General features: G+C 37.2%; 3 protein-coding genes and 8 non-coding genes across 11 annotated transcripts; 9 read left to right on the forward strand and 2 right to left on the reverse strand.

The window, feature by feature from the left end:
- Positions 1-25421: 25421 nt before the first annotated feature.
- On the forward strand, positions 25422-59244 carry LOC140144187 (eukaryotic translation initiation factor 3 subunit D-like). Its single transcript, XM_072166013.1, has 15 exons — positions 25422-25606; positions 28554-28599; positions 29430-29566; positions 30455-30604; positions 31254-31375; positions 32000-32132; positions 33307-33402; positions 36273-36321; positions 39879-40009; positions 40641-40723; positions 45585-45714; positions 51253-51395; positions 52352-52544; positions 57651-57756; positions 58885-59244. Exons 1-15 carry the CDS (start codon positions 25481-25483, stop codon positions 58896-58898), a joined length of 1659 nt encoding a protein of 552 aa, XP_072022114.1. The 5' UTR covers positions 25422-25480; the 3' UTR covers positions 58899-59244.
- Positions 31706-31782, forward strand: LOC140144202 (small nucleolar RNA R38). Its single transcript, XR_011857857.1, has one exon. It is a non-coding gene; the product is annotated as a small nucleolar RNA R38 (small nucleolar RNA).
- LOC140144199 (small nucleolar RNA R38) lies at positions 32739-32819 on the forward strand. The gene has a single exon (XR_011857854.1). It is a non-coding gene; the product is annotated as a small nucleolar RNA R38 (small nucleolar RNA).
- Positions 39086-39162, forward strand: LOC140144200 (small nucleolar RNA R38). The gene has a single exon (XR_011857855.1). It is a non-coding gene; the product is annotated as a small nucleolar RNA R38 (small nucleolar RNA).
- Positions 40367-40447, forward strand: LOC140144198 (small nucleolar RNA R38). Its single transcript, XR_011857853.1, has one exon. It is a non-coding gene; the product is annotated as a small nucleolar RNA R38 (small nucleolar RNA).
- On the forward strand, positions 44630-44710 carry LOC140144204 (small nucleolar RNA R38). The gene has a single exon (XR_011857858.1). It is a non-coding gene; the product is annotated as a small nucleolar RNA R38 (small nucleolar RNA).
- Positions 51644-51725, forward strand: LOC140144197 (small nucleolar RNA R38). The gene has a single exon (XR_011857852.1). It is a non-coding gene; the product is annotated as a small nucleolar RNA R38 (small nucleolar RNA).
- On the forward strand, positions 53305-53383 carry LOC140144196 (small nucleolar RNA R38). The gene has a single exon (XR_011857851.1). It is a non-coding gene; the product is annotated as a small nucleolar RNA R38 (small nucleolar RNA).
- Positions 58369-58445, forward strand: LOC140144201 (small nucleolar RNA R38). Its single transcript, XR_011857856.1, has one exon. It is a non-coding gene; the product is annotated as a small nucleolar RNA R38 (small nucleolar RNA).
- A 7153-nt stretch (positions 59245-66397) lies between the features above and the next one.
- LOC140144190 (uncharacterized) lies at positions 66398-76011 on the reverse strand. The gene is made up of 6 exons (XM_072166016.1): positions 74464-76011; positions 71763-71917; positions 70789-70882; positions 68797-68953; positions 67722-67877; positions 66398-67166 (listed from the first exon to the last, which is right to left on the reverse strand). Exons 1-6 carry the CDS (start codon positions 75985-75987, stop codon positions 66994-66996), a joined length of 2259 nt encoding a protein of 752 aa, XP_072022117.1. The 5' UTR covers positions 75988-76011; the 3' UTR covers positions 66398-66993.
- Positions 76012-76076: 65 nt separating this feature from the next.
- On the reverse strand, positions 76077-94512 carry LOC140144189 (uncharacterized). Its single transcript, XM_072166015.1, has 2 exons — positions 94425-94512; positions 76077-78495 (listed from the first exon to the last, which is right to left on the reverse strand). Exon 2 carries the CDS (start codon positions 78492-78494, stop codon positions 76077-76079), a length of 2418 nt encoding a protein of 805 aa, XP_072022116.1. The 5' UTR covers position 78495; positions 94425-94512.
- Between the last annotated feature and the right edge of the window lie 49667 nt (positions 94513-144179).

Raw genomic sequence — 144179 nt, forward strand, 5'->3', positions numbered from 1 at the left:
ACCAGATCATCTCAAAACGGCAACCTACAAATGTGGCAACACCATCACTGCCACCAAGGACTGCCGACATCTAGAAACACTACAGTCATTGCAGAGTGAACAAGGTTCCTGATAGGAACTGAAATATATCTAGTGAGTACTTTCATTTTTATTGGATCTGTACCAGAACTATTTTATTTACAAACCAATAATAATTTAGGCTAGCAGTTTCAAAAAAAGTCCGGCAAGATGTAACGAACATCATTTTAATGATATATGATTGAAACTGTATAGCAATATTCATCAATGTCGGTTTTGTATGAGTAGGTCCAAGTTCCTCATTTGATATTTTAATCATGCCTAGCTATCACGCAGGCTTATATCACCTAATATCCGTAATATATCATGAATTGGTCTGAACTTATAACAACCATTTTCTTTATAAACATGTATCTCGAAGCATGTATTGCAAGTGTATAGCATCATCATTGCTATACTTAGCTATGAAACGAATATATCAGGTATACCTATGCAACCTATGTTGTCGTTGAATAATGTGCATGCGTCCCCATGTCGTTTTGGGCCGTCCCCTTTATTCAGTTTACAGTCGGTGAAAGAATGAAAAAACAAAGCAAATCAATCTTTTAGACTGAATACATTTTAGTATTTAATTGGCAAAGATTTCTCGCAAACTTCAATCCCTAAAAGATTGAGACTCACTCCTCTTGATTGATTAAAAAGATTGAAAATTCAAATCATTTGACTGAATTTTGATCAATCAGGAAAGTTGAAAAAGAAGGAAGAACGGAATTATATCCTTGAGATAATCCCGTAGGTTATCCTGTCGCACCTATTCATAGTCCTTTATTCTCAAGTAGTTACACATCTACTTGAAAGTAGCCTTTGATGTGATGTGTGTTGCCGACTACGGTTGATTAATTTTCACTCCAGAATTGAAACCATATCCAATGTTTCTATAGATAATTCCTTGAAAGTATGACACGTGTGTGTTAAGTACCTGATGTTGCTCTGCAGGGATACCACACGTGGATACTATAAGAAAGAAATGTAGTTTTGTAAAGATTCCAAAAAAATCCGCCCATTTTGGAACATATATTAATTATTTAGGAGAGTGTTTTAGGATTTTGTTAGAAACGGGATGATTTTTTGATCATCTATATTTTATTGTTTTAATGTATTTTCCTGTCATTTCCTGCAAACCTAATAAAGATATTTTGATAATTGAAAATAGTCTGTATCATAAATCGTAGAGGTTGAAAGCGTAACCAAGCGTGCAAAATTATTATTTGCCATGGAACTTCGGTCATATTTTATTTGAAATAAACTGGATGTTAGGATCTGCATGCATGGTATGCATAGTATTGATGGTATACAGACACTGACCTTTCCCTAAAACTAGTAAGCAGCAACTTGTGTATCACACCCGTCATGGGTTCGAACCCTTTTTGTTGTATTTTATTGTTAAACCTAAATAGCGTGATTGCTTTTGAATGAGCGGCAACACACATATTTTGTTTGAGGATAGCTGGATCTATCTCCTTTCTTTACATCTTCTCTGGTACAATAAAGCCAATCAAATTATTTTCTAGTTTTCAAAATTTGGTTCGGGTGGTGGAGGACACACAAGTGTTTGGGGTGGTTAATGGTACTATGTTTGGAGATTTCGCTTTCGTTTAGCCTCTTTATTTTGACTCATTGGTACAAAAGCTTTACTACATTGTTACGAGTCATACTGACTCAAGGCCAAAATCACCTTTTACCCAAATTCACACGAATATATAAAATGCACAACACAAAATACATTGTTTGATTAAGCCAACAAAATCTAAGTCTTTAATTGAAAGTAAGATATGATTGGTAAATAAAAACAATTGCACATACAATATAATCACACAATCACAATTTTAACTAATCAGTACTTATCCAGCAGTCTTGGTGATCGTAGAGTTCCTGCAATGTTCTGGACGGCTAATGTATATCTCCTTATTTGCTTATCCTGCGAAAATCACTGTTCAGCGATGTCCTTTGTACAGTTGCATAATATCCTTGTGTATAAAACCCGCCGTTATCCTAACACTTAACTCCTTGCGCAGATCTCCAAACACTTAACGCCTTGCGCCGTTATCCTAACACTTAACTCCTTGCGCAGATTTCCAAACACTTAACTCCTCCAGGAAACAGGTTTCTTTAACGCTGCTTCACTTGACAGATGTGTTGTTTTATAAACCAGACTCTAGCAAGTCTCTCAAAATCTCCTTCGTTGCTGTATTAAAATAGCACATTATTGGCTATGTAAACTGGTTTAAATGTACCTCCTTTTGAAGCACAACTATTCAACACATAGAGAGGAGTTTACAATCTCTCTAATGAACAAACTCCAGCTTCCCCCCTTTTTATGCTTCAGAAAACCCAAACCCTATTAATAGACCATTTTGTCATTCACTTCCTGGGGGATTTCCTAAAATGATGCAATATAGAGAATTTTCCAGAATAGTGGGGGTTTCCCAGATTATTAATAACTCTGATTGAGTTTGTTTACTGTAACCAAAGGGGTTTTCCCTAAAACATGTTGCAGAAACTCTTTGTTTTCCCCTTTCTCTTATCTCTCATGTAATACTTTCAGCTTGTAAACAAAGTTAAATTAAATTAAATTACTTAGGGCACATCACAACATGAACAAGAAATGACAAGTATGACTGTATATAACGTGTGTAAAGTTGTGAAAATTGTATACACATCAGTAATTATACCATTTTAACATTTTAACACTTTATTCGTATAAATTGAAATTGCTGATTTAGGTCTTGAAAACATTAATAAAAAGGAACTATCTAAACTGGATTGTGTAATTCTACCATTTTCAGTCTCCTCGTTCTCACCCTGTATTTGAAATATGACCCTATATTCGACGCAATCTTGAATAATGCCAATGGCTTGAATTTGTAGTAACATCTTGAATGCGTTATATATCCAAAGAGGAAGCTACAAAGGTTGGTTTGGTAGAGTCCAGTGGTAATGGTAAAAATAAATAAAATAAATGTTGGTATTTATACAGCGCCTTTCACATGTGAACATGTACCAAAGCGCTTTACATTACCATAATACTCATATTGGCTATTCTCAAAATGATTTAGGTTTAGTTTAATTTACCTACAACATCTACAAAATACGATATTGCAGTTATAAGATAAATTGTCAACGGTTATTTAATGCTAGGCATTCCAGGCAGTGGTTAGTCTACGTTAGTTGAATGCTAGGCATTCCAGGCAGTGGTAAGTATACGCTAGTTTAATGCAAGGCATTCCAGGCAGTGGCAAACTCTACGTTAGTTTAATGCTAGGCATTCCAGGCAGTGGTAAGTCCACGTTAGTTTAATGCTAGGCATTACAGGCAGTGGTAAGTATACGTTAGTTTAATGCTAGGCATTCCATGTAGTGGTAAGTCCACGTTAATTTAATGCTAGGCATTCCAGGCGGTGGAAAGTCCACGTTAGTTTAATGCTAGGCATTCCAGGCAGTGGTAAGTCCACGTTAGTTTAATGCTAGGCATTACAGGCAGTGGTAAGTATACGTTAGTTTAATGCTAGGCATTCCATGTAGTGGTAAGTCCACGTTAATTTAATGCTAGGCATTCCAGGCGGTGGAAAAAATTATTAATCCCAGTAAAATCGGGCCGGAATAATACAAATTGGCCATTTTTTCTTTGTTATTAGATCTTAGTGCTGTATTTGACAATGTGAACCATTATATTCTTCTGTCTCGACTCAAACAATACATTGGAATAGATGGACATGCACAATGTTTTGCATTGGAGATGCTTTATCAGAACCACTTTTTCTTGATTTCTCCGTTCCACAAGGCTCTGTCCTCGGACAACAATGGTTTACAATCTATTCTTACCCAGTTCGTCACACTGTGCAAAAATTATTATTAATTTATGTTGTCATGTTTATGGTGATGATTCTCAACTATGTCTCACATTTAAACCTAGAATTCCTTGCATTGAACTAATGTTAGTCCACTATCTGGAAGGCCTAACATTAATCTAATTTAGACTTACCACTGCATGGAATGCCTAACATTAAACTAACGTGGATTTACAACTGCCAGGAATGCCTTGCATTAAACTAACGTAGACTTACAATTGCCTGGAATGCCTTATATTACACTAACGTAACCTTACCACTGCATGGATTACCAGCATTAAACTAACATAAACTTTTCACTGCCTGGAATTCCCAGCATTAAACTAACGTAGACTTACCACTGCATGGAATGCCTAGCGTTAAACTAAAGTAGACTTATCACTTCCTGAAATGCCTTGCATTGAACTAACTTAGATTTACCACTGCCTGGAATGCCTTACATTGAACTAACGTAGACTTATCACTTCATGAAATGCCTAGGATTACACTGGCGTAGCATACCACTATCTGGAAAACCAACATTAAATTAACGTAGACTTACCACTGACAGGAATGCCTTGCATTAAACTAACCGTTAGCGTCATTCCGAAATCAAATGTGGGGAACATTCAGCCTGAATTGTCGAAAAATGGCTGTAATTAACCAAAAATGGGTCATTTTGTAAAATGATGGGGGACGCGTCGCTCTGTCCCCCAAGATTGACGCCCATATGAAACTAACGTAGACTTACCACTGCCAGGAATACCAGCATTAAACTAACGTAGACTTACGACTTCCTGGAATGCCTAGCATTATACTGGCGTAGACTTACCACTGTCTGGAATACCAGCATTAAACTAACGTAGACTTACCAATTTCTGGAATACTTTGCATTGCACTAACGTAGACTTACCACTGCCTGTAATACATAGCAGTTAACTAACGTAGACTTACCACTGCCTGTAATACATAGCAGTTAACTAACATAGACTTACCACTGCCTGTAATACATAGCAGTTAACTAACGTAGACTTACCACTGCCAGGAATGCCTAGCATTAAACTAACCGTTAGCGTCATTCCGTCTTCAAATGTGGGGAACATTCAGCCTGAATTGTCGAAAAATGGCTGTAATTAACCAAAAATGGGTCATTTTGAAAAATGATGGGGGACGCGTCGCTCTGTCCCCCAAGATTGACGCCCATATGAAACTAACGTAGACTTACCACTGTCTGGAATACCAGCATTAAACTAACGTAGACTTACCACTGCCTGGAATGCTTAACATTAAACTAACGTAGAATTACCACTGTCTGGAATACCAGCATTAAACTAACGTAGACTTACCACTGCCTGGAATGCCTTGCATTAAACTAACGTAGACTTACCACTGCCTGGAATGCCTAGCATTAAACTAACGTAGACTTACCACTGCCTGGAATGCCTAGCATTAAACTAACGTAGACTTACCACTGCCTGGAATGCCAAGCATTAACTAATGTGGACTTACCACTGCCTGGAATGCCTAGCATTAAACTAACGTAGAATTACCACTGCCTGGAATACCTAGCATTAAACTAACGTAGACTTACCACTGTCTGGAATACCAGCATTAACTAACGTGGACTTACCACTGCCTGGAATGCCTAGCATTAAACTAACGAAGAATTACCACTGCCTGGAATGCCTAGCATTAAACTAAAGTAGACTTACCACTACCTGGAATGCTTAGCATTAACTAATGTGGACTTACCACTGCCTGGAATGCCTAGCATTAAACTAACGTAGAATTACCTCTGCCTGGAATACCTAGCATTAAACTAACGTAGACTTACCACTGTCTGGAATACCAGCATTAAACTAACGTAGAATTACCACAGCCTGGAATTCCTAGCATTAAACTAAAGTAGACTTACCACTGCCTGGAATGCCTAGCATTAAACTAACGTGGACTTACCACTGCCTGGAATGCCTGGCATTAAACTAACGTAGACTTACCACTGTCTGGAATACCAGCATTTAACTAACGTAGAATTACCACAGCCTGGAATTCCTAGCATTAAACTAAAGTAGACTTACCACTGCCTGGCATGCCTAGCATTAAACTAACGTGGACTTACCACTGCCTGGAATGCCTAGCATTAATCTAACGTGGACTTACCACTGCCTGGAATGCCTAGCATTAAACTAACGTAGAATTACCACTGCCTGGAATGACTAGCATTAAACTAACGTAGACTTACCACTGTCTAGAATACCAGCATTAAACTAACGTAGACTTACCAGTGCCTGGAATGCCTTGCATTAAAATTATGTAGACTTGCCACTGCCTGAAATACCTAGCAGTTTACTAACGTGGACTTACCACTTCCTGGAATGCCTAGCATTAAACTAACGAAGAATTACTACTGCCTGGAATGCCTAGCATTAAACTAAAGTAGACTTACCACTACCTGGAATGCCTAGCATTAAACTAACGTAGAATTACCACTGCTTGGAATACCTAGCATTAAACTAACGTAGACTTACCACTGTCTGGAATACCAGCATGAAACTAACGTAGAATTACCACAGCCTGGAATGCCTAGCATTAAACTAAAGTAGACTTACCACTGCCTGGAATGCCTAGCATTAAACTAACGTGGACTTACCACTGCCTGGAATGCCTAGCATTAAACTAACGTAGACTTACCACTGTCTGGAATACCAGCATTTAACTAACGTAGAATTACCACAGCCTGGAATGCCTAGCATTAAACTAAAGTAGACTTACCACTGCCTGGAAAGTCTAACATTAACTAACGTGGACTTACCACTGCCTGGAATGCCTAGCATTAAACTAACGTAGAATTACCACTGCCGGGAATGCCTAGCATTAAACTAACGTAGACTTACCACTGTCTAGAATACCAGCATTAAACTAACGTAGACTTACTAGTGCCTGGAATGCCTTGCATTAAAATGATGTAGACTTGCCACTGCCTGAAATACCTAGCAGTTAACTAACGTGGACTTACCACTTCCTGGAATGCCTAGCATTAAACTAACGTAGAATTACCACAGCCTGGAATGCCTAGCAATAACCTAATGTAGACTTACCACTACCTGGAATGCCTAGCATTAAACTAACGTGGACTTACCACTGCCTGGAATGCCTAGCATTAAACTAACGTAGACTATCCACTGCCTGTAATACCTAGTATTAAACTAACGTAGACATACCACTGCCTGGAATGCCTAGCATTAACCTTTGACATTTTATCTTATAACTACAATATTGTATTTTGTAGATGTTGTAGGTAAATTAAACTAAACCTAAATCATTTTGAGAATAGCCAATATGAGTATTATGGTAATGTAAAGCGCTTTGGTACATGTTCACATGTGAAAGGCGCTGTATAAATACCAACATTTATTTTATTTATTTTTACCATTACCACTGGACTCTACCAAACCAACCTTTGTAGCTTCCTCTTTGGATCTATAACGCATTCAAGATGTTACTACAAATTCAAGCCATTGGCATTATTCAAGATTGCGTCGAATTTAGGGTCATATTTCAAAGACAGGGTGAGAACGAGGAATCTGAAAATGGTAGAATTATACAGTCCAGTTTAGATTTAATTTTATTAATTTTTTCAAGACATAAATTAACAACATCAATTTACACGTATAAAGTGTTAAAATGGTATATTACTGATGTGTATACAACTCTCACAACTTTACACAAGGTCATATACAGTCACACTTCTCTTTTTTGTTCATGTAGTAAAGCTTTTGTACCAATAAGTCAAAATAAAGAGAATAAACTAAAGTGAAATCTACAAACACCCCTGATGGTACTCTTAGCCACGCAAACAGTTGCGTGTCCTCCACCACGCGAACTAAATTTTGAAAACTAGAAAATAATTTAATTGTCTTTATTGTACAAACGACTTACTCTCTTGAATTTTCCCAATGAATATTCAATCAAAATATTGATTTTTCAATCCTCTGATTGACTGCAGTTCGGGACAAATCGTCTCCGACTGAATATTCAAATAATTTGAATTTTCAATCTTTTTAATCAATCAAGAGGAGTGAGTCTCAAACTTTTAGGGATTGAAGTTTGCGAGAAATCATTGCCGATTGAATACTAAAATGTATTCAGTCTAAAAGATTGATTTGCTTTGCTTTTCATTCTTTCACCGAGTGTAGACTGAATTATTTTTTTTTATAAAAAAATTAAAATAGTCACTCCAAAAAAGTTTTGAAATCTTATTCCAACCATATACAACGCATATGGCAGTAGATTATGAGTAGCACTTGAATGGATGATGACATAAGTCTATTAAAAGAGAAATAGGCAATCCAAAACTCCATTTCAATCTATTTTTCAATCTATTTAGATTGATTCATATCATCAGCCATTAAAAGCTTGACATATTTCAATCTATCAATTCGAGAGAGTACCCTAAATTTGAAATTCACAAAAAATTTCTTTTTCTCTTTCAGAATACTTTGCACTTTAAGATAGGATTTTAAAATTTTAAAGCAGAAGTATCTTGGAACTTACCAATGAAGAAGAGTCCATTAGGAGTATACTAATGTATAAATATTGTTTTTTAAAGATAACCAAACAATTAATTTTCTTGGTTTTAAAGATCTCCAATAAGGTATATCTTACAACTCTGGATATATCTTTAATAAACTTCAAACAGTTTCAAGCACCTGTATGTCGGATTATATTTTGTTTTCAACATAGGTAGCACATTTTCAGCATCTTAACAATAGTAGCTACCACCTGCAACCAATATCCCAATCCTAAAGCTAATCTCAATATCAAATATCATAATCCTCACAATAACCCGTGAAGAAGAATAACGACTTCATCCCCACTCTTGTGGGGACCAATACCGATGTCAAAACTATGAAAACAGGCAGATGTAAATTCTTAAAAACAAATGTTAATTATTTATTAATTAGCATGACCGTATATAGATTATTTTACAAATCAAAGGTAAATATAATTATGGATAGATTTAGATAGATATTTAGTATTATCTTTTCACTCATTACATGATACAAATTAGTATAATACATAATAAAGAATAATACATGATAAGGATACGAAGAATAATACATAATAAGCCATGCGATAAAATGCATAATATTTACAATGTTGAGTGACGGAATTACAGTAGACTTCTCCGTAGTTCACTTTCACATTGTGCATACTCTGGCTATTACATTTAAGCATAAAACTCTGATTTGTATCAATTTGTGCACAGTTGATAGATTTTTTTAACATCTGATCTTTTCAGCCACCGTACTCACTCTGTTTGTTAGCTTTACTCGGGCTTTTGCGAAAATGGTAGTATATTCTAAAATCAGAATTGTTCAGTATTGAAGTGAGCCATTATAATTATGCCATTAAGATAATGTTGCATTCAATAATAAATTATAACCTACGTATAATTTTACTGTCACTAATTATATAAACCTTTCTATAACCATTAACTAGTATTTTGATGTTATAAACATCAGTATAATTTCGAGTTCGACTGAATGCGTTCATCATGATTAATAACATATTTTTATTTATAAAAAATCGACTATAGCATAGTCTAGAATTACTACTGTTGAGGCCCAGAGCCCTGTAGTTCTGTAAACCCTTGATACTGTTATATATGGCATTTACCTGGTATGGCAACAGGTTGGTAGAAGAGAAAAGATGGCGAATCCAACCAACCAACTGTCATGTCCATCAATTCCATATCCTATGTTGAACATTTTAAGATAAACCAAATGCACAGGTCATACTAATTAGGCGACGAAAAAACAATCTTCTACCGGCGGACGGACCTTTTAAGTAGGGTTTAATATTTTATTTTCTAGAGGATAAAATTATCCTAAAATTTCACAAAAATCTTAAGATTTTTGCAAACATATTTTCTAAAAAAGTTTAGCCAAAATTAAAACAGGACAGTGGCGCCAAAATTAATTCATTTTGGCTTAAAAATACGACTTGATTTCTGATTTCAGATGATTTTTGCAAAATTAAACAAAGAAAATAAATCACCAAATCGTAAATTCTGGGTCGGTCTGGCCAGTAGAACAGGGTTGTTTTCGTCGCCTTACTGATAGTTAATGTAATTAATATCCAGATAATCGTTAATATATTATTTATATGTATGTACAATTACAGTGCTATTGGTAGGTCCTATGATAACAGTAATGTGTTTAAGCTGATTGTGAATGTCAATTCAAAGTCAAAGTCAAAGCTAATCCTGGTAATGAAATATGACGCTCTTTGACTAGTTGACTTCAACAAAAATGGTTAGCTGCTACGTGCTTTGCTTAAAAATGTTCAAGGGAAATTACAATGTCCAGTAAAAATGTCCAGCTGTAATGTCCAGTTACAAAGTACAAAAAAATTCCTTTCGAAAAGGAATGGAGCATCCATTTGGGAATTTGCATGTCATATGCTGAAAAACAGCCGTTTGGATGTAATTTTTTATTTGAAACCACTGAGCTACACAGACTGTCAGAGACAGTCTCTGTAGCTCAGTGGTTAGAGCGTTCTCCGCACAAGGGAAATGTCTGTGGTTCAAGTACAAGCACAGGCAGGAATGTCCATAGTTTGCATAATCCTAAACTGTGTCCACCTTGGGAGGCGAAAACCCGTAGGGAGGCGAAAACCACGCCAAAGGCGAAAACCCGTAGGGAGGCGAAAACCACGCCAGGAGTGTGTTAGCAGTAGCTCAGTGGTTAGAGCGTTCGCAGCACTAGCGAAGTCTGGGGTTCAAGTCTCCGCACGGGCAGGTATATCTGGAGTTGTTTGGTTAATCTGCCTAGGCATGCCATACATATAGTAATTTCATGTTGAATTGAGCTTTCATGTCGCACAATATGCTATATCAGTCTATGTTAGCATCTATAGCAAAATGTTGACGTTTGTCGCGGTAGCTTCCTATAGATAAAATCCTGCAATGGTCGTCTTGGTAGTATCATACGGTAATTATACAACTTTGTTGTTAGTCGTGATAGTATAGACATTTCATGATCGCAGTGCGACTGCAGTGTAACCAAGAGTAATACTGCCTAATGACATTAGCACGGCATACGTGGACCTACTTTTCAATGGTTTACGGACTTCCTCAGCCACCGTACACAGCAAGTCCTGGTTGATGACCAAATCAGCACTCAAGCCAATGTGTCTTCAGGCGTACCACAAGGCAGCGTTCTGGGACCGTTGCTCTTCTTGGCATTCATCAACGATCTACCGGACTGCCTAAAGAGCTCAACAACCCGCCTGTTTGCTGATGATACTGCACTGTACAAGAGGATATCGTCCCATCATGATGCTTCCTTTCTGCAAGAAGATCTCAATGCTTTGCAGAAGTGGGAACACACCCGGGGAACACACATGGCTTATGCAATGTCATCCAGCCAAATGCCATGTGGTGCGTGTTACCAAGAAGCGGAAACCAATCACCTTCTCCTACAGTATTCATGGTATCACTCTTGAAGAAGTGTCATCTGCCAAATATCTTGGTCTCAACATAGACAACAAGCTGAGTTTCAACGACCATGTAGACATCACCACCAAAAAGCAAATGCCACCCGTGCTTGCCTCCAGCGCAACTTTTACCACAGCAGTCGCAGGATTAAGGAGGCTACGTACACGACCTATGTAAGACCTACTGCTGAGTATGCAGCTGCAATATGGGACCCTCACACTCAAAGAAACATCAAGAAAGTGGAACAAGTCCAGCGAAACAGTGCCAGATACGTCCAACACCTACGACCGCAGATCAAGTGTTACCCCCTGCTGAGTGAGCTCCAGTGGCCATCTCTACAAAGTAGACGTCGCCAAAGCCGGCTAACTATGCTCTACAGGATTCACTCTGATCTGGTTGACATCAGTTGGAAAGATCACATCACTGAAGCAACATCCAGCACCAGAGGTCATAACTCCCGCATCTATTGCAGCTCGCAAGAGTACCTATCTTCCTTCTTCGCACGCACAAGTAGGGATTGGAATTCCTTAAAGAAGGATCCAGCAGCCTTCCCAACACTCAATGCCTTCAAGATGGCATTGAGGGACGGCTCCATCTAGACAGCAGACAGCATCAAATTTTTAATCAGCACTTCACTGTACATATTTTTGCACCTGTGATCTCTTGTCTGCGTCATATGTCTACGCACTCACCACTCTGCAGTGAGTAATCTTCTTTTCAAGAAGCCTTCACTACAACTGGCAGAAGAAGAAGAAGAAGAAAAAGAAAAAGAAGAAGAAGAAGAAGAAGAAGAAGAGGAGGAGGAGGAGGAGGAGGAGGAGGAGGGGAGGAGGAGGAGGAGGTTATTTTCTCAGATTGGCTCCGAATAACTATTATGATCAATTAAAGGTGAAGTGTACAGCCATTTAACATGATTCAATGACCTAAAAGTCCTTTTATCCCGATACAAATTTTAACAAAACCGGTCGGATATTATTGTTGCTAAAGTATAAAGAAATGGATTCAGAGCCGAATTAATAGGTAGAATAAGACCTACTGTCCAAGCATACATTTCTGGTCCGACCGTAAAGGCACCACACTGCACCAGCAAACAAACGAAAGCTAAAGGCACCCAACAGACGAAATCCGTCAGAACAACAGCAGACATTTTAACAGCCATACGCATCTCGTGATTTTGTGCTGAGCTTTGGACATTAGCTGAAGAATTACGTGCAATTTGAAATATCCGGATATAAAATATAACTATTGCCACAAAGCATACCAGATTTAATCCAATGAACACGACAATTGATAAGTAACTAGCCAAGTCATATCCTGAAATCTCAGAAACTTTGTAAATGATGTTTGCAGTAAAAGAACTACTCACTAGGACCCATTCGTCATCTATAGTTTGCCTATAACTTATGCTGTAATAGTTATTCGCCACATAATGAAGCTTGAACACATGCTTTATAGTTGATGTGGATGCAACATTTTCCACGGTGCGTACTCTTTTCACTATAGGCAATCCGACACAAACTTCAGAAATGTCGTAACCTCCAGGAATGTATATTTCCATTACAACCGAACCAACAGAAATTATCAACGAAATCAACCAACACATACATACACAACCCTTCATTCTGGAAATACCTAAACCACTGTGAATACCTAATGGGTATCTGACTCCAAGATATCTATCGACTCCTATGAGTAAAACCAAAAGTACCGACGCTTCACTTGAGAGTGTAGATAAAACAGCAGCTACCTTGCAAAGAGATCCGTTAATCCACGTGACTGAAAAACTTGGAAAGTAGTCGGAATAATACATATCTACAGAGGTTAACATAACCATGTCAATACCCATTACAAGATCCGATATGGCAAGGTTTAATATCAGGGTATTTTGAACCTTTCTTTGAACCCTGTCGCCTACTTTTGTTATAAGTCTTTGTCCGATAACACAAATATTAAATAGTACTGCAAATAAACCAACGATCCACATCGTCATTCTTAACATTATATTAGGTAGCATTCGTTTACATGTCATGTATGAAGGCCGGGCAGCTCCCGGAGCACACGAGAGATTCAAATTCATAAAACAACACGGTGCGTATTCATCAACTAAAAACGCGATGTTATTGAAACCAGAAAACGACTTACTCGTTAAAGCCTTGAGTGGATTGCCCTTAAATCACATGTGAGGTTGTGTAACAATGTCTTAGTCCCATTAGAACTTACATCTTCAATGAAATTTTGTGACATATTTAAGAAATTTAAATAAGGAATGTAATCTAAAAGTGTGCTGGCAACAAACTTGGTGAGCTGGTTATGTTGTAATTCCAATGAAATAAGACTATCCAATCCATCAAAGGTGCCATAAGCAAGATCCGATATATAATTATCGGAAATGTTAAGAATAGAAAGACTACTTAATTGCCTAAAAACACCTACCTCAATGCTAGAAATGTTATTTGAATTTAGATCAAGAAGTTTGAGATTAACAAATCCATGAAATGCACCACTGGGAAGTAACTGGATGTCATTACTTTGTAGAGTCAACATCCTTAAGACTTCAAAACTTCCAAAACTGTCAAAAGTTGATTCAAGTACATTGTTATTATCAAGTTCCAACTGTACCAGATTAATGCAAGAATACAGAAGCGGTATGTGCATTAAAGCATTGTTTGCCAATGACAAAGATTCTAAAGAAGCTAATGGTGTAAAGATTTCCATTGGTAAACTACTTAGGGTATTGCAACAAAATTGCAGAATACGTAATTTTCTTGTCCGGTTATACATGTTTTCATAAAGGTATGAAATATTGTTGAATGATATCGATAAAAGCTCTAAACTTTCGACGGAGTCGAGAACCCATCTTGAAACTCTTTCAAGACATTATGTTCTATTTCCAAATATTCTAATTTAACAAGTGTATCGACAATTCCATCAGGCAGTAAGGAAAGTTTATTGTCCGATAAAGTAAGAATTCTCAATTCTGTATTGGATACAAATATATCTTGTGGTAATACTTGTAACTTGTTATCATGAAGAAGTAAAACTTCTAAACGTGTCAAAGTTTCAAAACTTGTATTTTGTAATACCACCAATTGATTGAAAGCGAGATCAAGCTCTATTAGATTTGACAAAGTATCAAATATTCCAAGTGGTAATTCAGTTAACATATTGTTATGCATGGTTAATTGGTATAACGCTATAAGATCACGAAATGCATCGACATGTAGCGTTGAAAGTTTGTTATTTTCCAAATGAAGGCGCAGTAGATCGTATTTCTGGTGAAAAAGATTAGCTGGTAAAACAGGTAACAAATTACTCGAGATATGTACCACTTTCAGTTTGGACGATACTAAGGAATCGTTTTCAAAGGAAGTAAATCTATTTTCATTGGCGTAGAAATATTCAAGGTTTGTTAAAGCTGAAATATTTGGATATTTTATCAAATTATTGCCCGTTATTCTAAAATAGAATATCAGTGAGTTTGAAGAGAAGATAAATTCTGGTAATTCAACCAAAAAATTGTAACCCAAGTCTAGAAGATGTAAATTTACGAGGCTATCGAAAATATTAGCGGACAGCATTGTGATATGATTGTAAGCTAACATAAGTTGTATTAGCTCTGTGAGTTGACTAAAAACATACGGAGGTATACTGACTAGAGCGTTTTTCTGAAGAACCATATTTTTAAGAGTTTCTGCCGCCGAGTTAAAAACTTCGCTGCTTATTGAAACTATGATATTTCCAGATGCTGTAAACATTTCTAATTCTGAAAGTGCATTGAAATCTGGTAATGTTGTTAATTTATTGTCATCCAGGTCCAGGTAATGTAAACTTTCAAGACGGTCAAAAATATCAGCTGGTAAGTCTGTTATATTATTTGAATTTAAATATAGTTCCCACAGTTGTGGGATATTTCTAAAACACGTGATGGTAAGGCAACTAAGTTATTGTGGCCCATATTCAGATATTGTAGCGAATTAGTAGAATTAAAAAATTCAACTGGCAGTAATAAAAATCTATTATGCGACAAATCAAGGTGTATCAGAGTTTGTAGTCCTGCAAATACATCGTCTTGTAAGAAATCTATCAGGTTGTTACCCAATTGTATATACTCTAAATTAAGAATGCTACTGTGAAGCGATGATGGTAGATCAGCCAAACTGTTTAATATCGGCATCTGCGTCAAATAATTTCCAAACAAGTTAAGATATTCTAATCTGTCCGCACTGTCAAATATATCATTCGGCAAAGTGACAATCTTGTTTGAATCAAGATGAAGATCTGTTAATTTTGTTAAGAAACTAAACGTACCAGGCAGTAAGGTATCAAGACTGTTGTGACTCAGAATCAATAATCTAATATTCATAGTTAAGTTAAAAATTCCGTTGGGTAATGATGATATGTTATTGTTATTCATTATCAAATAATTTAGTTTAACCTGGGTATCAAATATATGGTTAGGTAATGTGGTCAGTTTGTTGTTGCCTAAATCTAAGTACCTTAATTTATTCAGACCACTGAAAACAAATCGTGGTAAAATATTAATTTCATTGCCACTCAGTAGCAATTTCTGCAAAGACTTAAAACACCAAAATGCTTCTGGCTCGATGGTTCTTATTTTGCGATTGGAAAATGAAAGACCCGCGATGTTTGGATCACAAATTAGTAACACTCTTATTTGATTTTCTTCCAGACAATCTGTTAGCCAGACTTTGTGACCAAGTGAACAAATGCACTCATCTGGACATTCGATTTCATACTCGTATGTTAATATTCTTATGGTTGCATCTGTATTTTGGTTCTCTAGGGTTAAATACTGAAGTAAACTCTGTTGTGGGTGAAACCGTTCGACTTGTTGATATTCAATTAGACTGCAATTATTGAGTTGTTCAACATCAATTGCATCACTAGCATGAATGGTAAAATCGATATACATCAGTGCAAAATGAAACACTAAGGATTTCCCTACAAGAGTGGTTGTGCATGTGCTAAACGGAAAAGAAATGAAATCATTTTCACTTGTTGCTGAGTTTTCACTATCCTCGTCGATCTTTTCAACAAAAAACATGGAGTAGTTATAATTTGCCTTCACGTTCTGTACATTGAATGTAAACCAAGAACGAGTTAATGAGTAAATCGTTATGCTACATTCTGATTCGGTATTGGCGAGAAATGTCTTTATTTTATTATTCGGTATAATTATCTTCTTTGAACATGAATTTTGATTAGGGTTTAAACCATCACCCTCTATATCAAATGAAACAAATGATGAATCAAATAGACTTTTATCCCAAAATGAAGAATAAGTGACACTTACACCAGCACCACATGTATAAGTACCTGATGGAAAGGACAGAAAGAATAAACAGCAAAGAACGTGAGTAAAGGACCAATCCATCTCTGTCTGTTGTTCAACTTGTATCGGTTCAAGCTTACCCAATGTCTCTGTGAGATCAGCTATCTGTAAATAAAACAAGCAAAACATAGTGCAGTTATGTCCACCGTGACTTTCCAGCCATAAAACCGCTTAGTGAAGATTAAAGCGAGATATGCAGTACTAAACCATTATATTAATCGATTGTCCAATGCAAATTTATTACCACGTGATAATATTATTCCAAATGAGCGATTGAATTGTCCCCTACGGTCGACTAATCCAATCGATAATGACGCTATTGACATGTACGGGCGGAGCTCCATTGACCGAGTTTTGGGGTATTTTTCAATGGTTTGCTGCCATTTACTCATCAAGGCGGTCCCCCGTTATTATAAGGACTATGCTAATGATTTAAAGATTGACATGCAGAGAATAAACCATACTTGATTGACAGAAAGTACTAAATTTGTATCTATTACGGTTTTGTGACACCCTCTTCCAAATGCGACCAAGCCAGGGCGACCGGTGAAGCAAAATGTGCATTGAATAACACGGGAGTTTGGATATAGATGGTAGGATTTCTTTCTCATACAAATGTATGGTCCCCTGTTATTAAAGCTTGTACAGGGTTGAAAAGAATAAGTAATTGAAACAGAGCAAGCACTAAAATCATAGCTTTTATACTTTTTGATATATGACGCTAACTAGTTCATCTCCTATATCTACAACACAGCGCTACCAGTAGGGGTCAATTGCCTATTGTGAGTGCCCCTGTATGGTGTGCATACACGTAGGAAACAATAACTGCATGATGACATAATAGTGAATATTCTCAGTCATCCAGTCGTTAAAATCACAAGGTTTTGAATTAAATCAAATACTGGAACTTACATAGGCAACTGACCCGCTGGGCTGGTCATGTGACACTTTGAGACGGCTAGGGATCGTCTTGATGGCCCAGGTAAATTTTACAAACAACAACATGGAGTTCCGATGGGATCCCCAGTTAGCCCGATAGTTGTTAACCTGTGTATGGACAGTTTCGAGCAGCAAGCCTTGCAATCATACCCGGGTGTTTAAGCCCAGACTCTGGTTACGTTTTGTCGATGATACCTTCGTGATCATTGAGCGCACCGAATTAGAAGGTTTCTTTCAACACATCAATAAGCTAGACGACAACATCTAATTTACACAGGAAAGTTGTAAAGACGACACGTTAGCTTTCTTAGACTGCCTGATCAGTGTGAAGAACGATGGTTCGCTAACTTCAAATGTTTACAGAAAACCCACGCACACTGATCATTACTTACAATTTGGATCACATCACCCATTGATACACAATTTGGGAGTAATAAGAACTTTACAATACAGAGCTGATACCATCATAAAAGCGAGAACGTACTTATCCCAGAGGAGAAAGGTGACATCAAAGAATCGCTGAAGAACTGCGGTTATCCGAACTGGGCTTTTCTGAAGGCCAACAAGAGCAGAAAAGACCAAAAACAGTCTGATGGTGGTGGTCAACCCAACAAAGCTCGCGTCACAATCCCATAATATATAGCTGGACTGTCAGAACGTGTAAAGAAACACCTCAAAGCTTTTGGGATTTCCTCGTCATTTAAGCCAAATAACACCCTTCGTGGCAAGCTCGTTCAAGTAAAGGACAAACAATCAAAAGAAAAACTCTCAAACTTAGTGTATGAATTAGTGTGCGGTGACGCTGATTGTTCTGCTGCCTATGTTGGCGAAACAAAACAAGCCTTGAAAGCTAGACTCAATCAACATAGGAGGCCCAGTACAAACGAGGCCCAGAACTCCGCCGTGTACCTTCACCTTAAAGACACTGGTCATAATATTGACACCAAGGACGCAGTGATTCTGGGAAGCCATCTGGGAGAGGGTAGAGTAGCCGTACAAGAAAGGGGGACTGAGATACAACTTATCTCACGCATCAGACCGGGCCATCAAGACGATCCCTAGCCGTCTCAAAGTGTCACATGACCAGCCCAGCGGGTCAGTTGCCTGATGAAGTCTGATGGTTTCAGACGCAACGTAGCAAGTTGCAAAAAATGCAAGTTCCAGTATTTGATTTAATTCAAAACCTTGTGCATGATGACATAACACTCAGAATACAAGGAGTCAAGCCCTATCATGCGATATCTATTGTTATGCACGCGGGTATTATATTTAATTAGGTACTGGACTCGGACCATACATAATGGGGTATTGGTTTCCATGGCTATGAAATAGATAATCAGTAAAAGACGTTACAGATTTACAGGCTTCAATGCATAATATTCGCAACTTTGGAAAACGTGAAACACAACATAAGATTTATCACTCCCTTTCTTATTAAGAAAGAGATATGTTATTAATGAATATGCGGCGGATGCGAGGGGAAGGACGTTGACACGTCCCCTTTAAATTTCTCCATAGGGAACGTCCCTCTCTAAAAATCATAATAGAAAAAAACAATAACGCGAATTGCCCTGTGTATCTTAGGCCAAAATAGGGTAAATTGCAAACCTTTGCCCGCTTCGCGCCGCGCCCAATGGTCCATAGAATACCGAAATACACCTTCATTTGGGGCTAACATTCTAAAATTGAAAATGTTTTGCGCGCAACCCAGTGAAAACCGGCACGAAATATGGTCGTCCCTCCTAATTTTTATTGCTTCCGCCGCCACTTTCAGGTAACTTGAACATTCAATCCTACCTTTAAAATGTTGATTTGCGAGAATTTCACAGAAGATGCCAAGAGTTCGTACTCACAGTACTAGTATTGGTGATAAATGTTATAGGTAATTAAATAGATAATCAGTCAAATTCGTCACAGTTGAACAGGTCTCAAAGCAAATATTCCGGCGCAACTTTGCACGGTAGAAATTCCACGTAAAAGACAAGAAAAGATTTATCTCGTTGGATTGGCACGTAAGTCAATTAAATGCATACGTATTATATGAAATTGACAGAAACACTAGAAGCTACTAGACTAAAGCTTTTTTTCCAGTCCTGAGCATGAGAGGGCGAGAGCGCAAAACGTTTAAGAAAAGATTTTGTGATTTAAAAGCTAATGGGTTGCAATATTATATTGCTGAATGCAATTCATTTGGCAATCAACCGTTAAAACTAGTCATATTTTTATATTAACAAAATACTATTAATATCATAATAATTGTCCAAATGCCTATTTTCTGCAGGTATTCATTTTTAGTGAAGAGATTACGCCTGCCAACTTTCTCTCTCTTGTTTAATTTTCAAGGTCGATTTCATAAATCAATTTCGCAGCAATCGAGTAATCACGCTATCCACTAACACTTAGGACTAACGTAAGTGGACACTCACCAATGCCAGAGTTGTTGAAAGCATTTAAGGGTAGAGGAGGTATTGTTGGTCGAAGCAGCCAAAACAAAAATCGATTTTCATTATCTGAATCAATATATTATTGAAAAATAACACTTTGAAAACTTGCTTAATTTATTGTTGTTAATGTGTTATGTACGTTTTACAAAAGTGTTGTTGTTTCAGCCCTCTTTACAACATAACTCAAGAACCACACAGGACCTACAAAAGTATATCTGCGATATTTGAATTCTTCTACACGCTCGCTATGAATTGAGCAATGCAATGATGCTGTGAACTTGTTTTTTTCTGCTGCTTCGACCAACGATATATCGTATACCCTTAAGGTTTTCTGGTAAATTCCATACGTACGTGAAACGTACGTAGCATTGGGCTATATTCCATTTAAAATCCACACTACCCCTGTGGAAGATTTTGGAAATATCTTCCACAGGGGAGTATGAATATCAAATGGAATGGACACATTAGCAGCTCCATTTGTAACTCCGGTTGAATTGTAATTCAGGTTGAATCTTTCTCAGATGGTGTATGAACTTCAAATGGAACTGCCTTAATGTGTTTATTCCATTTGAAATTCATACTCCCTCTGTGAAAAATATTTCCAAACTCTTCCACAGGGGGAGTGTGGATTTGAAATGGAATAGCCCATTACGTGGCGATCAACCAGACCAGATATAATCCTATTGTATTCCCCACCCTTCAGCGATATTTTGGTCCATTTTTACTCTTTCATTTTACAATCGCAAAATAAGAACCATTGACCCTGAAGCATTTTGGTGTTCTAAGTCTGCAGAAATTGGTACCGAGTTATCAAATTATAACTTGGCAAGAGGAACATCAAGTAATTCTTATATGAGCTTCCAAACACTAACCGCAAAACAGGTGGAAGATACATGAGGTGGTCTCCTTGTTTATTTTAAACGACCTCTCTTTTGAAGAATTCTGAACATATTCTTTTTTTCTTTTCTTTTTTTCCTTGTGCTTGGAACTGATGGAGGGAGAAAAGACATAAATAATGAGCCATCAGTTCCCAACTATCATGAACAATTACATATAATCAAAAAATTCTTTTTGAGCAACAGGTACAAAGAGAGACAGACGAGACAAAGACTATGGACGAAGACAACGATCACTCTCACTCATAGACAAAACATACAAAAAGACAGAAGACAAACAAGAAAAAACGATTCAAATTATACTCACACACTTAAACAATCTAACCATGATATATACATAATATAAAAGTTACTTGAAAAAAAGGCAATCAAATTTTATCAATGTCGAAAGAAAACTTTTTAAAGTGCTTGCCAAGATTGCCATTTTTCTCAGCAATTTTGTACTCAATGTTGAATTTAAGCTTAACAAAATTGCGGAAATTCTGAAGAGAAGGAGCCACCTTGCATCTATGAATATAAAATTTAAGAAAGAGAAATAAAAAGTTAATGCAAATACTATGAAGAGAAACGTCCTTAGTAACTCCAAATAAAACAAATTCTGATAATCTCTCACCAAATGTTTATCTCTTGGATTTTTCAAACTTTTCAAACTTTTCCATCATTGGAATTTGTTACCCAAATCAATCAAAGAAATTGGGAATTTGCCGCAATTCAAACGTGCTGTCAAGAAGCACCTTTCCGAACAGGCTTGGCTAGCTGAGCGTGATATTATGCATCACGAAAATTATTAGGCCCTTTTTTTGCTCGTTTGTTTTTCGTCTTTGTTATGTTTTGCTCGTCCTCCTGCCTTAATCATTGCTGCTGCTGCTTTATTGTTTTTTGCCTTACAAGGACCCCAATGGAATTAAGCTTTCTTCGGAAGGCTTTTTGGGCTATCCTTGGTACTCATTGGTATTTATTCCATTGTCACCTCGTGCAATAGTTTATTCTGGTACCTGAATTACATACATGTACAGTAGATTTTAAAGTATTTTATCCATAATGTGCAATCTATTGTATTTTCTTTTTGTTTGCAATTTTGATGTATATTGAGTGCTAAATAAAATGAAATGAAATGAAATTCAAACATTTTCAATTTTTATATTTAACAACGTTATGACCCGATCATCTTATAACAGCCTCACAGAAAGACCCCCAATTTTGCCTTCTGAGCCCTTATCACCCAATGACCCTGTTTCAAATATCTCATTAAAAGACCCGCAATATCTTAGTAACATATACAGCAAATTATTTGTCTGATCACAAGAATTTAAAAATGTATTTGTTTGTGCTATGTAAGACTTACCGTTACAGAGTTAATCTACAAAAATCGCATTATTGGGTCAAAACAGCGAATTTTTCAACTTGCTCCGATTTAGGGGGAAATGGTGGCAGCTTGAAGTCTACCCTCACCCACTTAGAATTAAGAGGTCATTTCAAAAATACTCTTTGTCAGGAGCATAAGAACTAAGTTGGCAGGCCACTTCTTTGCAAACAGAGTGGTTAAGAATTGGAACAATTTGCCAGATAATCTTGTCTCTACACCAACCGTGGCATCCTTTAAGAAACTTCTGAGAGTCCTGCCCATCGGCGAAGAGGACTAAACTATACTAAGCATACCAAGTAAGTAGGCCCAAAGTAAATACTGGGTATTACTAGCTGTCTTCTTTCTTCTTCTGACGTCACAACATCATCAATCAGATAATCGATCCTGATCCGATGGTTTCGAACGCAACGTAACAAAGTGAGTTGCAAAATCTTATTAAGTTTAATTCTGGAAACATGCAGTGGGAAAACTACGTTAGTTTAATGCAAGGCATTCCATTCGCTAGTAAGTCTACGCCTGTTTAATGCTAGGCATTCCATGCGCTAGTAAGTCTACGCCAGTTTAATGCTAGGCATTCCATGCGCTAGTACAGTAAGTCTACGCCAGTTTAATACTAGCATTCCATGCGCTAGTAAGTCTACGCCAGTTTAATGCTAGGCATTCCATGCGCTAGTAAGTCTACGCCAGTTTAATGCTAGGCATTCCATGCCCTAGTAAGTCTACGCCTGTTTAATGCTAGGCATGCCATGCGTTAGAAAGTAAACGCCAGTTTAATGCTAGGCATTCCAGGCACTTGTTAGTCTACGCTGGTTTAATGCAAGGCATTCCAGTCACTGGTAAGTCTACGCTAATTTAATGCTAGGCATACCAGACAGTGGTAAGTCTACGCTAGTTTAATGCTAGGAATTCCAGGCAGCGTTGGTCTTACGCTAGTTTAATATATATCATTATCAGTTTAATGATTTTAATTGATTGTGTTCCAAGCTATGATAACACAAAATAAAGCTGAATTTAGATATTTGATGGGCCCGTGCGTGCGAAGCGAGTAAAAGTTTGTAGTTAGACCTATTTTGGATTTTAGATAATAACAAACCAACTTTATATGCTTCTTTTTATGGAACTATAACACATTTAAGAGGTTATAAAAAATTCACGACACTTTCGATATTCTAGATAGTGTCTAATATAGGGTCAAAATTCAAAGGCAGAGTGAGAGTGCATAGACAGACAAAAACGGTACAAGTACACAATCCTTTTATTTTTTAACAACAATTTTTTCGCCTCAGACAATCAACGAAATTAATAGTTGGCACACCCTGACAATATGTTGGAACTCTTCATTGCCGCTCTGATAGTTCAGTGAAATTAGTATAACTATGTTTGATGAGAAGTACATACCTTCTCCTTTCCCCTTGGGTTTGAAAAAATATACAGTACCAAACATAGTTTTTGCCTGCATGACATTTTACAGTGAAAAGGTGTAGGCCTAACTCAAAATTTTGATCAATTTAACACTAAAATAAAAACACTAAAAATTGGGGTAGTCGGAATATTATTGCATGAAAAATGGTGCAATCAAACCGAAATTCTGACAAAACTATGAATGATATACGGTATAGCCCATGATGTGCTTTAGAAAGTGTAGATTGAGAAATATCTTTCATCAGCGAATGTTACTTTGAAAAGCAAAAACGTTGACCCCCCAAAAGCTCATGGAAAGTTAAAGCCTGTAAAAATCGAGAATCAATACACTAGAACTATAGAAGCCTAAATTTCATCAACACCAGGGTTTGAAAAAAATATACAGTAGGCCTACCAAACATAGTTTTTTCTTGACATTTCCTGAAAAAATGAATCTTGTTGCTTTTCATTTGGCCGAGAAAATTAATTTTACATTGTAAAGCAAAAACGTTGACCCCCAAAAAAGCTCATGGGGAAAGTTGAAGCCTGTAAAATCGAAAATCAATACATTTCATACAAAGTTTAGGCTAACACCAGGGTTTCGAAAAAAAAATATAGGCCTACAATGCAGACATTTACTAAAAAAAATGAAAATTGTTGCTTTCATTTGAGCTCATTTGGCCGAGAAAACTTGAGGTGTAACTCAAAATTTTGCTCATTTCAACACTAAAAGCTACTAAATTCGATCGTTTTACTGAATCAACCCACAAGATTAGAATAGCCATTGATTCACCAGCGTTCTGTGTGTACCGTAAAATGGGGTACCTTTGGACACTTTCAGAGTTTTTAAAGCACTGCTTCCAAACAAAACCAATTATATTTCTTTTTTATGACATTAGGGTTCCCTTCTACACCATGAAGTTGAAAAAGATTATTTAATAATTTCGTAAGGGTGCCCTAGCCTAGGGGTTCAAACCGGTGGTTCAAAATAGCCTGACCAAAGTTATAACCCCGAATTTGGGGCAACTTTGGTCAGAGTAAATTACATTCCATGAAGAAAAAAAAATCAAAAAAATTGATCTTCGCTGTATATGGGCAAGTTGTTGTTTTTTGTGACATTTGACCCCTTGCAAAATTAATCAAGCACACATCCTTGCTCACAAATATCGATTTTATTTTTCTGAAAAAATGTAAAAAATGCTCATTTTGGTCAAAATCACGAAATGTTAAGGAACTTAGCGACTATTAGGCCTATTTCTTCCAAATATATTTCTTAACAAATTGACACCAAATATGACTAAAAACAATATTGCTGTACGAAAATATGACCATTTAAAAAATATATATTTGATCGACCAAAGTTACCCCGCTGACCGAAGTTAGTTCAAGTTACCCCATTTTACGGTATCTTTTTTTGACCCCCACCACGGAAATAATGTAACGCTTTAATATGTAGCACTGCCCCTCTGAGCATTCTGGTTCGTATAAAATGCTATATACGAGACTACTAGGTTTCGCCATAGCCTCATTGTAAGAAAGCGCAACAAATATTTCAATAGAAACAACACGGTAATAATTGAACGATGTATTTTGAGATGAGGCTATTATTGGTGCTTCATCAGTGGCGGTAGAACCCACACGTGTATGTCGAAATCTGCCAAAAAATAACACTGAAAATGACGGCTCATTTTAATCCGCCGGACATCCAAGACAACCCAGAAGGCTGGGGACCTTGTGCAGTTCCAGATCAATTCAAAGATATTCCATATCAACCCTTTTCTAAAGGCGATCGACTCGGAAAGGTGAGTGTATTTTTCCCAGCCACCATTCATTCCGCACACACAGTGCACAGAAGCGTAAAGCTTACCAGATGGACGAAACTGGCTGGCATGGCTGGAGAGCTCTCTGCACTCGACGCACTGGATACCGGGACTGGATATACATATGCATATGGGCGATCCACCCTCGCTATTATAGGGACTTAAAGGAGTATTTCGTGATCCTAGCATCCTCTATTTATGTCATTTTTCATTAGATATCCACGAAAAAAACCTATTCCCAAAATTTCAGTTGATTCCGATTTTGTGTTCGCGAGTTAGGCTAATGAAAGTTGATCCCCAGTTTCCTGTTACATAGTTTTTCATGACTGGGTAGGTGACTGTTTCATTATTCATTATTCATTATTTTCAAACTTTAGTTATCGGTGCAAAGTTAATTACGGAATGCTATGTTTTGAGGCCCAAATAAAATAATAAAGTATAGTTAGTAATGACCATGCTTCACTTCAAAACAAATTTTAATTAAGCACATCTTCTTTGGAATCTTCAAATTAACCTATAGGTTGTGCAACATATGAAAGCACCAGAAGTCCATGATAGTCTTTGGAGAACCACTTTTCCATATAAATACACGGTGTCTGTGTGTTCTATTGCACACTACTTTTTACAAACCAAACTTACTCTCCACTAGCACATCTTTGGAAGCAATATTTATACGGAAATTAGTTTGTCTACTTGCACAAACTGGAGGTTGCTGGTAAAAATCATCACAGGGTGCACGTGTTAATAATAAAACAACCATGCAAGAAATTGACAAATAAATCATTTTATTTATAAGTTTATTTTATTAAATACATAAATATTTGTAAGAAAAGCAGAATAAATTTGACTTCAAATTTTGTTTATTTTATTTATTTTGATGTTGTCTATATATAGCGTGCTACATAGTGCACGGTAGAAATGCTTTCATATTTGTTCATACGCTGGTTCCCGCGAACTTGGCTGCCTCTCTTTGTGTTCGGTCTATCCATTTAGTGGTAGGAGAAACTTAGATGCAGGGAATTCCTAGTCTCTAGTAAATGCGCCCTACGATATCGCCATTTTACCACGTAGTTTAACCCAGCGTTTGCAAAGACTATTCGGGCCGGTCAGGGTCGGCGTAAAAGTGCTTAAAATACGTGTCGGACGTGAAAGATGACATTAAAACTATCCTTTTTTCTTAAAAACTTGAAAAATGTGAAATAATGAAATAATGGAAAATAATGAATATTTGATCGGCATTTTTTTCTGACCGGAGTCGGGTAACGGGAAACTGGGAGTCAACTTTCATTAGCCTTATGCACGATTATGTGTATTCTGTCGGTCGGACATCTGGGCTATCTCTAGTCTCGGGCCCAAACTGCATGTGGCTCACGGTTTGTTGTGAACAACAGAAACCGGCTGTGAAGGAGGCTACATAGCGATGTTGCTGGAGTGACATTCAATTTCGGAAAAAACGACACTCGACCATGGAATTTACCAAGGCATATTCACATGTACACAGTCACAGTCGTGGAGTGGACTTTTCGCTGCTCATAAAAATCACTCAAAATCATCTTTTAAAATATTTTTTGGACTAAAGCTGATGAATAGAATAAGTTGAGCAATCACAGATGACATACATCAGTGACCCAGATTTCTAAAGTGAGTATTTTACTAGATATAGTTATACTAATGCAAACTTGCCAAAATAAAACCCTGGAGGCACCTTACGGGAGTATCTACAACTTGAGAACAAGTCCTGAAACGTTCGAAATTTGTAGTTACCGTACTACACCTAATATATTTGTCCAATATTTTGAGAAGTTGGCGTCAAATTTTCTATTCTATATTGTTTTCAGTTTTGTAATAATGTCTTTTGCCAATACATGTTTAAAGTTGTAATTTTGTGTTTTTGATCGCAAAGATCGGATATTTTTATTCCCAATTCGAATTCTGCACCCTTTGCAATCTCGATCCTTAATTTTGTTTCAGCCGAGTCTTTAATCTTAAATAAGCAAGCACAATAAAGTTGGATCTGGATCTGGAAGGTACAAATGTACTCTCAATGCTTCCTGATTGAAGCCAAACGAGAGGGTACCACTTAAAGTTGGTACCGTACCACTTTTCTATATATACATTGATGAAATTTTAAAGAATTTTTTTCAAGTTTCTGACCTGCGCAAATCGTTAAGTGTGTGTGTAATCTGTGTATTTCCCATTGACATCCAAAATGGCGTATGCCAGTCCTAAATTACATAGGTACGGCGTACGTATATGACTGGCAAGCGAGTCTAGTAAAAAACACTTGAGGTCAAAACAACTTTTCAAAAACAAGTGAAAATTACCATTTTTATACTTTTTATCTAGGGAGGTTTTGTCTCAAAAATACTTTTAAAAGATTGTTTTTAAAGTAGTGTTCTACACTAATTTTTTTCTTCAAAACTGGATAAATTTGTATTGTTTTAATTACTTTTGCTCCTATTGAACAGCTAGCAATGTATGTTAATTCATTATGTCAACATATGTCATTTGAAACAATGAGGTGATGCATTATCATGTTGCAAAGGATTCTGGGAAGGGTATGATACCTTCTCTGCCTGCGAGTTTTGAGCCAGCGCTAACCACACGGTGTACGTAAAACGTATGTATGTGTCAATTGTACATCAACATCAAGACATTAGCCAGAGGGGTGTCCAGGTGTCATTTGGATGCCCTGTTTTTTATTTGGACCACCCTAAAATTCTGATTTTTTTAAAATAATGGAGTGAATAAGAAGTGGACACCCTGATTTTGAAGAATATGGTATTTTTGACCATTTTGGACACCCTAAAGACACCCCCATTGATCAACACATAGATTGACGTTTAGAAAGTTGTAATTCGGGTAGACCTAAATTAGGATTCAATCAACATTATTTATTTTTACCGGTACTTCTGTTTTATAAATACAGGTCTCTGACTGGACAGGGGCTACATACCAAGACAAGAGATATCTAGGTAAGCAATTACACATGTACCGTAGTGTGCAAGCCAACTGTATGCTCTATCTATTGATGATATGTTTAACACAGGATCTGCCAAAATCAGGGTCAGAATTTTGGCGAGAATCCCAGAATCGATTCTCCCAAAGATTCTCGTGTATTTTCAAGAATCAAAATGGTTTGTTTTTCAATTTTAGATAATAATTTGTAACACATAAATTGGGTATAATTTTGGTTGGAATCGATCGATTCTCACAAAGATTCGCGTAAGAAGATTGAATGTGAATAAAAGTTTACAGCATAAATTTAACAGAATGTAACGGGCATTTGTCTGATTTCAGACATTTTGCTTGGATCTTCCCTGTACGAAAGTCAATAGGGAAATACACTTTTTTTTATTCAGGCAATGTTGAAGCAGTTTCAAATTTTGAGAAAGCCTGGACGATGTACTTGTTATTTATTTTACTTGGCCCAATGACAATCAGTTTTGAAAAGAGATACCATAGTCTTATCTTAACACTGGCTGTGCCATCCATTGTGGTGGTTTCTTCATGGGTGTTTGTTATGAGTCCATTAAGCTACTTGCAGTTCCGCCATTATGCACTATGTGCGGGAGAGCCTCGAACTGGCAGCATACATGAATGGGAATTGAACTAGTCATAACGTTCTGTGTAAGGTTACATAATTCTTCCTTTCATGTATGCTGCCAGTTCGAGGCTCTCCCCACATAGTAATAATGGCGGAACCGCAAGTAGCTTAATAAGGTGTAAAAGTGGATGCGTCTTATTTTTGGCCATTTACTGAAACTGAAATTGTAAGTATCCATTGTATTCATTTATTTTCCAGGCAAATACAATTCCCAGTTTGGCTCAGGTCAGCAGTACACCTATTACCATGAGCAAGACGAGTCAACGTTTCAGCTGGTGGATACATCAAAGACACAGAAACCAATTTACTTGAGGAATCGTATGCGTTTCACCCAGGTAACATGTACAGCTATTAGACATCTAGGCTTTATTTACTCAAGAAATTTAGGACAGTTTACAATATAAACTTTCTCTAGTTTATATTTTGTGAGAGGCACTGTAAATTGAGGTATTCCATTTGAAATCTGCACAGCCCCATGAAAGACATAACCTTAATCTTTCACACAGGGAGTGTGAATTCCAAATGTGGTAAACTGAAAAGGTGACTCCATTTGAAATCTACGTCCTCTCTCTGGGAGATTTAAGGTCAGGTCATGTCTTCCGTAGCGGTGTATGGATTTCAACCGGATTAGCCCAAGTTTAATGAAAATGCCTACAGGTCTAAAGTATGATCTACACTGCGACAATTTTAACCAGACCTTTTGCACTCTGCTTGGGCTCCTTAGTGTTTGGTAGGAGATACTACCAGAATCTGAGTGTATTCCATAACCATACCATATTTCAGACAACTTTTGAAATTCAGTTGGCCCTCGGGCCGAAAGCCTGTGAAAATTGAGAAGGGCCTATAGAGGTTCAGACCTAAAGACCCGATTGGGCTGGAATTGTTTGGCTTATTTGCATATCCCAGCAAGCTATTTATGAAATAGTATGCTAAATTCTTGATTGATCTGTTAACATGACTGCATTATGGCTGTGTGTATATTGAAAAATTTGAAGTGTGATAAGGGCCCATCAGGCTAAGGGTAATTTTGGATTATTTTCATTGCTTCAAACAAGTTAAGTGACATGCTAACAAGCCTCATGCATTTTTAAAATTTGGCAGTCGGAATGGCACATGCCAAAGATGTTCCTCTTCAACCCCAATGGCAGATGGCATGATATGTTCTTCAGGAATGTCTTAGTAAAGCAGTAATTATGATATATTTTTCTTATTGTTGATTTCAGCGTAATCTTCGACGAGATCGGGAGCGACGTGAGCAGCGCCAGCAAGCTAACATGCAGACCTTGACCAAGGCACAGAAGGAACGACAGAGGCAGGTGCGGCGACTTCAGAAGCAGTACGGCAAGCGCAGGTGGCCAGAAAACAAACAGCATGTGAGTTCAAAGTACTATACAATGTATGACAAGTAAAAAGAAAGGGAAATGCTTATAGCACCGCTGGTGGCCGCACTGAAAAGCAGCAACTCTGCCCTCCTTTTGCCGTGTGTGCCTTCTCTTCTTGACCCTTGCCACACCCACGAAGCAGGCGTCCTACCCTCTAATAAGGTACCTCCGACAAAACCACCCTCTGGGAGTTAGGGTGAATAGCCTGGACCCTTAGTTTCATTTTTGGATGGAAATATGGCTAAAGTGTGCATTTAAATAGACCTCAGAAAGGATATCGGGTTCTGGGTGAAATAAAATAATAAATTTGGGGATTTATAGCTCACAATGCATGGGGCAAGACCTACCTTAATAAACTATTTTACGACATGAGGGATGCAGGTCAATATAGGTGCAGTCTCCTAGTCTACCTACATATAACCGTTGCAACCAGGATTAGCTCCCTGCGTAACGGGTAAACCAAGAAAAAAAGGTGGTTAGGTCCTTGTCCAGGGGAATTTCAGGTTGTTTTCACAAGAACAATTTAGAACCTCGCCTCACCAGGGCTCGAACTCGGGACCTCTCGCACTGGAGTCTGATGCCTTATCAATTGCAGTAACCTGACTAGTCATCATTCATATATTCTTTTCCTATTCTATAGGCACCTCCTAAAGCTCGCAATGCTTCAGTAACAGTACGATCTGAATGGGCTGTTGTAGAAGATTTGGATTTCCTTCGTCTCAACAAACTCAAGTTGCCGGATATGCCGGAACCAGAAGACCTGTAAGTAAACAAAACTTGAAATAGGAGAAAATCCAAGAAATCGAGAAGGCAAACAGTTTTTAGACGCTGATCTGCTTTGTTGCATGGCAAAGCAGTTAATTAACTTGTAGTCATAATAATGATTGAACCTAGTCATAGCATATAAAAACAGGGAAAGTCATTTTCAATTGATATATATAACTGTGTCATGCTAAAAGTAAAAACAAGGACACAACATCCAATGAGGGAAGCACAAGAATGCAAAAGGTATAAACACAGTTAACAACCTGACATTTTGAAGAGATGAAACTTGAACTGTAAATTACTTGACCTCTACCTACATATGTTATAATTTGCCAGTGATGTGATAAGTTATCCCTGTCTGAAGTAAAATAGAATTGTGGACAACATGAAATTCTGAGGCAAACTTTTTGACATTAGCAAATGCATGGAGTGGTAGGTGACATGAGGTGATGCTTCCAAAGCAGCCAACAAAATGCTGACAATATATGATATGCGAGGCATTGTTGTCTCACAATGACATAACTAGCGTGGTGTTAATATATGATTAAGCAATCTAATATTGAATTGAATCATGCTTTAATATGTGGGTTTGTATGAATTTGTGTTTGTTTTGATTCGTAGGAAGAAGTGTGGCGAATTGGAGTATTATGATAAGAGTTATGATAGAGTTACTACTAAGCTGGAGAAGAGGTTAGCCAGGGTCAACCGTCTCTTCCACAAAGTCACTACTACAGATGATCCTGTTATACGAAAGGTTAGTGACCATGGGCAGAGAGTTGGGTTACCAAATTGGGATGAATTTTAGGCCTAGGTTATCTGGTTTGGCAAATTCCTGATGATCACTTCAATATACAAATATTTTGTGTCTGCTGGACGGGGCTATAATTAAAGACAGAGATGAAAAGAATTTATCGCGTCTGACGTCATCTGTCAATCAAATTCGAGCACGGTTTGTTTACAAGTGTCCTGATGATGACTTGGTGAACGCGGCGGTATAACCGGGCGCCTTATTGTTAATTTTGCACCTTCAAACATGCAAACCATCTCAAAAGTTAGGTCGTTATAGTAGAAAACTTTCATTGGCAAAGGCACCATGTCCACAATGCCTAGAAATGCTGCTTTTTGCCTTGTAAAAGTACATATTTTTCGCCATTTGCTGCTATTCCTTTTCTCCGATCAGCACCAGATAGATCGGTCTTCCTTTTACGCCCTATTTACCTGTGTAAACCAATCAAGGATCGTAATTGACAGTGACATCAGACACGATAAATTCTTTTTATCTCTGTCTTTAATTATACCCATGATATCAAATAGGCATACCAGAAAACTTCATTCTATGACCTCTGACTAGACCTATACAGTTTGTCAATGATGTGATAAGTTATCCCTGTCTGAAATAATAAGAAATTGTGGACGACTGGAAGTAAACTCTGAGACAAACCTAGATTCCAATGGTAAAAATTTTGAAATGTAATGTCTTGCCATTTGTACTTAAAGATAAAGCCTATATAACTAGTTTTGGTAGTTTGTTGAACCGACCATGAGCATGCACTAACCAAAAGTGCTCTCCTCAAGGTCTATAAGTGCACCATATGTAGGGTGGATGGGAGCAGACGCACAGGTTGCATAATTACGATCTGCTGACACTCAGCTCCTCCCGGTTTGAAATTCTGCTGCTGCAGCGGGGGCCTACTCGGTGTGAAAGGAATTCTGCTTCCTAGTTTGCGATGGTAGAGACAACATAAGATTCAAGCCTTTTTGCCGAATTTGATGGGAGTTAGTTAGATCAAAACACAGCACAAGAAAAGTTCTTTCTTGCAGGGCCAAACCTCAGAATTAAAATATCCTGACTCTTTTAACAGTTTCCATGATGAGTATCACATATTAATTTCTTATTTCTTTATATTTTTGTGGTGTTAAATATACAGCTTGCTGGTGAAGGCAATGTGTTTGCTACTGATATCATCCTAGCTACACTCATGTGTTGTACAAGGTCTGGCTATTCCTGGGATATTGTAGTGCAGGTATAGTATTTGTGTGTATGTGGTGTGTGGGGTTGTAAATACTTTCAGTTGGACACTTTCCAATCTGTAACAACAGAAAAGGTCAAAAAGTCAAAAGAAAACTACAACCTGGGACATCAACTCCTTATTGGTTACCTATACTTTGATCAGCTCGTAATCGGCGGGCCTTATAACAGCGCGGATTAATATCTATATATTTTATTTTGAGAATCGTCTTGTGACATCTTTCCAGAAGCACCACAAATTATTCATTCAAGTCAGATATGTTGTCTATTTTCTTTAACAAGCACAATAGAGACCAGACAGGTCAACTATGACACTTTTAATGTGGGTCTACTTGTCGGTGTAGTGACAAAAGCCTTACGATTCCCGCCGATTAAGAGCTGATCAAACTGTATTTGAATAGTAAAAAAATAAGGGCATGTGTTCAAAATGTCCCTGGTTATGCGGACAGAAAATATGTGTGTCACCGATCTATAATCTAAAATAAATTTGTGAGATGGCTCAGTCCATGTGAAAACAGATTGAGTGTACACCCACCCTCTTGGATTTTGCTCTCCTTTGGCTCAGGGGGACCTTTCATGGATCCCTAGGTGAGGTCACAAGAAAAAAAAATTAAATTCCATTTCGTTTATGCGAATGGCGGGCAATCAAAGTTTGGCGACCTCGACCAAAATTGGGAATTTAAGGGTCCAAATGACAAAGTGCTCTCTTTGAGGGGCACTTTCTTATTAATTGAATCAGTTGTGATCCTCTTTTTGAATGTGGTCACTCACTGGCTGTGTCTGAAATACCTAATGCCAAAAAGATAGATTTCGAATTTCGTTGGGATTTCAGAGGGGTCAAAATCAGCACTTCGTACTGTTCAATCAAATTATCTTGATTTTGAAGGACCCATGATAATGTCACAGTGCACTTATAGGTCCTAATTATGTTCAGAATGGATTAACCATATGCCAATGTCTATGAGCAATTCAAAAAAAAGAAATTTCTAGACCCCTACAGAATTTTAGGCCACCCCTAAAGTGGTTCAGCCACAAATGGCGCTTAAAATCGCCAAATTTTGACCCCTAATAACTTTAGGTGTACACCAGCTATGAATTTCTAGTCTTCTGCATCTGAAAGAATTTAGTTTAATGTTACTAGGAACATAAGATTTGTTTTGTATTTTTGTGTTTTAGTATTAAGTTGACGCTTTCAAAAATAGTCATTTTTGCCTAACATACCATGCATACAGGATACGGTACAAAATGCCAATTTTAGTATGATAGTTTTTTTTATTTTTGATCACTTTATAGCCATTTGTATTATTTATCCTGAAATTCCAAGTTGCTCTTGAGTCAAGTAATAAGAAAAAACTACTTTCTAATCCTCTGTATGGATTTTTAAGGGGGTCAAAAATGCACTTCCTGGCAACGATGCGCATGCAAAGTACAGGTTATGGGGGTCAAATTTTCAGAATGCTCCCAATTATGTCAAGTAATATATCAAATTATTCGTATGGTCATGAGGATTCCAAAAATGTATAGTTTGTTATGTGTCAGACCTTTCAGGAGGCGCTAGGACGAAAAAATGTTCATAGGTCAACGACCTTTTTTGAATTCTGACCATAGTTAACAACGTTTGATTTTGGTAATGTATTATATATGTTTTTCTTGCATGAGAAATACAACTAAGCAAATTAATAAACTATACAAGGAACCGATGACCCTCTTTTTGCAACATGGCTGCCAAAAGCATCCATATTGTAATAAGGAGGTCATTGGTTCCTTGTACAGTTTTTTTAAAGTTATGTAGTTGTATTTCTCATGCAAGAAAACTATAATTAGACACCAAAATCGGACGTTGTTAACTATGTAATAACAGGATAAATAAGACAATTTGCTATAAAGTGATCAAAAATAGAAAAAAGGGTATGTTGAAATTGACATTTTGTACCCATAACCTGTACATTATTAGTCAAAAATTGGGATTTTTGGGACCAACAACTTAGTATCAAAACACAAAAATACAAAACAAATCTTATGTTCCTAGTAACATTAGACTACATTCTTTCAGATGCAAAAAACTAGAAATTCATATCTGGTGTACACCTAAAGTTATTAGGTGTCAAAATTGGCCGATTTTAAGCGCCATTTGTGGCTGAACCACTTTAGGGGGCCTAAAATTCTGTAGGGGGTCTAGAAATTTCTCTTTTTTTGAATTGCTCATAGACATTGGCATATGGTTAATCCATTCTGAACATAATTAGGACCTATAAGTGCACTGTGACATTATCATGGGTCCTTCAAAATCAAGATAATTTGATTGAACAGTACGAAGTGCTGATTTTGACCCCTCTGAAATCCCAACGAAATTCAAATCTATCTTTTTTGGCATTAGGTATTTCAGACACAGCCAGTGAGTGACCACATTCAAAAGAGGATCACAACTGATTCAATTAAGAAGAAAGTGCCCCTCAAAGAGAGCACTTTGTCATTTGGACCCCTTAAATTCCCAATTTTGGTCGAGGTCGCCAAACTTTGATGGCCCGCCATTCAAAACTAAATGGAATTTGAATTTTTTCTTGTGACCTCACCTAGGGATCCATGAAAGGTACCCCTGAGCCAACGGAGAGCAAAATCCAAGAGGGTGGGTGTACACTCAATCTGTTTTCACATGGACTGACCCAGATATTAAAAATCTGCTTTAAAATTAAACATGGCTTTTCATTTGAGCTGCTCCCTTTAGTTGTAAAAACTTTCAAAATTTAAATAATGGAGAAATGGATTCTAGATTCATTTTGATATATTAAACAGCCAGTATACCTGGTGACTTTACACTAACATATTCATACATATTGGTAAATGAATTTATTTTCTTATTTACAGCATATACAAGGGAAACTATTCTTTGACAAGAGAGACGACTCAGAATTTGGTATGTTATTTATAATTCTGTCATAGTTTGAACCATTTTAGAATAATTGTGGTAATAAGTTTAGCAATCACCTTTGCATGAATAATACAAAGATGATGAGCATATATTGTTGCTCAAGTTCAGTAAATTTATATGCAGGAGAAAGCCCTAGCAAACTGATATATGTGACCCATCACATAAAAACCGACCACTTGGCAGCTGGCTTCATTGGCAGATAATGAAAGAAGATTAGAAAATATAAAGATAATAAAAAGAATTCTGAGCTTGTTTTGCCTCATAAAACGTTTTTACTGTATCTGATTTCAACAAATAAGGTGTCCTTTTCAACCAAAAAACAGCAGTTTATCCTAGGTGTTTAAATCTCCATTTTCATTTCTGCTGTGAGGTGGTCTGTTTTGATGTGATGGGTCACATATGGTCATTTTCACAGTAAAGGGTGTAACTTTTGATTTTAGGGTCAAAATTTCAAACCACTTAAATATGTTTCTGTTTACTGAAATCATGCATAGAAGCAACTTAAATTTCAGTAACATAATGTTTCAAGGCTTAAATCTTTTGATTTCTAATAAAAATTTGACATTTCCATAACATTTTGGTTAAAATCTAAGAAAAAATGTATTTTACATATGCTCAGAAAATTATGACATGAAAGCTGGAATACATGTAAAATCCCATTCCAAAGTAAGTCAACAGATATAAGTTAAATTTTATACCATGTTTTGCTATGTTTGTTATTGCAGTTTTGAAAATTTTTAACATCAAGTGTCATTTACAATGGAAATTTCCCAACCTTAAACATATTTTTTAAGTTTTAATTGGGTTCCTAAAATAATTTGAATGTCTAACTTCATGTTCAAATACTACTTGATGAAAGGAACCTACCAGCCAAGTTTCACAGAAATTGGAGTTATTTTTTAGAATTGGCAGTTCAAGCGATTTGTGTTTCGGAGGCTTCAGTTAACAACACAGGTGATCATAAAAGTAAAATATTTGGCTAACTACTACAAGTTGACATGAAAAAATAGGTAAAAAATATCACAATTACCCATTTTCATGCTTTGCATCTAAGTATTGAATTTCAGTTGTGACAAAAATTAAATTATCACAGCAAGTCATTTTTTTTTGTTTCGGAGGCTTCATGTTAACAATGGTTAAACATTGCAGAAGTATTTTTTTGAAAACAACACTGTTGTGATCATCTAAGCTGTTATTTTCTTGTGTGTATTGAATTAATGATTCTATGCAGCAGATATTGTAGATTAATCACACATTAATTTTTTCACCCATTCGTTAAGCATGGTGTTAACTTGCATGTGAAGCCTCCGAAACAGGCTTTCTTGGGTATCAGTATATTTTTCAAACATTAACCATAATATGAATTTTTTTTAAATTTATGACATTCTGCACATATCAAGTAACAATTACAATGCAGATATCAATATGGAACACACCAATTTAGATGTGCAAAGAGGATTGTTGTTTCGGAGGCTTCATTTGTTTCGGAGGCTTCAAGTGTTAACGGAAAGTTTGTATTGGGTCCCATTTTCAAACTGTGATATATGTGACGTCACATGTCAAAAGGAGACACTTTTGGGCAGGATCGTAAATGGAGAAATGGCCAAAAATCTGCCGGTGGGTGATTTTTTCACAATTTGGGTTTCTTGCGAATTTGTGATGTTATTAGTGTTAAAAATATTGTCTAATAGTTTCAGACCGGAATATAACTGGCATCATGTATTTTTTGAGACATTTTTCAAGTTAATTCCTACTCTCAACATTGTCAATAATATTTTTAAAGGCCGATATCTCAATTTCCAATTTTATAAAACCATAACTTCCGAACTCAATATCTTCGCTTAGGAATATCCGATTTCATTGGAGAAAACGGTGTTGTGGAGCAAAATATCTCTATATTTAAGATATGTAAAAACCTCAAAATTCATAACCTGCCCAAAAGTGTCTCCTTTTGACATGACACGTCACATATATCTCCACGATTTAAAAACAAGTGACTTGAGGATCTACTTTGCTACATTTTGATTAATAGATTGGATGAGCTCTTTTATTTATATTTGCCCAAGCTAGCTGAACAGTTTGTTTCGGAGGCTTCAAAAAGTTAACGGAAAATCGGCTCTGTGAAGTCAAGATTTTATAAAAATTTTAAAAGCTTGCAAATCGACTAATTTTTGTTACCCATTTCAAGTTAAGATATCAACTGTTATGAATCAAGAAGAAGTGAAGAAATAACCAAGAATTATGGACCAAAGCTATACCCACAAAGTTTGTTAACAATTGTTAACGGAAAATGAAGCCTCCGAAATGACAAATATCGAAGTAAAAAAAAAAAAAATACAGGGCTGTTCACAATTAAATCTAATGTGGCAGTGTTTACTGAACATATGACCATACTTTCAGGATAAGAAAAATTATCCATGAACTAACTGAAGAAATCACAGGGTTTTACAAAAATGTTACTGTTTTTTATAGTTTTTCAAAATGGCAATATTAAGTACATTTAAGCCTGCTAAAACTGAACGCAGTAACTCCCAAAGATGATTATGCTACCCAAGGTAGCTGCTAACTAGGTGACTTATGTGGCCAAAAATCATGGAATTCTGTGGCTTTATTAGAACACTACGGATCAAAATGTTAAAAATCCAAAGTTACACCCTTTACCGTGAAAATGACCATATATAATAAATTAAATAAAAAGAGTGAATAAATTGGAGCCGGTGGGTTCATGCCTTGACTCCTGATCTACATAGTTTGTCAATGATGTGATAAGTTATCCCTGTCTGAAGTAATAAGAAATTGTGGACAACTGTAAATTCTGAGGCAAACTTGTGATTTTTGTTTAGCTGGTGTAATCTTTTGTGTTATAAGCTTCACAGTCACTGTGTTCACATCTGTTGCAATGCAATGGGCTATATTTGAAATCCGTACATCCCCTATGGAATACATGACCTTATATATTTACCTCCCACACAGGGGGTGTAGATTTCAAATGGAGTCAGCCATTCAGGTAACCCATTTCAAATTCACACTCTGTGTGGAAGATTAAGGCCCTATCTTCCATAGGGGGTGTATGGAGCCCATTGCAACAGAGGTGCTCTTTGAGGAGGCCTGTACAAGGAAGGACCTTGCACTGAATGTCTTACAGGCTCAACAGTGTTTCTAGCAATGGTTTTCTTTGGTGAGAGGACACAAAAGAAGTAGCAGGGTCATACATTTCATGCTGTTTTATAATTATAATTGTCTGAGTTATAATTAACATTGCTCTTCACCTTTACGGTAAATCCCATAAGCCTTTGCGGGTAGACCTCTGATGTTGTCGCACAATGCACACATTGTTACTGTGCACTTCACAGCTTTCAAATACACCAGAAACCGTACTAACGATGTTCGCTAAATGATGTGTATGTCAAATGTTGACATCTCGGGTCTACCTACAAAGGGATTTACCGAAAAGGTGAATTAAAAATACCTTAATAGATTGTGCTTTTATTCCATGAAATTTAATTTTCTTTCATTCATTTCTTCCTTCCTTCCTTAATCAGATTTACTGACAGTGAATGAGACAGCCATTGAGCCACCGCAAGAAGAAGGCAACCATATGAACTCACCGCGTAATTTAGCTCTGGAGGCAACATTCATCAACCATAATTTCTCACAGCAGTGTTTAAAGATGGTAGGTACTAATTGTTTGTTTGCTTATAATAGATGGAAAAAACAGACTCATAACATTGTATATTGATATAGTACGGCATGTACGCAGCTTGACGCAGCACTTGTGCTAGTTGCGCGTTGCCTGGCTGGCGCACGCTTATGTGAATTTAAATGTCTGTAAGTTGGGACTTTATTGACCTACACAGTAACAAAATACAATATTTTTTGCCTATTATACACATATTTGTAGCAAGATATTAAAAAAATAGAGGCAATGTCATTTTAAAACTCAATGGATATGTGGTGGGTAATCAGTATTGGTAGTAAAATCCCTGTGCGAATAACTCTGGGTTTGTCACATTTGCTATTTGAAGTCAATGTTTGTCAGTGATGTAACAAGTTATCCCTGTCTGAGGTAACTATCAATATGAGGAGAACCAGTGTATTTTCTGAGACAAACATTACATTCTTCATGGCACATAAAAATATTCTGGGTTGGTGGTCCTGAGCTCCCGTCGGTGGGGAACCCTACAAAAAATAATATTTTTCCATTTAAGAAATGGATTCTTTAATTGTCAAAAGTATGGGCTTGTTACATCAGTGTAAGAAATCTGGGAGAAACTTGTTTTGATTTTGATCTTTTTCTTCTACAGAATGGAGAGAAGCATAAGTTTCCATTGAAGAACCCATTTGTATCTGAAGATGATGATACACATGTAGCATCAGTAGCATATAGGTAAGCTTGATAGTTTGATGATAGTATGTTGGGAAAGAAGTTTAAGAATACATGATGTTTGCATAATAACAGATGCATAGAGAGGTACACTGCAAGATTCTCATCTGTGTGACGCCGATGTCACATCAATGTCACTCCATCGGAAACTACACCTCGGTTTTCCATATCGCCGGTCTGAAATAGCCGGGTAGCCAGCCTCCTTGGTTTCTACAGAGTGACTTGGCGCCGGTGACTTCATGAGGAGAGTCACACCGGTGTGACTACTGTGACTGGGCCTGGGTGCTTGGGTTGCGGTTTTGCTTTTATTGCCATATTTTTATATTCTCTTGATTTATTCAAATAATATTCTTTATTTATTGCTTTTTAGGGGATTAGGGAGGGAAATTGCAAACTGGACTTTAAAAATAAGGAAATATTAGATGAATAAAATAAATTTGTTAGTAAAAAAAATAAACATGATCAGTAAACAAAGTATAATTCAATAAACTAATATGATGAATAAAATACATTTTTGTTAATTGGTGGTTATTTGAATAACTAAATAATTAAAAAATTAAGAACTAAATAAACAGGAAGAAACCAATAAACAAAGAATGGAAGAAACAAAGAAACACTTCGAAAGAAAACAACTTGACAAAAATTGCAAATAAAGAAGTTAAAAGTAGGAATATTATAAGAAGCATGTAGGCCTATTGATGAATTAAAATATTAAATGTGTAAAATAAATAAATAATTATAACAATAATAATTCATTACAAGCATTAATATTTGCGTGATAAAAAATAAGACACAATTTCAAACAAACACTGCAATAGGCCTATATTGACGTGACACCGATTTATAGGCATAATTTAATAACGTAAAAAATTCAACATGAAAAACAAATCAAACTAATAGGCCTATAAAAACACCATTTTGAAAAACGGAAAAAGAAAATAGCACAAGCCAAAGTTTTGCATAAACTTACCGCAGTAAAAGTATAAATTTGCAGTAGACCTTTCAAGAAAGTGACAAGAAGTAAAACAAAATGCATGCTAGGCCTATAAATCAATTTTAAATATAACAGAAAAATTCTTGCTTCAAAGTAAGTAAAGTTTTGGCAAATCAAAATGTATAAATTGAAAATGCTAGGCCTATAATTACAGCAGTGAAGAGTAAAACCCCCATGATGCTTTGCGAGTAAAGCATATTATCGAATGAGTAGCAACTCTGACGTCATCATTTTCATGTTGGTCCTCAAAGGGTAAAGACCATTCTCTCACATGTGACTTCATCATTTTTGGATGGGGTATAAACCTAAAATGTTGAGTTGATTTGTGGAAGGAAATTATACTTAAAAGCAAAGATTCATGAAAAGTACTTGCAATGTATCATTAATCATCAACATTGGAATCAGTAGTTTCTTTTTTACAAATAAAATCAATTAGCCACATGACCATTATCAACCACATCTAACATTTCTCAAACCCTACACCCCTGTATTGGGCGATACCATTTTACGCAAGAAATATTTCTATTGAGACCTCAAACAAAACAAGGTTGAATTTAGCCCTATTTATAGAAAATATTTAATATGAGGCTAAAACTTTGATATGAAATAAAGAACCAGGAATTAAACTTCCATTTATTGATGGGATCGTGATGACGGCTAAAACTCTGTGAGTATTGCAAACCTGAGCAAAGCCATGGAATGCACCAGCGTGTCAATGCACTGTGTAATGCCTGAGCACAACAAATGATTACAAACATGACGAGTCGAGGCTCAAACTAGAGCGAAATTAAACACATATACTGGCCTTATCTGGACATAAACGTTAATATATATGTAAATAAATTGTGTATCTTCCGGGAACTGGAGTAAAAATGGCGTTGTGTAGGCAGAAGTGTGATAAAATAAAATGATTCTGCCCGTATTTTATTAATTCACACAGTACAGTATTCAGTGTATGTTGTTGTACACGAGTGCACGAGTCGACAATCATGACTCATGCAGTACTAGTCTATGCTCTAAAGAATGTTAGCCATGTGGGCCTCAAGCGGGCGCTCATAATAAAGACTACCAGGGCAGTGCATAGCGATTTTCATCTGGGTACGAGACTAACCAGCTTCGTAAACATTTCGCTGGTTTTCATACTCCTATGGATACATACTGTTTTAATGGATAAATGATGTAAATAATGGGCGCTTCCAACAATAAGAACCTGGTTTGCATCATCTAAACGTTATAAATCGATACAAGCAAAGAAATCTTGAAGCGCCCGTTTGTTTACATACATATTAAGCTGTTATTAGCATGACCGTGTTTGTACGTATTTCAATGATGAGGTTCCCGTTGTCGTTAAATGTGGAATTTTCAAGAATTGTTCTATGGGAAGGCCCTCCTCACTGCTGTGGCCTATAATAGGCATACTTAGCGAACTTCGGCTGAAATTAATATCTCTTTTAAAACATTTAAAAACACAATTCGTTTTAAATAAAAAAAAGTTTCAATAGGCCTATACGTTATCATGCAAAATATGAAAAATAGGCCTAATTTGATAGCAAAACATGTCATCTAACCACTGAAGTAAACAAAGCAATGATAGGCCTATAAGTTTTGTGGGAAAACAAGCAAACAAATAAACAAAATAAAAACGTTTGAAATGAAACAAACAAATAAACCAAGAACAAGAACTGCAAATAAAACACACACAGTTGATGAGATTATTAAACAGGCAGCACGAAAAGAATTAAAATATTATAAAAGAGAACAATAAATAAATGCAAAAGCACGAAAAAAAAAAAAAGCAAAGACGGCAGTAGAACCACAGACCCACTACACTGTACAGCATGCATCAATCAATTAATTATAAAACCAACTCATTCCATTCATGAGCGTACATACAAGCAGTAAACAAGCATGATACGCGTATTTGTCATCATCAGCGCGTATTTGGTAGATATACGCTGCGTGTCCCCAGAGTGTCGAACTCATAACAGGGTTCGGTCAACGACCTTTTCGCAGCGTAGTCACCTTGAAGTTCGCCGACTGGGCACCGAGCAGGCGACGCATGGGGCACTGGATACGGAAGTCACTTTGATGTGACTACAAGATGTGGACCACTGTCGGAATCTAGTCGCTGGTGTACATTATGAGTCGCCGATGCGGCATCGAGCAGGTAACACATCGGAGGCTAGCAGTTGTAATCACTACGTGATGACACTGCGGCATAGTACCCTACTGCCTTGTTTCCGATGTAGTCACTCTCCTGTAGTGACTCTGTAGGCCACCAGAGGGTAGGTTATTCTGGAGTGACGGCGGTAGTGACTTCAGAGTTCCAGTGCGATGTAGTCACTCTGCCGCCAGGAATTTTGCAGTGTACAGGGTGTCCCAAAAAAAGAGGCCCCACATTGCCCTCTTTTTTCTCCTATTTCTGAAAAGTTGATCAAATATATTTTGGTATGTAAAGAAACCTTCAATCGTTAGCTTTAATAAACCAAAACAATTATTTCAATCGGCTCATAACTTTTGAAGATATGCCCTTTTAAAGAAATGTATCCGTTTTTCACTCTGTCCACGGAGCGAATGCAGCACGCTGGTGATCCTCGCTTATAGTGAATGCTTTCCCAAGACTAATGCTATTATCTATCCATGTCATTAACCGTGTGTTTCGTTTAAATCTTTGATGTAGCCAAACCTCATCCGTGGACAGAGTGAAAAACGGGTACATTTCTTAAAGAGGGCATATCTTCAAAAATTGTGAGCCGATTGAAAGAATTGTTTTGGTTTATTAAAGCTAACGATTTAGGGTTTCATTACATACCAAAATATATTTGATCAACGTTTCAGAAATAGGAGAAAAAGAGGGCGCAATGTGGGGCCTCTTTTTTTTGGGACACCCTGTATATACTTGACCTGTGTAATTTGTTTGCCAATGATGCAATAAGTTATCCCTGTCTGAGGTAACTAACAATATGAGGATAACAAAGTAATTGTCTGAGGCAAACTTGGCTTTATTTTGACATATTTGTCATTGTCTGCATGAAAAGCATCACTCAATTGGATAATTTTTTACGAAGTATGCTTTTTCATGATTGATAACACCGGCAAACCCTATTGAGTTTTTGCTATCCAACTGTGGACACACATGTTTGCATTTTATTTTGCCTTACCATGGACCTGCAGTCAGTTGCTCTCATGAGCTATTCCAGTTGATATCTATGAACCCCCTATGGAAGACATGATAATCTCCCACACATGGGGTGTAAATTTTCAGGTAACCTCATTTGAAAATCACACTCCCTCTGTAGAAGATGAATGTCATTTCTTCAACAATAGGGGGTGTATTTCAACTAGAATAGTTCAGAAATGTGTTCTTTTGCTGTTTTGGATCTAGAAACACCATCCAGGAACCATTGATACCTGCAGTTCCTGTGCATCCGCAATTACACAAAGATTTCTCATGTGTATGTCCTAGTTTGCCAGTGTTTACTTCTACTAGACTGCTGCCCTCATTCGTCAACTGTGGGTTGGCGACTCAGAATACTATGTGGGGAAAAAGGGTCGGACTTTGCAACAGGATTCTTGTTGCACTGAGATTGTGCAGATGTGTCCAAATTGACCTTTTGACTGAGTATGTTATTTTTAGAACTTTAAAACTTGTAGCAACGGCACCGTACACAGGCTCCGCTAGTGAGTCGCGCAATGGCGCACAACCAAAGTTTTGAGAGATTATTTTCTGACACGTTATGAACTGTAAGTTATTCCGTCGTCACTACGAAGCATAGCCTAAGTACATGTAGAGTGTAGACAACTGATGGATTGAGTCTAGTTTACACCACCCACACACAATTAACCATTTCTCCCATGTTTCTTGTGTAGGTATCGTAAGTACAAGCTTGGTGAAGATATCAACCTGATAGCTAGATGTGAACATGATGGTGTAATGGTTGGCTCTAATGGGGAGACACAATTTATTAACATCAAAACACTCAATGAATGGGACCCAAAGGTGAGGAGATAATAATACATTGTTGTAGCAAACAAAATATGTAGGTGGATACAGCATTTGAAACAAGTTTATATCTTTTTTTTTAAGTATCCTGGTGGCTTTAACTATAATGTGCAGATATTGAAATGCTGCATACATAGTAATCACCCATCTGTCTGTACATTTCTGTAATGCAACTTACTATTGTAGCAAAAACCCAGCCCATCGTTTTTGATGTAATTATATGCTGCATACCTGATACACCTTGCACCTTTATACCTCAGGCTAAACATGAATAAAAGCAATATTTTCCATGTCCAGTCTTTATAAATACTTGCAGTGCCAACATCCGTAGTATTCCATAAGGTCCTTCAGGGGCATGAGACTGCTCTTCCTGATTATCGCGTAAAAAGAACTAGATCAGGTGTTGCTATGCAGTATGATGGGCGAATGAGGTGCCGACATGACGACGACATGAGTTAATTAGCAATCAGAACCCCATTTCCTTGTTGATGCTGTAAACTGCACCAAATCACTGAAGAACCTCGCCCAAAACTATAGGCCTATATAATAATAGGGATGACCATGAAAATTTGAAGTTTCTCCTGTATTGTAGAATCATACCTTATATTAAAGAGCTCATTAAGTGGAGCATTTCAGTCTTTAAATGACCTCAATAGGATAAATGGTTCTGAAGTTATGGCCAATTTTATATGCATGTTTTGAATAGGCAGTTTGGACAGATTATGGACACCAAGTAAAAATGGCACAAAGTTGAATAATTTCCAGTTTCAAATTCATTATTTTCAAATACACTTCTAGTGCCCGTTTCTATTCATCGTTATGTATTCTTCTCCCGTGCATTATTTTCGCGAACTACCCTTCACAGCCCAAATTATATAAACCTGCACGCTAAACAATGCATTATCTAAAACCTGCACGCTAAACAATAGATTCTAGATAATACGTGCAGGCTCAAATACTAGAAATACTACTTTCACATAACCATATAGTAGAATTAGGTGGCGCTTTCGACACAGAGGTCACATAACTATATAATTGTCTGTTCGATATATATACCATCAAAAAATGCGAATATACATTCTGTGGTGTTAAAATGGTATAGTTACAAGCGGTGTTCTATAATAGGGTACAATTACGAATAGGGTGCAACTTCGCTAGACTTGAGTCCAGTCCTCGTTTGGGAGTTTAGGGTTAGGGTTTAGGGTTGGGGTAGGGCAGTCTTGTAATAAGACTAGTAGAGTTGCACCCTATTTGGCAATATCATTGTCATAAATTATGATTAATGACCTCAAATAAATCAAACATCAAATGAGAATAATCGAGCTTCTATTCATTAAAAAGGGCCAAAAACAGGTGGATCATAATTATACAAGATGACACCATTGCAAAATATTCAGCATTTTACAAATGAAATACATGTAGGCCTATATCTAAAATAACATAGCCGGGCCCGGGAAACACACACTAGCGCTTAATATCATGATCATGCTTTATAATACCATAGGCCTTCAAACACATGTGTTGAAGGCCTATGATAATACTGAACAAATTGTTAAATCCCAATGTCGTGTGTTTTAATATAAGTAGATTTTAAAGTTCAAATTATAGAGCTATAAAGTCCAGTTGATATTCACCGTAGTACTAGTCGGACATCTAAATCGATCGTTTCGAACTGGTTCAGTGCTCTAAATGATCACAACATAAAGTCAATTGGTTACAAACCATGCGTGAATAAGTTACTAAAGTATGACGTATGGCGCAATCGATACCATAGCTGGTCAATGTCCTGACGGTGTTTTTAAAATGTAAGATATTTTCCCTAATATTAAAACTAATATAATGAATGCAGCAATTAATATTGCCTATTGTTTTAATAGGCCTACACTCAAAGTGTATGACGGATAATGTACTCGTGCAAATGCATTCGTCAAGATAATTGCACTTGCCATGGAGTTATTGCATTTAGCTCTTGAGCCTATCGGCTCTCGAGCTAAATGCAATAACTCCACGGCGCGTGCGATTATCTTGACGAATGCATTGCACTCAGTTCATTATCCTTATCAAAACGCCTTTTCAGTAACCCTTGAAAATGGATTACATGATTCATACAAATACTTACAAGAAGAAATCATTTATAAATACGGGTTTTCATAAATGCATTCGGAGATCTGGTCTTGTGAAATAGCCTTTTTGTTCTTTATTTCTTTGTACAAATCCAAGATGGCAGTCATGGAAGAAAAATTATGAGCGAATTTGACCAAAAATGTATCACCAAATTTTGACAACTTGTTATTTAAGTAAAAAACATGTAATTAAGTTGATCTGTAATGACGATTTTTTGTGTGAGGTTTACGAATTTTGCATCCAAGGCCCAAAAATGATCGAAGTCCAAAAAGTGCAAAATTCGAAACCTTGCATAAAATTAGAGTCATTACAGATCAACTTAATTACATGTTTTTACTTAAATAACAAGTTGTCAAAATTTGGTGATACATTTTTTACACATGAGACGCATCCATGTGCTCAGTTTCCCATGGAGTGTATCTGCATTAAAATTTGATTTTACTGCAAATTTTCTCTAAATTCCAAGTTATATTGGATGAGTCAAGTTTTGTATATTATAATAACAATATTGAACCAATTTCATGCGCAATTTTAAGATATTACCATGGTCATTACAGAGTATACTGTGCATGTAGGCCTACGGTAGTGCATAATTCTGAATCCTATTAAAGAGGGTCTAAATTTAATCATCCAAAATGCACCCCTAAATAGTTGTGAAATTATATGAAATTGCACATGGAATTCGATAAATATAAACTCCTCAAAAAAAGTTTGGAAACTTACCAAAACGGCTTTATATCAGAAAAATTTGAAATCTATTTCCATATTATTTCATATCAATACAAGCGTTGTTCTTTCCTGTCAAAAATGGCGCCAAATTTGTGACCATAACTTATTTTATTGTTGAGTAACTGTCTTTGAAAGACAAGGAGGTCTCAAACAAAATGTGCCAAATCTGTCATTGTCTGCGCCATTTGCATCAGTAAACATGAATAAGGAATACCACACTGTTTCATGAAAAACGGTTTTTGTACTGTCAGTCTCACGTGCCGGTCTTCTGCAGCCGTTGTTTTTCTTGGATGGCCACTTCTGGGTCTGTCTTTCACATCTCCGGTCTGACGAAACTTGACTTTTAGCTTGGAGATCATACTGCAGGAAAATCCAAATGTTGCCGTGATTCGTGAGGTATGCCAGCTAGCCTCAAGCTGACCAATAGCGCGAGTCTTATCCAGGTCTGGTAATCGAACCATGTTTGCTTAGAAATTTCTTGCAAATGACCACTATGAAGAAGTGACCAGCAAGATAGGTTGACTTACGTTGATCTGTTTGAATCCACAAGTAGTAGAACTGCTAATCCCATCCTAGATCTTTTCATTCAACATGCAAACAACTTTTCATTCATTCTTTTATTCATGCATTAAACCACTCGTTCATTCATTCAGAGCAATAAGATGAGCGCACATAATGGCCAGTTTCGCACATTTTCTTTGAGACCTCTCTGTCTTTCAAAGCAAGTTACTCAGCCGTGGAATAAGCTATCGTCACAAATGAGGTATCATTGTTGACAGAGAAGAACAATGTTTTCGCTGGTATGAAACAATATGGAGATAGATTTCAAGATTTTCTGATATACAACCGTTTTTGAAAGTTTCCAAACTTTTTTTGAGGAGTTTATATAGTATAGTATACAAAAACTTCACTCGCCTGATATATCTTGGAATTTGGAGAAAATTTACATTAAAATCACTCTTTTATACAAATAACCTGTAGATTTCACTTTAGCTTGCTGTAGAGGGAAAACTATTGGTATCTTAAATCATGAAGTTGGCTACAGTAGATGGGAACTTCTTGTTAGGTGATTGCCCAAGTTATAGATTTATTGATTGATATTTAGGGGTGCATATTTGAACTTCATCAAAACATGTTTTTGCCAAAATTACAAACAGGCTAATATGAGGTACTACTGATGCACTGTGTGTGCACTCAAGTGAAATCCATTGGTCAGTGTAGGGAGATTGTCTCTGTGTGCATAGCTCCATTGAGACTGTGTGTGTGTTCAGTCTTGCATGGTAAACATAAAAGGTGTCCAAAAGTGTGGGTTCTTGTGCTGGTCATCCCTAATAATAATTTTGTCCAAGTCACAAATTTGATCTAACACTAAAACCCTGCATATTTGTGGTGTGCACAAATCACATTAGGATCAAGTTTAAAGAGAATACTGGAGTTTGTCTATGATGTTATTATATAGTTATCCAGGTCCTAAGAAATATGTGAGGATAGCATTGATATAGCTGAGACAGAACATTTTTGTGGGACAGGGTGTATTTGCGGATGCGCAGCTGTTCCATATCCAACTAAAGATGAGCAGGGCATACTTTATTAATTCCCTGATCCAAATAAACCTAATGGCTAATGACCTGGTCGGTCCCCATCATTTATTTCTTCGCCCAGAGTGTAAAACGACATGATCAAAATGTCCCTGACCCGAGCCGCCTTGGCGGTATCCAGTTTCAACCTGGAGATCCACAACACTCCCCAGACCGGTCAGTTATCAAGACCAGCATGACTAGTTAATTAGGTGAACTGAGCAGAGTCAGACTTACAGTACATACATGGCTGTAACTGTGCACTGTTATTTCACGACTCAGCAGCTAGCAGAGTACCAAGACCTTTTGAAATTATAGTTATATTAAACTTTGTTTGTCATTGTTGTATTTATGGATATAAATACTGACATGTTTGCCATGGACCTGGACTGAATTCTCTTGATCGTTGAAAAAACAACCCGACCCAACTCAACCTGTTGATGGAATCCCCAACCCCACGGACCGATAATTAAGCAAAATAGCCTGCAAATAATTACACTTACCAGTGATGGCATTTCAGCAACGCAGTCTGAGACCTTGAAACAGAGAGGATTGGGGTATGAGACCGAGACATGAAGTCCAGAGATCAACACTAGTCAAAACAGCAAGATGGTCTCCAGATCTAGAAACTCCATGACTGACATATTTAGAATCATGCAACACTATATATTACATCATGCAACACTATATATGCCTAGAGTGAGCGGCTATCACATTGCATCCAAGTCCTTGTCATGTCCAAAGAGAATCTCTGTTGTTTGTCTGTGATGTATATATTAGTTATCCAGGTCCTAGATGAAATATGTGAGGATTGCATTGATGTAACTGAGACAAACTGAAAATGGTATAATGGTCTTATTATTTAGTCCTAGCTACACCCATTCTAACTATTCATTACATCCTTGTGACATCATTCTCTCGCCACCCACTGACCAAAGACACAGGCAGTGGTTAATGCAAGTTTGAATGTGGCTATGATTGTAAAATGTAAGAAGTTTGCAATGGTTTGGGGGCACTGTGATCAGGGAAAGAATGAAAAGTATAATGATGTTATGTTTTTTTCTTCAGTTAATAATGTATGATTTGATGTGTTGATGTTTTGCAGGTGAGTAACACACCCGAATGGAGGCAGAAGCTTGACTCTCAGCGTGGTGCTGTGCTTGCTACTGAACTCAAGAACAACAGCTTCAAGCTCTCCAAATGGACTGCATGTGCACTGTTGGCTGGTTCAGACCACATTAAGTTTGGGTAAGAGATTAAGGATATTGGCTTTTAAATCATGGACTTAACATGGAGGACATTGGTTCTGATCATCCCAATTTCTGCCCACCATATGGATATTTTGAAAACAGTGGGAAGCTGTATTTTATCGCTACCTATGTGAAATTAAAGGTTTGAAATGTGCCAATATAAAACTTATTGGATATGCGATGGGGAATCAAACTTATTCAATCAGTGCGAATGACTCCATGTTTCTTAGTTTTTGTTAATTGAATGTTTGTCAATGATGTAACAAGTTATCCCTGTCTGAGGTAACTATCAATATGAGGAGAACCAGTGTTTTTTTCTGAGACAAACATTTACATTATTGATGACACTTAAAAGTAAAAAGGTACACTTGGCCAAGCAAAGATCTACTTTGTTGTCACAAGTACTTATTTGTCTAATTGACACATTCATGGTATTTAATATCAAAGCCTTCCCTGATTTATGTCAGATGTTGCAGTCATTGACGTTGCCAAGTGGGTCATCATTCCTTGGTATTGATAATTATGACCAGATTATCATTCCTTGGTATTGATAATTATGACCAGATCCGATCCAATCAGGCTAAAGTCGGCAATAATGAAACTGAGATACAGGCAAAATGTGAGGAGAAAAAATCAAACAATCAAAAACATAAGAAAATGGACATATAAAAGGTTCATAACTTTGCTACCAAGTATTCAAGATACCTGGGGATTCAACATCACTAAGTGTATGCACGAGCAAGTTATTAATGGTAGTAATTCAATTTGCAAAATTTCCAACTTTAGCCTGAATGATTCAGATTGGGTCACAATAATTGTGCTCTTATCTATGCATCTAAAATTTAATACAAGTTGTGTAGAATCTTTTCACTTGCAAACCATTTGAATATGTAATGTGCCTGTAAGTTGTGACAGCCACTTATTAAATTCTCACAACGATTTTTCATATTACAGATACGTATCCCGAGTGAACCCGCGTGATTCTTCCAAGCATGTCATCCTCGGTTCCCAGCAGTTTAAACCCAGCGAGTTGGCCGCACAGATCAACTTGAATATGGACAACGCATGGGGTATACTGCGCTGTATCATAGACAAATGCTTCCGATTGAAGGAAGGCAAATATCTCATTCTCAAGGATCCTAACAAGGTAAGAAAAATAACGAGGGCATAAAGCAATGTGAGGTACAATTAATATATGCGAGGAATCAGGAGCAAATGATGCAAGCCTTAGAAATTATGATTTACATGACTTTATGAAGCTCGGCAAACTGACACATGATACATTGAGAGAGCTCAAAAAATTAGGACTCAGTGGGGTTTGAACTCCTGATCACCAGTGAACCCTGGACCTCATGATCAACTGTGACGAGGTGAGATTGCCCCTGTACCAACTGCTGTGAACTCAGGTAGTCCAGTGGTATAACTCTTGACCAGTAATCGTGAGGTGCAGGGTTCAAATCCCGCTAAGTCCTGATATTTTTTCTGCTCTCGGTTTATTATGTATCAGTTACATGTTTACATGAGCTTCATGATGCCAAGGTAGGAAAAACTTAAATTTGTATGGACTCCTCATTCATTTAATGTGCTAATTCTATGATTTAGTTTATCCCAAGTTTAGTAGTGATGTCAGTGCTTTTTTGCGATTGCACTATAAGTGTGCCAGCAGACAACCCTTGTATGCGTATGGTGTACATTTAGTGCGATTAACTTACCATGCATGATTCCATACTGCAACCAGCTAAATTGGCACCCTACGTCACTTTTGCTCAATTTATTTTGCTCAATTATACTATACAGTCAGCTCATCGTAAGAGGTTCTCCTGAACCCATATTACAGGTTTGAGCTTTAAATGACTTAAAATACCCCAAATTAAATATTGCAGTACTTTCTCCCTTCATAAGGTGATGATTGTCTATGATGTTTACAAGTTATCCCTGTCTGAGGTAAATATCAATATGAGGATAACACTATTGTCTGAGACAATCATGAGTTTATAATTAGTATCTGTTCCGACACCTCATGCATATTTTCCTGGGTAGGCTATGTTCACTGGACTGGATTAAACATTAGCACTACAGCCCTGTAATATTGATTTTTCCAAGTAAAATGTTAACACTTATTTTAATACATCCAAAGGTCCAGGGAAATTAAAAAGGTGTCACTGGTGCTGGAATAGATAAATAGATCCCATATTACCATTACATAATCCACTGAAACTGGGATTTTAGTATTTACTAAATGGTTCACAAGTTCTCCCAAGATTTTAACATAAATCAAGTCGTTTTTTTATGGAATTATAAATGATATTGGTAGCCTAGTTTAGGTGTTTCAACACGCTCTCAAAATGTAAACAAAGCCAATTGTCAATGTCAGATGTTGGTGCATGGGGGAATGATGTGGTCACAATGGCTCATTATGTAAGAAAATATGCAGATTTAAAAGTTGCACACTCTAAAGTTTAGTCTAGAATATTGTGCATGCATTGTGAGAGTACAATTTTCCAAACTACATCTTTTCTTATATAATGAGCCAATGTGACTGAGTGCACTGATTTTGTGATATCGTAAATTGGACCAAGGTTGTGAAACATAAATGCTACCAATACCTTTGATATAAATTTGTTTATTTCGTCATCAACTTTTCGATTATTTTAATAAGTCCTAGGGGGAACTTGGAATTTGTGAACCCTTTATAATAGGCACCGGAGTTTCGCGCGATCGCGCAAAAAGCGCAAAAAATCACGATTTTGGGGGTCCATCGCGATTTTGGTGGTCCATCATGAATTTTGAGAATTTTGCCAAACACACTACTTTTCAATGTAAATTCACCAATAATAACCTTTTTACAACATAACAGGCTTCCCGTTAGTGTGCGTCATTGCATCCAGATAATAAAAGCCCCAAAATTTTGACCCACCTGCTGAGAATTGAAGTAAATTCTGCAATATTTGTAAATGCAACGTCAGGAAATCGTGCACTTTTTTTTTTTTTTTCGAACGATCGCTGGCCTGATGGTGGGGAAGTCCCGATTGATTTGTTTACAACCAAGCACGTGCCTCTAACGTGCGGTTAATGTTTATTTAATTATTTATCACAACCTGACAATATTCAATTTTTAATATTTTAAGTTTATTTTCTCATAAATAATCTAGGTTTCTTTTATTAGTATTATTGTTACTTTGGCAAAACGGGGTTGCTGATCCCGAGCGGCGATGGCGGGTTAAGTTTGGGTCGATAGAAGACCAGGGTGGTGATGGCTAAAAGTAACTGAGACTTCACACAATATGTACATAATCATTCAACGTTCTTGTTCTTTTCTTGGTTCATTAACATCACAATATGAACATGATGAAAGTACTCTCAATATCTCCAATGTTTAAGCTTACTGTACAAAATCACACAAAAATCACTCAGTCAATCGTCCCAAATCATGCTCTGCAATCACAATATTCCTCTGCAATGTCAATGTCACCTCATTATTATGATTTGATATGATTTGCCCGTGTATAAAACGGTTTTCCAATCAAGTTTCACATTGTAAACACACTCGTGCAAGCAGCCATCTCCAATTCACGTGCAATCAAGGTCAAAGGTTACTACTAAAAATAACAGCTTACAGGCGCACACCACTAAATTGAATGAGCAGAATACCATTTTACTACACAACCCCCTCCTTCGCGCAAGCGCTGACCCAGCGCGTCCAAAACAAGAAACAACAAAAACAAGAAAAAATAATTTGGGTAAAATAATTTGCATTGCCAAGAACTTTAAAGCTGCCCTTATGTCTACAGAGCAGTATCAACGATGAATGTGTCTTTAAACAGCAATGTTTGGCACATAATATCACATAATAATTTAAAAAAAATAAAGTACACGATTGATCACTCAGAAAAGCTACATTTTCCCCTGGAAGTCAACTATCCAACTAATAAAAGCAAGACAGAGGACAACCACCAAATTTCAAGTCTCAAGCCCAACCAGTTAAGGCAAGACTGGAAACTTGAAATACTTATCTAAAAAAATGATTACAATTTGAAATTGTGTATCAGAAACATTTAGAATACATTTTAACAAGCAACAAGAATGAACCCAGCTGTTGAAGATCAACACTCTCGCAGTTGCACACAAAACCCAAAAAGACAAAAGTGACTTCCTCTCCCAGTACAATCTTCTAGTAAATGTCTATAATGCATTCACTAACGTGCTGAACACTCCACAGATTTTCGGTGCGAGCAATTTCCTTCCTAAGTTACAATCTCATAATAAATGTCTATATGTGCATCTATATAACAAATCTACAGTTTATCACTTTAGTTCAGTAATGACATTCAACACATATTTATAAATAGGCAAGTCAGTCTTTCTTCCATTGTTGCGCCTTGCAATAGATCTCAAATATCTACTACATTCCTCACATTGAAGACATGTCCATGTTCGCTTTTAACTAACTTTAGAATTACACAGAGCCACAGTCACACTTGACCCCAACTTCCGGATCCAAATTATTTATTAATTAGTCTTCAGTTTCTCTCGCTGTCAGCCACACACATTTTTATCTACCGCGAAATACCATTCATTTCCCCCATTAAGTTCCTCTGCACTCAGCTCACACGCGACAGTTTGCCACCAACAGCAACACTCTCTGGAAACCAGCTCCTAATTTTACTCCATCCAGCAACTCCCTCATCACTTTTTGTCGTAATTCCTTGAGATCCACACGGCTCAACCAGAATCTGGTAAACATCCATTAGCTCCATCACAACGTAACAGCACCACCCTCTGCATAGTTCAACTTCTAGTTAATAACACCTTTACTACTGCATACTCTCCACTCGGTGCCAGCACTGAACGATAATTGGTTCCAAAAATTACTGTTTCTCCACATCACAAAATATCCAGGTACCACAATCCTGCTATCAATTCCGACACACAAAACTCTCCAAATCCCCGACCTAACATGTCATAATCTTCACTTTTAGTTCTCTTCTGTACCTGATGTCCATGTCATGTTTCTAACAACAAGAGCAGAGTCTTTTACTCATTGGAAGAAGTTCTCGGTGAAATTTATCGCCTACACGTGTTTGCCACCACATTTAGGTTATGTGCTGAGTTCATCAGTCTCATGTTTATAATCCTGTTCTCATCCATGATGATCCATGCACCAACAAAACAAAATCCCACCGCTGCCACCATGTTTGGCAAAACGGGGTTGCTGATCCCGAGCGGGCCGAGCGGCGATGGCGGGTTAAGTTTGGGTCGATAGAAGACCAGGGTGGTGATGGCTAAAAGTAACTGAGACTTCACACAATATGTACATAATCATTCAACGTTCTTGTTCTTTTCTTGGTTCATTAACATCACAATATGAACATGATGAAAGTACTCTCAATATCTCCAATGTTTAAGCTTACTGTACAAAATCACACAAAAATCACTCAGTCAATCGTCCCAAATCATGCTCTGCAATCACAATATTCCTCTGCAATGTCAATGTCACCTCATTATTATGATTTGATATGATTTTCCCGTGTATAAAACGGTTTTCCAATCAAGTTTCACATTGTAAACACACTCGTGCAAGCAGCCATCTCCAATTCACGTGCAATCAAGGTCAAAGGTTACTACTAAAAATAACAGCTTACAGGCGCACACCACTAAATTGAATGAGCAGAATACCATTTTACTACATTACGATGAATAAAAGCAATTTTAAAGACAAAATCCAAATGATAACCCCTTTTTCGTATTATTTGTGGTAGCGCGTGTTTTAGTTTTTGTAGCATCAACAACACGTTAATTTTAAAAAAGAAATGCGGAAGTGAAAGAACGAACGAAAATTGCTCAAGATTGACAGACTTTGCTCATGTTTTTGCACCTGTTTTTGACCACGTTTCGGACCAAAACTGACACAGAAATGAGAAAAATTATCATAGCGAACGGAGATGGAATATCACGCTAAAATGCACTTTTATTTTTTTAACAATCAACATTTGATGAGGTGTAGACCCGGCAATGCCCGGGGTACGTGTGTATCGTCATAATCGTGAATTTAAATACTGGAAAACGCATTTTCGCGCTTTTTGACTTGAATTTTCGCGCTTGATAAAAAACCGGCCGCGCATTTTGCCGTTTTAAATCGCGCGAAACTCCGGTGCCTACTTTATAATGATATGGAGCTAACATTGTCCTAATATTATCACATATCAACAGATATTGATTAACTTTTAATGATCCATTTGGTTTGTTTCTTCAGCCTGTTATTCGTATCTATGACATCCCAGACAACACATTCAGCAGTGATGAAGATGAAGAGGAGGATGATGATGATGAAGAAGATGAGGATGATGACGATGCTGATGGTAAGTTATATGATAAACTGACTAATGAAGGTGCCATTATCTGACCCAGTTCACACCTTGTCAAAATAGTTCTCCCTGTGGACTTGTCCCCCCCCCCCCCATTCATAGAAGTATTAGTATGAAATTGGATGAAACTTTCATTCATTAAAATCATTTGAGTGTTGAGTCGCAATGTTAGTGCCATGCATGCTACGGGTCATATTTTTACCATCCTTAATAAGCGCCTGCTGCAAATTTATTTGGGGCACTAATTGGGCATAAATGAGTAAAACATGGTATTATATACTCGCTCCTGACAAAGTTACAGGTATTCAGTTTTGTTCTTGTTAGTAGAATGGTAAAGTTTGGTCTACTACTAGGCTACAAGGATTCTAATATTTTGCAGTAAACTTTTGACAAGCGCGCACTAATGTGATGTTATGCAAAGTCGGAGCTAACAACGCGTACGGCACCAAGTTCTTTCATAAATTTCCACTCGGCAACAGCAGATCGCCTCAGCAAATTTCCACGTGGCAACAACAGCAGCCAATCAGAGACCAGTGTGTTTCAACATCAAAGGTTTAATGCAAAATAATATAAGAATCATATTCTTCTTGTACATGTTAAAGTTCAGTTTGCCAGTGATGTGATAAGTTATCCCTGTCTGAAATTGCAAGAAATTGTGGACAGCTGTAAAATCTGAGGCAAACTCGAAACATTCAGTTTAAGACTATAAGGACATATTTGATGGATTCAGTGCCAATGGGAATGTGTAAATTTGTCAATATCAGAATATCATGACCCTGGTCTTAGTAGGGAGAGTCAAGGAAGTGGACCATCATTATAATCTAAAGCCCAAATTTAAAACAAAATTGTGCAGTTTTTACTAAAGTTTCCAGATAAGTTTGCAATAATAAAACTTTTCAACTGGAATCACTTTTATCAGTCCTAACATTTTAAGCTATATTCATTATGCCAAAATAACCTTGAAAAGGGGCAATTGATACCAATGGCAAAAAATGTGGCCCCAGGTTTGCGGCACATCCTTATATGGTCATTTGTACCGAGTAACCTCCCTTGTGTCAGACTATTGAAATATATTGTTCTTGAGTCATGATGCAAAATTCTTTTTTTGTTTTCCTTTTTCAGATGAAGATGCATAAAATATACCAATGGTTCAACCACCAATAGCTCATCACAGCATGATAAAGAAGACAACCAATAACTCTTATGAAATTTATTGTCAGTACTTCAAACATCGTCGTCATGTAAACAGAAGTGACAAGATCAAGCACTATGAGCCATTTGTCAAACAATATCAATATTCATTTAAGGTGGCATAACACCCCTTGATAAATTTGTGACTATTTTTGCATTTTTCTCACAAAATAATAACACACTGGTACCAAAAGTTATGTATATTATAGGGGCAAGGAATCCAGTTACTACACTGTAATTTCAGTGATTCAAGACAAGTGGTACATTATTTATGATAAGAAAAGTGGTACCGCTAGAATGTACCTCATTTCTTAACATAATTATATGTAGGGTCTTGACCAAAAGTTCGCCCTGACAAGTGAATTCTTGGCCTATTTAATTTGAGACAGATCGTTCCCTACTTTGCAGAATTAACCTGGGATTCATTGAACATACACACCAAACACTGTTTTCACTTACAAACCAATACTTTAATATCTCTTTAATACTCGTTGATAATTTATAATACTGTTAGATAGCTATTTAGTCTGATTTTAGTGATTTTAGTGTGCTCAGTGGTAGAACAAATTGTAATTACCACGGGTTACTTTCCGCCATTTTGTCTGTCTGATTGTTTACACGACTTCTGCATAAGTCCAGAGATGAGCTAAATTTAGATCGCTTACTGAATTAAGGGCGCACCTCACATACAAATGCTTAAAAGCCTAAATTGGCACCAACATTATATAGTGAACCACTGGACTTGAATTGGATTCCGTGCCCCTATAATATACATAAATTTTGTTTTCAGTGTGTAGCAAAATTAGTCATAAAATTTATCAGGGGCGTAGTACCACCTAACATTGCCTTATTTATTGGCTTATTGACCACAATTTAATGCTAATTTTGGTGCAATTTTAGAAGCTGGTACATCACTCCTATCATACACCTTCTGATTATTTTGAGAATCACAAAATGAAGTGCAGGTTGCGGGTGGTGTGCCCTATTCTGAAGTCTTGCCTGAATTTCTCATCACTGCCCTTAAATATGATTTTAATACAAAACACACAAGAACTTTTTTGCTCTGAATTATTGTTTTTGGGTACAAATGGCTCATTTAGCTTGATTTCATCATAAGGTTCCTTTATTTTCTGTAAACTACATACAAATTATTTCTTGGAAGCAATGTTTCCTGCAATTCAATTTTGGTGCATTCAAGAGAGTTCAATTAGCATCCCCACTTTGTTAAAAAAACAAAGATATTCTCAATATTGTATTTCTGGTACCTTGTAATAGCAATCTACACCTGACAGAGCTGAATTGACTGTCTCTATTTGATAGATACTATTGCAGCCAGAGCAGTTCTTCTGGGAATTGAATCAAACCTGCCTGGTTATCAAATTAGTCACTGACAAAGCGATCTCTGAATTTGATTGATGCTAATTGATACAATAACATTAAAACTTCAATTAGAACCTGTCAAATTCAGAGATAACCTTGTCACTGATTAATTTGATAACCAGGCAGGTTTGGTTTACACCAGAAGAACTGCTTTGGCAGGGCTTCCTCTTTAAAATAACTAAATGAATTTTCAGGAGTTCGCTGAAATTCTAGTGGAATTATCTTTCAATATGACTAACCCTAGCATTGTTATGAAGAGGGGAAATGATAGCTCTTCTAATGGCCCCAGCTTGTGAAAAAGTTTCGTTAATTTTAATGAAGTCGGTAATGGGATTCAATTTTGGTTTAACAGGAGTCACCTTTTTGCAAAATCAGCAGCTACCAAGTGGCATGATGTATAATGCCGTCAAAGAAAACATTGCCTGTCCACCATAACTGAATCAGTAATAGTGGTAGTCTCAGGCATGGTTATGGATGCCAGCATCCATTGCACGTACACTAATATTTCACTGTTGCTTATCACTTTATACTGAAGAAAATCAGCAGTTGGATTGGACAGGTGGTCTTAAAATCAGCAAGCATCGCAATCAAGGTGCAGCAAAATGTGGACCTTCTGATACTTGAGTATACCTATATCATAGTTCATTCTCAATTTTATAATAGAGGGTTAAACCCGATTTAATTTATTTGAGGGCCAAATACACCTTGTTTTGTTATGTTTACTGTACATTTCAGAGCTTCGCACGGGCCAACTACAATTGGTCACTGGTCAGCAGGCCTGTATCTGATCTGCGGTACTAGTTCTAGGGGGGAGGGGTCCTGACTTTAAAAGCCAACATGCCATTGTCTCTTTCCCACCATTGGGTTGCACCAACTGCTAAAATAAATCCTGGAACTGAGATTTTGCTAATCATGGTGGCAAGGGTAATATTAATTTCATTTGGGTGTTCAGACCATTTCAGGAGACATTCTCTATTGATAACTTTTCTTGTTCCTATTTATTTTATGTAAAGAATCTTTAGTAACCTCTCTAATTCTATTTTACAAATTTTAACTTGAATGAACACAGCTGCCAACAGCATGATGATGAATGTAACTGCCATCACATTCATGATTGGTTAGTATTTTCATTATTGTATCCAACGTTGTATTTTAAAATATATGATCACTGTCAGATCGCATACAGCTGTTGGCAGTTGTGTACATTCAAATTAAATTTTGATATGCGCTGTACGGTTAGCAGTGCGCTTAATCAGTCTTTTAGAGGTTGATTAATATTAATTTTGCTGCAATTTGAGTCCCATAAGAGATTAAAAGCATGTTGCTGTAAGCAAATTAAATATTCGGTTTAAGTTCTGATGTAATAAAATAATAATATTGAAGTAAAATAGAATTTATGTATCATGTATGTACACAATAAATTACTGGAGTACTGCAAATAGTTTGTATTCTTGTTCTTTATTTCAAGTTGTATCTGACAAAAAAAAAAAAAGATGTTGAAAAAGTTACACAGCATACTTTCACACGGAATGTAGAAACCCATTCTCTGGCTCGGACTTTGTTCATACTGGCAAATATCAATCAAACAAAACCAACATTTAATTACCAGTTTGACAATTTTGCTTTTCATGGACAAAAGAGTACCCAACATGAATAGGGACAGTGGGCTACTCTATCCAAGACAGATGGAAGAAAGGATCACCAATCAATATTCTGAATAAGATGCTTTCATCCATGAAAAGCAAAACTGTCAAACTTGCGAGTAAATTGTGGTTTTGTTTGCAAGTCTTAGAATCTTAATATTTCTCCTCAACATGATGTTTTCTCAAATCAACAGCACATTAATCGTCGTCTGCATCACATACTGTCCTCTCTCAAAAGGCTGCCATGTGTGATTTTTTTAATTTTTGTCATCTAATTGTAATAAAATACGCTGTAAAATCAACTTTATAATTATGTTAATTTTGAGGTGTTATTACAATATTAGTCCAGAGATGCCACTTTTCAGGGTTTTTTGCGAATCAAAATTCACAGGTTTTAATTTATGTTCAGCCCCTTTTGGGGCTTTTTGGCCTGCATTTGCATGCCTTTTCAGGGTTTTCTCACCAGAACAATGATAATAATCACATAAGGCAGCCTTTTGAGATTCGACAGCAATGTATGTGATGCCCGGGGGGGGGTACTCAGTTCAAATGACCATACAGGGACGTGTCGCAAATATGGGTAGCATTTTCAGCCTTTTGGTATATCAATGACCCCTTTTTCAAAATTTGTAAAAACTAAGACAATTTGGGTTAAATTCGGCCAAAAATTTTGACTTTTGGTATATCAATGGGTCCAAATTTCTTATATTTATGGGTCCACTTTCAAATTCTCAGCGGCACGTCCCTACCAAAACCAAACTTGAGTACCCCCCCGGTGTGATGCAGACGACGATTTATGCCATCATGGTTGCTTAGCATCATCTGTTTGTATTACTTGGCAAGTCTGTACTGATTTCAATGGTTATATATATTTTAACAATTTATAAATACAAACATATCTACATGGATCTGTATAGTTAGAGATTCAATCATGTTTCACCACTGTTCATCTGACCGTTTAACAATGATGCGTCCGCGCCATCTGCATGATTTACTTTGCGAGAGCAGCTTTAGCTGCCTGAGCGAAGTAAACGATGCAGATACGCCGGACGCGAGTTGTTAAACGGTGATGAACTGTGGTGAAACATGATTGAATCCCTTTCAACAACGAAATTTCGAAAACAAGCTTAAGATTGTCAAATTCACATGATTATTTCATGAGGAATGTCAATTAGTCATTACCACTAACCTACAAGAAGATCTGTGATTTCTCTGTTGATATCACTGAGCAATGAAACAACAATATAAACGGCAATGTTTAGCCGCTATCTCTCCAACATGTAAACCAAGTTCCAGGCATGACAAATTTTACGCGCACGCTTCCATTAAGATATACTTTAGAAGGTAAAACAGAGTCAAATTGAAAAAGATGGGTCCATGCCAGCTCCTTTACTGATCAGGTGAGAGCAACATATTTAACACTTAACATAAAGTTTACATACCATAATCTGAACTGTTCAAATTGTAATGTCTTTCACTTTGTTAAAAGGAACATTTTTGGATTCAATTTACACAGGTGTAGTAAGGCACTCAACTATCTCATAAAATTATTTCATTCGTCCACTAAAATCCAGAAGATGTACGGATTCTTTCTACACAAGCGATGTAATGTTCTTGTTTTTTTCCACATACCAATCCAGATCCAGATACTGTATCTGACAAACCTCTTCACATGTTGCTATTAATTTAATGTGCCTGATAATATATATATCATAACCGGCTGTAACCTGTCAAACAAGATGCGCATATTTCTTGTTCAATGTTGATCAATTTTATAAATAATTTTGTACCAAATCTTGGATATGAGTAGGGTATAATCTTTTCCTAGAGAAGTCCTTTTCAGAGGGCTGAGCTTTCGGAACTCTATCGAGTGTCATCTTCAGCAATGGCACTCGATAGAGGTCCGAAAGCTCAGCCCTCGGAAAAAGACTTCTCTAGGAAAATGATTAAACCTTACTCATGTTTACCGACCTACAGTACCAAGTAATTTCAAATCAAATCAGAGTTTGAAACCAATAAAACAAAACTAATAAAATGCAAAACAAACTAGAAAAGATACAGGAGAAACAAGTTTGATTAAGAGAGCACATAATTTGGTGATAGATTACAATGAGGGCTTATGACAGTGTCCGAAATAAAGGAAATAATAACAGTTGTCCTGAGGACAAGACAACCTAAGCATATAGGTTTTGTCCTTAAAACATTTCAGTTGTTCCCAAAATGTGTGATATTATTGGGTCAATCCATATCAAAACAGATTGAATGTACACCCACCCTCTTGGATTTTGCTCTCCTTTGGCTCAGGGGTACCTTTCATGGATCTCTAGGTGAGGTCACAAGAAAATAATTCAAATTCCATTTCGTTTGCGAATGGCGGGCAATCAAAGTTTGGCGACCTCGACCAAAATTGGGAATTTAAGGGGTCCAAATGACAAAGTGCTCTCTTTGAGGGGCACTTTCTTCTTAATTGAATCAGTTGTGATCCTCTTTTTGAATGTGGTCACTCACTGGCTGTGTCTGAAATACCTAATGCCAAAAAGATAAGATTTGAATTTCGATTGGGATTTCAGAGGGGTCAAAATCAGCACTTCGTACTGTTCAATCAAATTATCTTGATTTTGAAGGACCCATGATAATGTCACAGTGCACTTATAGGTCCTAATTATGTTCAGAATGGATTAATCATATGCCAATGTCTATGAGCAATTCAAAAAAAGAGAAATTTCTAGACCCCTACAGAATTTTAGGCCACCCCTAAAGTGGTTCAGCCACAAATGGCGCTTAAAATCGGCAAATTTTGACCCCTAATAACTTTAGGTGTACACCAGATATGAATTTCTAGTCTTTTGCATCTGAAAGAATGTAGTTTAATGTTACTAGGAACATAAGATTTGTTTTGTATTTTTGTGTTTTAGTATTAAGTTGGCGCTTTCAAAAATAGTCATTTTTGCCTAACATACCATGCATACAGGATACGGTACAAAATGCCAATTTTAGTATAATATTTTTTTATATTTTTGATCACTTTATAGCCATTTGTATTATTTATCCTGATATTTCAAGTTGCTTTTGAGTCAAGTAATAAGAAAAAACTACTTTCTAATCCTCTGTATGGATTTTTAAGGGGGTCAAAAATGCACTTCCTGGCAACGATGCACATGCAAAGTACAGGTTATGGGGGTCAAATGTTCAGAATGCTCCCAATTATGTCAAGTAATATATCAAATTACTCGTATGGTCATGAGGATTCCAAAAATGTATAGTTTGTTATGTGTCAGACCTTTCAGGAGGCGCTATGACGAAAAATGTTCATAGGTCAACGACCTTTTTGAATTCTGACCATAGTTAACAACGTCAGATTTTGGTAATTTTGGTGTCTAATTATATATGTTTTCTTGCATGAGAAATACAACTTAAGCAAATTAATAAACTATACAAGGAACCGATGACCCTCTTTTGCAACATGGCTGCCAAAAGCATCCATATTGTAATAAGGAGGTCATTGGTTCCTTGTACAGTTGTTTAAGTTGCGTAGTTGTATTTCTCATGCAAGAAAACATAATTAGACACCAAAATCACCAAAATCGGACGTTGTTAAATATGTAATAACAGGATAAATAAGACAATTTGCTATAAAGTGATCAAAAATAGAAAAAAGGGTATGTTGAAATTGACATTTTGTACCCATAACCTGTACATTATTAGTCAAAAATTGGGATTTTGGGACCATCAACTTAGTATCAAAACACAAAAATACAAAACAAATCTTATGTTCCTAGTAACATTAGACTACATTCTTTCAGATGCAAAAGACTAGAAATTCATATCTGGTGTACACCTAAAGTTATTAGGTGTCAAAATTTGCAGATTTTAAGCGCCATTTGTGGCTGAACCACTTTAGGGGGCCTAAAATTCTGTAGGGGGTCAAGAAATTTTTTTTTGAATTGCTCATAGACATTGGCACATGGTTAATCCATTCTGAACATAATTAGGACCTATAAGTGCACTGTGACATTATCATGGGTCCTTCAAAATCAAAGATAATTTGATTGAACAGTACGGTGCTGATTTTGACCCCCTGTGAAATCCAAACAAAATTCCGAAATCAATCTTTTTTGGCATTAGGCATTTCAGACACAGCCAGTGAGTGACCAGATTCAAAAAGAGGGTCACAACTGATTTAATTAAGAAGAAAATGCCTCTCAAAGAGAGCGCTTTGTCATTTGGACACCTTAAATTCCCAATTTTGGTCAAGGTCGCCAAACTTAGATGGCCCGCCATTCGGAACGAAATTGAATTTGAATTTTTTTCTTGTGACCTCACCTAGGGGTCCATAAAAGGTACCGCTGAGCCAAAGGAGAGCAAAATCCAAGAGGGTGGGTGTACACTCAATCTGTTTTGATATGGACTGACCCTATTGTGTGCAAAAAATCAAATTATTTGATGTTCTTTGCTCTGGAAAAGCCATAGCTACAAATTAGGAAACCTGTGCTAGCTTCAAAAAATTTGTCATTCTGATTATGCTGATCTGATTATGCGGATCTCGATCAATTGCATCATTGGTTAACTCAGTGATATGGTTAATTAACAATATTGAGAACTGAACATGCTGAGCAAGTGCATATATCACAGCATACTGTGTGCTAGCAGTCGCCTTCGGTAGATCTTTCTGGATGATACAAAATACATTTAAATATTATGAGTCAAATCTTTATGTCAAGTTTTATGGCTCATCATGGTGTCCTCAGTGATTGTCGGACAAGAGGATAATTTAGTGCTTATTTCGAACACTGGCTTATGAGCTTTATTCTGTGATGAAAATGATTTGCATCTCAACATATTCGCCCTGTCAAATGCTGAAACCTTTTACACAATATCAAGTTACTTTGCAAATTGAGACATATCAATCTAAAATTTCTAAGAAATCTCCATCAGCCAGCCCCATTCTCGGTTAATTTTCTTTCTATTTGGTTTGTTCAGCAGGTCATATTGCCAGTGAGTAGGGAGTGTGTCATCATCATTTAGTTTTGGTCTTCTTAGCACCTCCAGTAGCCCCAGTCTCAGTTGATTTTCTCTTCTTAGCAGCACTTCTATCAGCTTGTTGCAGTAGACTTGGATCCAATTTATTTGCCATGTAGTGTGTCCATAGGGTGAGCTCTACCTTGTGAGCCGTCCATGAGCTTGATGAATCTGGGGGTCAAAAGAATATGGTCATGGTTCCATATGGGGAATGTGGACTTCAACTGGAATATCCCAATGCACTTCCTTTTTGAGATGAAATCAAAACTTGACCGGTGGTAGAACAATAGAAACCAGCTCCACCTGGACGGATCCACCCAGAACAGCTGGCGGTCGACCGCCGGTTGAGTTTTGATTTTACCCTTTTCCGACTTCCGACTTATAAATGGCAAGACTCATAACAATATGAATTGATATAGAATAGCGTGCTAGTAATTGCCTTGGGCACAGTGCCTCTGCTAATTGTGCTCTGCATAATATGTAACTGGTCCATGTTTATGATATTAAGCCAAGCATAAGTTGGGACTATATTGACGTGCACAGTAACAAACAAACAAAAAACAAGAAAGTCAGAATTTGCTAGTATCCTAGTCTTTTTGGGACTAGCGAACCTTAATGACTAGTGAACCTCAGGGCTAGTGGGAAGTCCCATTTTACAAAGTTTGAGAATAACAGATTGTAGGCATTGAAGATAATACACAAATATCACACCAGCAAACACCTTACCTTCTTTGTTTAGTCTCTTTACACATGCTTTAACTTGCTCTGCATATCTACCATAGTGGGATGGTGTATATTGTAATGGAGTCAACCCAGGTATAGCAAGCATACTCTCATCTGCCATGAAGGGTGCATGTTCTGGTGCACCTGCTGCAAGCACAGCTGTAGGGAGAAAAAAAAATGTGTGATTAAACTTTTATTATAACCTCTCAGTCACTGCGATACAATAAAGGTTGCAATCAGTTCTTTTGTGAAAGGACAAATTCACAAAATGTCTCCACTTTTTAGCTCCTTGCATCCCCCGGCTACAAGCCTGCCTAAGTTATCTTAAACCGTCTGTATAACCTCTATAGCGTGACTGCTTTGCCATTGTGTAATACCATAGGGCTAACACCATGACCACCTAAGTATGTGGTAATTAGCTATTAGTAGTAGATGCTCCATGTAAATTTGTGACACCTCAGGAGCTACCTTAATCATTTTCAAGTGTTTACATCTACTGAGTGACTTGGTCACAAATATACAGTATAATTGCATACAAACTCTTAACGCTATACATGAAAGTTGGGATTTTGTTACAAGAATTTGACCCCATGCAATCAGGCAAAAAAAAAGATAGCTTGCTTGTCCCCCACAACTTTTTCAGAATTGGGTCGGTCGGGATTTAAAAAAAATCTTTTTTAAAGGTCATAGCTAAAACATGACTGTATGCCTTTAATTAGCTAATAGCCCAAATAGTTGTGAATTGGGATATTTCTCTACTGTATTACCACATTCATGTTTTTAAAACAGTTTAGAAGTGTGTAGAAACTGTAAAAAAAACTTTCCAGGATGTCAAAAAACAAAAAAAAAAACAAAACAAAAACTTTTTCTAGAATTTCCTAAATTAGGGTCGGTATTCATTTGTACATTAAAACAAAAAAGAAAACTTTTGTCCAGATTTTCCAGATTAGGGTCTGTCAGTGGAGGACAAGCAAACAATCATTTTTTGTCCTCAACCTGTGCATGCATTGTCTGAGCAATTAATATACATCAGAATACAAGGATATCTTTTCTTGACCTGAATATATTGTTGACTAACCTGATGCTGTAGCAGGCCCTACAGCCTTCAATACTGTCAGTTCTTTGATAGCTGATGCTACATTAGGAAGTTTCTTGAAAGCTTTCTTACTGGCTGATTCTACCAACTCGGCACTGTTGGTTTGTACCATCGCCAGCAGGGGTCTGAATTTGCCTCTCTGGTAATAAATAATAAAAGCAAATTGGTTACAGAATTCCAGTTTTTAATTTTTTTAATCATTGCCTAAACTTCAGTGTTTATGTTTCTCATTTCTAAATTCAAAGGCTATGTTGTCATTGTTGTGCTATTCCAGTTGAAATACACACCCGATATGGAACACATGGCCTTAATCTCCCACACATGGGTGTATATTTTAAATGGAGTCACCCAATCAGGTAACCCCGTTTAGCACATTCTTCAAGCCTAATAGAGAAAATCCTACAAAACACTTAGAGAATAAAGTTATTGTTTTAGCCGCTGAAGTGCATCTATATATCATCTCATATAACATGGGCGACATCATTATTTTAAGTGAGATGATAGATGCACGACAGCAGCTTAGGAAATTAATTATCAATATTAAATTATCTATATTAAAACAAGCTTCATTTTAAAAAGTACATCATCCTTTAAAAATTTTAAAGGAGTAAGGAGTTGAGGCATGTGGAAGAGATGGAAAGACAACATCAAGGCATGGATAGACCTGAATTAATAAGGGGCTGTGCAATAATTATGAGCCCCCCAGGGGGGGGGTAAAATTTCCAAACGGCTCGCCAAAAATCGCTTCCCCCCCTCTCGGCTCGCCAAAAATTGCTTTCCCCCCTCTCGGCCCGCCAAAATATCCCCCCTTTGAACATGACAAATTTTTGGGATCCCAATTTGCAAACTTTAAATGGTCTATATATGAAGAGCTTTGTTTCAAAACCCCTTACATCCACTTGAGCAATTTTGAGAACACATCAAAATATCACCAAAAAAATTACTGATATAAGGGGGTTTTCAACAAAAGCAGTTTATGGCGGGATGCTCATCATACCCAAGCATCCCGCCAAAAACTGCTTTTGTTGAAAACCCCCATATATCATATATAAGTACTTTTTTTGATGATTTATTGATGTTATCTCAAAATTGCTCAAGTGGATGTAAGGGGTTTTGAAACAAAGCTCTTCATATGTATGTTGCGAGCGCAGCGAGCAGGCAAATTTGCATATTTAAGCATTTCCGTACTGTTTTCCTAAGCCTTTTTAGAGCGTTTTATTAAAAAGGCGCCCCAAAAATCGCTTGCCCCCTGTGTGGCCAAAATTGCTTGCCCCCCCCTTCGACTACGCCAAAATGTCTTGCCCCCCCATTTTACCCTCCCCAGGGCTCATAATTGTTGCACAGCCCCTAAATGCCCAAGGAATGGAAGAAAATAGGATGACCTGGAGTGAGTCTGTTATAAAGTTATTACTGAAACCAGACAGGTTTAGAGAGAAGGAGACTTAGGGATTCAATCATATTTCACCATTGTTCATCACCGTTTTTAACAACGATGCGTCAGCGCCATCTTGCATGGTTTACTTCACTCGGGCAGCTAAAGCTGCCCATGCAGACGTGAGCTGTTTAAACGGTGATGAACAATTGTGGAACATAATTGAATCCTTTCAACAACAAAAACAAACTAAAGATTGTGTAATTCACATGATTATTTCATGAGGAATGTCAATTAGTCATTGTCACTCAACCTCAGGCAATAAGAAGATCGGCGGTTGATATCACTGAGCAATGAAACTACAATATCAGCTATCTCTCCAACATGTAAACCAAGTTCCAGGCATGACGAAATTTACATGCTCACACGTATGCATGCTTCCGTTAACTTGCGTTTGCATCATGTGTGGATTCATCACCGTTTAACAATGTTTGGCTCCTGTTCAAAGGTATAGGAAGAGTTGTTGAATTAGTGAGTCACAGTGATATGACCATTTCTCTAATTTGATGTAAGAGACAAAAGATGTAGGAATGGGTACTTACTGATATTTTCCATTTCATTAATTTGGTGATTTCCTCATGTGTTATGTATTTCTCTTTTCTGCCCTGTATAATTGTAGGAAGTTCTTCTTGGAACCTAGGAGAAGAAAAGTAAAACATTAATTTCAAAGCATCTCCCACCAGTTTACATCAAAAATGAGAAATTAACAAGCAGTACTGTATTCAATCTAATGTAGCACCCCATGCACTTTATTCAACCATCTAATAAGGGGCGCTTAATAAAATTATGAAATGAAAGTCTGCATGTCGTATCTATTGCATTCAACAACTTTTTACTGCCGGATGCCATCGCCCCTTTAGCTTCAGATCGTGGTATATGGAGTCAAATTAAATAAAATGAAAATGAATGAATGAATTGCATTGTTTCCTGTAACCTATATATTTAATTCTGTACCTCAGTTTCAGGTCTTTAATCTGCTTTGATCAGCTCATGTCTATCATCACATTCAAGAGTAGAAAATGACTAACTACTCAAGACTGCTTCTATACAAGAAATTCACTTTATTGATGATTTCACCGATATAAATGAAGATGATTTTGTATATGAAGAGCTTGTTTCCAAACCATGTTAAGTCCACAACCACATGTTTCTTATTTACTTATCTGATACAATCACAATTACTTTGACAAGTTTGACATTAGCAACAATGAGTTATACCATCAACAAGCCATTATTTACCTCAACAATGCTGTTAACAATATGCAGACTATTATTGTTCTCATTTGGGACCAAAGGCCTCGCACAGTATTGTTACTGTGCATCCATCCAATGTTTGCTTTGTAATGGTGCATCAAACTAAAATTATCATACCTATAGCATCACAACCCATTGCAATATTGCACAGGTAAATCAGAAACATGTGTTTGTGGACTTAAATAACATGGTTTGGAACCAAGCTCTATCTTCATATGGTCAAATCATTATTTATTTCAGTATCATACTCCAAATTGCTTACCATTTATCCAAATCTAAGAGATTCTTCATCCCGCCTGGTTTGTTAATTTTGAGAGCCTTTGCAAGCAACACTTTGTTGTATAGATTGTGTACACACTCCCATTCTGTGGGACTTGCTGACATGAAGAACTTGTGACTATTAGTGGTTGCCATAACCTGCAAAAATATATATGCAAACATTAATTATGGGTTAGGATTATAAATACATGTATAAGTGTATGTCAGGACTTGAATTTAGACTGGAAGGCTGGTCTTGGTGGAAATTGGGTTACTGAATAGTGAGAGAAAAAGTACCCATGAAAGTTTTAGTACAATGGAAGTTATGTAACCTTACTAATTTTGACATAAAAATGAAGATTAAATAACAGTATGGAAGTACATGTATGTTGTAACTTTTGTTCCTTCCATTCTGGTGATCACCTTGAGTGAGACTATCAAATTCGGAAACCATGGTTAACATATATGCATGGCAGCAGTCGCTAGCGGCTATGCGCCTATAATCCTTTTCTTTTCTTTCTTTTTGCTCTTCACTTTTTCAACACATCTAAAAAAAATTGGGTCAACCTTTTTGGGCGCAGTCATGGGGAACAAGATTGTGTGCCATGCCCCCAGTCAAAAAATCCTGCACGTGCCACTGGTATGGAGGTGCAGTCTGACCAGGGATATCATATCCCTGGTCTGACAAAACATTTTGTACACAAAGTCTCTTTTATCAGTATATATCAAATTGATTAGTGATTGACTAACACTTTCTGGTCTATGTAAAGAGACAGTGCCTTTAATACCATTAAAAGTAAGAACTTGCAAACTCTTTGACAAAGGAGAAACAAACTTAATGAAAAACACTTGATTAATAATGCCATGCATGCAATAACAAACAACATAAAAACTAATAGTGATAATCCAAGTTAGGATGTGCATCACAACATGCTACTGTAGTCAAATATCACTGATCAAGTGACATCCTCAATATATTGCAGCTACTATCATTTCAAAATACTTAGATGAAGATGGAACAAACTCAAAATGAACAACACTAATAAATGCCATGCAAAAACAAACAAAATACACTTTGTACATACACCACTGAATAAAATATGATGTGCGGCATCACATGCTACTTTCAATATCAATGATCAAGTGCTCTGGTCAGTTAAGGGCTGGGGTATGAACGCGTTTGGACAGTATTTATTTTGGGACATTAGAGCACATCAGACATATCGAATTGCATTCTGAATACGAAGAATGTCCTTCTGATATCAAATAATTTTGATTTTTGAAATTACATAATTTAATACACATTTTATGGCAAATCATTAAAATTGATATTTTGATATTTAACAGTACTTGAAGTAAACTTTATTAATCTGATGATTTATACTTAAAGTATATGTAGGTGGGATGAAAAGCCGACGATCAATTGAAAATTTTGACCTTTCGTATTGAATATATATGGATTTTTTTACCAAAAACACCCAAAAAAATTAGGTCTTTTTGGGAAAAAAATCCATATCTTCAATATGAAAGGTCAAAATTTTCAATTGACCGTCGGCTTTTCCTCCCAGCTACATACACTTTAAGAATATATCATTAGATTTATATAATTTACTTGAGGACTGTTATATCAAAATTTGAAAAATATCAAATTTTTATAATTTGTCATAAAATTTGTATTATATTGTGATTTTCAAAAATGAAAATTATTTGATATCAGAAAGACATGCTTCAGTATTCAGAATGCAATTCGATAGGTCTGAGGTGCTCTCATGTCCCAAAAAAATACTGTCGAAACGCATAATAAACGTTCATTCTAGATCCCTTAATGCAATACTTTAAATAATTTTAGCATTCTTTGATGAAAAAAAACCTTCCAAACTGGTAAAAATGCCATGCAAAAACAAATAAATAATACAACAAAATAAGAATAAAATTCAGGATGTGCAGCACATGCTAATCAAGTATCACGGATCACGTACATGCTCTCCTCAATTATTGCAACTTTTATAATTACTACCAAAAACGGCAAACAATAATGCCATGCAAAACCAAACAAATAACACAATGATAATAATAACATTCAAGATGTGTAGCACAATATGTGCTAATCATTGGCTTCTGGTAATGGGTAGTATTCACTTGTATGACCCTTACAGGATTTTTCTTCTTTTCACACGGTTAGTTTAATAAACCTTGCTGTGAACTGTAGATGCACACACACATTCAACATCTTTCCCCCTTCAACTTAATAACTACATTCCACAATTATAATTAGTCCTTCCTGCCTAGGCGCGCAAACAAAGTGCGCAAAAGCCACTGATTGCATAATGTAACCATTAATCCAGCCATAAAATAAGAACATATCAAGTTTATGTGTTTGTAAACACCGGCAAACAAGGTCAAACACATGAGAAATCTGTGTAACAGTGGACACACATGAACCATGGACATCCACTGTTCTTAGATTACATGAAGATCTAAAACAGCATAAGAAAGCCTTATAGCCATCGAACGCATGGCAATTCTGTACTCAGATAGTGAAAACATAACCATGTCCACGGTTAGGCGAGAAAATCAAATGTGTGCCAACAGTTGGGTTGGAAAAAATCAATCATGGAGGGGCATGACATCCTTAGTTGCCCATGACATCCTTAGTTGCCGGTGTTTACAAATAGATATACATGCATCCAAAATGTGATAATTACCTTTTCACATATGCCGCCTTTTAAAAGGCCCGAAATAAGACTTTGCACTTTCCTCCGGTCGGACAACCTTGCTTGAAGTAACATAGCATAAATCATGGCGATGCGTGGCAGAACACTCTCCACAGCAGCTGCATCATACCACTCATGAGGAGGCAGCATAATGCTGATCATTAAGTTGACCAGCAAAGGACACAGCTTCAAAATTTCCCAGCAGACATCTGTCCAGTTCGATGAACTTAAATGTTCCATTGTTTTTGTCAAGACTGAATGTGGAGTTCGACCTTTTGGCTGTTTCTCAGCGCATGTCTTCATGATACTGGCACCGATTTCTGGCAGAAATTTGTAACCCAAGTCTCCGACAATAAGCTCGGTAATATTCTTGGTAGAGCCTTCCTTCACACAAATGATTAACTTTGAGCGCTCTTTTTCAGTAAGACCACTAGGCTCTGGAGTCGAAGCGTGAATGATTAGGGAGACGGGATCTGTAGGAGGTGGTGTTGAGCTCTCTTCAACTAGTAGAGGCTTAGGTTGCAGCGGGCGTGGCTTGATACAATGCAGCAGCTTTTGTCTGACGGGAGCTCTCTTTTGTTTCTTTTTTGGATTTGCTGCAACTTGAATAGTAAACATTGCTTGTGGAAGTTGTGAAGGAATTAACACATTTGAAGCAGGTTTGGTGAACATTGAGGGCGGTGTTTTTGACGTCAGTACCACATTTGACGCAGGTTTGGTAATCATAGTGGGTGGTGTTTTTGATGTCACTACCACATTTGAAGCAGGTTTGGTGAACATTGAGGGCGGTGTTTTTGATGTCACTACCAGATTTGACGCAGGTTTGGTAAACATAGTGGGCGGTGTTTTTGATGCTAAAACCAGCTGCTGCCGATCTGTTGCAGAGGACGGCATCTTTTCTGCAGGCTTGGGTTGTATTGGACGCGGTTTGATACTAATCGGCTTCTTTGGAGTGGCGGCACTGGCCGATTGACTTGGGATGGCTCCAACCGTACGTGTATCTGGTTGTGAATTAATTACTACATTTGAAGCAGGCTGGATAACTACAGAGGGCTGTGTTGTTACTACCGCCTGCTTGGGATCTGTAGCAGACGACGGTTTCTTTTCTGCAGTCTTAGGTTGTATTGAGCAATCCTTGGGACTAGACAGTTGTTTTTGAGTGACCGGTAACTCTGGGATAGCCTCTGCTTTTAGATCTGCTGAGCTGTGACTCTTACTTACACCTGCTTGCGAACTACTTATTGCATTAGAGGCAGATTGGATAGCCATAGCAGGTGGTGATTTTGATGCTACTTCCACCTGCTGAAGATCTGTAGCAGAAGATGGTCTCTTTTCTGCAGGCTTGGGTTGTATTGAATGTTGCTCGGCACAAAACTGTTGTTTTGGAGTGGCTGGTTGATCTGAGATGGCCTCTGATTTTGGATCTGCTGAACTGTGAATCGCATGTGCACCTGCTTGCGAACTAATTACCGAGCTAAGTATTGAACCAATTATCGAATCAGAGGCAGGTTGCATAACCACAGTGGGTGGTGTTTTTGATGTTACCGGTACTACCACTTGCTTGGGTTCTATATTAGAGGACAGTCTCTCTTCTACACCCTTAATTATAGCATTAGAGGCAGATTGGATGACCATAGTGGGCCATGTTTCAGATGTTGCCACCCCTGCTTAGGATCTGTAGCAGAGGATGTTTTCTTTTCTGCAGCCTTAGGTTGTATCGAGCATTGCTTCAAAGACAGTTGTTTTTGATTGGCTGATTGATCTGGGATGGCCTCAGTTTTTGGATTGGTTGAACTGGGAATCGAAAGTGTATCTGGTTGCGAACTAATTATCGAATTAGACGGTGGACTTTTGGATGTTGCTTCCAGCTGCTGGGGATCTGTAGCAGAGGACTGAATCTGTTCTTTATCAGACTTTGGTTGTAGTGAGAGTTGCTTGACAACATGCAGTAGGTTTTGAGACTTCTTTTGTTTGTCAATCTTTTTGGATCTTGCAATTGGTGTCAACTTTGCTTGTGATGAAATGACCACATTTGAAGCAGGTTGGGGGTCTGCGGCTGAGGATGGTCTATTCTCTGCAGGCTTAGGTTGTATTAAGCGTTGCATGGAATTGAACAGTTGCCCTAAGGGGACTGCAGGTTGACCTGGAATGGCCTTCATTTTTGGATCTGATGGACTTTGGATCATTGGCTGAGAACCAAGTACCAAATTAGAAGCATGTTGGATAACCATAGTGGGTGGACTTTTTGTCGTTGTTACCAGCTGATGCCGATATGTAGCAGAGGATGGCGTCTCTTCCTCAGATTTAAGTTGCAGTGAGCGTTGTTTGACCAGATGCTTTTGACCCTTCTTTTGTTTGCCCTGCTTTTCTGGATCTGTTGGAGCAATTGCAGTAAACTTAGGCTGTATTGAGTGTTGATTGACGCTAAACAGTTGCAGTGGAACGGCTTGTTGATTTGAGATGGCCTGTGGATCTGCTGGAATTTGAATCATAGGTGTATTTGGCTGTGAACTAATTACTAAATTTGAAGCAGATTGGATAACCATAGTGGGTGGTCTTTGTGATGTTATTACCATCTGCTGGGGATCTGCAGTGGAGGATGGCATCTGTTTCTTTGGATTTCTCTTTCGTTTGACTTTCATTTTTGGATCTGCTGCATTTATAGCAAACATTGCTTGGGATGGAATTACCACATTCGAAGCAGGTTGGATAATCATAGTGGGTGGTGTTTGTGATGTAACTACCAGTTGCTGGGGATCTGTAGCAGAGGACAGTTTCTTTTCTGCAGGTTTGGGTTGTAGTGAGCCCTGATTGACACTTATCAGTTGCATTGGAATGGCCTGTTGGTTTGGGATTTGAATCATAGACATATTTGGCTGTGAACTAATTACCAAATTTGAACTAGGTTGGTTAAAAATGCTCGAAGGCGTTCCTGATGTTGCAACAATCTGCTGGGGATCTGTTGTCATTTTTTGCTTCAATTTCAAGTTTTGTACGACATTAGACAGTTGCTTTGAAGCGCCCTCTTGAACTTGGATGATACCAGTTCTTGTATCTGCTGGAATTTGAACAGCATTTGCGTGTGTAGAACTGGGCAAAACAGAGAGTTGTATCAGTGCCTGCTGATTTGGCCTGTTTTTGGTGTGTGCTCTCATACATTTGTCTCTGAATGAGGTAGCTAGCCTGTGCAACCGTACGACGTGTGAAAAACATGCCAAACACACAGTGCCCTTATGTGGAGCTACTTTGATTCCCCCATATGTTAATAGAAGTTTTGGTAAGTCGACTGTATCTTTCCGTTTTGTTCCCCAGACTTTTGATGCTTTTGATCTGTCATATTTGCCACAACAAGCCACACACCTGCCTTCCTGTACTGTGACACTCACTGGGGTGTTAACAGGGGTGTCAACAGAGGCACCAACAGAGGTGTCACTATGCGATACTGTAGGCTGACTGTGTGAAGGAATTATTACATCAGAAGCAGTTTGGGTACCTATAGCGGCTGTCTCTCTTGATGTTGGCATATTTTGCTTGACATGTGACAGCTCCTTTGGGGTGTCCTGTTGTTCTTGGATGGATCCAGTTCTTATATTTCCTGGATTTGGAATAGTCTCTGCTTGTGTGGGAGGGGGCAAAACATAGAGCTGTGATGCTGCCAGCTGAATTGGTTCATTTTTGATGCAATTTCTCATACATCTCTCCCTGAATGATGTAGCCAGTTTGTGTAACCGTACAACTTGTGAACGACACGTACAACACAGAGTGCCACTAGTAACTTGGATTCCCCCGTATGTTAACAGAAGTTCTGGCAAGTTTGGTGAATCTTTCTTTTTAATTTTTTGATAATATCCGACTTTTGTTGCACGTTGCTGGTCATATTCTCCATCACCACATGCCACACATGTGCCTTCCTGTGCTACATGTATGACATTCACTGGGATGCCACTAGGGGTGCCAGAAGGGGTGCCAACAAGGGTGCCAGTATGGCCACCAACAGGCGATACTGTAGGCTGGCCTTCCATTCTGAAATCACAAATTCAATACACAGGATTAGGAAAATATTAAAATGGGATATCACCAAGCAAATTTGATAAATCGGAAGCTGGAAATATTAGATTTTTTGTGTTACATTGTGAAGACTACCAATTTGCAGAAACTTTCAATAAAAAATCATGGATGAACTTTATCATAGTATTGCCTGAACCAGGATTTGTAATAAAGGGGGATTTTCCCCTACCCCCTACACACACAATGTTTATATGTATTATTTATAAAACAGCCTCCATGAAAAAAAAAGTGTCAATAGCAAAATACATGTAAACACAACAGGGTGTTTACATTTTAAGTTTCATAGAATATATGTTCAGCCAACCAAGTTGCCATAATTCACTTAAAGGCCAATATTGGAATGTCATCTTTCCCTGGGTAAGATCTGACACCAGGCCAGCCCATGGCCAGAGGGTAACATGAGTAGGTTTGTTTCACCTTGAAGGCAAGGATAGTCTTGCAAATATGGGCCAACTTTCCCCTAGACCATCTAATATGCCATGAATTAGTTGGAATACAACTGGTATCAGTTTATACTCCTATTTCCACATCTGTTAATTTTATATGGGCCTACAAAGGTAGATGTCAATGCCTGGGGTGGGTTTTCAACTTTGGTTTGGGTGGGAATGTGCAGCTGGGACTCCGAAAAACAACCCGACTTTAACCAAATTTGATGAACAAGAGCACCAATGGCGCTGTGGCTCTGCGCTTTTTGGTGACAGTGAAAGTAATTGTTCTTGGAGTCAATTGTGCAATGTGACAGATCACATTCAATGGGTACATCTGGTTGGTTAGTAGCTCTCTCATTTGCAGAGCATACAAGAATACATTAATCAATTTAGGGAATTACTATTTAGCGACATGAATCGAATCTGGTGGAATTGGATAGAAATGTGTCCAAATGGACCGAAACTGATCAAAATGTATCAAAATACATAAGCCAATGTCAAGAATAGTGTTGTCTGAATAAGGTTTTGGCTATAATTAATTAGTGACTGTACCCACCAAGTTTAATTCCTATACGACAGTTTATACTAATTTGATCTCAGTTGACCCCAGGTGACCCTGAAATGGCCTTCCAAAACTTTGCTCTAAATAGTGACTGTACCCACCAGGTTTCATGCCTATCCAACAGTTTTTACTCATTTGACCTCAGATAACCCCTGGTGACCCCAAAATGACCTTCCAAAAATGTGACTGCAAATGTTGACTGCATCCACCAAGTTTCATGCCCGTCCAAATGTTTTTACTAATTTGACCTCAGATGACCCCTGGTGACCCGAAATGACCTTCCACAAATTTGACTCCAAATGTTGACTGTACTCACAGTTTCACACCCATATGACAGCTGTTACTAAATTGACCTCAGATGACCCATGGTGACCCTGGAATGACCTTCCAAACATTTGGTTCTAAATGTTGACTGTACCTACCATGTTTCATGCCCATATAACAGTTTTTACTAATTTGACTTTAAATGACCCCTGGATAACCTCAGGTGACCCTGAAATGACCTTCCCAAAATTTAACTCCAAATGTTGACTGTACCCACCAAGTTTAATGCTCATCCGACAGTTTTTTACTAATTTGACCTCAAATGACCCCTAGTGACCCGAAATGACCTTTCAAAATTTGACTCCAAATGCTGACTGTACCCACCAAGTTTCATGCCCATCCGACAGCTGTTATTAATTTGACCTCAAATGACCCCTGGTGACCCCAAAATGACCTTCCAAAAATTTGAATCCAAATGTTGACGGTATCACCATGTTTCATGCCCATACGACAGTTTTTAATAATTTGACCTCAGATGACCCCAAAATGACCTTCCCAAAATTTGGCTATAAATGTTGACTGTATCCACAAAGTTACATGCCTGTTCAAAAGTTTTACTAATTTGACCTTAGATGACCCCTGGTTACCCCGAAATGACCTTCCACAAATTTTACTCCAAATGTTGACTGTACGAGGGCTGTCGAGCGCAGATCCGTCAGAACACGCTTTTCAATACGGAATAAATGCTAACCTCATTGTGACATCATCCAAGCAGCAAAGTTCATTTCCCATTGAAAAAGCGTTATCCGACGGATCTGCAGACGACCATTCTGGTACCCACCAAGTTTCATGCCCATACAACAATTGTTACTCATTTGACCTCAGATGGCCCATGGTGACCCTGAAATGACTTTCCAAAAATTTGACTCTAAATGTTGACTGTACTTAACAAGTTTCAAGCACATATAACAGTTTTTACTAATTTGACCTCAAATGACCCCTGGATGACCTCAGGTGCCCCTGAAATGACCTCCCAAAAATTGGGCTCTAAATGGTGACTGTACCTAGACTGCTGCCCTCAGTCGTCAACCGTCTGGATTGACGACTGAGAAAACTATGTGGAAAAAAAGTGGCGGATTTTGCAACAGGATTCCTGTGGCATAGCGCGTGCGCAGTTGTGTCCAAATTGACCTTTTGACCGAGTTTGTTGTTTTTAGAAGTTCAGAGCGCGATCTTGTCACAGCGGTGCGGTACCACGACGCGGTGCACGGGCGCCGCTAGTCAGACGCGCTATGGCGCACAACTGAAGTCGCATTGAATAGTTTTCAGAAGTCCGTCATGATATTGGCTGTAAGATAATCAGTCGTCACTACGAAGCATACACAGTACATGCGAAGTGTAGACGGCTGATTGGAATTAGTCTAGACTGTACCCACCAAATGTCATGCCCATCCGACAGTTTTTACTAATTTGACCTCAGATGACCCCTGGTGACCCTGAAATGGCTTTCAAAAATTTTGACTCCAAATCTTGATTGTATCTACCAAGTTTCATGCCCTTTTGACAGTTTCTACTAATTTGACCTCAGATGACCCCTGGTGACACCGAAATGACCTTCCCCAAATTTGGCTCTAAATGTTGACTGTACCCACCAAGTTTCATGCCCATACGACAGTTTTTACTAATTTGACCTCAAATGACGCCTGGTGGCCCCGAAATGACCTTCCCAAAATTAGGCTTTAAATGTTGACTGCACCCACCAAGTTTCATGCCCATACGACAGTTTTTACTAATTTGACCTCAAATGACCCATGGTGACCCCGAAATGACCTTCCTAAAATTTGGCTCTAACTGTACCCACCAAGTTTCATGCCCATACGACAGTTTTTACTAATTTGACCTCAGATGACCCCTGGTGACCCCGAAATGACCTTCCAAAATTTGACTCCAAATGTTGACTGTAGCTACCAAGTTTCATGCCCATCCGACAGTTTTAATAATTTGACGTCAGATGACCCTGGTGACCCCGAAATAACCTTCCAAAAATTTGACTCCAAATGTTGACTGTATCCACCAAATTTCATGTCCATCCGACAGTTTTTACTAACTTGACCTCAGATGACCTCTGGTGACCCCGAAATGACCTTCACAAAATTTGGCTATAAATGTTGACCAAGTTTCATACCCATACGATAGTTTTACTAATTTGACCTCAGATGACCCTGGTGACCCCGAATTGACCTTCCAAAATTTGACTCCAAATGTTGACTGTACCCACCCCAGTTTCATGCCCATACGACAGTTGTTACAGCAATCAGGTCAAATTATTATTATTTTTTTTCTGATTGGGGAATATTTTTTTAAAGTGATTTCCCCCCCCCCCGGGCTGTCATTGATTGCTTGACATTCCTTTTGATTTTTCTCAAAAACTTAGCTCATGATTAATATTGCACAGCCTAGAGCAAAACATTAAACTTGGCGACTTTCAATTAACATGATCAATGATTTCTGAAACCACTAATTTCAGTCACATTTTAATTCAATAATTATGTACATTTTATTTCAACTTTTATTTCTGCCACCCCCTTATGAATTATTCATTCATAACTGTGATGACCTTGGGACCGTCCAATCAGAATCAGCATGATCAATCAATACGCCGTAAGGTCATGACTTGTGTGGTAAAACCAAAATAAACAGTCAAAAATGGCGAGATTGGTCGGCATCGATCAAATAAACCGTGGTCTTGAATTTCTTAAGAAGTCCTGGCCTAAAAACTATGTTATTTTTCAGGAGAAAACATATTAATCTTTGATATTCTGAAGTATAAAATTGTTGGGCAAAGTGGAACATCATTTATTTAGACTGTTTTTGCTATAGAAAAATACGACAAATTTTCAATTTTGCGAAGAGGGGTAAATCCCATTGAAAATACAATTTTTCCTCAGAATCATGTCCACAATATGGTTTAATTTACTGTTTTAACTATATTCTAACAATTAAATCTACAAAGAGCGTGATTTAAATACTGAACAGCTTGCATGACTTTTCGGTCCGTGTTCAGATAACAGGTGCACTTGACTTGCCAAAGAAAAATAGTGCAATCCGTCTATTTCCGTCATCTTCTCACGACTTAAATTATACAGACCAAAATAATCTCTAGCACACACAGGGAACCAAACAAAGCGATAGAAATTGCTCGTTTCTCATGACGATTTCGGACTTTTCTTTCATAAAATAACTACTTTTCCCACCTCATTTCAACCCAATATGGAGTGCAATCGATTGAAAAATAACTTTTAGAAAGTTAGAACTCAATTTTAAAAGCACATATCGCACACAGAAATAACCTTAGCATAAAAAAGCACCATCGGAAGTGGCCGAAAAATGAAGCAAAATACACCGTCCACTTAGCGCGATCACGATGGCTCGTCAAGCAAGCTTGGAGCCAAAAATGGACCTGAAATTATACACATTTTAGGGAAATGTTTGTACATTTTGCTAAAAATACAATGAAAATTGGCACCTTTTCAGATATTTTTGAAAAAATACCCTTTCTTATTTTAAAACCAAATTCGCATGAAATTGAGGGCATAAATAAACTAAAATGGCTGAAAATGTATACTGCCGCCTGAATCTGCCGCACATCCCCTTACCCTCATAAAGAACCCCAGTTGTGGTACAGTATCGGTAACTATGAAGCAGTCCAGAGGTAACTATAATTCCATTATGTTGCATTGCAGTGTTATAGGCTTTCAAAGTTCAAAGCATGAAAAATCTTGGCTTCTGAGGTAAGCTCCGGGGATAAGCTGTGATTTGAAGAGCCAACTTTGGAAGGCTTTTTTCTCAGTATTTACTTTCTTTATCGCCTCTCTGCAACTCTTTGTGTTAATGTTATCAACTATGTTGATAATCAAAAATGGTAGGTTGAAGAGCTGATAGAATTTTTTGTGGATGCAAGTGCAATACTCCAGTCCAGTACCTTGGAAGTCAGACTAAGCAGAAGAAATCGGATGCAGTTTTTGTTGTCCTTCTATTTTTTAAAACGCTGACTGGAGTGACATTGACAAGCTTCCAGGCAGATAATGGAACCTTGCTTGGAGAAGAGATGCATTGACGATTGTCAATTGCTGTCCAGGAAGAAAGCTCATAGGCACACTCACATGATTCATGAAGGAATTTGCCAAGAATACTTTAGGGCATGATATCCCGCACTGCACAGCACAATAGCCATGGCAGCTATTCTAATTCACAGATTTTTGGTACACAATTATGGCTGCCATGTGCTTTACTTCTGGATTTGAGTATTTTTGGGAAGATGGGGGCCTTTTACAGTCCCAAATCATTAAAAGGATATGTGACACCTGTTGGGGCATGACAGTGTTACAAAAAATCTAATAGCTGCTTTATGTCTCAACATGTTAAATTAGACATGTGCATGTTGCTGCCGTTTTTACAGACTTATAGGTTAAGGTTATCCAAGTTTGTATTTGTATTGATATGAACATACATTGCTCAGATGGAAAATATGACTTTAGGCCAATTTCAATCAAAAATTAAAGAAATTTAGGCCTGTCTATATCTATATTTTATTCATTTACTTGCTTGATTTTTTGTATATAAATATAATTATTGTATTTCTGTATTTTGAATCATGGTATTTATAATTATCTTGTAGTTGATGATACCATTATACTTATTTGTAATATTGTAAATACATTGTAAATACTGTATGATATTTTGTAAATATTGTGTATCGTAATATATATTTTGTTGCTATATAACATGCATCAATGAGGGCCTGCTTGAAAAGCAGTGCTTGTCACTGAAGGAGTATTTAACCCTCAATAAAGAAAGAATAAATAATAATAATAATAATGTATGGGGCTATCATTTTCTTTGCAAGGGTAGGGGGGAGGTCCCAAATATACTGGGGAGGGGTCATAAATGTTTGGAAAGAAAAATTGGGAGGTCATAAAATTTGTGATGACCAAAATGTAGGGAGTCACAAGATGACCACAGAGATAAAGTTTGTTTATTTTATTCAAAAGGACTGATTTCAATACAATTTTAGCTTCTTTAAGGGGTAAGGTGTATCAGTAGGGATTGGGAGGGGGGGGCATAAACATTTTCTGGCCAAAATGATAGCCCCCTAATATGCAAATGAACATGTATGACTAACATTTTGTTTTATTTCTGTTTTCTGATGCAGATTCCAGCTGTGACAAAAAGATGTGTTCAAGTGTCTTATTTTTTTTACAGTTGTCATTGAAAAACTCACAGTTTTGAACCTACCCACCTGAGTACACCATTGCACTGATACAAGGGGATAAATGTGTTTGAACTGGCACCCTTTAAAATGTTTAAAGCACCAGCTGATGCATGCACTCCACAGCAAAATATTTTTGAGCGGGCACCCTTTGGAGTACTGGCTGGCACATGCTCCCTATTCCAAAGATCATTGTGGAAACTGGAGGACCACTTCACTTGATCATCAGAATGGGGTCACTCCTGCTCCTTTGAGCAGGCACCCTTTGGAGCACTGGCTGGCGCATGCTCCAGGTGTCCAACGATCATTGTGGAAACTTGAGGGTCAGTTCACTTGATCATCAGAATGGGGTCACTTATGCTCAAGTGTGAACCCCTCGCTCCCTTCCCCAGCTTTTAAGTTATGCCTTTGAGCAGGCACCCTTTGGAGTACTGGCTGGCGCATGCTCCAGGTGTCCAACGATCATTGCGGAAACTTGAGGGTCAGTTCACTTGATCATCAGAATGGGGTTACTCTTACTCAAGTGTGAACCCCCTGCTCCCTTCCCCCAGCTTAAGCTATGTCTTTGAGCAGGCACCCTTTGGAGCACTGGCTGGCGCATGCTCCAGGTGTCAAACGATCATTGCGGAAACTTGAGGGTCAGTTCACTTGATCATCAGAATGGGGTTACTCTTACTCAAGTGTGAACCCCCTGCTCCCTTCCCCCAGCTTAAGCTATGTCTTTGAGCAGGCACCCTTTGGAGCACTGGCTGGCGCATGCTCCAGGTGTCAAGCGATCATTGTGGAAACTTGAAGGTCAGTTCACTTGATCATCAGAATGGGGTTACTCTTACTCAAGTGTGAACCCCCTGCTCCCTTCCCCAGCTTAAGCTATGTCTTTGAGCAGGCACCCTTTGGAGCACTGGCTGGCGCATGCTCCAGGTGTCCAACGATCATTGCGGAAACTTGAGGTTCAGTTCACTTGATCATCAGAATGGGGTCACTCCTGCTCAAGTGTGAACCCCCTGCTCCCTTCCCCCAGCTTAAGCTATGTCTTTGAGCAGGCACCCTTTGGAGCACTGGCTGGCGCATGCTCCAGGTGTCCAACGATCATTGCGGAAACTTGAGGTTCAGTTCACTTGATCATCAGAATGGGGTTACTCTTACTCAAGTATGTTGTTTTTCTTCCACTGTTTTCCACCATTCAATAAGCCCAATCGGCATTGGATGTTTGCAATGCATTGTAGGACAGTTTTTGCAGTTTTGGGACACTTTGTCCTTTGACCTTTCAGAAAAGTCAGAAATACTGGGTTTTTGTATGTACAAAATATAATCTAAAATGTTTTACAATATTTAAAACAAATATAAAAAATATTAGTATTTTATAAATTAATTATTTGGTATTTTTAATGATCAAAATTATGACAATAATAAGAAAATTATTAATAATTACGTCAATTTTCCCGATATGTCAAAGGTTAAAGTGTCCCAAAACTGCTCTCAAAAACCGGAAGTTAGAATGGCGATTGGGCTTATTCCATGACAGAGTTTGTTGAAAATCATCAGAAAACAATCAACTCTTCAGTGATTGTTGAAACACAAAAAATTGTTTGAATGGTGTAACCCAATGAAAACATTGTGATGTCGCTTGCTTGGGAACAGGGAAAGGTGTAGACACAATCATTGCCGGTACTGACTGGTGCAAGATCATAGCAATATAACTTTTTGAACTTTCTTCACATTTTACATACTTTTTGGGGCTAAATTGAGTAAGTTAAATCTGATGATCATTTCATGAATATTTTGTGATAGGACTGACGAAAGTTTGCTGGATTTTTTGTGTAGAATTTTTAGCGATAGAAATTAGAATATTAAGACAAATTGAATAGCAATACTGCAAAAATGAGTAGCAAAATGCGATGTGATACGTACTTATTCCAACGCTGAGCGCATGCTCCCTATTCCAAAGATCATCACTCGCCTACATTTGGTGTAATAATAATAAGCGATTAAAATCACTCGCCTACAGCTCACCAAATTACGTACTTTTACAAGGCAAAAATCAGCTTTTCTAGGCATTGTGGACATGGTGCCTTCACCAAAGAAAGTTTCCTACGATAAAGACCTAACTTTTGAGATGGTTCAGCGAATACTGGACACTTCATCCCCTGGACACTTCATCCCCTGGACACTTCATCCCCTGGACACTTCATCCCCTGGACATTTCATCCCCTCGTGTTAAAACGCTTAGAACTTTGAGCATGACAGTCATGACAGTGACTCAAGAATGCATATGAATATAATAATTGTTTAGAATCTTGAACTTAGAAGGAACTAATATAAGGAAATTAATAATCTTATTTATCCAATGTATGCACCGTGTTCTGTATGAGCTATCACCAGCTGATCACACGTATAATAATCGATCAATGTTGAATGGCAGCAGGGCCTATAATAGACTAACAGGGTTGCCAAAAGATTTCAGCCCGAATCGCGGGTCAAATAATCAAAAAGTCGCCCAATTTTTCTCTTTACCATTGGTTTCAATGGGGCAGGAAACTATCGGAAGTCGCGGGAGCTAAAGTTGAAAAGTAGCCCAATTTTTTTTTTAACCATTGGTTTCTATGGGACAGGAAATTGTCAAAAGTCGCGGGAAAAATCTTCAAAAATTGCCCAATTGGGCTACCAAATCGCGGGTTTGGCAACCCTGTAGACTAATAGTTAATAATAGTTTATACATTCAATGAATTTACCTAAATTGAACAGTGCATACACGCATATCTTTTGTTATTACTGTGAGTATTGTTATTACTATTATTGTTAATATTATTAGGCATATTATTATTATCATCAGCTCAGTTATTATTGTTATGTTATGTGAAACTTGTGTATTCTCTTTTTTTCCTGTTATTTATGTATTTATTATGTATTGTTTGTTTGTTTGTTAATTAATTAATTAATTAATTAATTAATTAATTAATTAATTAATTAATTAATTAATTAATTAATTTATTTATTTATTTATTTATTTATTTATTTATTTATTTATTTATAAAATTTTATTTAGTTAGTTAGTTAGTTAGTTAGTTAGTTTATTATTATTTACTTAAAGTTGTTCATCTAACAATATTAGTACATTTTTAATACTATTTATCTGTTTATTGTATATTGATAAATATGTTTGCATATGAAGGATCATGGCAATATTTTTGTATTGTCCACTTGATGAGGTGATTAGCGCAATGTCATGTTATACAATAGGAACAATAGCCGAATGGTTACAGGAAGTTGAATTCTTTCAATCATTGACTGGTGTATACATTATAAAATCAATGGAATCTACATAACTATATAATCATTCGGGAATCTGTTATATAACCACTGATAAGGTGCGATTAAAAGGTTCTAAAAGTAGTAAAGTACAAGGATAGTTAGAACTTATACTTGTAGGAGAATTAAATTAATACTAAACGGTAAAGACTAAGGAGCACTATACGCAAAATACTGGAATTCCATCAGTTCAACTGATAATAAATATCTGCATTATATTTTTTCGTTTTCTCCTGTTTTTGCCCATTTATTTTTCTTGCTTTCCTCCAAAGATCCCCTTCACCACCTCCAAAGATCCAATTTTTTCTTGTTTTCACCCAAAAAGCCATTTTTTGCTCCCAAGACCATTTTGTGGGGACACTCTATATACTGTTATAAGATCGGCAACCAAGTTTTAGAATATGGCTCAAAAAACTGCAGAAGGAACTGATTTTGGGGGTTTTCCGCACCTGCATGTCATTTTACTATTAGAGTGCCCCCTCCCCGGAAACTTTAAAGTTTGAACTACGTGATTCCGACAGAGTTTACACTCTGCATCTGTATGGATTACAATCCATGGCCCTAAAGACCGGGTTATAAAAAATCGCACGACCGCAAATATTTAAATTTGATTTCTCTAAATTAAATTTTCTAGATTAATTTTCTGAAAGTAAGACAAACTCAGTTTCACCCCATACAAACTTGCTCAAAAATATTAATCAACATAATTTGTCAGTCGAGTATACATGTAAGTCATATTTGTTCACCTGAAGATCGTGTGGTTACTTACTTATTTTGTTTATTTATTTATTTATTTGTTTGTTTGTTTGTTTATTTAACAACATATATTTGTATTTACTTCCAAATCTGGGTGTTTGATATAGGGAAGACCTACGTGCACGCGTGAACAGGGAAAAAAGTATCTGAAAAGTCCCTTTCACTAAACATATTATTATACAAAATTGTTCCATTTACCTTTACTTAGGGTAGTTCCAATGTCTTACAAACATAATGAATTTGAGTGATTCCAATGTAAGCTTAGACATGTTTAAACATTACAAATAATATGCCAAAATATCAGCATGATCAGGGTTGAAAAAGTAGGCCCTACTGAAATACAATCGTAGGCTTATTATACATTATGACCTTGTCTCCAGCTCTTGACCCCGCCTCTTGACATTCAGCTTTCTGCACACTAGTCATATTGAAAGAGAGAAGAAAGCAAGAGAGAAACTTAAGAATGAAGAACTACCGGGGAAGGACTAAAAAAACTTCACCAAAAGACCCTACAAACAATGTATATCACCGAGCTGTACTGAATTCCATGCCCGGAGGTTCTATACACAGTATCAGCATAACATGCGCGTATTTTGGGGGGGGCTTTGAGCGCCAGCCCCGGGTCAAAGTAGGGCGGCAAAAAAGCGAAGGGGCGGTGGAAGAAGAAGGCGGCAAAAACAGGGCGGCAAAAACGAAGGCGGAAAAACGAATTAGCAAAAAAAGGGCGCAAAAAATTGAAAAAGCATAAAAAATTTTGAAAAAAGGTTGCTTTTAGGGCGCTAGCGGCTAAAATCCTTCTTTTTTTTTTTTTTTGCTCTTCACTTTTCAAACGACCGAGAAAAAAAAACCTTTTCGGGCTGTTAAGGACTAAGGGCGGCAAAATTGTTTCTTCTTCAGCCCCGGGGTTGGGGCGACCCGCATGCGCCACTGCATAATACTCAGAACGCTGTGAGAAAAGCGCAACTCAGATCATGCAGCTAGTACTGAACTCATCTGTAAAATGAGTATATAAACCTATTATGTGAGGAGGAGGTGGTCCAGGTTTTGGTAAATCAAATTAAAAGACTAGAACAAAAGATGAACGATCAAGAAGGGTTTCCCGTGTAAAAACTATAGACTTTGAGCATTTGTCCCCAAAAGACCCTACCATGCATAATCTGAGACGAAAATACCTAGTCTCAGACCATCATGACCATCTTATCTAGCTGTATCCCCATCATCACCATGCACTGCATAATAATATTTGTAAATGAATGAAAGAAAGAAACTTGAGAAAAAAAGGACTCTGCGGGGAAGGACTCAAAGACTGAGCTTTTCACCAAAAGACCCTTAAATACTTAAAAGCTGTTACCCGTGCCCAAGGAACCCAGGAAACCTGGTTTCCTCATTTTTGACAAATGTTTCATTTTGAAAATACCTTGATCCGATTTGTGCATGATGATGGATGCATCATAATATTTCGGGTCGTGCTTGTACACGCCGTACTGGAAGTCAAATTGTCATTAACCATTTTTTTTTTCATGATAAATTTATGTGAGACCTTCTTTGCGAACACCCTACCGGTCCGTGGATAACGACTGGTAATGTAGTCTAAGCTATTTTATATTTTCACCCCCCCCCCCTGTGCCCACCCCCTTCGTAAAATAAAAAAATTAAATTTAAATTTATAATCACTGGTAATGTAGACTAACCTATTTTCAGCCACTGCCCCACTCCCCAGAGGCTAGAGCCATGGAACATGGAAATAGTAGATGCCCCCGCTTGGCACTTTTGTCGTCTTAAGCCACTTGTGAGAATTTATATGGGAATTTTCTAAGGATAATCATGGGGATTAAGCCCTTATATCAGTTATCTCCCTGTGCGTGTATCGACTTTAATTTGTTTCCCATTGTCATACTTGGATGCACACTGACCTCAGAATGTTTTCTTTTTGTTTGAATTAGTTGTTTGGAGGTTTTGTTTTGAAGGACCATTGACTATGACAGAATATCCAATTTAACAATTTTGAAGTCGGCTTTTCAAAATTGCCCAATATTTAATGGATTTCATGGGTGAGATTTTTAAAGTAGCCAAAATGTTGCTAAATCATGAGGAGCACTTTGTATACTTTCTTGTTGATCAAAATCAAAAATAGTATAGGTCTACCATTCCTTTCTATACAATTTTTTTTATAACCATGAGTTTTAAGTTCAGTCAAGTTTCAATCAATCAACCCAGAACACCCTCCCGGGTCTGTGGATAACGACTGGTAATGTAGTCTTTAAAAGCTATTTTCATCGCCCCCCATGCCCACCCCTCCGTGCCAATGTATAATGTCATGTAGTTAGTGATATTTTTAATTAACCCCAAAACAATCTCTTTTGTAGGCCTACATCATGCATTTTTGTAAAATTAGTTGATTTTCCAACAAAAAAAAAAAAAAAAAAAGATAACGACTGGTAATGTAGACTAACCTATTTTCAGCCACTGCCCCACTCCCCAGAGCCATGGAACGACATGTTGTTATGTTATTTTTAATAAACCCAAGTGAACCTACATGAAAAGAGAAACTTGGCCCCCCGCTTGGCACTTTTGTCGTCTTAAGCCACTTGTGAGAATTGATATGGGAATATTCTAAGGATAATCATGGGGATTAAGCCCTTATATCAGTTATCTCCCTGCGCGTGTATCGACTTTAATTTGTTTCCCATTGTCATACTTGGATGCACACTGACCACAGAATGTGTTCTTTTTATTTGAATTAGTTGTTTGGAGGTTTAGTTTTGAAGGACCATTGACTATGACAGAATATCTAATTTAACAATTATGAAGTCGGCTGTTCAAAAATCGCCCAATATTTAATGGATTTCGCGGGTGAGATTTTCAAAGTAGCCAAAATGCAAAATGTCGCGAAATTGTGGGAGCACTTTGTTTGTCGCGGGACGAAAGTCAAAAGTCGCCCAATTGGGCAACTAAAACTGGCAATATAGTTATATGTATAGATTCCACTGAATGAAAGAGTTCAACTTCCTGTAACCATTCGGCTGACGGCTATTGTTCCTATTGTATAACATGACATTGGACTAAATCTAATCACCTCATCAAGTGGACAATACAAAAATATTGCCATGAACCTTCCCTTGGGCCTATATGCAGACATATTTGATGCTATTATCTTTTATCACTATCTTATTAATAATATAACATACTATCCACATGACATAACATTAACAGATACATGGTTCCCATAAAATGTAGGCCTACTAATTTTGTTAGATGAACAACTAAGTAAATAATAATAAATAAATAAACAAACAAAATAAATAATAAATACATAAATTATAATAATTATAAATAAATAAACAGCCTATAGATACATAAACAATACACAATAAATACATAAATAACAGGAAGAAAGAGAAGAAATACACTTTAGCTAAGTTAAATAGTCTAGGCTAATATCAACAACAACAAAAAACAAAGTATAATAATATAAATAATAATAATAAAAATATTAATAATAATATAATGATGACGATAGGCCTACCCGGTAAAATAACAAAATAATAATACTTTTAATAATAATACTAGGCGTAATACTGAATTAGAATCATCCATGTAGGGGGCCTACACGCACTGTTCAATAGGTAAATTCATTGCACTATTGCCATTCAACATCGATCGATTTTTATACGTGTGATCAGCTGGTGCTAGCTCATACAGAACACGGTGCATACATTGGATAAATAAGACTAATTTTAAATAAAGATTAATTTCCTTATATTATTTCCTTCTAAAGATCCTAAACAATTATTATATTCATATGCAATCTTTTTACTGTCACGCTCAAATAACGCTACAATAGCGTTTTAACATGAGGGGATGAAATGTCCAGGGATGAAAATGCGAGGGGTGAAATGTCCAGTTACCGGTTCAGCAAGTCATCATCACGACACTTGTAAACAAACCGTGCTCGAGTTTGATTGACAGGTGACGTCAGACGCGATAAATTGTCATTATCTTTGTCTTTCATTATAGTACCCGCCCGTCATGCCCGTGAGTGTCCATCGGTTTGTTTACGACCGCAGTGACCGGGTTGTTTACACCCGTAAAGGAAGCTGGGCATAAACGTTGTTTAACTTATTAAGTAATTAGCTCACCTATCGACAAATCACACATGCTGTTATGTTTAATATAGCATGACAATGACAGTTCAACTTCTTTAAGTTAATTTTTTATTACTTCCGTGGTCCGGGTATGCGCTGGTGAATTGCGATCGCGTAGAAGTGACAAGGTCGCCTACTAGTACTACGCTACGGCATGTGCCGCGCCGACGTAGTACGAGGAACCCATACCGTAGTAGCTCTGCACAACGATAGATAGGGCGTCACCAATAACGAAAATGTCATACCGATAAATGATGTGTCTGTTTGCCCGTTTTTCTAAGTTTGCGTTGCGAACTAGCGCCGACGACCAATGCCATGGGTCAACCGGCTTGTTGTCAAGTCCGTTGATCTGCCAATCAGCGTGATTGTTTATTTCTTCTGTGTGTGCGCTCGTCTCACGCTTGGCGCTGGCTCGGACCACGGAAGTAATAAAGAATTAACTTTAATCATTTAAAATTTATCATGAATGATGATCATTCATGATTATAAGCTTACTACTCATCATGCACTGCATGCTCAACACACACTACACTAGTCGGGATTATGCACTTTCAGTTTCTCACGCGTTTGAACGGGAATTGGATTGCGTACTTTTTCGATGTCTAGTGAGCAAATTTCTTCAATATTTTGAGAAAATGATGTCAAATTTTCTATTCTATATTGTTTGGTAATAATGTCTTTTGCCAATAGTATGTTTAAAGTTGTAATTTTGTGTTTTTGATCGCAAAGATCGGATATTTTCGTTCCGATTCGAATTCTGAACCCTTCGCAAGGGTGCCGATTTCAACAGAACTTTGACGATAATTTTGCCTTTTGGACACTAAAATGCATTCGATCCTTAATTTTGTTTCAACCGAGTCTTAAATTAGCAAGCACAATAAGGTTGGTGCCACTTTTATATACATTGATAAAATTTTAAAGATTTTTTTTCAAGTTTCTAACCGGCGCAAATCGTTAAGTGTGTATTTCCCATTGACATCCAAAATGGGAAATACGAGTCTGATGGACATAGGAACGGCGTCCATGAGACTCAGCGAGTCTACACTACACACTCAAGTCCAACACTCACACTCACAGTCAACATGCTCACGGTCATGACGGTTGATTGATGATTTTATCATGTTTATGGTGAATTGAAACAGTATACCTACCTGTAGATTGTTGAAACTTCTTGTTAACACTGTTGTGAATTGTAAATTCTCTTAAAAAAAAAACAAGGGGAGATTGTGTTTGTTTCTGTCTGGCGACACCAAAGAGGTCAAAAGGCAGGTCAAAGGGCACTTTCATCCAATCAGAGCTTGCGTTTTAAGCAGTGAAATGACGTGAACTACTTTTCCACCAATCAAACTACGTCTTTCACATAGTGAATGACCGCGCCGCCACCGGATGTAAACACAGCGGTTACTTTGAATAAAATGTAAACAGCAGAAATAGATTTTTGTTACTTTTGCCGTGTTTATATCATGTGAAGTAAGTTTATCACATTTCTTCAAATGCAGCTTAAATTTAATTATGACAATGCCAGATGCAATTTGCAAAATTGCGGAAATGTACATGTAAAATGTAAAAGTTTCTTTCACTTTCAGTAAGCTTAAAAAATTAATTTACAGACAGTAAAAACGTTCTCACATATTTATTTTTCACCTTTATTGTGGCACTCACACCTAAATTTTATATGCATGCAAGGAACTCAAACTTTTTCATGTACATGTAGCTATAGTGTCTTTTACTTAGCATGTTAGTTATCAGTGTTGCCAAAACTTTTCAGCGCCAAGGCGCGGCACATTGGCTCGCAAGGCCGCGGTAAAGGAGTCTCAAGTAGCCCAATTTTTAAGCTTAAAAAAAAAGCGCCCAATACTGGATATTTGGGCGGATTGACCCAAAATTAGAATGCAAATCACCCAATTGGGCGGAAAAGCACTTGACTTAAAAAACTTCCGGTAGTCAATGGGAAGTTACGAACCGATCAATAAATGGTCACAAAACCCTTGTAATTGAAATTTGGAGCTTAGACTCAAAACCTTTATAAATCGGCTAAATTGAAACGAAAATACCTCAAACTACATGCCGGTACCTGACTTTTGCAAAGAGTAGCCCAATTTTAGGCAAGTAGCGGTACAGTTTTTTGAGTAGCGGCAAGTAATTGCCAAGTAGCCCAATTGTGCGCCTTGCGCGGCGTTGGCATCACTGATTGTGATGAACTCATTCTGTTGTCTTATTATGCAAGCACTTCGCAACACAAACTTAAAAAACAGGCAATGAACAGACACATCATTTATTGGTACGGTATGACATTTTCGTATTGGCGCTGCCCTATTTAAGTTTGCACTGAAGTGCCATCTCCGTTTCGGTGCACCAATTCAATGAGCTCCGATGTGCATCATGTGCTAATGAATTTTAGTTGTACTAGTAGTAACTACAAATTTCAGTAAGTTCCTTGTCCAGGGGAATTTCAAGCTAACTCAATTTTCCACAAGAGCATATATATGTCTACTTTCATGACCTTTGATTTTACCTTTTTTTTTATAGATTTATAATTTTGAAAGATAAACTGAAGTTATATATCAGGGCTGGAAAACTGCAGTAGTGTGGGCTCCAAAACTGCAAAGTTATCAGTGATCAAATTTGAAGCTAGACTTTTCACAGGCGGATGCGATCGTCATTTTTGACGTGGCCATTGGATTTTAAAACACATGTAACCCCGGTAATCATGAAATCTTCACAAACAGTTCTAAATTTGTTATAGGGGTGTCAAAGCAAACTTATCTTATTAAAAGTAAGTATCTAAAACCGTTGGGTACGACAATGTACCCCACTGTAAGTATGTTGTTTTTCAATTTCTGCTAAACGCAGGGGCGTCTATTCTTCCGTTAATCTCCCCAAAGGGAGGGAATAATTTACCCCTTTGGGGAAGAATTTTGCATTTTGAAAAAAAAAAAAAAAATACAGGGGAAAACAGAAGAAAGTCAACAGGATTCAAGGAAGATTAAAAAATAAAATTAACTAATTTGGGGGGAAAATGTATAATATACTGGATTATGTTGTATGGCTATTTTTGGAATGAAATAGATGGTCACTGGCTGGCAGTGACTGCTCTACAGGGTAGGTGAATTCATCAAGTGTCATTTAGGGAAGAATTATAATGGGTACATAGCATTAGCATACATGTGATAGTCCCTTGGCTTTTACCCATTCCCATCCCAAAAATAATTATTTTGAGGGAAACCATGGACTTTAGCATAACACAGGGAAAAGTTGGGTAAATTCTTCCCTGCCTGGGCAATAGTGAGTAGTGGTCATACTATAATGCACACAAAGATTAAGGGAGCTCTGCTTTGCATATTTCATACAAAATCCATTTTCTTTTTAGTTTCACAGTATATCTAGGGAAGCCCTTAGCTTCAGATCCAAATCCTTGATTATCCTTCCCTAGGCCTAGATGCCATAGTTCAGAATGCAATCTCCAAACTCTGCTACAGAAGAATTTTAATTCTAACTTAAGGCTTTATAAATCAGGGGCATGTGAGTCAACACATAAGGCCCTTCACAATTAATTCTTAGTTTCCTGTTTCATGGTTGAAAACCAGGGATGAGGCGACTTTTAATTATTAATTATTAATTATCTTTTATTTTCTTTATTTTAAAATAAGTGGTCGCAACCTACATCAAGCCATTTTGACAAGGAGTATGCATTTAATTATTTTACTACTATGTTTGATTTAATACATAAGTAATGGTACAATTAGGTTCTATGTTTATTCATCATTATAGATGATATGATCAAAGTCAGAAAGTAGCAAATGGTAGTCATTAAAAGTTATTTTTAAAGAGAAAATCCAAAATATGAATAAAATAATTAAATATTTTGCAATTCTCTACTTTGGACGCGGGCGGGAAACAGGAAACTAAGAATCAATTGTAATTGGCCTAAAAGAGCTGAAAACAGTTAGCAAAAAGCTAAAAACACCTAGCAAAAAGCTGCAATCTGGGAAGATCCTAATTTTGTACAGAGCAAATGTACTAGTACAAAAAAAAGCTGAAAATCAAAACAAAGAAGCTGAACTCGTACATCCCTGTAACTAATACATCACAGATAGCTCTGAAGATAATAGACCCTAGCGGTTTTTGCCAGCCTGTCTTCCCTTTGGAACCATTAGTCCTTAGATGCAATAGTTCAGTGTCCAGACTGTAGGGAATACAGAATAGGACAACTCACAACTTAGCCTAACCGTGATAAAGAAAAGAAGTTTCTGGGTCTGACAACACACCTATATTCAGGCAGGGAAGGGAGGGAACAAGAAAAAATAAGGAAAAGTACAATCATGTAGATAGCAACCAGCCTAAATTTTTCCCTTTTGGGTCCATTTTTTCGGGATCTCAGTTGGGGAAGAATCTGGGGACGGATGTGACACAGCGTGGTAGGGTGAGGGAATAATTTCAATTTTCTGGAAGAATAGACACCCCTGGCTAAACGTCTATTTTGAATGGGGCTGTCAGCCTTGTATTTTCGCCAGCCTCGAACGTCACGTGTCCTATACCGCCTGACTTCTCAAGCAACTATAGAATCTCAAAGAGCCTGCTACGTATGAAGTTTTTTACTTTTGCTACACAATGCCTCTGATTGACTATGGTTTATCAATTATCATAGCAGCACTTCGCATTATTGCATAGCAGAGCCTGCTCAGTTGAGTCAAACACTGTCCATCATGCCAAGTTAAAAGTCCTTGACCTGATCAACAGCCTCATCCCCCAATTTTATTCATCAAAACTGAGATTTTGGTATCAGCAGTAGCCTAAAGCTCATTATAATTATTTTTCTCAGGCTTGCATTGTTTATTTCCGATCCTCGTATATATTAATTTGTGTCTAGCATGTCTTACGCCCTGCTCATAGGGTGAAGCATAGGCTTTCATCTTCATTCCTTGAAATTTACTGACGAAACCCAAGGAACCCCATTTCATATTTTTTACATGGCCGTAAACTTTTCATATTGTACAAAAATGTGCATTTTGATGGAGTAATGTGGGAGGGTGAGGCTGTCAATCAGGTCCAACAATGGTACAATGTGAAGTTGTAGAAACCATAAATAAATCATGTATGTTTGGTATAAATTCCATTTCAGAATCAAAGTTTTTTGGCAACATTATTTACTGGATTGACATTGGGCAAGCCAGAAGTAGGTCTAATCCAGCATGGAGGAGAGTGGAGATGGCAACTATTCCATGGATCATGATGATGGTAAGACAGCTATTGAGAATATACCATAAAGCAAGCATGCGTGGATTCTGTTAATTTGAGTAATCAGTCCCAGAACAATTTCATTTACTGATACTGACATGATCAAGTTCTGGGTCCGGAACTGCTTGCGTTTAAAATCTTGATGGCAAAATGGACAATAGAAGCACATGGTTCCACTTCACAGCTTTTTAATCCCTTAGATTCATGTTGCGTGAATCACTCTATTGTGGACCATCCTTCTGATACTTGATTGTTTGGACAACCGGAACAGTTTTGACAGGTCTTTTTGTCTACATGTATACCTCTCTGTAAACAGAAGGATGTCAAAATTGTCATCCTCACTGAGTAGGAAAGTAACAGCGTTAGTACGGCACTGGGATTCTGTAAGAGATTTGCTGATCTATAGATGCAATGCATTTAGCTGCAGTTAGTCAACCCTACACTTTTGTGATGTACCGTATTCATTCCAATAAGCGCCCATCCAGAGTATTTTCAATTTGCTAAAGGCGGGTACCATCAATGTTGAAGTGACGGATAGACGTCGATACAGTGAAATAGCTGGAGGACTAGATTTCTACATCAGAAAAGCTACTAGAACATTCTCAGGACCCATTTATAGCATACATAAATTTGTCTCTAATAAACGCCCCTAACAAAAAAATTAGGTAAACCAGGTAAAAATAAGCGCCCACCCAAAATGATTTTGTTAAGCGCCTGGGCGCTTATTAGAATGAATACTGGTACAAGGAACTTATTTGTTTCTAAATACCCTATTGGTACCATAATCTGTCCTCACAGTTTTAGCTTACACATGTTACCTTGTGTCACTTCGAGGTTTTTAGTGATGTCAAAATGTGTCTCTTGATATGTGAGAGAGCATTCCAATGGCGCCGCCATGTGATTCTGAGAATGGTGCATACATTTCAAAGCTATGCAATCTAAAGTTTCCCGTCACACACCCACATCACTTTTTCATTTTGGCCAAAACTTTACATGAAAAAGTCAATTATCTGAAAATTGAGGTGGAAACACTCAAAAATTTAAACTTTTAAAATGTCAGACATACCCTGCTGATGATTTCAGCAATTTTTAGTTACAGTGGTAGTAAGGATTTCCTCATCATGTGATTACAAAAACTGCAAATTTATTTTCATTTTAGTCAAAGCAAACTCAAATCTTTTCTTGTTGGTAAAGCTGATCTAAGCATTATAATACATGTACATTCCGGTTATATGATGACAACAAATTCCATTCACTGTCAGAGGAGATTTGTGGGTGTGAATGCAATAGAGCAAATAAATATGCAATCAATACAGCATTGTTTTGCTAAGAATTGAACAGGTGACCTTCTTTGAAAGTGACACTGTGGTGTCATCAAAGTTAGAACAGATGATGGTACATTGTACCTGATTTTAAAACATTGTCTTACATCAACAGTACCATAGGTATATTGTTGATGTATTGTATTGATAATATTCATAGGGCTAAAAAAATGATGTTTGCTTGCAACCGATCGACCCTAATCTTGGAAATCAGAAAAAAGTTGTTGTTTTTTCTATTTACTGTACAAAAGAATACTGACCCTAATTTTGGAAATTCCTGAAAAAGGTGTTTTTTTTTCAAATTTTTGCATTTTGAAGATGTAAACAAAATGCATTTTAGTTGTTTTGTAATGTTAGTTGATTCATTTTGACACCAAAATTGTCCGATTTTTCATATTTGGAGCCTTAAATACAAACAGTAGAGTTTGCTAGTAGAAAAAAAAAATCTCGACCGACCCAATTGTTAAAATTCATTTGAGGGCAAGCAAACAATTTTTTTTCTTGGCCTTTTCTAATTACCATATCTAGGTAATAATCAAATCTGGCAAATAATGAATAACAAAAGAGTCGCCCCATCATTTGACAAAAAATATGTGACGAGGAAAACATCAAGTTTCATCAGCCCTATTAATATATAGTCTTTTGATATATGAATTCATCACGACATTTCTCTTTCACTCTTGCAGGATTTGTAGCAATAGCCAATGAATTACTAGCGAAGTTCCATTTGTCACCTATACAAGATATATCACAGTGTACAGCAGCAGTTCTTGTTGCTCTCTATGAAGGAATTCTTGGAGCAAGACTCAGAGGTAATTTTTGTGTCTATGTTGACTGTTGCTACTCCAGATTCCAGAAAAATACAGTACTATTTGGGGGGATTAAAAAATATTACCCTGTTTTGTCAAATAAAATATAGGGCCGATAGCTCAATCGTAATCCTTTAGTTCGTACTAACTGGCAATAAAAGTCAAATCTTGATATTTGTCAAATTTTAGAGGGGTGCATCCCCTGGCTACAGTTTTGATTGCGATGATGTTTTATATTGACAAAACATGTGTGACTATCCAACATAAAATGGCTGTTATGTCTGCAGAGCTTGTTTGAGGTACCATATGGTCCATTGCAGTGTTGTAACTAGGACTATTTTGAGTGACATTTTTAGTGAAAATCTTGCATATTGACCATTTGTTGTCAAAATTGATCAAATTCTCAATTCAACAACAAAATTGTGCAATTTTGGACTCTGAGTGGTGGGCTCCAATGCCAATATTGCAGCTGAGTGGTGGGCTCTAAAACCACCGCCCGCCCACTCTAACTACAACCCTGGTCCATTGAACCTCTTAAAAACAAAAGAAAATCACAATTAACAGGCAAAATGTAACAATGCAAAGCTTATTTTTGTGGAAAAGTTGCAAATTAATGCTGACATTCCAGCCCATAAATTTGTGGTGGACAGTCACAAATATCCCGATGTGTTATAATTTATGAGTACCCCAGAATCAAGCTCTGCTCCTCCACTACCCCACTATAAAAGGAGCAAAAGTATGAAAATTTTTATTTCTTACATTAATTGTAATTTTGTTATGAATTTCATTATTTTGCTCTGCCTCCATTTCCCCCACAAAGGAAAACTAAATTTGCTTTCTTCTTGATTTTGCCAAATTGAAATCTTCCCAGGTAGCATTGCCAATCCCATTACAAGAGAAGATGAGATCCATAACATGCAGCTAGTGATTGACAGTCTACAGCATGATGTGTTGAGATCAGACCTCTCTCATATCACAGGAGAGGCTATCGTAGATGGAAACCTGGTCATTATCAGGTATCTCATTGAGATATTGGCTGGATTACTGGAACATATCATGGAAAATATTGATAGTGAAGGGTCTACTGATATAGAAGGTAAGATAAAGGGGTGATTATATGTGTGCATTATAACTACATAATGCACATAAAGCCCTCGTAATACGAATAAAACACAGAAACAATATAGTGCGTGTTTAAATATCATTCATAACCTCATTAATATATGCAGCAAGTGCAATCCAATCACAGATAATAACTTTTCAATACGCGGACGCAAATGCAGGTCATTGAAAAGTATAATGACCGTGTTTAATGACGTAGCAAAAAGTATCGCTCTACAATGACCGCGTTACGTGGCGTGTTACGCGTTCAAACAATTCTACGCGGATGCTGGCCGCCAGATTTGGACATCGCATGATTGCGTGCTAGTGTGATTGGTCGCTAGCGGTAATTCCTTAATGGGCTATTCGATTTTTTACAGGGAAAACGACAGATAAAGTTAAAATTGTGTTCTGTTTTCAATTTAAAAGAAGAAAATGTGACGTAAATTGAATTTAAAAAAGTAAAAAGTGACGGTTATGAATGAGGTTAATGACTTTGCATCAGTTATTTTTCGGGTATTGTGAAATATCTAAACATTGTGCTTTTAACCTCGGGATATTCCTCGGTTCCAAAGCACAATGTTTAGATATTTCACAATACCCTCAAAACAACTGATGCGCAGTCATTAACCTCTAAATATGTGACACAATCTGCTCCATGGGGGCCAAAGGAGGCATTTTTGAAAATTGAGTTGTACTATGATTATTATCTTATACAAGCAATAGGCTATCGGATACTGAAAACACCAAAGGTCTAGGTTTTAAAGTTCTGAAGCTTTGTGATGTGTATTTTCTTATGTATTTTATTGTTTTTTACTCCATATTTTTGCCTTTATCTCAATTTCAAATTTGCCGCCTTTGGCCCCCATGGACCAGATTGTGTCACATATAACATATCTGATAGCGATATTGGCTGGATTGCTGGAACATAATTAATATTGAAGGGTCTACTGATAATGATGTACATGTATATTCCATTCCAATTTTGGTATACGCCCATAACAGAAAATCTTGGCCTTCGTATAGTACTTGTAGTAATTTAATACAGTTTCATACTCTAAATTGCAGCACATAAAAATTAATCACATTCAAAAATTGCCCTTTTTTACATTATTACACTCCATTAATGATGTGAGACTATCTGAAAGCAATTTTCAATTCATCTCGACCTGTATGCTAAGTACATTAGTTCTGTTAAATGTACCGCATACATGTATTAACACAGGCTCTAGCTAAGCTGGCTCTTTGATACTTGTATGATCAAACTTGATAGTCCAACTATAGCTCTAACAATCGATGGTGCTTGCTGGCTGCTTCATGGCAGCTGCACTTTGTTCTACCTCATATGGATCATTTCAAGGCCATGGATAATATAAAAATATTTCATGAATTAGTCCATTTTAAACTCAAAATGGAAACAATTCAAGGATAAGCAAAATTGGAGTATAGATTATTATCCATTCATATGATCTTGGCATACCAGGGTAACGTTTCAACTTGAAACATTCCAAATGAGTCCAGTAGAGCCTAACTTAACGCAAGATTGAATATGATTGTATTCACTTCAAAAATACCAACTTTCAACTCGCTCGGTAAACTGGTCCATTTCAGATCATGTATGCATATAGGCTTAGAAGGTTTTAAACATGAGGGGGGGGGAGCTGAAGGCCTCATCAAAGAAAATTTAATCCCTTGCACATCAGTTTGACGCTTCACCCTTTTTAAGAATAAAAACAGGGGTGTGGATGAGGAAATTGGCATTTTTATCCTGATTTCACACTGTTTTCAGCGATTTTAGTTATTTTCCTCTTTTTTGGTCTGTGACCTCTCACACCCCTGATAAAAAGCTCTGACCCAAACTGGCTGCAAAAGTCCGTTGGCACACATGTATTTCAGTTCAAATTGTGGGATAGGCTTTTACGACGGGAATTCATAACAATGGTAAGTTTTTAGGGGGTTCGCCTTCGGACAAGTTTAGAACTGTCAAGCTTTCGTCAGGAGTAGCTCTGACTTCTTCAGGACAAAGTACCTAAGAATGAGACACGTGGGCCGCCCTTTGCCTTCTAGCGGCTCTGAAAAGATCCGTTCACTGAAGACTGTCCCTTGTCAACAGACATTTTCAGTTCAGTTCATTTTCCTATTTTCAGCCAAACTATATATTCTTGGCTCTTGAGCCACAGTAGGTCTAGTTTGTTTTAAATTTGATCAGGTGATAGCTACTTAAAAAAGCTAGTATGAATAATTTGATTTTCTATTAGCTATATAGACGCCATTTCACTCATGCTGATCTTTTCTGGAAGGCTCTCTCCGAGTACTGTATGAATGAAAGGGACAGGAAGATTTTGTAAAAAGTGACTACTTTTCAACTGTTGAAATACCAATTATTACAACTATATATCTTTTTTAATGTGCAAGGAATTGTTGATGACACTGTTTCAGTAATTTCATCATGGATGCCATTCAAAACAACACTTGTTTTGGTGTGGATTATATCATCAATGTAACTGATCCAGCTTTAGCAGTGGAATGGGTTTTCTCCTCTGCAGATGCAGCTACTAACATGCTTGTGCTGCCTATTGTTTGTGCTTTGGGCATATTTGGAAATGTTACCTTTTTGATATCAGTCTTGACAATACCAAAAATGAAGAGTAGCTTGACTGCCTTTATGAGCAACTTAGCCATCACAGATATTTTCTTTCTAGTGTCTATATGGATGTGGGGAACTTTGGATTATTTGATCTCCGATGTTCGCCGTGATTATTACACTGCTAGTTCAAGTATAGATTGTTATGTAATGTGGATGTCGACAAATATCCCCTACTTTATGTCATTGGGTTTTGTCACACTGATTTCTGTGGAAAGATACCTGGCAATTTGCAAACCAATTAAACATCGCCTGATGAAAGGGAAAAGGCGTACATTTAAGATGATACTTACAATATGGTTCATTGGTTCAGCACTTAATGTAGTTGATGCATTTGGATATAAACTTCATCCAACCTGTTTCATTTGGCCGTCAGGAGAAGCATTCTCACACCTACCTGTTCATGTTGCATTTTGCATAAAACATATTGTACTTTCACAAGTAACTTCAATTTGTTCATTTCTAGTTTGTTTCCTGATTAAAGGTCCGTAACCCGATCGACAGCATCATCCCCCCGATTTTTTTCAATGTTGATGAGGTTTTGGTATCACATAATAGATACTATTTTTCTCATTACTATCCTGAAATTTGACGCTCCAATTCGATGTATTTCCGGAAAAATCATGAAACACAGCGGAATTTACAGGTATACCAGTTGTTCGCATTTTACACGACACGGGAGTTTTGGGTAGTCATAGAATGAAATCGAATAGATTCGGAAGATTTCACCCCAGTACCAATTGGTCAAAAAATACATCAAATAGGCCCCTAATGTCAAACTATAGATGGCGCTATAATGATATAAAACAAAAAACAAAAATAAAGAAATACATAAGAGGCGAAATAAATAAGGAAACATGACCTATATTGTCAAGCATGATACGAGGAATATGAAAAAAATTATGAGAGCACCTCCCCCCATTAAAAAATTATTTAAAAATAAAACAAAGAAAAATCATAAATATGTGAAAATGTGCATCATATAGCTAAAAATAAAAAGAAATAATTAAGCGAAGTAAATACAGCATGGGCTATCTTGTCAAGAATGATAATGAGCGCAGTAATATGTAATGTTTTTTAAGATTAATCAGTATGAATAGAGGTATAAAAGTGTACAGGGCGAGCCGGTTTTCAGTGCCAAGGCGAACACTTCCTGTTTCCACCGGGACATACGCTCGGCCGTTGTTTCAGATGCCTGACCAGAATGCAATTCAGCAGCATACCAGTGTATTGGCTTGCTAATTATGCTAATTATTCACATTTATGCTGAAATTGTTCCCGTTTTCTCACATAGATGGATAAAGGGGACAATATTTGACATTGTATGTAAGTTTGAAGAGAATCCATATCCTAAACCGATAGGGTTACCCCCCTTTAACAGCACTATTTCTGTTAAAATTATTTCAGTTTTGATGAATCGAAAACTTGGAAACAATAGTGAAAAAATGCAGGTAGCTCAAAATCAAGTTACTCGTACATTGGTTCTCAACAACATACTCTTTTTCCTTTGTCAGTTACCACATCATTTAAGATTATTGGATGATATACTTGAAGATGTGATTAACATTGACTTTTTAAAGCAAAGCAAAACAGCTCGCAACATAGGGTATATTTTTCTTGTGCTGAACTCTTGTATAAACCCAATCCTGTATGTATGTTGCTGTCAAAAATATCGTCATGGAATGCGCGATACTCTAAAAAGACTTTGCTGTTGTTGCTTTACTAGCAGTAACCGTGGCAACCAGACCGGCATTAATAACATAAGTGGATCTTTGCAAGATAGAAATGCTGCTCAAAATATGAACTAAGTTAGAGCAATAAATGTGGCAGAGAGTGACAGTAGTATATTAGTATCTGACACTAAAATCTTCAATACACTTCTCAACATTAACAAACTTGAACAGAGAACAATGTAGCTTGTGGATCTACAGGGTGTCCCAAATGAACTGTATATAACTATCAGAAATTTAAATATTTAGGTATTTTAATTCCGGACAATTCGGAGCAAGGATTTTTTCTTGGGGAAAAGTTAATTTTGCTTAAGGGGAGGGTAAAAATCAGAAAGTTTTCCTAAATTGGGTAATTATGGTCCAAAATAGTGGATTTTCACTTGCAACAGCCACCAAGTATGGGGCAATCAATTGCCATAATTTAAAAGTATGTGACAGCTGTTTTTTTTCACCAACATCAATTATTTTAGTCATGCTTCTTTTGGGCATTACAATCCCCACATTTTTTGGACCATACAGTTCTTTCAGGGATACCCTTCATTAAAGCAAATATGTAGTATAAATGCAAAATTTCACCTTTGATATAAATGTTTACACAATTTGTATAATTTGCACCTAATCATAGATGAATTGGGGAGGGGCAATCCTTCTGACGAAAATTACATATTTGGGTTCCTGCTCCTACCATGGAAAGGAAAAGATTGGAGAGGGGAGATAGGAAGAGAGGGGGACAGGAAAGGAGAAAGGGAGAGTGAAAGGAAGAGGGAGAGAATCTGAACAGACCAATAGGTTCTGTATGAAATTGGATATTATCAGTAGATTTTTGATGATATTATATTTAAAGAGCAATGAAGTGACTTCTTGAAGGCAAACAGGAAGGCACCGAAACTGATCATTTTACAAAAAGCACGTACAGAGAGATAGCAGTGCAGTAAATTTTGCAAATTGTGAAAGTACAGTATAAATAAACAACAATAAGGGAAAGCCATACAATTTAGTGGAAAATGGGGTACTGGATTAGCCTTCTATTATAATGTGATACCAAAACCTCATCAACAATGAGAAAAAATGGGGGGGGGATGAGGCTGTCAATTTTAAATTTTAATATACATCTTATGTTCAAATAAGCCTACATGTAAGTTGTATTCAAATGTACATAAAGAAATTGAAACTATAAAGGAATGTAAATACATTTGTAGTATACTAGTAATGATGATCATAAAAATACTAAATTTGTACAAGCATCAATGACTCTGACTCATCTAACCCAACTGTTATCAATACTTGTAACCATGGTGCGCCTAATACTTGTAAAAAAACGTAAATGTGGTGAATGTTTAAAACAAATAATACAAAAATGTTATTTCATGTACTCTTTAATAAATACCAATGTAAGTTAAAATTCTGTCAAAGTTTGTGATAAATGCAATTAAAGTTTTCATATGACTTGCATTGATACAAAGTGCTACTCATTGCTGGTGTGACCATTGTTGTACTCGATCATGCATGTTTGGGTGAACTTTGAAATACATTATATTGATCATAATTGTTTCCTTGGAAAAGGTGTAAAAATTTGCACACATAAATACCCAGAGCGTACATAATAAACTTGATCACATTAAAGTTTGATATTGATGTTATGTTAAATGACTGAAACGTGGTTGAATGATGAGTTCACAGACAATAATATATCTCTATTAAGGGTTACAACAATTGTAGACTAGATAGAAAGGGTATATGGAACATGGTGGTATTGTATGCTATATTAAAGAAAATGTTGTTTTAAAACAGTTGTCAAATTTTGATGATTATTGATTACATTGTTGAAGCTCTTTGGGTTGAGGTCAATTTGCCTCAAACTAAACCTATTTTTTCCTGAACAATTTACAGACCTCCCAGTTCTATAGAAGATACAAATTTATGTATACCGTACTAAAATGAGATTCAATTTTTCTAAATTATAGTATGTACATTATATATTGATGATGTTGTAATACTGGATGATTTTAACCTTAATATAGGATATGGCAAACATTACAAATATAGCAAAAATCAGTGTTGTTCAGCATCACTGCATACCCACCTTTACACTATTATGAGGCGTCCTTTCTGGCCTCCTTTGGAGGTAAAAGGCAAAGAGTTAAAGTTTAAATAATGCTGGCGAAAGTAGGCTGATGTAATCGGTAGCAATAATCTGTAATCATTTTTACCAGTCCTGATTCAGAACCAGTTAGGCAAGGGCCCGTTTAAGAACTACAGATCATGATCGGTGCATCTCTAATTAATACTAAAACATATCTGTAGATGCCACTGTGTCACAAAGCGAAATGTCCTTAAATATGAATAATAATGAAACATACATGTATATAAGTGACCGCTTACGTGAAGGTAACAGAAACACTCTCTGTTTTTATCAGTGGACACAACAGATGATCCTGATCTGTTGACCTCAGGAACCATCTCAAGTATTTCAAGAATGTTACCGGATGATTACAGTACTCAAAGTAGTCTAACCAGGGGGAACTACAGAAGGTAAGGTTTGTCTACATATAGTCAAGAAGCAAGAGATATCCCATGCAATTTTTGTGATTAATAATGTCCAAAATCAAAGAATAGGAAAAACTTTGATGGTAAAAATACACCTTGCTCAGAAAAGAGTGGGTCAAATCATAATTGCTCAAATCTTGTTATAAATAAACCACAAGCCGAAGTATTGCTATCTGATATAACGATTCAAAAGAAGTATGGTTTGACCTATCTGAGACGTATGGTTCTGGGGTTATCAGCAAAAAGGTGAAAGGTTGCATTTTGGGTTCCACAGAGGTCAAAACCTAAACAAAATGCTCTGATTTCAACCAAAATGGTGGTAAATTGGTCATCTTGCAAAAATAATTCAAATAAATTATAGTTTGCAGCATATCTAAGATGTCTCCTGATATAAGTAATCAGGTGAAAGGATACAACCTTTGACCTTTTAGCTTATAACTCGATATATATATACGATGCAGATAGGCTAAACTATACTTTTTTTAAATCATCATTACCAGATAATATTACCTTTGTGTGGTTTGAACAAAATTTGACCAAAATACCCATTGAACCGTATTATATTGACATTGACCAACTTGGTCTCAAGAATTTGGCATTTTGCTATGCCTCAGTCCTCAAATTAAACCTTAAATTTCAATTTGAAGCATTTCATTGACTTTAACCTTTGGCTAAAGACTACAAAGATTCCGAATGCAAAATGGCCAATGATGTAAACCAAACATTACCGATTTAATCATGTTTGCGTGTCGCTCATGCATGAGGGGTTATGGAAATTCTAGAAGGAGCTCAAAAGTCATGGATTTTTGATTTTGGTTAGAAAGTTCAGAGAAAGCTCAAAAGTTATGGAATTCTAATTTTGGGGAGCCTACTCCCATATCTGGGAAGCAAGTGACATCTTGACCAAAGATGTCTCAAATTGTTCCTCTTCTATAACCATTTCAAAATGAAGAAAAGTTTGCAGTCTTGGGACCCTAGATGGTGCAAACTTCTGTTTTTATTCTTGCAAAATTGTCAAGGCATGTGAACATTGTTGTGGAATTCTTACAAAAAAAACCACATAGAAGTCCCATGCATGCACCCCACACCACTACCAAACCATGTAGCAATGTCATTGTTGAAGTATGTCACAGATAAGTAGCTTAATTTTGTTATTATATCAGAGCTCCAGCCACTGCTACCAGACCAGATGATGATGAGGAGGATGATGATGACAGATCAAGTACCTCTACCAATGAGTTAATACGTGTAGGAGAGAGTGCTGCCTCAGCGTATGGTCCTAATAGTTCTGTAGATGTTTTGGAATCAGGTGAGTACCTCTACCAATGAGTTGATACGTGTAGGAGAGAGTGCTGCCTCAGCGTATGGTCCTAATAGTTCTGTAGAGGTGAGCTCTGAATGGTACAGTAAAGTTTTCCAGTGCAAATTAATTTCTTCTGCCCTCAAATCAGGAAAACTAATTTACTACAGTGGAAATTCCGATTGGATGAACACAGCCTGGCATACTGCGACAATTTTTTTCTGTGTGATGTATGCCAGCGTGTGCGACTGTGCGTGGGTAACGCAGAAGTGAATCCAACCATGTCAATGCATTCGTGATTGGTTAGTATTGTGTCCAAGGTCGTGCATTCGTGTTGTAGTTTGAAATATGCGATATCCGATCGTGGTTGGATCAAATACAGCTGTTGAAAGCTGCATTCATCCAATTGGAATTCACACTGTAGGTGGGCACCTTGTAATTATATGCATCCAGGTTTGATGTGGATTTACCAAAATGTAGTCCTGTTTTTGAGAAGAAATTAGCTTAGATATTATCAAAAGTGGACTTTTTATGGCTCTTTGATGGCCAGGAAATTGACTTTTGATGGCTCTTTTTATTATATCTCCTTGACAAAATGGACCATATGTGATTGTCATATGAGTCTGAATTATATAGTTCTAGTCCTATATAAAAGTAAAAAAAAATAAAAATGATCATTGGTATTACTGGGCAAAATTTCCAGGGGGAGCAAAGTTGCAATTTTGTTCTATTGAGTAGGTCCCAGAGGGCAAAATTGTGAGAAAATGTGCAATTTTAACACAAATATGGGCAAAAATTTTGGTCAGAAACAAACCTAAAGAAAGATGTACATCGCAAATTAATTATCGTATACATTTATTAATAGTGCTCAACATTGTTTAATTCTTTGTTAAGTACATCTACGGTATAATAATTATTGTAACGTGTACTATAAGTACCTTTTTGTGAATGTTAATAAAAATTGATTGATTGACATTTGTCTCAAGAAGCAGTATATGTGACACGATCAAGGGGAATGAGTCGGATGTCGCTAATATTGTTTTTGAGATATTAGCAAAAACAGTGTTCAGATTCTTTTGTTTTATATTGTTTTCAGCCATTGATAAATTGCTCATAACTTTGTAACCAGATGTCTGATTTTGATGGGGTTTGCAGCAAAATATAGCATTTGTAAACTGCCAGAAAATGATGTAAAAAACTCCTAATTGAAAATTGCCGACATGTGATTCATTCCCCTTGATCATGTAACATATGCCTACAGCTTTATGATCCATGTTATTGAAGTTACTTTATATGTATAGTGAGACCAAGAATACATTTAAAGAGATAAATTGATTTGCACACACCATAAAATGTACATTTATGAAATCATCCAAGAGGCAAGTGTACTTTTGTGATAAAAACCTTGATTTTATGTGATGTCTTTATACATGTATTCATGTCAGAAGTAAAGTCAATAGATTCTATAATGGAGTACTAACGGGTAAATGGGTATCTTTATTTGGATTGTACTTTTAAATGAACTTAATTGTACACATATAAATTTACTTTAATAATGAGATTGAGCTAGTACTGTGTGATAAGTGAAGAAAAATATAAACACATCAACAATGTTGTAAGTCTCCACTTGATTGGGTAGTCGTAACTTTGCACAATTAACTAAAAGCATTAAAATCCGGTCCTTTTTTGCAAAATAATTTACTGGGTGGACAAAATAATTTACTGGGTAGGCAATGGGCAAGTTAAATTTACTGGGTAGCAAATTAATTTGCTGTGTGAGCAAATGCCCACCCAGTTTCCTGTTGTTTACCATCCTGATTCCAGTTGAAATCAATAGAACCCTATGGAATACATGACCTAAATCTTCCACACATGTACAGGGAGCAGTGTTGCCAAAACTTTTTAACGTCAAGGCGTGGCGCATTGACTCGTCAGGCCGCGGTAAAGGATTCTCAAGTAGCCCAATTTTTTAAGCTTCCAAAAAAGCGCCCAATACCGGATATTTGGGAGGATTTACCCGAATTTAGAACGCAAAACATCCAATTGGGCGGAAAAGCACTTGACTTTGAAACTTCCGGTACTTACTGGGGAAGTTACTGACCGATCAATAAATGGTCACAAAACCCATTGTAATTTCAATTTGGAGCTTCAAAGACTCAAAACCTTTATAAATCGGCTAAATTGAAAGGAAAATACATCAAATTAGTGCATGACCTGAGACTGGCAAAAGTAGCCCAATTTTAGACAAGTAGCGGCATGCTTTTTTGAGTAGCGGCAAGTGATCGCCAAGTAGCCCAATTGTGCGCCTAAGGCGCGGCGTTGGCATCACTGACAGGGAGTGTGAATTTCAATAGGTTTACCTGAATGGGTGAGTCTATTTGAAATCTACACCCCCTGTGAGATTATGTAAGATCATGTCTTCCATAGGGGACATATGGATTTCAACTGGATAAGCCCAGTGATGGCAGTGCTTGATTACATTGAAGAATTGTTATTTTGCCATTGCACCAAGCAAACCCTGTGCTTGCAATCTGCATGACAGGCACAAAGTACTATATGCACGAAGCTTTGAAGCACAAAATACACCAAGCTTTAGTTTAAGATCTTTAAAAAAGCTTTAAATCCTGGTTTTATAATCAGTGGATACTTTTTGGTTGTTATTTCTGTGATATGGTTGGGAAAAGTTTTTAATTTTACTAATATTGTTTCTTATTCTTAGACCATTCTTCATTGTCATCTGGCCATAGGCCACCTGGTAGGCCATCCACATACCAGCAAGGAACAGGTCATAGGCCATCTGATAGGCCATCCACATACCAGCAAGGAACAGGTCATAGGCCATCTGATAGGCCATCCATATACCAGCAAGGAGCGGACCATAGGCCATCTGATAGGCCATCCATATACCAGCAAGGAGCGGACCATAGGCCACCTGATAGGCCATCCACATACGAGCAAGGAGCTGACCATAGGCCACCTGATAGGCCATCCACATACCAGCAAGGAGCTGGTCATAGACTACCTGATAGGCCATCCACAAACCAGCAAGGAACTATCCATAAGCCATCTGATAGGCCTTCCACATATCAGCAAGGAGCAGGTCGTATGCCATCTGATAGGCCATCATCCACATACCAGCAAGGAACTATCCATAAGCCACCTGATAGGCCTTCTACATACCAGCCAGGAGCAGATCAACATCAGCAAAGGGATAAAGAAGAAACGGTTGGAAAAGGTGAGTGGATATCTACATATTATGATCATGAAGATACGGTTGCACTCACCAGCACCCTTTTACACAAAATAAGAGCATCAGATAGGCTGGCTGAGCTGAGTTGTTGGCCTGGAGAATATGATCTGCAAGAGTTAGAGCGTGGGGCTTCCCTTTGATGAGAATTCTCTTCCTCTCCAAAAATATTCCTCCTAAAAATATTCCAAGGTTAGGAATCCTGCAATTAGGTTCAGTTACATTATCAGAATTTATTTCTCTGATTGTGAATCAGTACATTATTGTAGAGTCCTTCTCACCATAAACTGCTTAGCACATGCAGGTATAAGTAGTGTATGTGCAGCTTCAAGTAGTTTGGAAGTCACATAATGCTGTTGGTCCTGTGTACAGAAAGGGTCAACCCTATGCATGTTGTGTGTCGAGCTATTCGAAGAGAGAAGGGGACCATTCCCAGTTCTGATACCTGTAATCAATCCTAGGTTCCAGGATAGTAAACTGTGCAGGTAAAGCCCATGCGACAATATTCAATACCTCTGACTCAGCACGTGTGTATATATAGGAAGAAGAAGAAAACTTAACAAAGCCACAAGTGCGTTATTGGTTCTTAGGACTGGGGTTATACCTACCTGCAGCTGCAGGACATCAATACAAATAATTTGAAACTATTGCAGTCTCTCTTGGGCTACACAACCTCCAATAGTATCCAATAAATATTAAAATTAATGAGCATTGTCTTGATTTAAAAAGTATTTTGAAGCCATTCCTGGGCGTTTGCTTCTTGATTTTTCAGTAGCTGACTCCACACAAGACTTGATCAGAGAGGGTGAATCGTTAGCGAAGAAATATGAAGCTGATGCTGCGCCTACTAGAGACAAAGACCCTGTCAGAGATCTACCTGCTACAACAACAACAGAAATGGTTGTGTCTACACAGGTAATGCAGTGTAGGTGTTGTGGGTGGGTGGGTGTGTTGTGTGATCAGAGAGGGTGAATCTTTAGTGAAGAAATATGAAGCAGATACTGCACCTACTAGAGACAAAGACCCTGTCAGAGATCTACCTGCTACAACAACAACAGAAATTGTTGTGTCTACACAGGTAATGCAGTGTAGGTGTGGTTGGTAGGTGTGTTGTGTGATCAGAGAGGGTGAATCTTTAACCAAGAAATATGAAGCAGGTGCTGCACCTACTAGAGACAAATACCCTGTCAGAGGTCTACCTGCTACTACAACAACAGAAATTGTTGTGCCTACACTGGTAATGCAGTGTAGGTGTGGTGGGTGGGTGTGTTGTGTGATCAGAGAGGGTAAATCTTTAGCAAAGAAATATGAAGCAGGTGCTGCACCTACTAGAGACATAGACCCTGTCAGAGGTCTACCTGCTACAACAACAACAGAAATTGTAGTGTCTACACATCACAGGTAATGCAGTGTTGGTGTGGTGGGTGGGTGTGTTGTGTGATCAGAGAGGGTAAATCTTTAGCAAAGAAATATGAAGCAGGTGCTGCACCTACCAGAAACAAAGACCCTGTCAGAGATCTACCTGCTACAACAACAACAGAAATTGTTGTGTCTACACAGGTAATGCAGTGTAGGTGTGGTGGGTGGGTGTGTTGTGTGATCAGAGATGGTGAATCTTTAACCAAGAAAGACCCTGTCAGAGATCTACCTGCTACAACAACAACAGAAATTGTAGTGTCTACACATCACAGGTAATGCAGTGTTGGTGTGGTGGGTGGGTGTGTTGTGTGATCAGAGAGGGTAAATCTTTAGCAAAGAAATATGAAGCTGATGCTGCGCCTACTAGAGACAAAGACCCTGTCAGAGATCTACCTGCTACAACAACAACAGAAATGGTTGTATCTACACAGGTAATGCAGTGTAGGTGTTGTGGGTGGGTGGGTGTGTTGTGTGATCAGAGATGGTGAATCTTTAGTGAAGAAATATGAAGCAGATACTGCACCTACTAGAGACAAAGACCCTGTCAGAGATCTACCTGCTACAACAACACAACAACAGAAATTGTGTCTACACAGGTAATGCAGTGTAGGTGTGGGTGGGTGGGTGTGTTGTGTGATCAGAGAGGGTGAATCTTTAGTGAAGAAATATGAAGCAGATACTGCACCTACTAGAGACAAAGACCCTGTCAGAGATCTACCTGCTACAACAACAACAACAGAAATGGTTGTGTCTACACAGGTAATGCAGTGTAGGTGTGGTGGGTGGGTGTGTTGTGTGATCAGAGAGGGTGAATCTTTAGCCAAGAAATATGAAGCAGATGCTGAACCTACTAGAGACAAAGACCCTGTCAGAGATCTACCTGCTACAACAACAACAGAAATTGTTGTGTATACACAGGTAATGCAGTGTAGGTGTGGTTGGTAGGTGTGTTGTGTGATCAGAGAGGGTGAATCTTTAGTGAAGAAATATGAAGCAGATACTGCACCTACTAGAGACAAAGACCCTGTCAGAGATATACTTGCTACAACAACAACAGAAATTGTTGTGTCTACACAGGTAATGCAGTGTAGGTGTGGTTGGTACGTGTGTTGTGTGATCATAGAGGGTGAATCTTTAGGTACGAAATATGAAGCAGATACTGCACCTACTAGAGACAAAGACCCTGTCAGAGATCTACCTGCTACGACAACAACAGAAATTGTGTCTACACAGGTAATGCAGTGTAGGTGTGGTTGGTAGGTGTGTTGTGTGATCAGAGAGGGTGAATCTTTAGGTACGAAATATGAAGCAGATACTGCACCTACTAGAGACAAAGACCCTGTCAGAGATCTACCTGCTACAACAACAACAACAGAAATGGTTGTGTCTACACAGGTAATGTGATGTGATAGGGTGCATGTGTTTAGGGGGGTTCATGTGGGGGTGTGCGCATGTATGCTGGAGTGTACATGCTTGCATCAGTGTTTGCCTGCAAACAAGGATGAACGCAGGCCTTTTTTCACATTTAAACTATGGACCCGTCACCCGACCTACCTGCAAACAAGTCTTGTATATGTATATATGTCCTGTATTGTGCATGTAGGAAATCTAGATGCTAACCCAAAAATCACCCCATAGCGCCATGCAAGTGTTTTTGCCTTCTGGCTTGCCAAAGATTCATAAACCAGAACCAATCCCTCCTATATCCAGCCTGTATCACTCAGTTGGCTTCCTTGAGCCAGTGACATAAGGAATTTGGTGCAGTCACTTTGCATGTCTACATATATGTAATTTCCAAAATTTTAAACTGCCTTTCAGTACAAAAATTCACCAACCTTGAATTTTCGATGTGTGACACACATCTTCATCAGAAGAAGTCCTAAGATGTTGTGATGGACTTGCCCTTTTGTTGATCATTGGCAACTTTTATATGTATATATATGTATGCACCACCTCTGATCACATGTATAAATATGCCAGTTCTTTGAGTCAATGCATGCATTTTAATACTGCACCCACTTGAGAATGCACTGACATCACTGCCTGAAGGTAGTCAAAGCAAGTGGTCTGTTATATATAATTTTGAAAATACTTTAATTTCTAACACCCCTGTTGATGCAGGGATAGCTTTCCAGGAGATGATAATTGGTTTGAAAGTTTGATCAACTTGGTTTATTTATGATACCAATTATCAAAATAACTTCCATTTGTTTCAGAATGTCTCCATTAGTACTGCCTCGTCAGCCTCATGGCCTGAGGAGCCACATGTTCCAGCTACCAAGCCACCCAATGAATTTGACACCATTGGATTAGGATTAAGAGCTAGATCTGATGTTGACAAGGAACTTACTGTTGACAGCTTAGTGAGAGGCAGAGAAGAAATTGGATCACATCAGCATGTACACACACATCACCATGATCATCGCACTACAAATGTCCATTATCATCAGCCAGGTACATCTTGATATAACCATATTATATTAGAAATTTCATTTGATGAACACAGCTGCCAACAGCCTGACAATTGTAGGTGTTCCTTGTGTGATGAACGCACACATGTATCCAACAATGCTAACTCACTTGTGATTGGTTAGTATTTTCATTATTGTATACAAGGTTGTGCGTTCGTGTTGTATTTTGAAATATGCGACTTACAAGGGCATTCGGATTGTGTACAGCTGTTGGCAGCTGTGTTCATTCAATTGAAATTTTACTATAGTTAGTGAAGGTAACCTTGGTATGTTCAGTCATTAGATATTATGTCACTCATACATAAACTCTGGACGGTTCATTGATTAATTATCATTTGATATAAATTGTACCATCATCCACCACCATTTGATAGTTTTACCATCCCAATGATGCTTATGCCAAGCACCCTACCTTGGGCAGACAATAGGCTTATATAGGGTACATGTGTGTTACCCCATGGACTCGCTGATTAAAGGCCCATTCAGTGATTTGCTCATCCGGATGATCATTTAAATCATCAAAATTCAGATTTTATTACCTTTGTCATTATCATAGATGTGCTAACATAGCCTGCTAGTGGTTCAGCCGAAAGCTGTGTATTTAAGACAAAATAAGGCATTTACATGAATCTGTAATTTATATACAAACAGTATATAAATTAGCTACATGTATTTGAATGGGGCTTCAACTTCATCAATACTGCTGTTTTCTTTGTTTTTTGCCAAAATTTTATTTCAAAAATACCAAATGACAATTTGATTGACACATCCTTCACTTTTGAATAATTTATAAACAATTTTAATTTTTCTACACTTGCAATGTGTCAGCGAAGGCAACCTTCTTATGTAGGGTCATTAAATACTAGCTTGAGGGAGTGAAAAAAAATCAACCCCAATAATTCTGATTTTTCTTTTTTCACTTTGTCAATTTAGTGTGTTAATTTGAACCATTTTCCTGTTCATGTCTGAATTAGACAATAATAACTTTGCACCATCTATTTTGAGGTCATTGTGTGAAATCAGAGGGTTTTGTTTTGGGCTGAGGTATTTTAAAATACCGAGGCCCAAAACAAAACCCGACAATTTCACACAATGACCTCAAAATAGATGGTGCAAAGTTATTATTGTTATTCATTACCGTCGTATCTAATATTTTGAACAAATCAAAATGGCATTTTATGTTATTTTATGCCATAAAACGTTGTTAAATATAACCAGTTTTAATCATTGTTGTAACCTACCCTACAAAAAAATCAACCAGGCGAATATAACATTCGCGACAACAAGACTACCAATCACAGGCGCGCGGGCATCAGCGTAAGCGTGTGCGTTGCCATAACGCGTAGCTTATACACGCACGCACGCCGCAGCAAGTCATTGTTGCGGCGTCCGGAGTCATTGTGAGTTATTAATGACCTCGCAATTAGTGCGCGGTCAGGCAATCAATTTCTTTTGATTGGATTACAGGCTTCGCATATATTAATGAGGTTATGAATATTTGTTATGTAATCATGTCGACATAATGCATGTCAACAACAGCACAAGAAACCAGTTATACTACATGTAGGTCATCTTCGTCTTAATTTATATTAAATCTGTCTTGATTCATTACAGTAGTGATTCCAGGAGACCCTGATCCCATCTATGCCTCTTCACTTCCACTACCCTCGTCATCATCAGATATTAGAAGACGTCATCCAACAGATCCTCTACCAGATAGAGCAGCCACAAGTAGACCTGCTTCATCCAGTACCTCCCATCATAAGTCACATGACAGTGTGCCTGGCAGAGTTAGAAGTAGACCATATACATCTGGAGCCATCCCTGATGAAGTACCTTTCGCAGACAAAGGTGGTGTTGACGGCATCAGAGATCCCAACCGTCGGTATGGATCTTCATATAGGCATACTACTTCAAAGCAAGTGCCTTCTGTGACTGATGACATTCAACCTTCTCTGCGGATCTCTTCAATTGCCAAAAGGGCCATAAATGTTAATAACTCTGCTAAAGATGGTGATATTGACAAACAATCACAGATTTCAGCCGATAGAATTTCAAGATACCAAGCTGATAAGCTCACAACATCAGGTGATCTGAGACACCTGCTATCTTCATCAAGAGAAGACAGAATTGCAGGGTTGATTTCCTCATCAAGAGACGACAGAGTACCAGGATTGATTGCCTCATCTAGAGACGACAGAGTACCAGGGTTGGTTTCCTCATCAAGAGAAGAGAGGGTACCCGGGTTCATTTCTTCTACTACTGATCGCCCATTCTCTCTTGCATCAGAAAGATACAAGACCTACCTGTCAAGTAGATTAGAAGAGAGTGGTGCAAGAGCAAAGACTGACCAACAAACAAGCTTTCCACCACATCTTGCCGTGGACAACGAGTCCAGAAGCTTCCCACCTTATGAGACAATTGATAAATTCATGCCGCCAAGACCAGAGGATGCATTCACTGCTAAACAATCCTCAGAAAGCATCCTAAGAGATAAGACAAGGCCAGAAGAATCTTCTACTTCTAAACAATCCTCTGGAGGCATTCTAAGAGATCACAGCTCACAAGATGCATCAAAAACTAGACAAAGTAATCTTACCATTGATAGCCATGTGGACGATATAAGTGATAGATATACAAGATTTGATGATGAGGATGATATTGCTAGGAGACCTGGAAGGAGGATTGCATTTGAGGATGAAGATGTGGGAGCTGTGTCTGGAAGTTATGCATCAAGACCAAGGTAAAATATAAATTTGTAAATACTATTGAAAACTAATTCAAATGATCAATTTAGACCGCCATACTTGAATTATAAAAATGTTGGTAATATTTTTAGCTGCAAACATTGGAATGGAATCTGTTGGTCCATTTGAGAATGTATCATTCAATCTGTCAGTCTACCAGAAGGGCATACATGCAGGGATATAATTCTTCCGGAAATTATCGGAATTCCGGAAATTTGGCCAAAAAAAATTCCAAAAATGTACAAATTTGCATGATAAAAATTTGTCATAAAGAGAGCCAAAAAAACTTTTAAGAGGGGGGTGATACCCTGCAGAGTATTCCCGGACGTACCCCTCTAAATGTTCAATACCGCACGCAAGCCCTTAGCCACCTGTCCAAGGGCTAGATGGATTTTCAGGAAATGGATATGTTGCCCATTCACATCCCTGATTCATGGATGGGTAAATCTCTTCTGTCATAGTGGATACCATCTGTACCAATTATACTACTAATAATTATATTGGACTTGTGCATGTGAAGTGGACACCTCTGCACAAGAGGTGGTCCAGGTGCACACAATATTTTGGTTAGTTGTTGTACGGACTTCACCTGCAGCTGATTTCAGGTTGCACCTGCGCTATTCAGTATCGGATCACACTGTTACTACAAGACATGAATATTTGTTACTTTTATTTGGTGATATTTTGTATTGCTTTGATTGTCATTGTGAAGTAAATGTTATCTGAAATTGAATTGAATTGACATCCTTTTTGACATGAGTGTCTTTCTATAGCAATTAAAGAGGTAGAATCAAAGAGTATTAACTCTGCCATGTTTGCATATTTCTCATGGAGGCAACCTAATGTACCTCCGCATTATTTCACTATGTGCCCAAGCAAACAAGTTTGTGGTTGTTTGTGTTCTGCCTGTAACATGCTTTGTCAGAAATGCGCACTTAGCACTGCATACACAAAACTTAGTGCTCTTGCCGATAAATGCCAGAGGTACTGACATATCTGCCCTCCATGTGCAACAAACCAGGATGGTGGATTTACCATTGTGTAATATGTTATGTATGGTTCAATTTGAGTCAATTTATCTTTGGATATAGTATCTTTGATAGCAATATAATATGATATTATGTTTTGTCAATGCCATTCCAGATTTACCAAAGAAGTTATCCCCTTGGAGAGTGACTCCGACATGGAGGACCTAGGAACACGCAGTGATACAGAAGTAGACTACAGCCCACAGCCTGATAGGCGGGTGGTTGTAAGGCGTGATGAGCATGATTACAACTTACGATCAAGATTGAAGCGCCCTCGCTCAAAAGAAACATGTTGGGAAAAAGCGCGTGTTCTGTTACCACCAACTTCTCGTCCAAATCTCAAGGTACTTTGAAGGAATTTCCACATGCATCTAAATTATTTGGGGTGTTTGTATGTTTTCTGTCTGGCAAAGGTTCCAGTTTTGATATTAAGCTACCATTTAAATTCTATGAATAGAGGCAGTTTTCAAACACACCCCCACACACGTGTACCCCTAGCCTGAGTCCCTCGGCCCCGATCTCGAAACAAAAAACATGGCGGAATAAAATGGCCGTTTCTCGATTCGGGGCCTGAGAACAACTGCGTGCAAAAAAAGTGGGGCGATTTATTCTTTTGTATTGTATTGTTTTTACGCAGGATCCTGCGTGCATGCGCAGTAGCTCAATATGGTTGGCGCCTGCGCAATACTTGTTGTACGGCCATATATGGCAGCTGATACATGATGAATATTCATGAAATAACATTTTTTGTGAGAAATCAGAGCAGAGACAGATCATCAGCTTGTCTGTGTAACCGTCCATAGGAAAAACAACAAAATATGTTTAATTTCAAACCTGGTTGTCAATGCTGAAACTTTGGCTGGAGAAGTTGAAGGTGACGTAGCTGGTGATCTTTTAGACTGTTTATTTGAAGTCATCGGTTGTTTTAGAGCAAAATAGGAGGCATTTTTGTGCCATGTAAACGGCGATCGGCATTTTCTTGATTTCAATTCACACCGGCATAACCACAGGCCTACCATGCCATGTTCATGAATTGGATGTGCTCTTTCAACAAACAGCCTGATTCAACTACACAGATTGTACACACCGTGATTTGTATGTTATTCATTGTCAGTGCAGCCTATGCACGGGCTATTAAAGCATGTAAGTACTACAGATTCCAGAAAGCTACTCAGTCATGCACGGTCTCAACAGACAACGAAATTCAACGGCCATGCCCGCTGTCTGAATATGAATGGTACTGTCCAACACTCCTTGGTTGCTTGGCAATGGTAGAACCGTAGAAGTAGAAGTACAATGAAGTATTGCCGGATTGTTGGTCATGTCAGTAGGTCTGTGCTGCACTCAAATGGCACAGCCACTTAGTTCACCACGTAAGTTACGTTGCGTAAATTAACAATGCAGCATAGCGTAAGTTACGCCACGTAAGTTGTTTGGCGTAAGTTGCGTAATGTAGGTTATGCAACGTAAGTTATTCAATGTAAGTTACGTTGCGTAACTTAACAACGCAACGTAAATTGCGCAACGCAGCATAAGTTACGCAACGTAAAGGGGTGTCACGTTGCGTAAATTAACAACGCAATGTAAGTTACGTCACGTAAGTTGTGTGGCGTAAGTTGCGTAACATTGTGACTAGGCCTACCGTACCGTGACACTATACTGACTACCAATCCCGTGCACCGTAGTCCTAGGCCCACTCCCAACTGCACATTTATACATGACTTACAAACGGTATAATCTAAGTAAATTTTTTAGTACCCCCTATCGCGGGCTATTTTTTTTTACGACTCCCTTATCTCGAGTCAAAAAGTTTTATGACCCCCTCCCGCCTACACAGACTGACGACAAATTATTCATCACCGGAACTAGTAAGGCGCGAGGCATGCAGAACTTAAATGTGAAGAAAGTGTGTGGAGCGTGTTAAAATTTTGATCATAGGGTTAAAAAAGCGTAAAGAAGGTGTGTGGAGCGGGCAAAAAATTTGAATTATATATTATTTTGAATTAACTAAAGATTGTACGTACATTTTGAGCGTAAATTGAAAGAATGCACGCGCAGCTTAAACAAATTTTGTGTCATCAGCCTTCTATTCTATTTTGGGGTAAAAATTATAACCCCCTCTATTTTTGGTCTAAAAATTCTATGATCCCCAGTATATTCATGACCCACCCCTTTCGAAGAAAATGACAGCCCCCTATAAACAAACACACTGGTCATAGAAACAAAATACACGTGAATCAAGTTGAACAATTAATAAAATAAACAGTAAAAAAAGTGAAATATTGTATTACAATCAACATATTTTTTTTTCAATTTCCCACGTGCGTATTAAATGAAAAAAAAAAAAGGAAAAACAATGCATATTTTGCAAGTCAAAGAGCTAAAGCATCAGGAGACAAGTGACAACTCAAAAATGCATGGAAAACGGCCTGGAAAATGATGTGTGAAATTAGAATGAATAAATATTCAGGCAGTACAAATTTGTTTATTTATTTATAATTTCATGTCAAATGTCATGATTATAGTAAACAATGCAAATATTTCATTCATAATAAATTATAACATCCTTAAAAGGAGATGCTGTGACCACGTGATAAGAACTAATTAATTATTCATGAGCTAATAAATGCTCCAATTTTCGAACGCAATCGTTAGGCCAAAAAAAAAAATTGTTTGTTTGTCCACGTCCGACCGACCGTGTACCCTGGTCCCGACCGTTTTTGTGTTTTTTTTGAATTTTTTTTTTTTTGGAATTTTTCAAAAAAAAAAAAAAAAAAAAAAAAAGATTTTTTAAAAGTTTTTATTTTTCGGTTTTTTAGTAGTGTCCCTGGACCTAGACCTAAATGCTAGGATCATTCATGGTTGACCTAAAAAAAAAAAAAAAAAAAAAATTAAGATGTTTTGTATTTTTAATATGAAAATTGATAATTTGTATTCATGTCATAGTCTATTAATGATTTCAAAATGCATTGAATTTGAATGCATTTTGAAATCATTAATAGAGTATGACATGAATACAAAGTATCAATTTTCATATTAAAAAATACAAAACATCTTGAATTTTTTTTTTTTTTTTTTTTTTTAGATTAACCATGAATGATCCTAGCGTTAGGTCTAGGTCCAGGACACTACAAAAATAAAAAAACTTTTTTTTTTTTTTTTTTCCCAATTTGGTACCGGTTACCCGCCCGAAAAATGCGCTGGTACCGGGTACAAAATTACCCGAAAATGCCAGGCCTATCAGCAGAACCATCTCAAGAGTTAAACCAGTGAAGTGCTGTGTGTTTGGACTTATTTACCAGTCTTGTCAGTTGTCAGTTTCAAGTGCAATATCTGTAAAAAAAAAAAATAAATAAAAAAAAATCCGACCTACCGACCCAACTATTTCATAAGCCTTTATGGACAAACAAACAATTTTTTTTTTTTGGCCCTACCAGTCCTCACCTGCCAGCACAACCCGATGACCGTGCGTAAGCAGTTGAAGGACTGGTGGATCAAGTCTAGTGTACCCCCATATGTAAACACTGGCAATTGAGGATGTGACCCACCCTATTGAATTTTATTACATTGTCCAAATGCTAATTGATCCTTATTACTAGAAACACTGTCCAGGAACAGTGGACATCTGTAGTTCCTGTGTGTCCGCAGTTGCACAGATTTCTCATTTGTGCACCTGTGTTAGTCAGTGCTTACAAAAGCATGTGAGACCCACACACATGTATATTAAATCCATTTTGAGTTATAGCCAAATAATAAGTTGTTCATGTTTTATTGCTCTATGCAGCATGGAAAGATTTATGTCGGATTTTGATCATATTTTTTTCACAATATAGCCTAGGGGTACTCAAGTTAGGTTTTGGGTATAGGTCCCTCCAGGATTAAAAAAAAAGTGGACCTGACACAATACATTCATTTTCCAAGGTAATGGGATCCATCTGTATCTCAAGTTTCAGGTATTTTCCTTTTAGTTTTTACGTAGTGTTTGTCATACATTCATATTTCCCTGTCTTCTGCTTGTCACAGGTTAAATTTGAGGATGCCTTAGATGCTGATGCCAAGGGAGAATTAGGAAAGATTCGTAAGAAACTCCATAAAGAAAAGAATACACAAGAAAGACAGAAACAGGTAGGAAACTTGTTATCAACAGCATTCTTAAAGGCAGGTGGTCTGATTTCATCACATGCTATTTCTATCTTGGTTGAATGAACTTGAACCCTATCCCTCAACTGTAGAGTGTCATGCTTTCCAACCATTTTATATGAGAGCAAAAATGTGCATTTGAAGGCTAAAATCTATCACCCCTAATGTGAAACATGTTCATAGTTGTTAAGTGGATTTTCCGCTGATACCTAACCTTCATTTTGATGGAGGACATCAACATAAGGTAGAAAACACCATGTGCTACAGTCAGAAAAGCCATCTTTAAACTACAGATACTGAAAAAAAATCTTTTCTATGAACAGAGACGAGGGGCAGTACCAGCTTTCTCACATTTTCGATGAGTTTCTGCAGCAGGGACCAAGAAAATCCCTAAAAGGAAAACCAATCACTGGCAACCCAAAAAATCACGCTTGAAATCCCTCTAGCGTCGGTTGTCAGTAACTGCAGTCATTCCTCATCAAGTGTTGACAAAGGCAACAGTAGTTATTGAAACGTTCACAAGTAAGTGTATAATTGGATCAGATACTTTATTTACTGACAGTCACGTACTATTGTTTGATATCTACACTTCCCCCCTCACAGGTATTGCAGACAGTGTATGCAAGCAACTTGAAGGAAGTTCAGCAAACATTAAAACAACAGACAGCTAGAAGGAAACAAAGAATGCAACAAGAGGTAAATGACACTTTACTACTCCCCTTGTGAACTCAATTCTATATGCTAATAATACCATAAAACCTTGTCTACAAGCATATACAATGCTTTTGATGAAAGCTAAATTAATCCAGGCGCCATCCATCGACAAAATTATAACATTGTGGAGTTTCAGCACATGAATTATACCGATACAAGCATATACAAACAAGTACTATTGTAAGACCAATCTATTGTATTGGCATATTTAGTTTTTTATCAAAAACACTCTATATGCTTGTAGACGAGGTTGTATGGTATGTCAAGTTTAAATAGTTCCATATTTGTCCAGGTTCATTTACCTGGAGAAAGAACTAGGCCAACTCTTAGCTATTTAAAGTTCTTTGTCAAGATCAAAGCAAAAACTAATGTTTTCCTGCTGACAGTTTAGCCAGAAACCTTCTGGCTTTCTCAAAGCGATTGATGTTGTTATTGATCCATCTGATTGGAGCGGGAATCCCGGCCGGATGTTATTGTTTTACTCAGTAGCGTAGCCAGCGTTGAGTGCCCCCTGACAAAAAAAAATGAAAGAAAAAATGCCCCTCTGACAAAAAATGAAAGAAAAAATGCCCCTCTGACAAAAAATGAAAGAAAAATGCCCCTCTGACAAAAAAAAAAAATGAAAGAGAAAATCAGGAGGGCAGTGGAAAAGAAAAAGAGCAAGGAGCCCCTTTTCTAGCAAAATTCAGGGCCAAAATAGTGTAAAATACAAAATTTTTCTGCGCTACACACGCACATTATAAGAAAAAGCCCTTTTCAGCCGGATAATGGGCGAAAATAGTGTAAAATAACATTTTTTTCGTGCTGCGTGCGCACATCATCCCAAAAGACCTTTTTCGGGAGCTCAAGACATACAGTCTCTATGTATTGTATGATGCAACTGCAATTTTTTCGTCTGTGCCCCGAAATGTTATTTTGCCCTGCCGACCAAGAAAGCTGGCTACGCCCCTGGTTTTACTAGATCTTGTCTCCAATGTTGGTCTTGAGCAGGAGATCGAAGATGTGGCTCCAAGCAGATGGATCAAATATAACATCAATCACTTTGAGGAAGCCAGAAGCTTTCTAGCAAAACTGTCAGCAGAAAAACGTAAGTTTTTCCTTTGGTCTTGACAAAGAACTTTAAATAGCTGTATAAACAACAGACCTGATGAACCTCTTCAGTCAGGCCAGCTCTTACTGAGACCCTAATCATTTGGTATGCTACAAGCATGGTAAAATATGTATTCTATACTCTGATCAGCTTGTAATAGGCCAGACTCATAACATTGTGGATTCATATAGATTGGCGTACACACAGCTGGGCACAACACCTATGCGTACCTCGCTTTAGTACTACTGAATTAGTCAGGACTTCATTGACTCACACAGTAACAAAATCCTAATCATTCTCGCCTATTACAAGCTGATCATAGTATAGCAGTAGCACAGTTGGAGTAAGATATGAGTATCATGTAATATTAAGTGGTTAACACAGAATGGAAATAAAGCAATTACTATGTACTATTATTTGTTTTGCAGTGGACTCAAAATAATCATTGAATGATTTATACTGGTATCAAAGAGCAAAATTTCACATGGCTAAGTAAAGCTCTTGCACTAAAGCAAATATATTATAATGACTAAAAAGGTGAAAATTTATTCCAGTTGTTTTAGGGTAATCGCATTTTGTTTTAACAAATGTTTCTTATTATGTTCTTATTTTTCATTGTTATTTACCATAGGATAAGCAGTATAGGGAGCGCTTTGGGAAACCAAAAGCATCAAAATATCAACCAGCTAAGAAATATACTGGTAAGTGAGCTTGGTATACAGGGTGAGTTTGAGAGAACTGAACTCAAAAGAAAAGATACTTTTTTATTTCTTATATATAGCTAAAATGGCTTGTGCGTACCAAATTTAATTACTTATTTTTAAGATTGACAATTCCATTTCTGAGTTACTGCAGCACAAATCAACAGTACGCAGTGTCACTTCTTAAAACCGTAATGCATACCTGCCAACTACTCCCGATTTTCTGAAAAAATTAAAAATTAAAAAAAAAAAAAAAAAAAAAAAATTTTTATTTTATATCTTTTCCAAAGTTTTCGGCGACTTTGGAGAACCACTGGACCTATTCTGAAGTGCTAGGATCATTCACAGTTAATTGGAAAAAAATTACAGTTTGTTATCCTTAATATGCAATCCACTAACTAATGTTTACCTCTTCATGCATGGAAAACCAATGCATGTATAATAGTGATAGATGAAGAGGTAAACATTAGTTAGTGGTTTCCGTCAGAGGCGATACTACGGCCGCTTTGCGCCCTACGTTCGCCATGTACTCTGTTTTCTAGGTTTTCAATGTTGGCAGGTATGGTAATGGGGTATTCAAGGTGAAATCCATTATAAATTATCACACCAGAAACTCTAGCAGTGACCAGCGGCAAGCGGGTATATTGATCACTCCACCAAAGCAGTAAATTGCTTGGAGTTGACTTCAGTTCAATTTGAGAACAGTGCCGCTCTGATGTTTGCAATATGTATTTAGTATCATTATTAACTTAACTTTAAAGCATTTATAAAGCGCCATCTATCTAGACAAAACAGAAACAAAAAACAACATAAGAAAATATAATGAACAATACCTGAAACCGACAAGAAGCATATTTAGCAAAAATACACTTTGAATTGGAACGTTTTGTGAAATCTCAAGCATATTGAAAAGTAACTTTAAAAACACATTAAATATCATATGCAGATTGGAACAAAAATATTTTTAAACAAATGTCCATAGGGAGAGTGTTCCAAAGTTTTGGTGCACATGAAGAGAACACTCTATCACCATATGAGGAAAAAGGTTTTTGTGTTGAAAGAAGAAGTTTATTGGACAATCTCAGATAATGTTATTAAGTTAAACATAGTTTGACATATAACAATGGATGGATGTTTGTTTTTATCATACCAGCTAAGGTATCAGCACCAGAAAGTTTGTCAAGACAAAGTCGACCTGTCACAAGAAGAACATCAGGAAAGCGAAAAAGAAGCGCATCCTCTAGCCCCACAATAAGTAGACAGAGAAGACCATGTAAGTCATATTTGGTTTGACTATGAATCATTTGTTATAGGTTTGGCTACATGTAATTTATCTAATTTAATTATGCAAATATTAAAATTAGTATCTCATGTATCAATTTTAGCTTTTTTTTAAAAATTACCATTTTGTGTGTGTGGCAATGGGGACTTTGCCTTTAGAATTAGATTATATTGATCAAATTTCCCAATCTTAGTGCATTGTAGGAATGCCTTTAAGCCTCTGCATTTTTACAATTTTGTGTGTGTGGCAATGGGGACTTTGCCTTTAGAATTAGGTTATATTGATCAAATTTCCCAATCTTAGTGCATTACCATAAGTGTTTAGCCGGTAGATAATGTGTTGAGTCAGAAAATTGCCTGAACCTTTTTGTGATGCTCCCTGTCCCACCTATTAATGGGCTATCCCAGTTGAAATCCATATACCCCCTATATGGAAGCACAGGGTTACCTGACTTCATTGAAATCTATTCTACACCCTATACACCAATCCGAGAAGCGTTTACTGTATTTGGCCCTCTATTGACGGCAACACAGATGTACCAGAGCGGAGATTTAATTAAATAATTCAATACTCATGATTGTGTATTGAATATCACTGTTGTGTACAATTCCGGGTACAATTTTGTATAGCACACAATAAATAATGGATAGAACCCCCGACCTCGGGACACCGCAGTTTTACATCGGGGACACCGCAGTAATGGCGAAGTCGGATAGGTGTATATGTGTAGGAGATTAAGGTTTTGTCTCCCATAGGGGGTGTTGATTGGATATGTTAAACTTTCATTGGGCATTGACATAATTGTAGAACACATAAAAGTTGTTGTATTTTTGTACTTGGCAGAAACAAATAAATGATTCTTACAATTTAGTTCTAATTTTACCATTTCAGTACATATCGGAGATGATGAAATGCTTCCAACTGTGATGCAAGAGTTCCCATTCCTACACGTCTCGCCTCACACAGCTCATAATATGTGGAGTAAACAGATGAGACAGATGGAACAACTCACTAAATCAGGTCTGGATCTACCCACTAAAAACAAAACACAAATCAAGGTAGGTCACAAGCAACAGATTTGTAACAACTCGACTCAAATGACTCGACTCGACTTAAACTTGGACTTGAAAAACGACTCGTCTCAAATCCCAAATGATTCAGGACTCAAACTTTAGGGCTCAAGTCTGAAATCCCAAGTGATTTCGACTGAATTTGAAATTGACTCGAGATTTTTAGAACTTGTGACACGACTCAAATTCCAAATGACTCGGACTAACTTCAATGAGAAGCAATTTAGAAATTGAAATTTTGGCATTGGGGCCAGATTTATCTGTTGCTTCTCCTCCCGCCCAACAAGTCTATTTCTTTCTCAGCATAAACCAGTACCCATTTACACCTGGGTGAAGTGAAATAATCAGGAGTAAGTGCCTTGCCCAAGGTCACAACTCATTGGCAGCAATGAGGATCAAACCCACACCCTTCAACCTGGTGATCATGAGGCTGATAATTTAACCACTAAGCCACTTTGCTCCCTAGTAGTTCAAATAATCAAAGCACATAAATATTCCTATCTTTTATTCTTAAAATTTTAATAAGCCCCTCCCTGGACAAGAATTTGCTTAAGCCATTGAACCACTAATTAAGTGAAATATATTTACCTTTCATTTGTTTATCTTTTGTAAATGATCAGATGGAAGAGGCTGAGAAAAGACAAGAAACTCTCCTAAAAATCATGAAGAAGGAACTATCACACAATCAAAGAATGGTGAGTAACTGATAGGATTGTACAACTTGGGTAATTTTGGTTGTTGACTACACTAGCTTCCAGAGAAGAACAGACCTTGTTTACCTTTTGAGGTACTCTGATTGGCTAATTCGTACTGCAATCTTGTGCACATATTATTATAGAATGCGCTACATACTCGCTCTTCGACAAACGTCTTCTGTGACGACGCGATTGCTGCCATCAACCGTGTAATAGATGGCATGCAGAAACCAATGAAATTCAGCGCCAACCATAGCCACTGACCAAGAATGGCCAATAACACATCAACGCTCAATCTAAACAGTTTACAGAACAGAAATAATTGTACAATTGATAGTTTAAATCAATATTGTAAGATTTTTTTTTAATTTATGAAAATAGGATAATTTTTTCCACAAAATGTTAGTGTTCATTATCAGATAAGTGCGCTTTAAATTTTGAGTAAGGTAAAATGAAAAAATTTGCTATTTTATGTATCTGCAAATCGGATTGGCTGAATTCAAACTTCTGAACTTCTGATCCTGAAATTAGGGAGTGCAGACATATGAATCTTAAAATCTTAAGATAGGGATTGTTCATTTTTAGTTTACCCAAATTGTTTCAATGGCAGGAAGCAGGCAAACGTTGAACATGATAGGACTTTTTGTAATATAATTTTGCATCATATCTGATTATATTTTTTCCAATATAGCGAGATATCAAAGAACGCCAAGCAACTGAGCGTACGATGACATCAAAAGCTCGTGAGCAGAAACAAGTAACAGCCAGAGCAAGACGTTACTATGATGAGTTTAGGTTACGTGCTCAATCACGGATGATGAAAAGAAGAAACAGAGAGGAACAGGTTGGTATTGGGACTACCAGGGTCTGTGGGGAAGGGGGTGAAGGACATGCCTGCTGACAAGGGGGATAACAGGGAACCCCCTGTGGGTTTGAGCTTTAGGGGACAGAGGCAGAGAGCATATAAAGGGCAAATGTTAGCCTATTGCAAACAAGTTTATGTTTTGGAAGACTACTAGGATTTTTTTAAATCATTTATTTTTCCGACACTTTTCACACGCTTTCCTAAAACAAGGCTGATCTTTGTCGAATTGACTCTTTATTCTATTGGACCTGAATTTCCATCTGCAACAGGGCATGACCAGCTTTTGATGACTGGGGTGAAAATTTTTCAAGAAGCTGATCATCAAGAAACTTTTTTGTCAAGCAAGTGATGTATAAGCTTCCCCTTTCTCAAACTTAGAATTTTTTTTTATTTCAGTGTTCCAATATAATTGATATAACTACTTGAACAAAATTAAGCTTTGCCTTTTGAGGGGAGTGACAGCTATGAATTTCCTAAAAGCTCTCCTTAACATCCGCAGGATCGAGAGCTACAATTTCTGGAACTTTATTATGTTCAATTTCAATCAATCCCCAGGCAGCTCCTCGCATATGCAGGAGAGTGATGAATAGCTCACCTTCTGTTGATAAAACTCAACCACTCCCCCTGATGCTCTACTAAACTTCTTCAGGAGAGTGGTATATAGCTCACATGTAAGTTTCTACAGTCTGCTTAATGAAAAGTGAAGATCAAGTGTAAGACAGACTATAGAGAGTGATACCAAAGTAGTAATTTTGATATTTTTTATTTATTTAGATTTTCAAGAAGCTATTTGACGATGGTCTTGCCATTCAGAAGTCACGCATACGAGAGATGAGACAATATGCGAGGGAGAAACGAGAGCAGATTTCAGCAAGACAACAAGATGAAATTGACTCACTGGAAAACTAGTATCCTTTGTATTTGATATTGATTTGATTTGTTTGGGTTGACAACCCTGGATAACCCAAAATGCCACTTGTGAAGCTTGTTTCCTTTGGAGTCCATAAGGACACTGAGACGGGTTTAGAATCTGACTGCGGGCTACATATCAGGTATCATGGCTCTTCTGTATACACAAGATTGACTGCTTAACATCCGCTCCAAAGGACTGAATTCTTCATGTTTCATTTTCCCAACTCCAAGTGCATAATACAGAGGGCAGAAGTCTGAATTTAATCTACAGATGTTGCCAATTAAATTTAGAATTTATTTGTCCAGGTCGAAATCCCTTAAAGTTTTCCACTGCTGGGAATCAAACCTTGCGGACCTCATGCACAAGAAGCAAACATTCTAACCATTGAGCCACTCTCTCCTTGTATAGTCTGCTTATGAAACAAATGGGAGATGCAATGTGTAGTCATCAACTGTGGTAACATCACAATTGCATAAACAGTGATGTGCATTACAAATTATGGGCATGTGATCAGGCATACTGAATCAGATACCAACCATATGCAATTTGACTTGACTACATTTTTACATAAATTATGCATGGGAAGCATTGGCCATAGAGTTTTACTGAATCCACAAATATTATTTCTGAGATGCAAATGTTTTGATGATTGCTAATACAATAAAAGAAATTGCTTACTTGATTTTATTGCATCTCATCCATTCAGTCGAATTAACTTGATCCTATCCCAGATCTACTTGGCTGTAACCACAGAATTATATGAAGATAATTTGGACTCTCTACACCACCCTGTATAATGACGCTGTCAAGCAGGGAGCAAAAATTGTGGGTATTTGGGTCCTTGCTGACAGCACGCAGACATGGGGAAGACAGGAATCCTGCATCTAATCTAGTGATAAATGTGCATCATTTTGTGTCGTTCCTTCACATTAACTGACATCCAGCCGTGACAGCATTTCAGATATGTATAATCTGCAAGTGTTGTGCACAAGCAGCAATCAATTCCGAATGCACTCTAGACAAAAATGAATACTCCTAAATACCATGTTTGATTGAGCTAATCTTGTCATCTCTCAATAAAACATGTGAACTGATAGCTAGATTCAATTTTATGTACACATGACATTTTTATGCATGTATTTTACACAGAAAACTGGTATAGATTTCCAAATTGTTATTTTCTTTAACCTATTACCCATCAGTTACCGTGATCAATTCAGTATGCTAGCAGAAACCATTGCAAAGGAAAGACATCAGTTACAAGTTAGAGATGATGCTCAGAACAAGGTATTGTTTGTTGCTGTATTTATATAATATTACAAGCACAATGGCCTCATCCCAATGGTGTTGTTCAATAACCTCAATTAAACAATCATAGTGAAAAATTTGACCTCAAGTTGCAGAGTATGAGTTTTTGTACCCAAATTTACAAAGGTCATTCAATGAATGTACAAATGTATTGGGGTTAAAGAACTGTGCCCTAATAGATGAACATGTTGTGGATCCTAGTGAAGCTCACTCACAAAGGAATGTTGGGGTAACACTGAGCCTGTGATTGTTTTGGGTATAGATAACTAGGGATGTTGAACCTACAATTAAAGACAGAATAAAAAAGACTAGTTTGCGTAACTATGATGTCCTGTCAACCAGACCAAAAATGTCACCGCACAGGTCAGCAACCAATCACACTGCACTTTTGCTGTGATGTCATATGCAAACTAGTCTTTTTAATTCTGTCTTCAAGTATAAACATCTCACAAAAAGAAAACTTATTGTTTGGTGTAGCAGCTTGTACCTTGTTCATCAGAACCTAAAACAAACTTAAACCAAACATAGTGATCAGTTTGATTAGTGCCATAGCTAGAAATTGAGGCTTGCCCTTTATTTAAATAAAATTGCATGACTGTCCAATTTGGACTTTCAAACATTAACAAGGCTTCAGCAGGCTAGTCAGGAATTCGGCAAGCTTAAATGTGTACTGTCATGGCCTTCATTTAGTGATGTAATCTACATCTGAGTTGAATGAAAAACTGTTACAGCAGCAATAAGTGTAATTTAGCATCTGTCATAGTTGCAAACTCCCTGTCCAAAGTAATGAAACCTATGTCAAATTGTTGTTTGCTAAAGACATTGTCCAATTTGTATTTCCTGTCTGTTGACAGAAATTGCAACAGTTACACTGTGGCCTATGGGACACAGTAATCTTACTATAAATAGGGGAATGTTGTATGTATGTATCTATCTATCTATGTATGCCTATAAAGGCTCCGTCAGTTTCGATCCAAATGTCGCCAAATTCATACGGGAGATCGATGAATATACGGAACGTGTTTAAACTTTATTTGGTTGAAAACGGTCAAGAATTGGCTGCAAAAACAGTGAAAATATGGGTAAAACGGGTTTTTGTTATGAAAATCGGTTACCAGACTACGCGTCACTGCAGCTGGCGGCAGCGCTGTCGGCGCCAGCGTCGTGTCGCGATACGCCAATGCGCTACAGAACGGCGCAGAGCCAAGCGACTTGCGAGCCAGAGACCAGTGGACATGACAATACGGAAAAAAAAATAAAGGACAAAAAGGTACATGGACGGGTCACGGATACCGGGTGAACACGTCCGCGAGACACGCTTATGAAAGGACGTAATAAATACGGGAAAAAGATGTGTGTTGTATAAACAACATGAAGCGGTACTATAAAGAAAAATTAAATTAAAATGAGGACAAAAAAGGTACGAGTAATTAGGCCAACGGGTTAAAGTAACTAAATGAAACGGGAAAGAAATAAAGAAGAAAAGAAACTAATCAGGAAATGTAAGAAAAAAGGAAGCTAAAATAATGAGAATAGAATTAAGTAAAAAACATGGAAACGTGAAATCAAGCAGCAAATATAAAAAAGATGCTAAAAGGGAAATGTAAGAAAGAACAGATTTAGAAAATAATGGGAATGGGTTAAATAAATAAATAACATGGAAACGGAAAATCACAAGCTAAGCCTAAGCAGAAGAAACTAAAAAAGAAAATGTAAGAAGAGACAGATTTAGATATCATTAATAAAAATGTACCTTTTCGATGATTCTACCTGTTCAGTAATTCTTCCTGTTATCATTGGTTATAGTGAACGCCCCCCATTTACTCATCTAGCGGGGACCCGCGCGAAGCGCGGGTATCCCGCTAGTATATGCAATTATGCGTAACTCACAAATTTAATATCCGAATCCAAATATATTTTGGAAATAAACCTTTTTCATGGATATCTCATGATCTAATGAATTATATCATGAAATTGAGGATACTACGATCACAAAATACCCCTTTAAGTTTAAGATAATTGATTACTTTCTCCTTGAATTGAAACATTTGTTGTGAAAAGTTGTTGTAAGGTTTGGTTTTTATGTCAAAATTGAAATCTATTTTGCCGATATCCTTGAAACCTTCTTTATCTTTTTACATGCAGGTGATGGAGCAGATGAAGAGAGAAATGAGACGGAAGATGGAGAGAGAGATAAGAGACTTCCAAGAACAGTTATACCGGGATGAAGACACGGAATACTTTAGACAAGTAGAAGCAGATAGGATGAGGAAAGAACTACAAATGGCTAACTATAAGACATTACTCTGAGAGATAAGATACTGACAAGAGCAAAAGCTGCATGCTGTATGTAGTTCAAGTTCAAATTCAAGTTTAAATTGGGTAGACAAGATCAGATTTTCTGAATTAATTACCTGCACACAGAAAGGTTATTTTTACCCTTCCCAGAATCCTTTGCAACATGATATCACCTCTTTTATCAAATGACACTCCCATTACTTTGTACAGGCTAAACAGACTGGCTAAACATGGGTCGAGAGTCGAGAAATACACATATTTTGCAAGCTCTGGATGTGCTCTGTTCAATGAGGTACATTCAGTCACTATTCACCCATGTTGCACTAGATAGCAAATCAGTACAGAAAATTGAAATGGAAGAAATGCATTGTGGGAAGTGTTAGATATCTTCTCTGACCTGCACACTTGTAAAAAAAAGTATCTTGTGAGATGTGTCTGAAAGTATTGGAGTTTGAAAATTAAAAGGAAAGAAAACTCATAAATTTGAGATAAAAACTGGACTTATAAGTGTGCCAGTTGAGTTCATGCCATGTTTTGCAAGTGTTTTTCACTCAAATTGGCTGTCCATAATATCTTGAATTGCTCATGTGACCTCTGAATAGAAGAAGTTGTGAATACCTGGCTAAAATTTGACTACAATTTTATCAAATGGTGCATTTTCTGTTCTCAGTTGTGATTTTTCACTGAAAAGTAAAAGCTTTGGTGATTGGTTCTTCTACTGTTTTTTTCCACTGCTGGACACAGTGCCAGTGTTCCCTGTATGTGGGTTTTGACCAAATTAACCTCATATTTAGCCATTTTAGCCCCCAAAGTGCACATTTTTGTGCGCTTCACACACAATTATTCCGCTTTCGCACCATATTTGTCCAGTTTAGCTTCAATATGCTAAAAGATTTTGTGTGCTTTGCGCGCATTTGTACCATAACATTGAGTTGCCAAAATGGGCTGGATTCAATATATACTTTAAGGGTATACGATGCATTGTTGGTCGAAGCAGCACAAGTAAAATGTAGTTCGCAGCATCTTGCGAATTGTAGTGAGCTTTAGCAAAAATTGCATTGCTCAATTCATAGCGAAGCGTGTAGAAGAATTCAAATATCACAGATATACTTTTGTAGGTCCTGTGGTTCTTGAGTTATATTGTAAAGAGGGCTGAAACAACAACACTTTTGTAAAACGTACATAACTCATTAACAACAATAAATTAAGCAAGTTTTCAAAGTATATGATTTGTAGAATGAACTTTTGCAAAACACCAAAGTGTTATTTTTCAATAATATATTGATTCAAATAATGAAAATCGATTTTTTGGCTGCTTCGACCAACAATACCTTGTATACCCTTAAGAAATTTTTTCCAACCTCATCCCCCAATGTCAAAAAGAAATCTATGCCACTGAATAAAGTTGTATAAACTTTCAAAAGAAGATCTCTGTGTGGGCTAAGTAATTCCATGCAGTTTATCTTGAAAACCTCAAGTTGGATGTAGTAATTTTCTTTCTCTTCTTATTGACTCTTGGTATATGGAAGAATTGCAACGATTTATGCAAACGCCGTTTTTGGTGCTAATGAAATTTGAATTTCACGATTTCTTCTGATGCCAAAATCTCAATTTTGATGGAAGAAAAAATGTTCATACCAGTTGGTTAGAAGAATTAGAATTAAGGTATGTTATATGGAAAATGATAAAACATTGCTAAAATTCAAAACAGTGCTGTATTTTTCTGATATATTGTAAAGTGTAGATATTTGTCAGCCATTGTGAAAATTTTGTAGATTTGTATAATTATTTATTCACCTGTAAAAAATAACTTGAAACTTGAATTTATATTGAAATTATGGCTTGAAAATGCCACTGTATTCGTGATTTAATACCTTGATGATTGCTTGAACAATTGAAATATGATGTATACAATATTATGAAAATTGGTTATTGTACCTATTGAAAAAAGATGAAAAAGATATTAAAATGAAAAGAACGCAAAACATTGCCATTCTGACTATTTCTTGTTTCCATGAATAAGTGCAATTCTAGTGGACGTGTGTATTGAAAATACTCCCAACTCCAGAAAAAATGAAAAACTTAAATTTCCAGCAAAATACCGTAAACGTTAGTCTAATAGCGCTATGGGCTTCCTTGACATAACTGGAATTTTAGACACAAACTAAAAGTGTCCTCCCATAAAAATCCCACCAGCAAATAAGGGTACAAACTCTAATTCTTGGGATTTTCATAGGAGGGGGCTCTTTGTTTGTACATGAAATTTACCCCAAGGCAAAGGAGCCCATCTCTGTGCAAATAAAGAAATGCGATACAATGCAGAAATACTTAAATAGTAAAGGGAATCTCAAATATAAAACTTTTAAGAGATGCATTACATTATCACCACATAAGCCAGATGAATGAGGTGATTGATGGGATTTGATAAATTATATGATTGTTTCAGATATTCCTTTGAAATGAGCCCCCCCCCCCCCCCTCCCCCACTAGTGTTAGCATGTGCTTTAGTAAAATGCATTATACCATAATTGCTTTAAGCTGTTTTAGGATAATGCTATAACTATTAATCCATTATTTCTTCAAAGTCATTACAACCAAGATCAAACTTTTTCACTTAATTGAATACACTTTCTGTGGTCATCTAATGACTCCCTACATTTTGGTCATCAAAAATTTTATGACCCATCTATTTTTCTTTCCAAACATTTATGATATAAATGACTCCGTATATTTGGGTTCCCCTTCCGAAGAAAATGACCCCCACCCCTCCTAATTCTGGCTGTGGATTACGAAGTGCCACATTAACACCCGGGAAATTGCACACATCAGGAGCTGATCTAGAAAGAATGGAACTGCAAACAAACCCCAGCAAACACTTTTATAGATTTGGTGATTACTCAGCTTTGAATTTGTGATATGATCTGTAACATAATAAGCATAGAAAGGAAGGTACACAATCAAAGTGCGTTTACCCGTTTCTGGATATTCTCGCATAACTAATTTTCAATCAGAGTAACAAATAGAAAATGAATACACGGTAGTCAGGGGTCAAATTACAAATGATTAAATAAATAACAATAAAACTGCTCTTACTGAACCGGTAATGCTTAACACTTACGGACATCAAACATGCTGTTTTGAAATGTTGCCCGTTTAATAATGACTGTAAGGCGACGAAAAAAGAAAACTGTTCTACGGGCCCGACTGACCCAAGTTTTATAAGTTGTCCTGTACAAATGAATTCCGACCCAAATTTTGAAAAATATCGGATACAATTATTTATTTATTTGTTTATTTCATTTTATTATTATTTTTTGTATTCCGAAACTGCAAAATATTTACAGATTTTGATGATTTTTTTGGGGGTCATTAAAAAAAAGCCGGACCGACCCTGCTTGAAAGGTCCTCCCGCCCGTAGAACAGGTTTTTTTCCTCGCCTAATGGACAACTTGTCCTTAAAACATGATTATGGCTTTTGACGGGTGCAATCGTAGGCATCGATCACTAATGCACATAATTTTATATTCTTTTTATTTAAAAAAGACATGTAAATGCACGTAATTTTATATTCTTTTCCTTGAATAGGCCAAGGAAGAAAACATTTTTGGGGCGCCCGCTACGGCGGCGGCCCCATTATTAGGCTTGACTTTGCAAAAAGCTTCTAATTTCAGTCTTGCTAGATTTACTTCGCAATTGTTTTGCTAAAATTATGCCCAGCTCAGAAATAAAACCACAATTTGCTTGGATTTTATTTTATTATTGTTTTCTGATATCGGCATGGGATAAAATCTTGTGCGTATATTCTTTGTTTAAAATACAAAATTAATGGACTTATAAAAACACCAAATAACCCGTGACCTTTGTACGGGCTTAAACCAGTTTACCGCCTCTTAGAACCCGATAGACGGTGACCAACACTATGGACCACAATAGCCTAATCTCAATGGCATAGTCCAATAACCTCAAATAAACAATCATAGTGCAAAAGTTGACCTAACTTGCAGAGTATGAGTTTTTGTACCCAAAGTTTCAAAGTCATTCAATGAATGTACACATGTATGTTGTATAGTTGTCCTTGTTTAATAAGCAGGCAGCAGGGTACAGTGTATGCATCTTATCAAGATCAAGATAGTGATAGTGACATAACAATTAACATGCTTATCTTAACAAGGTCTTATCTATCTGCATGGTGTAATTGATTTGAAATTACTATACAACATGTACAAGCTGTATCAAAAAGTTTGGTACCCAGCAGTTTTGATAGTTATTGAAAAGCCTGGTTCTTCCAAATGCAATATCGGGTCCCCCTTAAAATGATAAAATGATCAGACCATAAATCTTTTGTGACTGTTTATGACATTAATCAACAAATTATGCGGATCCTAGATGTTACGTTACGTTTGTATTTTCAATTTGTTGCTATGAAAGTTCTGTAAATTTTTTAAATTCTTCAATGCTAAGTATTCTTTTGGATATCATCAAATTGTAAATCTCTAGACAGATTTTCAGTGTGTTAACAACTATGTATCAAAGATGTTACGTTCATGTACAAAACATTAACGTTCTTATCTTGTAAACATTGTATACCCATAACTACTTTTATGAAGAATGAATGTTCTGTAATTAGATTTTCAGTGTATTAGCAAGTAGATGATGTATATGTATCACAGACGTTATACATTCATAAAAACTTTTCTTTTGGTCAACATAGGCGTAGATCCAGGGTGGGGATAACCCCCCCATATTTTGCCAGGGGAGCTTACTTATTTGAGTCTTCTATACTATCCATCATATACCCCCATGCATAACGAAATTCAACAATATTCAATATCCAAAGCAATATCATCACTACAATATGCCCCAAAACAGAACTCCCCACCCCACATAATCGCAAATTGACACGACAGCTTCATTCCAATTCAATTTATTTCATCCAAAACGGTCCTGTGATACACCTTCCCCAATCAAACACATTTGCATTTGATCATCATCTACTCTTCCCTAGAAAAAATCATTATAATATCAAATCGAAACACCATGCCATGGAATTCACCATATCACGCGTCCAGGCTCACATTGGGCGCCCCATTCCTTTTTTAAAGGAATTTTTATTATCTTTGCCCAGAATTTAGTGCAATGCACACGGAGGTCGCATTTTCGGCCATTTAATGATCCCTCCTTTTAATTAATCAGGCGCGTGTGCAGGTTGATGAGGGGTGCGCCGGTGCGGGAGGGTTAGGCAGCCCCCCCCCCCCTATCCACAAAGGTCCACTTTTGTGGTATGATGGATGGGTAATTTGTTCAAACCTTTCCCCAATTTTCCGAAAAATAGCCCAATTTTGCCCTAAACTGTAACCAAATTGTTCAAAATTTTCCAACCATTTTTGGAAAAGTTGTAAAAACTTTGTGGCTATTTGCATTAGACCTAAATTTGGCAGAAAATGTTGACTTTTGTTTCAGCGATGAGTCTAAATTTCTTGGGAAAATTGGTATAGGCCTATGGATGGGCCCACTTTCAAATTCTCAGCGGCATATCTCTGCCAAAACCAAACTTGAGTACCGGCTTCTTGGTACCGTAGATGTTTCTAATAAGAAAAAAAGATCGGCACTTCTTAGGCTAAAATGCCCAAAGTATGAGGTGCGCGCAAAAATCGCCACTTCTAAGTTCTTAGGTTAAAATGGTCAAATTACGAGGTTAACCCACATTCATTCATTCTTTTGATTACAACCACCCTTTATTTCCTGCTCGCTTTTTTTTTTTTGGCAGATTAAAAATTATTTTGAGAGATAATCCAGAAACTAGAAAGCTCGCTATGTTTGTGTATCTTATCACGCTATATATTCATTATAATACTGCGCCGAAAAAGTATCCGAACACTTGGAAAAATCCTAATGTTTAACGCTAAACCATAATTGGGTGATTTTTTTTTCTTCAATATAAGCGTTATATTAGTTCTAATTCTAATCCCGCACTTTATGATACCACACGGAATCCAATGTGACTTCAAGCAGTAAAGTTAAAAGCATTTGATTAGACGAAGGTCCAGTTTTAAAAGTGATAAACTGGCCTATATCATGGCGAAAAGCGCAATAAAGAGACAACGCGGTTTCTTCAGTCAAGCTTTATTTAAAGCAGCACGTTTTTATTTCCGTTTTTGTCTTCTCTGTACATTTTACAACTTTTATTTTTTATTTTTCAGTTCTAAGTTCAGTTTTCTTTTGTTCCTTTTGTAAATTAATTTTTTTTTTAAAGGCGCGCATAAATTATCCACCACTCTCAAACCAGTTTAGTCTGTGGATTTTTGAATAGGCCAGTTGAGTTTGTCACTTTTGAAACTGGACCTATCCGACCTTCGTCTATTTATCGATACAAGGCGCGTGCTAAAAAATCGGATGCCTTCCCCTCTATGCTATGCTTAGGCCTACCAAAATTTTAAAAAAAAGTTTCCAGTGCAAAGGTATAATAAATTAATAATGAGGTCCGAGCCCGGTGCTGCGTGCAAAAGCAGATACTTACGCAAAATATGATGTTTTGCATATGCAAAACTACATACTTTATAAAAGTATGTACTTTTGCATATGCAAAAACACATACTTACGAAAAACATGTAGTTTTGCATATGCAAAACATCATACTTTACCGTACTTTACAGTACGTATACAAAAATAGATGTTTTGTATAGAAAGCACACGGGCTGGCTATAGGGAATCAGGGCGCATACTACCAAAGCGGGAGCACACCACTTAATAATGCGCCGTTACCATTCATTTCACGGAGCTTTTTGCAGGTAGCTGGAGGTATTCCAGGCAATTTGGTGTTTGAAACGATTCAAAACAGTCTCATCTCTCGCTTATATCCCTTCCAAACTGACATTTGGCTACACATGTAATACTTTTCTCATTCCAATTTTACTAATTAGATTTGGCACGCTGTGTGAAAGACTACGGGTAAAAAACTATCAGGGCAAAAACGTTGGGGGTGCATAAACCACGATGATGTACTATTATAGGCCAAAGATACGTTTATTAATAAAGTAGGCCTTTATACCAAGTTGCATATGCAAAGCACACTTTTGGAAAAATATGTTAAATTTGCATAGACCTAATCATGCAAAATGACATATCTTGCAATTTAGTACGGTATATTAAGTTTTGGCATAATTAGGGGTAAAAGTGCTGCATAAACAGCCACCGGAAATGTAATGTACTATAAGACATAAGGTCTTATTATACATTTATTAATATATTATATTCTAAGTTGCATATTGCATATAATATATGCAGATAGCACACTTTAAAAGTATGTAATTTTGCATATTCATGCAAAATGACATATTTTACAAAAGTACATGGTTTGGGCAAAAAAGGGGGGTAAAAAGCGGTGTATAAACCCCAACAGAAATATAATGTGTAAGAAAGGTCTTATAATACGTTTATTATTATTATTATTAATAATATAGTATATACTAAGTTGCATTAGCAAAAGCACACACTTTTGGAAAAGTATGTAATTTTGTATAACCATGCAAAATGACATATTTTGCAAAAGTAGCCCATGTGTTTTTGGCAAAAATGGGGGGGGGTATATATGAAGTTGCAAAAGCACACACTTTTCACTTTTGGAAAAGTATGTAATTTTGTATAACCACGCAAAATGACATATTTTGCAAAGGTATGTGGTTTTGGCAAAAACGGGGGGGGCATAAACCACCACCAGAAGTATAATGTGCTATATGACATTAGGTCTTATATACATTCAATAATATAGAATATACTTTGCATAAGCAAATGCACACACTTTTTGGAAAAGTATGTAATTTTGTATAACCATTATGACCCTGCAAAATGACATATTTTGAAAAAGTATGTAGGTTTTTTGGGGGGAGGTGGCATAAACAACCGCCAGAAATACAATGTACTAAGACATTAGGTCTTGTACGTTTATTAATATAGTATATACTTAGTTGCATAAGCAAAAGCACACAATTTTGGAAAAGTATGTAATTTTGCATAATCATGCAAAATGACATATTCTGCAAAAGTATGTGGTTTTGGCAAAAATGGGGGTAAAAAGCGGTGCATAAACCACCACCGAAAGCATAATGTACTGTAAGACATTGGGTCTTATATACGTTTATTAATATAGTATATACTAAGTTGTATAAGCAAAAGCACACACTTTTGGAAAAGTATGTAATTTTGCATGGTTTTGGCAAAAATGGGGTCT

Source organism: Amphiura filiformis, unplaced genomic scaffold (assembly GCF_039555335.1).
Source record: "Amphiura filiformis unplaced genomic scaffold, Afil_fr2py scaffold_44, whole genome shotgun sequence".
Lineage (NCBI taxonomy): Eukaryota > Metazoa > Echinodermata > Ophiuroidea > Amphilepidida > Amphiuridae > Amphiura > Amphiura filiformis.

Coding starts and splice junctions, on each gene's coding strand:
- LOC140144187 (XM_072166013.1), top strand. CDS start 25,481: ATGACGGCTCATTTTAATCCGCCGGACATCCAAGACAACCCAGAAGGC. Junction 40,010..40,640: donor CACAGCAGTGTTTAAAGATG/GTAGGTACTAAT, acceptor TTTCTTCTACAG/AATGGAGAGAAGCATAAGTT. Junction 40,724..45,584: donor GTAGCATCAGTAGCATATAG/GTAAGCTTGATA, acceptor TTTCTTGTGTAG/GTATCGTAAGTACAAGCTTG.
- LOC140144190 (XM_072166016.1), bottom strand. CDS start 75,987: ATGCAACCTGCCTCTGATTCGATAATTGGTTCAATACTTAGCTCGGTA. Junction 71,918..74,463: donor AAGGCGGCATATGTGAAAAG/GTAATTATCACA, acceptor ATATTTTTGCAG/GTTATGGCAACCACTAATAG. Junction 68,954..70,788: donor TAATGAAATGGAAAATATCA/GTAAGTACCCAT, acceptor ATTTATTACCAG/AGAGGCAAATTCAGACCCCT.
- LOC140144189 (XM_072166015.1), bottom strand. CDS start 78,494: ATGGAAGGCCAGCCTACAGTATCGCCTGTTGGTGGCCATACTGGCACC.